Source organism: Magnolia sinica, chromosome 17 (assembly GCF_029962835.1).
Source record: "Magnolia sinica isolate HGM2019 chromosome 17, MsV1, whole genome shotgun sequence".
Lineage (NCBI taxonomy): Eukaryota > Viridiplantae > Streptophyta > Magnoliopsida > Magnoliales > Magnoliaceae > Magnolia > Magnolia sinica.
Genome location: NC_080589.1, coordinates 21,372,844 through 21,515,380, shown reverse-complemented (window position 1 = coordinate 21,515,380; position 142,537 = coordinate 21,372,844). Strand labels below are relative to the sequence as shown.

Here is a 142,537-nt window from a genome sequence, read left to right as displayed (position 1 = left end):
GAATAGTCAATTAAACTTTAAGTAACTGGAATGCATATACAATTGTAACGTCTATACTCCTAACAATTATAAATCATATTCGTTAACAATTATAAACTTTAGCATGTGTTCTTTTATTCATTTTTATATAAAGGAATGCAATACCACAACATCTAACATCTAACTTCGTGATAGGTGTTAAAATTTATTTCAATGCATGGTATTGTAGCCATCCGTATTGTAGTCTCTTGTGCAATGCCATGAAGCAAAATCCAAAATAGACTTCCCACTGATGAGATTCGATGTAATCCAAACTTATTCTCCCAGTCAACTGGTGTTACTGTACGTGAGCATAATACCTTGTTATCTTTACATGTCACCTATTTATGGATCCCTACTTATATTCACAATTTTCTTATATAATCAATTTCCTACTTTTTGTAAGGCCAAGTGCAGGTCCCAAACTTTCACAACACACAAAACCAACTCTCATTGTTTCCTTACTAATCAAACGATTATAAGATATAAATTTTGAGAGAAGATTTAGGTTGACTATATCGTGCTCTATAAGGTTTGAGATGAATGTTTCTAATCCTATTAAAGGTCAAACTATCATATGGATATTTGATTTTCTTTTTTTAAATGTCATAACATGTTCAACAAACCTTGTAAGTGATATTACCCATTTGTCCGGTCTAAAATTATTTGTGCATTACTTTTGAGGGGTTGAATATCTATTGATATCTTCTTACTTTTATTCTTGTTTTTATATTATCATCATTCACATCCACATTCTTAACGCTTTATTGGAGCATCGAGGCTTAAACTAACATTTAAATTTAAAACTGGAATATTTATTTTATTTTCAAAACAACATAACATAAAAAATAAATATTTTTAAAAGATTCGAATGTAAAATACTTTTCTATTTTAAAAAGAAAAATAAAATAAATTTTTAGTTTCGATCTTTCACTTTATAATCATCCATTTCAATATGTAGTGCTTCGCATCGTTGTGTCTCTGGCTCTTTAGAGCTCAGGATGTGAGTATTGACTCTTAATTGATCCATAACAAATACTAATGTGTATCACTTTAAACTTTAATTTCTATGAGACAAAAACTTTACTTTTAATTTCTCCTTATATTCATATTAATATTTTCTAAGAGACCTTTTCCATTGCAAAAGTATCAAGTTTGATCATTTTACCCTTTATCTTTTCGTATTTGAGCCATTGACAACTATGTTTTGTTTTCTTTTATTCCTACAATCTCTCTTGTTGTTCTTAAGATTAGTATTCCGAGAAGAGACCGCATTTTAAGTATTTTGGGGTCATTTTCATTCGTGAGTATGCTCTTAAGAACATACTTGAAAATTAAACCCAATGAGGACAGGAATGCAGTTTAATTGGAAAGTAATAGATCCAATATCCACAACTATGACAGAAAGGTGCATAAGCTCACATTAGAGAGAAGATTCCATCAAACCTAAGCATCAATGAAAAGACACTTCATTATGTTAAGCATTTATCTAATCAACAAGGTATTAGACCAGATTACATAGAATGATGAGCTAAATTGTCAAATCCTAGTATGCAACCTATTGCATCTTTGCGACTCATTCCTTTAGACCAAGATCGTAATATGCGAGCAGTTCTCACAACATGATGGTGTTTGAATGCCAGCAACATAGGCCCAAACAAACCAACACATTCGTAACAAGAAGGACTATCTAATCTCACATTGTTAACATCAACTGCCCCACTCCATTTGGCTCCCTAAAAGCGGCGAACTTCTTTTGAATTGAACTCCATCTATTTGAAGACAAATGCAATCTTATAGCTCATTTGATGCATGATGCATATGCCATGCCCATGAATCTAAGTATCAATGGTCATTCCCAATCACAATCACAACCACTTTGGTGGAACATGCAACCAAGGTTGTCCACTAATGCCTAGAAACTAGGTTCCTACCCAATCCATTGCCCTCAATGGATATTCTCAATACCCCTTGGACAAAGAGATGTGTAAACTGATATAGCTCAATATTCCATGGTCTGTCTAGATACTAATAATGCTTGAATTCTTAAAGACTGCATGGACATGATGTCTATAAATTTGTCCATTGCCCTTAGACTAATCTAGTTAAATTAGAATTAAGTGATTAATGGCTTATGAACTTGACCAGACTAAAGATTACTAATGTGTAAATTGTCACCTTAATTTGGTCTAGACAATGAGATTAAACATATTCTTTTACAGCTTACAAGAGTTTCAGTTGTATTATTTTATATTCCTTTCAAGGTTAACTAGTGATTTTAAAATAAGTCATGTATAATCCATGCCCCTCAACCAAATAACCTTGTTGCAATATAAAATTGCCTTACATAGTTTTCAGGAATCCTGATATGATTATAAAGCCCATATTAATCACCATTTTCTTACAAGCCTGTGAGAGAATGCTATTTTTTGATCGTGGACCTTTATATAACACAACGGTAACTAGGCTGGATTCTTGCAACTATCAGCCATAAGAAAGGTGAGGCCCACTATTCCTGATTTTTTTTTTTTTTTTTTTAAAAAGGAAAAATAAGAATTTCAATATTGAATAATTGCGTTGTGTTTTTATAAAAAATAACTATAAATTTATACAGGAGGAATTGTCTTTAAAAAGAATATTATAATGAAATCAAATCTAACCTAAATTAATTACAACCTAATCAAAACTTGGCAAAAGAGGAAAAAATAAAATGAATATTGTTATATGCAAATGGACCGACCAGTAAAAAGAGGTCAGGTCGGGACTTTACGCACTTACCCAAATCGGATAACGATAGTGACTGTAGATCCGACCTCCGACTCCGAACCGAGTAAGAAATGAGGTCGAGCTCGATGTCCCACCAATAGGTCGGAAGACCCACAGACCTCAACAAAAGGAGCCCAACCACTCGCCAAAGAAGACAAGTCGGCATATCCCAAGTTGGCGCATCCCAGGTCCGCATATCGCAGGTCGGCGAGACCCGCCTTCTACCGGATCCAACCTGATCTTAACTGCGTACGTCCAAGATCCTTGCCGAAGATTTAGGAAGCCTACTGCAATACGGATCCGCACGAGATCTCAACCGAGAATTAAGAGAGATCCTTATGACTTGTAGTAGGATCCAAATCCTATTACGAGATATCCCTGCTAAATAAGAAGACCCCTCCTACGCCACCACCTCTCCTTACTATAAATAGGACTATTTTTAATGGTGAAATGTATGCACAATCTCTACCCTAAAACCCATTACTCGACTAGACCTAGATTCCCTACCTCGCTTAGGCATCAGAGGGTCCCCTGTACTAGCCATGGTCTCCTTTGTCCGTCCCTTGTGCAGGTACATGAAGGTCTAGGGAAGGCTAACCAGATTTCTGCATCAACAAATATATTGAAATTATACCTTTCTTAATACTTCCCCTCAAGCTAGCGCGTGGGGATTCGTAATGCCTAACTTGCTAAGTAGAATATGAAATTTGTCGCAACCAAGAGCTTTGATGAAGATGTCTACAAGTTAGTGATTAATGGGCATGTAAGAAGTGCGGAGAACCTTGGAAGTGATTTTTTCATGGATAAGATGACAATAAATTTTGATGTGTTTGGTCTGTTCATGCAAAATGAAATTGGTGGCTATGTGAAGAGTAGCTTAATTGTCACAATGGAGGCGCATAGGTTGAAGATGTTTAGCATCTAGATCTTGGAGGAGTGTTTTGAGCTAAGTGAGTTCACAAGTAGTATTAGCCATGGCGTGGTACTCGGCTTCGGTAGATGACCTAGAGATAAGTGGTTTGTTATTTGGTTTTCCAAGATATAGGATTACTCCCAAGCATTGTAAAGTAACCTGTAGTATATTGACAGGTCTTGGGGCAATTGGGCCAATTAAAATCATAGTAAGCTGATAAAGCTAATAAAGAGCAAAAGGATGCTCTTGCCAGGAGAAGACTTGAGATATTGGAGCACTCGAATAGATGCATCATAATGAGGCTGGTGTGGAGTGTGCATGAATTGACTGAAAATGTTGACTACATAAATAATGTTGGGTCAAGTGATCGTCAGGTATATGAGGTGTCCAACAAGATGTCGATACATAGAGGGTTTTGGAAGAAAAGTGCCAAGTTCATTAGTCAAATGTAAATTCTGTTCCATAGGGAAAGTAGCAAACTGAGCTTCAAGATGTTCACTATCTTTGAGAATATCTAGAGTATCTTTGCATTGACTAAGAAAATTCATTTTTTAGGAATGAACCACTAAATTCTTAATGCTGGTTGGAACATTTTCTGTGAGGATAGTATCATCAACATAAACGATGACTATCGTGAAGAGAATGTCATTTGAATAAGTGAAAAGGGAGTGATCCACTAATGATTGATGATAGCCAGCTTCTTTAAGTGCAGATGAGAACTTTTTAAACCAATTTCGTAGTGTTTGACAAAGACCATAAATGGATTTGTTAAGGCGGTAAACATGTTGCTCCTCCTGTTTTGCAAAGTTGGGAAATCTTCATGTAGACTTCTTCATAAAGGTCTCCATGAAAGAAAGCATTGTTGACATTGAGTTGACGTAGTGGCCAATGACGAATAACAACTACAGCTAAGAGACAATGTATCATAACTACTTTGGCAAATGGTGTAAAAGTTTCATGAAAATTGAGACTCTTAATCTAATTGTATCCTTTTGCCACCAAACGTGCTTTGAAACATTCATTGATTCTTTCATCATGATATATGATTTTATACACCCATTTGCACCCAGTGTATGTTTTTCTTGGTGGGAGATGTTGTAAGGTCCATGTTTGATTTTACTTTAATGCCTTAATTTCTGGTGCCATTGCTTCACGCCAATGAAGAAATTTAATAACTTGAGAAAATGATGTTGGCTCATCATGAGAAGAAATAAAAGAAAAGAGATTAACATGATTATTAAAGAAACAACTATATAAAAAAAATTAGACAATGGATAAATAGTACCTGTAGAGGGTTGTGAAGGAGGTGACGTAAGAGAGGATGGAGGTGGAAGGGTGGGATATTCATAGTCGTGGAGGCGGGCGAGCTGTGTTATGGTATGGTGAGAGTGATGAGGGCCAGGTGGTGGTGCATTGATTAAAGGTTGAGGATCATGAGGCTCAAGAATGCTAACAGGAGTCATACTATCATCTGGACTTCGGTTAGTAATAGGCATAAAAATGATGAGAGATGATATATTAGGTGTAGTATTGGTATTTTGAAACGGAAATGTGGTTTCAACAAAAGTGAAATTTCGAGAAATTAAGATGCATTTGCATTCTTGGTCATAGACTTGATAGACACGTTGACTAAAGAGATAACTAACGAAAATGTATTTAGAGGCATGATTGGCAAATTTATGTCGATGACTGTGAATGGTATGAGTGTAGCATAAGAAGCAAAAAATGCATAGATGATCATAGGATGATGGATGTTTGAATGGTATTTCATATGGGGTTTTACCATTCGGAGTAGGTGTGGGTATCTGATTGATGAGATAAGTCACATTCCCCTCACAATGACAATGGTAAATTGGCTTGAAAGTGTATGGCGTGGGCAACCTCAAGGAGATGTTGATGTTTGCGCTCGATTACTCCATTTATTGTGGTGTCTCAATGCAAATGTGTTGATGAAAAATATCATGTTCACGAAGAAAAGCTTGCATGACGGTTGAAAGAAATTTCATCCCATTATTAGTGCGAATTTACTAAAATTGGCATTTAAATTGAGTTTGAACCATTGTACATAAGTTTTTGAACAAGGAATATGTTTCAGATTTAAAATGCATAAGACAAACCCAAGTGCAACATGAATAGTTATCGACAATAGTGAGAAAATAATGTGCACCAGTATGGGAGGGTATGGAATAGCCACCATAAATATTAGGTGAACTAAATCAAAAGGATTCATGCTTCGAGTGTAAGTTAAAAGAATGGACGACGAATTTGCTTAGCCCTTTGACAAACATCACAAGAAAATGAAGGACCCGTACTTAAAGTGGATGATATCTGAGATAGACGTGATGCGAACGGGTGACCAAGACACATATGGCAAAGGTTGGAGCTATTAAACTGAGCAACTGGCATGGTTGTTGGTTCGGGGAATGAGGATGGACGGTATTGGTTGAGTCCACCTCATACTTTACCCACTCCAAGTATTTTCCTTGAAGACGGATCTTTTAAAATATATAATGTAGAAAAAAATGATAACACAAATTTGAATTTTTTGTGAGCTAACTAACAAATAAAAGATCAAAATACAAATTTGGAACACGGAATATTATGTATAACCAAATCTGAAGATAATGAGACTGAGCCGACATGAGTGATAAATGTGACATGTCTAGTTGGTAATGTAACTAGTTTAGCATCAAAAGTTTGTGTGGGGTTGAAAAAAGGAATAAATTTGGTGTTATGTAAGCAAAAGCTCCACTATCTATAATCCAAGTGGTGGGAGGAGAAGAGAGTAAACTTGCAAATGAAAAAAGATAGTAAAGTCGACATGCTAAATAAATAAATAATGAAGTATAAAAGGAAAAACTTAAAAAATGCCTTGAGTGGATGCAAAGGGGTGAGAGCAGCAGATGAAGAATCGCGGACCAATTTCTTTTACTGAGAGAAAGTAGTCGCTAGGGTGACAAGATCAATATTCAATGGTCCAACACACTATATTAAACTTTCAATCAAATCTTGCTTAACAATGGATCTGCCTCAAAAAAATTGATAAAACAAACACTAAGCAGGTAACACATTCATTAGAATCCGTGTATTTAAATACTTGTCCAAGCAGTCAACATGTCTCCATGAATTTGGATCTATGGATGTTGATCAAGATGTCAATCACAGTCAGATCTGATGACATCTTAGAAGGCCAAGATGGTACGTGAGATGGACGATTGATAAAATATTAAAAGGCCAAGATGTATGTCAGCTGTGTATGCACAAAAGAGAGTCTAATGTGGATTGGGAGTAGGCACCACAAGTAGCTCATGGTAATGAAATGCTGTCGGTGCCGGAGTTGCAGAAAAGATGGGTGTAGAAATATCTTAAGGTGGGATTCGTGACATCAACAAGTGATGATTTGCAGGATAGTGGTAGGAGCTAAGTAGTGACAATTGGATAAACCGACACTTAAGATGGTGGCTGGCAGTGAGATCGTTGTCAAGAGTTTTGATAGGCAAGGGTTTATGGTGGGTTTTAGGATAATGGGTTTTAAGTGGCAAGCGACAGCTGGTGGAGGAAGATGATGGGTTGGGATGTGGAAGCGAGACATCGCTATTGTGGGGAGTTTGAGATTGGAGAAGATGATGTTGGCGACAGAGACATGTTCCGAATTGATGGGTGTTTCATGGCTTTGCAACAATGATGAATATGCTACAATGGCAGATCTGAGTTGAAGATGGGTGCAATGATGGTGGGTAGAAGTTTTAATGGTTAGATCAGAAATAATAGGTTTGAGATGATGTTTGGGCCAGAAACGAGAGGGGTGTGGTTGGGTTTGAATGGGATTTGATGCATCAACAATGGGTGTCAGGGTTGGATTTGGGCACTAGAAATAGGGAATGATGCTGGAAGATGGTTTTGAAGATGGCTGGGTTTGGGTGGGATCTGATGTAGCAATAATGGGTGTCGCATTGGATTTGTGGGGGGGGGGGGCGCACAACACATTGATTTTGGATAGATTTCGGGAAGAAAATAACAGGCAAATGAGTTTTGTTGTGGCATAAAAAAAGTCGATGTTGTGTCTGCGAAAGCAAAGACCGCGATCAAAGGTTTCACAGAAGATGAATAGCATGACCCAGATTAAAGTCGATGTTGTGTCGGCAAGACGTCATTATCGACGGTGGTGATAGATTAAAGCCCCAGATTAAAGCTCTAATACCATGATAAAATAAAAATAAGAATTTTAATATTGAATAATTATCTTTTGTTTTATTGAAAATAGTTATGAATTTATATGGTAAGAATGACCTAAAAAATATTACAATAAAATCAACTTTAAATTAATTACAACCTAATCAAATCTTAACATAAGAGAAAAAATGGTTATTTAGGGACGACCGCATATGTATGGTCGATATTCGGACTCACTTACTTTTAAATTATTTAAAATAATGCGCCTATCATTTGAAAAGACAGTGAGAAAACCTTTTAGTGGACTTTGACTAAGGAAGGTAAACAAAAAAACGTCATTAAGACTTGAAAATGAAAATTTTTCCCTTAAGGGCACTCAATTTCACAAATATAATTCCAGCGTTTGGGAAGGGCATGTGAAAGAGTATATGAGGCCCATTGTCACCTATACAGGTGATCGAAACCATCCATATATTTTGTACAATCATTTTAAGCCACGAGTTCAAATAATAGGGTAGATCTAAATCGCAGGTGGTATATAGTAAGGTATTAGCGGTGGTGTCAAAATCATCCAACTATTTTGTTTGCTTGGGTCCATATGTGGCTGTGATCTCCTTGTTATGTTGGGTAATGACCTAAAATGAGTTGATAATGTCGTTGGACCGGCTGGATGAAACACATGCATAATGGTGGGGTGCCATATTTACGGTGGCCATCAATTGCCATTGTTTTTTCTTTGTGGTCCACTTGGTAGTTGGATGTGACTCATTTTTTGTGGTGGGGCCTAAAAAGACCCGCCCAAATAGATGGACAAGGCAGATCAGGCACATCCATTATGATATTGCCCATTTTGAATTCAATGGTGGGGCACACCATTTATTGTTTGCTGCGATGTAATTTGGCATGAGTTTTGCTTCTTTAATTGGGACAGGGGAGTATAATGAGCTGATAGAACCAATGAACGAGGTAGATCACAGTCATGCATAATGATAGGGCCATTAAATCATATTGCTATGAAATAAGGAAAACAACTTCATTGATTACAAGAATACATACATCCTTAGTACACAAAATTATTAAAAAAAAAATTTACTTGGATTGCTTCTTATTACATTATATTAACAATCCAGAAGACAACAACTTCCCTCAGTTAAAAAAAAAAAAAAGAGTTTCAGCTCATATATCGACCTCTTTGATTTGCTTTGGCTTGTCATATAAATGAATACAAGAATTCAAAAAAGAACTTCCATCTATTTACAAAAAAAAAAAAAAAAAGGTTTAATTCGATATATCACATTCATTGATTTACTTTGGACTGTCATATAGATTAACACAAAAGTTTTATATTAGAGAGTAGAGATAGAAGTAATTGTAGTAGAATATGAATGTCATAGAAGATGAATGAAGATTCTACAAACCAAAGTAATAGTAAGTGTGAAAGCATTTCCAGAAACAAATAGTTATGGAGCTTACATAGAGTGAGAATGTCTAATTTTAATAAGATTAGCCATGGTTTGGAGCAATAATTTAAGGGATAAGCGCATACACATTCAATGAAATCTGATATATAATAGTTTCACCCATAATAAATATCAAAGAAATAGTGAAGCCTGCACATTGTGACCTTGTGAAAAGACTAGCTGAATTACAAGAATTAATGAACAAAACTTGTAAAGACTAAAACAAAAGATTTGAATGAATCCAAAATACTGACAAAATAAAAAGAGTTAATGGAAAAAATATTTTAAACCTGAAAATGTTACCTAAATGAGAAGATCCAATGAATTAGCAACTATTTATGCTAAAATAGCAATAGCTAAGACTGCACATAGTGAAAATGGTCAATATCAACAAGAGTAGATATGGTCTGGAGCAAAAAACTGATGGGGTTAGAGCCTACACATCCAATGAAGAGTACAAATCCAAGAAAATCTAAAACATAAAAGTTTTAGCAAGAATAAATAGGCAACACATATTAGAACCTGAATAGACAACCCAAATGAACAAAACTAATGTAACAATATCTGTAAAGGCTAAAATAGAAAATTTTAATGAATACAAAACACGAGAAAAAAGAATAGATCCAATCTAACAGTTTTTGCAACCTAAAAAAATTATATCAATGAACAAATTCAAGACACAAGTAAAATGAACAGATCCAATAAAACATTCTCTACAACTTAAAAATGTCACCTTAATGAAAGAATACATAACATAAGCAAAATGATCATATTTAATGAAACAATGCCTTTAACCTGAAAACGTTACCTAAATGACAAGATCCAAGAAATATAAACTATTTAGGTTAAAATAGAAATGGTTAAGCCTGCACAAATTGAAAATGATCTATATAAGCAAGAGTAGCTATGGTTTAGAGTAGAATGAAAAAATCAATTGAAATAGTAGCTGAATCATAAAAAGTAATACAATCATAAAAAAGAAGTCATGTTTTTCATCCGCTGAAATATGAAATCACTCAAAAGTTTTTATGAAATTCAGATTTCACTAAATTTACAAAACTTTATTACAAAAATGTCCCATGTAATTTACTCAACAAAAGAGTAGACTAAAGAAATAATAATGGATATTATGAAGAAAAAATCACAACTAATATTACACAACACCCACACGTGTCATACTATCATCCATTCCACATTATTAGATATTTTAAAGCAGGTGTCAATTGTTTGTACTTTATCCGCCGTTTGAATTGCAACATCCTGATATTACCTCCTTGAAAGTGCCCTAGACGTAGCATCGCTAGAAGTATATTACTGGAATGGGAAGAAAGGCTGTAAGTCTTCTCATCGTATAGGTGTTGTGTCAACCTATATAAAATCACTCATGTTTATGTCATTATGTTAAGTACATTAGAAGAAAAATTGACCAATACATCAAGTGATATTAGTTAAAAATGTGTTATACTCATCACCCCGTTTAGACATTTATAGAAGTATATTCCAAAGTTGTCATTCAGATAATTTCCATATATACGAACAATTCTCTATTGATTTCGTGCCATTAAGATGATCTGTAACATTCAATTAATAGAGAACCATATATCCAAATAATATTAGTGTAGTGTGCCCAATCTCAACATTATATGTAAATTGCGTAGAAGATAACCTACGTACATGATATGGTACTGAACTGTCCACACATTGGATATTTTAAAAATCTATACAAATCTGGCATCTCTCAATCCAATAAACACAATCAAATGTGCTTAAAACATATATTTAGCTTAAATACACACACACACACACACACACACACACACACACACATTTGTGTAACAAATTGGACTGTATATGCTTATTTGTATGATTTTTAAATGGGTAGATATATTTAATATGAATTTTTACCACTAAGTGGCCTATCAATCGCAACAAACTAACATGTACAAAATCTATTCTAAACAAGATTAGGAAAAAAAAATACACATTATATAATATAAACCAGCCATACAGTGTAAACAATATAAGACTACCTATGGTTGTATACTATGTAATAAGCATACCCATATCATATCGCATATCGAATGTAGCTACAAATATCATTTCATTGTTCATAATAAATCATATTACGTGTCAACAATACTACTCATGGCACATCGCATATCAAATATCCAGACAAATAGCATTACATATGATACATATCATCTCTACAATACTACCCATGTCATATCACATTTGAAATATCCACACAAATATCATTGCACAGTTCATGATACATCACATCTCAATAATCCAGATACATGCCCGGCCAAGGGTTCGAGTACCCATAAGTGGTGAAATTCCACTAGCGTGAGTGTGTGGGGTGTGTGTGCGTGTGTTAAAAAAAAAAAAATCCAGACACATGCCCAACTACAATACAAAGCATCAAATCATCCTACTATAAATGTTGTAAAGTAGTCATATTTTTGTATAAGAGAAGTCTTCCGATCATTTTAACTTAGTTTTCTATAATAGAAGTCTTCCAGTCATTTTGACATAGTTAGCTATAAGAGAAACTATCAAGGTATCGATCCATAGTTATTGGAAAGTAGTCACAGTTTGCTACAAGATAAACTATACATCCATTGTAACATAGTTTCATATAAGAGAAACCATCAAACCATTAAACTACAATTTCAACCACTGTAGTTATTGTTTATTACAAGAGAAACCATTGAAGTGTGTTGTCACACTCCAAACTCGGTGAACGGGCTCACATAATTTCCAAACCCTGAATCCGACGGTGACAGTCTCCGTAGTACACTGATTTCAGCTCCTACCTTGCATATGCCAAATTCCAAAAGTGGGATCCTACAAAGAGGATTTTTAATTAAAAAATATTTTGTAAAGGAGCATAACCACAAGTGTATCAAAACAAAAAATATCATCATATTACTACTATATAACTGATTTGTACAATATTGGAAAGCAAAATAAAAAGTATAACAAAAAACTCTAAAAAGGCCAAGCACGTGCTCCAACCTCAATGTTGCTGACATGTCTTAACATAATCTGCAATGTAAACAAACGCGGATAAGCTTCTGACGAAGCTTAACAGAGTGTGTGTGCATGTGCAATGCATTTGACAAGTATATATGTATAAGAGTAAACGGAAATGATGGAGGGATAACTATCAAGTCCATGAATGCTATCAATCATACAAAGGCTATGTAATGCAAGGAAAGGGTCTACAGGGCTGGGTGTCATATGCTATAGATGCAAAGCAAGCATGCCAATCCTCAACTAATCCATATATCATAACGATTTCCATACTAGAACATCACCGGGGTCTACTATACTCTGTCATTAGTTCGCCCATCGCTTGCATGACCAAGTGAGTGGAGGAGGCCTCACTATCCCCCTCATCAGTAGTATGCCAATACACATCTGGCTTGTCGATAACAGACCTATTTCACGAGTTGGTCAGACTCAACCTAGCATATAGCCCCCTTCACCCGGGTAGATAAGGTCACACTCTCTTCTAACCGGCCCCGACATTGTGGAAGACGTGGCCTATTAGTATTCGACACTTAGACACTCATGTTATCCATTCGGCCTATTAGTATTCGCCCCACAAGGGCTCATTACTATTTGCAATTGCCAAGGGGGGCCTCCACCTAGGGGTCTTTCCTACACAATAGGGGGGGTCCAAGGTGGGCCCACAATCCCAGAGAGGCCCAAAAGGATACATTCAAGGCCCAATAATGCTGCCCCTATTTAAACAGTTTTTGGGCCTGAGGCCAATTGGCCTTTCCAGTGGTCAAATCAATGGGCTCTCTTGGGCATAGTACGTGCACTAAGGTGGGACATTACAGTGAGCCCCTACGTGTCCAGATTGATTAGGAAACAATTGTTTTGGTGGCGGATCCTTACTCTTGCTCGGGTGGTAGACTCTCGGGAGTTTCAACACCTGGTTAAGGGTTTGAGTATCATAGGTGGTGAAATCCCACTACGGCCTGAATGTCTTTTTGGGGGCCCTACACCCTGTTAGGTGTCCATGAGTGGGTCCTACGTTAGTTGGCCCCCCTGACATGCTTGCAAAATAGATGGACAACATGAATAAAACACACACTATGTGTAAGACCTGTGTCCTAGTCCGTAACATTCCGTTAGCTTCCGCAGTCGTTCCAGTCGAATTCCAGTAACCTTCGTATCGTATTCGATGATTGCGCGCAATCCTAAACCGGGTCCCACATACCTAAGTTGGTTCGAACCAAAACTTGTATCATAGCGACCGCGCAGTCGCCGCGGTTCCAACGCCGTGACTTGCGCACCGAACTGATACCCAGGCCAGGAGATGTGGGCCGGCATTCATTTCGAAGAAACGCCGCGTGTTACGAATTTCAAGAGAATCTCTACGATGTCCCATCAATCAATGTCAAGTACAAGCCTTACCCAAAGTACAATAACCTATCCCTACTTTTTTCAAAAGTCTACTCTCTCTCCACCTCACCATTCCTCTTTTTCCAAATTTCAACCACAACCATACATCTTTTACAAAATTTTCAACCCAACCCATCACCCATCACACCTCACCCATCCATATCACTCCCATCATCTCACTCTCTCTCTCTCATTTCTCAAATCTCCCAAGCAACTCAAAGCTTCACACGTCCAAGCCTCTCCAACTCTTCCCAAAAGCCAAGTGTAGCCCACTTTCCCTACCCTCTCATCTCCCATCTCAACCATTCATCTTTCATCAACCTCCATTAAAAGTGAAGGCAAGGAGCATAGAAGGCTACGGGACCAAGAAAGAGGCTAGTAAGGTGGGTGATTTACTGTTATTTTCGATTTTAGGACCCACTTGTTGGTGGGACCCATTTTGATGTATGTGATTTAATCAAGAGGGGCCCATAGTGGTGGGGTCCCTCTATCTCACCGTATATTTCTCTCTCTCTCTCTCTCTCTCTCTCTCTCTCTCTCTTTCTTTGTGATGGTGTGGATCCCACCAATATGTGTTATATCTACCCCATCCATCTACATCAGACGGTGTGATCCACCTTATTGCAGGTGATGATCCACACCATCCACTGTTTGGATGGACCCAATACATCCTTCTTTCTATATGTTATATTTTATATAATATATAAAATATAATATGTATTGTATATATATAATATAAGATATATATTATATGTATATATGTTGGTGGGCCACGTCCACGTGGGACCTACCACAATGATGTGTTTACGTATGCCGTCCAGCGTCCCTGGACGCTGGACGTGCTATCGGCGAACAGTGAAGTGTAAACTGACATGGGAGTGTACTAACGAGCTAGCCAAAAGAGAAGGGAGTGGTGGGCCACTCATGCAGGCACGACCTTGATGTTTTTATATAATCCAAGCCGACCATCCTATTTCCCAAATCATTTTAGGCGTTGAGCCGAAAAATGATCTCAATCCGAATTTATGGTGGGCCTTAGCATAGCAAACAAGTTTCCTACCATTGAAATACACCCTGATGTTGCTGTACATTAAAAAACCATTCAATATTGGTCTCGATAGGTTTGTATCGAGCCACAGGGACCAATGGCTGGTGTTAATCTTGCTAATGCGGGCCCCGCCTGTGAAAAACCACAGGAAAATAAAATTTTCAAAAAAAATAAAAATTTTAAGCAGGCAGCGCTGACGCTGCTGCTACTACAGACGCAGGCAGTGCCTGCGCCTGACGGACGAGCGGCCTGGCAGGCCCTCACGGCCCCAGTTGTGGGCCCCACTGTGATGCGTTTCGAAAATCCACACCATGAATTTGATGGGTCCCCACAGACCAGGTGTCCACCCCAAAAATCAGCCTTATACAGAACTCAGGTGGGCCACACGATCTAAAATCATGTGAAGATATGCCTAAACATATGAAAACACTTGGTGGGGCCTACCTGAAATTTGGATGCGGCTGAAACTTGGTCTGAACCCTCAACTAAGTGGGATGCACCCAATGAGTGGGTTGGATTTGTGAACCACATGACGGTGGGCTCCCTGTCCACGTGATAAAGTAATAATAATAATAAATAAAATAAAATAAAAATAACACGGTGGGCTCCCTGACCTGACCATGTGACCCTGTCAACGGGTTGCATGGCAAATAAACGTTACGGTGGGCCCCAGTTTCCCTGGTCCACGTGAACTCATCAACAGTTTGGATGTCATATAAACACCACTGTGGGCCCCTGGTCAATTTGGATGTAAATAAATATTATGGTGGGCCCCTAGTCCACGTGACCCTTTAAACAGGTTGTGTGGCAAATAAACATTACTATGGGTCCAGGTCACGTGTGACCTTATCAAAGGGTTGGGTGGAAAATAAATATTAAAGTGGGACCAGGTTGTGTGGCAAATAAACATTACTGTGGGCCCCCGGTCTAAGTGGCCTTATCAATGGGTTGGATGGAAAATAAACATTATGGTAGGCCCCACATGGGATCCACTTATGTATGTATTGTAATCCACATTCTCCATTAGTGTGGGCTCCATCATGATGCTTGTGTTTCATCCAAACCATCCAACCATTTTGGAGATAATTTAAGGCCCATTGTTGAAGCCCATTTTGATGTATTAGTGGTCCTTGTGAGGCCCACCTTAAATTGTATAAGGCCCATATTATGAGGCCCATTATAATGTATGCAAGGCCCATGTGACTAAGCCCATCTTGATGCATTTGTGGCCCGTCGTTGAGGCCCACCTTGATATGTATATACGAGACCCATGTATGAGGCCCATTTGATGTACTAGAGGCCCATGGGTCAAGGCCCTATAGGACGTACATAAGGCCCATTGTAGTATGATTCCACCATGGTATGTGTGTTGATTTTATAGCGGGCTACACCTTGGGAGCAATGATGGTTTGATGTCCACATTGTAAGGATGATGTTAGTTAAATGTCCGCATTATCACTCTCTCCCTAGGGCCCATTAATAGGCCAATACCTGTAAGGTGTAGGCCGTCTAGGCACATATTCGTTTTAATTAGAACCCATCACCACATAACATGCTTAGTATAGATTCATGATTCATGATCATACGCATCATATATATGCCTGATGTGAGGATTGACTGATCACTGCACATGCCTTCGGGTAGATGGTTTATGGACTCCCTGATAGGCGGAGTTGCCCTACATGAGCGCGCGGTACGCGCAGGATTGTTGCATGTCTGATAGTATGATTCATGCACTTGCATTCGTGTGATTGTGCTCATTGTATGCCCTAGTGACATCAGGGCCATAGCCTCCACAGACACATCGTGGGTGGCTAGATTGGATACTGAAAATATTTAGTTCTAGCATACGGGGGTCATAGATGTCCCTGGGTGAAAATCTCTAAACCTGATGGTACCAGAGGATGACTCTAACGTTGAGACCGAGTGGATATATGAGCGCATGAGGGCCGAATACCAGGAAGCCGCATCTCCCACTGTGTCGTGGTCGATTGGAAAGAGGTGTGGCCTTACTCGCCTAAGGGTAGGGGGCAATACTAAGCTGAGTTTGACCAGCTCATGAATGGGTCCGCTATCGACATGCCGGATAGGTATTGGCAGACTATTGGCCAAGTGGATAGTGAGGTTTCTTATGCTCACTTGGATTGTGCGGCTTGGAGAGCGGCGGTGCCTCTTGGAGTGTACTAAATTTCGGTGATTATCCAGAATGAGAACTGTACTGATATATGATGAGGATTGGCATGCTTGAGTTGCATCTCGCATCGCATGACCATATTATGGCCGATAGCATTCATATCTTGCACTACATAGCCTTAGTACAGCTAATTGCATTCATGTACCCCTCACCATGATTCCACATTACTCTGACCTTGCATTCTGAGCACGCTTATATTGCGCACACACTTACACCACCCTCTAAGCTTTCTATAAGCTTATGCATGATTGATGTGTGCAGGTGACGCCAGGACGTAGTCGCAGTCATAGTCTCGCCGTAGTTGGAGCGTGCAGCCGAGCTTTTGGAGTTTTGTTACTTTTGTTACATTGTATTTTCCTTTCATACGCGCTGTATTTAAAAGTTTTTTATCATAGTGGATTTTGTGATGATGTTCTCGTGGTTATTGTTCGTGGGTAATGCTTATGGTTATGCTCATTACAATTAAACTGATGATTTGAAATCCTCCTTGTAGCATCCCAGGATCAGAACCTGGTGTATGGGTGCCGGGAGCCGAGAATGGGGTACTACGGAGGCTGTTGGCGCCAGATTCGGCGATTGAAAATTTTGTGAGCTCGGTTTCCGACTTTGGGGCATGACACTATGGGGGGCATCACCCCCAGGTGTTCTTGCTGGACCCTAGAGAGTGGCCCACCCAAATGGTCCTGCCATGTCGTCTGGACCCCCAGTGGGTCCCACTGACATGTGGATACCCTTGGGTGGGTCCCATGGTTTTTCCCATAACAATGAATTGAATGTACAATGCATGCATTAAGGTGGCACCCACACAGGTGTCCCAGGATGGACTTGACTATGGGCCTCTATTCATTGGTCCCATTCCGGTGGGCCCCAATGACACATGGTGACCCCTGGAAGCGTCCCACGCCAGTGGGCCCCACTGGGGTCCACCAAAATCTGATGGCAGTGTGGACAAGACCCACAACATAGTGGGCTACACGGCTTGAAAACAAGCTGGAATTTGTGTTTTCCTTTCATCCATGTATAGATGACCTTATCAACGGATTGTTGGGGTGGAGAGGTCATCAAGGTGGGCCACACACTGGACAGCGTGCCCTTACGTACATGTTGCTAACGACGTGTCCACTTTAAGGCCTGTAAATATGTAGATCAAGCTTGTCGGTCCTAACCGGCGGGTTACACGATTTTACGTAAGTCAGTGTATTTAAGTCTGATTTCGATTAGGGCTTGGCATGGACGAATGTTTTCTCTTACAGGGCAAATGGTTTTGTAGGGTGAGAGGGTTTTCTGCACTTGTAAGGGCTTGAGAAGGGTTTTTTTCCTCAAGGGCTAGTGTTTTTCTTAGGGTGTGCATTACAAGGGGAGATCAGGTTGCTTCTGTAATTAAAGAAGGTGAGTGTTATGACTCTAAAGTTTTGATTATAATGGAGATCACTTTTGCTTTGTGCTGTGATTTTTTCCTGCAAAGGTTTTTCCACGTTAAATTGTGTGCTTGTGGTTACTTGATTGGGTTTCTAGTTTTGATTGTTTTATCTTCGTTGAACGTACTTCCGTAAGCGCATAATTGACAGTAGTATTAGATCCAAATTTATTATTTCTAAGAGTGATCTAGGTTTGTTCTAAGCTCAAAATTACAATAAAATGGTATCAAAGCATCAGGTTAAGGATGTTCGGGAATTCAATAAAGATGTCAGGGTCGAAGTTTGACGAATAGAAATTCAACCGGAAGAACAATTTCAGTTTGTGGCTGCGAAATGTTAAGGATATTCTAGTATCACAAGGGTTGAGCAATGCGTTGTTGAAGACTAAACTAGAGAAGATGTCGAAAGATGATTAAAGCAAACTCAGGGAGAAGGCTATGAGTGTTATCCTTTTGTATCTATCAGATGGAGTCATGTACAATGCTCTTAGAGAGGAATCAACCCTAGATATGTGGAAGAAACTAGAAGATCTATACATGGTAAAGTCCCTCACTAATAAGTTTTTGTGAAGAAATAACTTTACAAGCTATGGATGAAGGAAGGATCCAATCTTTAAGAGCATATGAACTCATTTATGAAGATATATATCGAGTTGTTAAGGCTCAGAGAGACGATTAAGGATGTAGATAAAATGTTGCTACTTCTAGTATCGCTTCTCACATCATACGCCCATCTCGTTACCACTCTGCTATATGGGAAAAGTACTATGAAGATGGAGGAAGTCATCACGACTCTCATATCTAACGAGATGAGGAAGAAATCAAGCGACGAGGATTCTCAAGCAGAGGGGTTAGTTGTGAAAGGGGGTTAATGATGTGGGTGATCTGCAAAGTGATCTCAATTTGATAAAAAGAAGAAGTCTATATCAAAATTAAAGGCTAAGGACAGATGCTTCTATTGTAGAGTGAAGGGGCACTTTAAAAGAAATCGTAAAAAATGAAAGGATGATCTAAAAAGAAAGAATAAAAATAACACGAGTAAATTGGCTAGTGTAGCACAAGAGAGCTTAGAAGGAGACCTCCTCTCGGTCTCCTCAGGTACGAGTCATCTTACACATATGTAGATACTCGATTCGGGATGTTTGTATCATATGTGTCCAAATATGACTTGATTCGATACTTACAAGTCCAATGATAGTTGGAGTGTTTTGATGGGGAATGACATTACATGCATGGCCATCAGAATAAGCCAACGGTATAGAGTATAAAGAGGTGAAATTCATAGAATTCTGTAAAGAACAAGGCATCACAAGGCACTTCTCAACTTTAGAGACCCCACAACAGAATTGAGTGGCAAAGAGGATTAACAAAACTCTATTGGAGAGGACGAGAAGTATGTGGTTACATGCAGGGCTAGCTAAGAGCTTATGGATAGAAGCGGTTAACATGACATGCTTCATTATGAATCGATCACCGTCTACAACACTGGACTTTAAAGTTGCAGAGGAAGTTTGGATAGACAAGGACGTTGATTATTCAGGGTTGAGGATCTTCAGGTGTCCAGCATACGTCCATATGTAGAGTAGACAAATGATGAATTTTGATCCCAAATCTAAAAAGTGTATCTTTATCGGGTATGAGAAAGTTGTTAAGGATTACAAGCTCTATGATACAATTTCTCAAAAGGTGGCCATTAACAGAGATGTCATCTTCGATGAGGCATCTATGCTGAAGGCAAACAAAGATGTTGCTGATAAGTCGAAAACATATGGTGAGGTAGAGAGATTGTCGGTGTAGGTGGAGTCGGTTACTGAAGGTGAAATTAAGCAAGAGTAAGAAACTGATCAATACAATCAATATGATATTGAGGAGAATATAGCCAAGAACAGTGAGAGACAAACCATTAGAGTCTTGGTTTGATATGGGCTCGATGACATGGTTTTTTTCGCATTGTTCACAGGGAGTGGAGATCCCTCCACCTTTCAAGAGGCTAAGTTTAGAAATAATGACAACAAATGAATGTTGGCCATGGCGGATGAGATATAATCTCTATACATGAATTAAACATGAGAGCTGGTGGAACTTTCAAAAGGTCATAGGGCTATAGGGTGCAAGTGGGTGTTCAGAAAGAAGGAAGCGTTAAATAGAAAAATATGATGAAAAGTTCAAGACACGACTTATAGCGTAGATTATAATAAAGTTCTCTCCGGTCGTGAAACATACATCAATTAGGGTGCTACTGGCAATGGTAGCAAAATCCAATTTAGAATCAGAGTAGTTTGATGTGAAAACAATATTCCTTTATGAGAACTTGGAGGAGGTTATTTACATGAAGCAGCTAGAAAGATTTGAAGAGCTTTGTAAGGAAGATCATGTGTGTATACTAAAGAAGTCATTATATGGGTTGAAGCAGTCTCTAAGAAAATGGTACAAGCAGTTCGATTCTTATATGATGGAGATTGGCCATATCAGATGTGAGTACGATTGTTGAGTATATTATATAGTGCTTGAGGATGGGTCCATCATTCTATTAATGCTATATGTTGATTGCTATGAAGGACAAGAAGGAAATATTCTTGCTGAAGTCTCTGTTAAGCAATGAGTTTGATATGAAGGATCTAGGCACTGTAAAGAAAATCATAAGAATAGAGATTTACAGAGACAAAGAGTGTAGGAAGTTATAGTTGTCTCAGAGGGGATATGTGTAGGAGGTGGTAGAGATGTTCTACATGGAAGGTGCTAAGCCAGTTAGTATGCCTCTAGAGGATCAGTTTAAGTTATCAACGAAGTCATGTCCAAGCACAGAAGAGGATATTTTAGACATGTCACGAGTGTTGTATGCGAGTGCAGTAGGGAGTCTCATGTACGCGATGGTTTGCATGAAGCCGGATATCTCACAGGCAGTTAGTTTGGTGGTAAGACCTAAATATTATAGATTTATCCCCTATTTTATAGTCTTGTCCATGCAAATTCATGTTAATATGGTTTACTTAGATTTATGTTCCTCTTATAGGAAGATTTCGAAGTCTAAGTCAAATCTGTGTTTAAAACGATGATTTAAAGGCCAAAGAAATTGGAATTGAAGAATTGAATGTTAAAAGGAAGATTTTAAGCTCCAAAGATCTAAGAAAACCAAGTACCGAAATGAAGTGAAAGCAGGAGAACAAGTGTAAATGCATAATGAAGAAGGTGACAACTATTGAGCGATCGACCAGAGCCTTCGATCGATCGATCGACCTTCGAGCGGTATTGATTGATTGAGCATTGTAGCGAGAAAATTCAGAATTTCTGGCTAAAATTGCTGGACACTTTTTGCCACTTTTGATCGATCGAGAATGCAAGATTTGATTAATCGAGAATGCAATGGATTTTTGAATTTGTTTGCTGGACATTTTTATGCATGTTCGATTGATTGAGAATGGAAGTTCGATTGATCAAAGATACCTTTGAGCGATGTCAATCGATTGATGGTGGCAGTGACTACAAAAGTTCATGATTATCCAAAGTTGGTGATGAAATGCAGAACTCCTATCTATTTAAAGGGTTGTTTTAGACGTTCTTAAGCACACTTTGATTTGAAGAGAGAGAGAGAGAGAGAGAGAGAGAGAGAGAGACAGAGAGAGAGTAAATGCATAGCTTCTTCGACGTCGTCCTTCCTTCCTCAGCCTTCGGTTCTAGTAGTTTTTATATTTTTCTTTTGTTTTGAGATAGTTATGTCTAGTCAATCTCTTAGCTAAGTCTAATGGATGAAACTTCTAGTTAATTTCAATGTTCTAGTTTTTTTTTAATTCATATATTGGATTTCATGATGATTATTTAATTGAATTAGATTTGACTTCTATTTTAAAGCTTTTGAGTTGTTTATTTATGGATCCATTGTGAACTTCGGTACATCAAATTCTTTAAAAGTGCAATTGGTTGGCTTGATGAGAGAAGGAATCAATATGTAAAATTCCTTGATTTATTATAGACTCTGGACACAATATATTCTTTGAATTCCTTGCGATCAATGTCTGATTTCTTCATTAGATAATCATTCAATTAAATTCATATCTTGTTCGATGTTTGTGAATGGTTTAAAAAATTTATCTTCCGAATATAATGAATTAGAATTCGATTCTAGTTGAGTTATCGAAGTGAATCAATGAATTAGACATTCTGATTGCTAGAAGTGGATCCTTAATTGCTTTTATCTATTATTTTTATCCTTTAATCCACTGGAATCATAAATCTTAAGACTTAATTTTAGACTAGTTTTAGTTGTGTTCTCACATTCCTTGTGGATCGATCATGGTCTCACCAAGTTATTACTACATCGCAACCCTACACTTGCAATTGTCAATCACTTGGTCAGTAGATATATTGTGAATTCAGGAAAAAAGCATTGGAATGTAGTTAAGTGGATTCTTAGGTATCTCAGGGGCACAATCGACACATGGATCACATTTGGGGGACATAGACCTTTAGGTGGAGTTGTAAACTACGTGGATTCGGATAATGGAGGAGATTTGGATAATAAGAGGTCTACTATGGAATATGTTTTCACATTAGCAGGCGGACCGATATGTTGAAGATTTACGTTACAGGCTACGATAGTGTTGTTTATAATAGGGGCGGAATGTATGACTGCGACGACGTCGTCGAAGAAAGCATTATGGTTGAAGGGTCTAATCAGAGAACTTTGGTTGAAGCAGGAGTCATTTTGATTACATAGTGATAGGTAGAGCACTATCCATTTAGCATTGAATCAGGTATATCATGTGAGAACTAAACACATCGACGCAAGGTTTCACAAGATAAGGGAGCGCTCATTCCTTTGGGAGAGATTCAATTTCAGAAGATTTACGCGGACAAGAATGCCACAAACATGTTGACGAAGCTGGTGATCATAGACAAGTTCAAGCACTGCTTAGGCTTGATCAATCGCACTGGTCACTGATGACATTGGGCTCCCTTACACATAGATGCGGATGGAACTGCATTCAAGGTAGAGGATGCAAGGAGTGATCTACACTCAAGGTGAAGGCTGGCATAAGAAATTGTTAGGGTGACTTGGCATAATACAAGTCAAGGTGGAGATTGTTGTGCGGATACCTTGAATTTTACTCAGTTTGGGAGTTGAAGCAGTGTTGTGTCAGTCGGACCAAAATGGGGGTCAATCCAATCTATAGAATGTAGGATTTCTCAAGAGCAAAGCAAGACCCTATTAGTCCTAGTTGATCCGACTGACAAGTAAGTTTGGTTCGACCGACGAGTTATGCGATTTTATGTTAAGTTGGAGTATTTAAGTCCGGTTTCGGTTAGGGCTTAATGAGGACAAGTGTTTTCTCTCATAGGGCAATGACTTTACATGATGGGAAGGGTTTCTGCACTTGCAAGGGCTTGAGAAGGATTTTTTCCCAAGGGTTAGGGTTTTTCCTAGGGTGCACATTGCAAGGGGAGATCAAGTTGCTTCCGTAATCAAAGAAGGTAAGTGGTGTAATTCTAAAGATTCAATTATAGTGAAGGTCTGTGTCGCTTTTTGCCATGGGTTTTTCACGTAAGGGTTTTCCATGTCAAATTCTGTGTTTGTGATTGCTTGTTTCTAATTTTGATTGTTCTATCTTCATTAAGGGTGCTTCTATAAAGCGCATGATTGACAGTGGTATCAGATCCGAATTTCTAATATCTAGGGTTGATCCGGATTTGTTGTGAGCTCGGAATTACAACACACAGCGTGGCCCACTTGTGGGTCCCACTTTAATCATAATGAGCGGAAAGAAAGGAAAGGAAATCAAGTAAGAAAAATGACACTATGGGGCCCTCTATAACCATTAGTATACACATCGCGTTGGCCCATCCTTGTGGGCCCATTAAAACCAATGGAAATCAAGGAAATAGGGGGAGGGACTCCTCCCCTGCACTCATGCCAAGAGATGAATGGTTGGATTGACAATTGGACAGTTCCCAAGCCTCTAAACTCATATTTCTCTCTAATCAAAACTCTCTCTTTTCTCTCTTAATCTCTAATCTCTCTCTCACAAATCCTTAACTTTCTCTTTATACTTCTCTCTTGCTTCTCCCCCACTCCTTTTCTTTTCTTTTCTCAAATGGTGGCTAGCAATGGGGATTGTTCCACACGTATAAAGCCTTTTTGGTGGGATTTGTAGGGATATAGACGGGATAAGGGGAAGGGAGATGGGTAAGAAGGGAATGTGAAAAAGGAGAGATGGAGGGAGTGGAGGTCATGGCATGGGTGAGTGATTGGAGGCATAGGCTAGGCGCGGTCTTTGTTGACTTGTAAGGAGAGAGAGCAGTGTGTATGGGTATTCTTGGTAGTTTAGGGTGAGTAGGGGTTTTATAGCGGTAAACGAGTCTTTAGTCTAGAGGTAGTTGGAATAGGTATGGGGATGGGCTAGGGTTAGTTTAAGCATTTAGGAAAATTCACATTTATGCGATTCCTTGCTAGATTCCCTAGATAGGTCTGCCTCGATTTACCCCATTGATCACTACTCCTGAATCGGGTATTGCAACAGGATGTGCCGCATGGCATTGTAATCGCAGTGCCCATGCGGTCGTCAGGTTATAGGTCTCGGGTCATTGCGGCACTAAAACATGGTGATCGATCCATGCTCTCCAATTCAGTACGTCCTGCGTATATCGACACCGAAAACTAAAGCATATGGAAGGTGTTTCGAGGAACACGAGCCTTGCAATACACATGCCTAATTTCAAATGGGGATTAGCTAAAAGAATGCAAGTACTAAATTACACAACCAAATATTCTAAAGAGGAAATAAACATGTCCAATTTCAAACTAGGGTTTAATAATAATGCCCAAATTTGAATGGGGATTAGGTTAATTAAATACCCAACTTCTTATTGGATTTAGGTTATATAAATCCCCAAAATCTAATTAGGGTTTAATAGTGCCCAATTTCAATTAAGAATTAGGGTAATTAAATGCCCAAATTCTAATTGAATTCCTCTTATATAAATCTCCAAATTCAAATTAGAGTTGAGTAATGGCCAAATTCGATTGGAAATTAGGGTAATTAAATGCCCAAATGCTAATTAGATTTAACTTATATAAATCTCCAAAATTAAATTAGGGTTTAATAATGCCCAAATTTAATTGGGAACTAGGGTAAATAAATGCCCGAATTCTAATTAGGTTTTTCTTATATAAATTTCCAAATTCAATGGGGTGTTAGGGTAATAAAATTTCTCAAATTGGGATGCATGTGCAGGCCCCGGTTCACTTTGCCTCATCGTGTCCTGCATACTCTAGACAAAAGACGCTTTACCATTCATTTCTTGAGTCATCATGTCACATGGCCTGACACATTTACAATGTTTAAAAACGATAAATTCATATAAGGCCTTGCACGTATGGTAAAAAGTAATAAAAATTACGAAAATTAAAAGTGACAGATTTTGCCATTGCGCATGGGTCCTGCACTCATAGCAAGCCTCCATAAAAATGCACGAGAATAAATAAATGGAAAATGCCATTGCTTTTGGGGGTAGGATTTTTACTGTGGAGCTGAGGGCAAGAGATCGGGAGTGCAAGACCTGAGAAGATTGTTTGCTTTCATGGTTCGAATAGAGGAGAGGATTCCTAATCCTATGGAAAGCTGAGAAGAGCCGGTATCATTCAAGAAGTGGGGAAGAGGGTTTTGTAAGAACTCTATTTAGTGGGCCTCACTGATCAACGGTCTAGATTGTCATACAGTTGGACTGGATGATTGAGTAGACCAGTGGGCCCCACTTCGTGTGATGCGCTGCGCAGTCTATCTGCGCAGCTCTGCGTACTAGGGCTAGAATGCTATAGCTGTCATACGTAGATAGCAATTTGAGTTACGCTAGGATGCTATAATGTGGAGCGTGGGAGAGAGAGTTGTGATGGGTTTCAAACTCTCTCTCCACAGATTCTATAAAAGAGAGCTGTGTCCCCAATCCTACACCACAGCAGAAATTCGAGTCCCATCTACTGATTTGCAGAAAGGGTGTGAAGGAGAGGAAGATCCTAAGTTCTATAGGTATTCTGGTATTCTTATCCGGCTTCCATGGCAGCGTCTCAGCTAGGTAAGCTATCTGAACCCTTAATCGCCATGTCCCATGCACAGACAGATCCGTGGGCCTATTCCGCATATAGATTAAGACCTACAGTTGGTATCAGAGCCATCTGTGCATAGGTATGGATGATCGAATTCAGCTATTATAGATTCAATTCGATTATTAGGGTTTTCCAAATCGGAAGCCATATCAGCAATCAGCTGATTCGAAATTAGAATCCCATATCTGCTATTAGGGATTTTGATATTCGAATCCCACATCTAGAGATTGGGGATTTCGAACTCTTAATTAATTTTGGGAATTTCAAATCTAGAAACCCCAAATTCAGACCGTAATTAGGGTTTTCAAAATCTCAAATCTAATATTGGGGATTTTCAAATCCCTGAATTCAGAGACCATCAATTAGGGATTTCAAGTCCCAAATTTAGTATATGGGAATTCCAGAAATCCCAAATCCCTAATTAGGGATTTTCGAAATCAGATCCCCAAATATAAATTAATTAGGGATTTTGGAATCCAGATCCCCAAATATAGTTTGGGAAATTTCGGATCAAACGCACAAAATTCTTCTCGTTAGGGTTTTCCATACCCTCACCTGTGTCTTCAAAGGAGGCAGCCGTGGACACCCTATTCACCGCCGGAGTTATGCATCATCTTTGACTCCAGCAGATCCGAGGTTCCAACCTTCATTCATGGCCGACTGAATACTTGTATCCACCACATTCCATCCATGGCTGAGCGAGGGCAGATCTCTTTCAAACCCTCACGATGCTCCATTGTAACTGGATTCTACATCACCTGTGTTGAGCGACACCACCCTGGCCGCGGTGGCCATCATCGTGACTGGAGATTCTTCCCGTCGGTCTGGTGATGGATGTCGGTCGTCCGGTCCCTAAGATAGCTGGAGGCGACGACTGCTTCGAATAGCCATGCGGCAAGGGCGAGCAGCAGCAACTGTTTTTTCAAATAGCTATAAGAGGCAGGGAGCATATCTCGATTGATTTTATCGGGTTTTGTGGAGCCGAATGTTGATTAGTTGGGTCTACAATTCAGGACCCTATCCAGATTTCGATTGGTGTGCCCTGATATCTTTCTAGACCCATTGATCCAATAATCTGGTCCACGCCACGCGATCTCGTTCTATTTTATAATGTTGGTATGGACCATCTATGGATTCAATCATAAGAGTACAGTCCAACTCATTCAGATTAATATGGACCATATGATCTTGCCAGTCTATTAGCTTGATCATGTTTTTCATATGACATTAAGATTTTTCTTTTAATAATCCGTTCAAATTATGGACGGCCATACATGGTTCTGTCCGTCAAAATATTCAGTCCATATTATTTGTCTATCGTGTGAATGATGAAGACTGGACTGGTCCATGATACTCATTAATGAATCTAGATCACTCAGAGTCCTGATTCGGCCCTATAGTTGGCCCATCACCCATCTTTAAGTATTGATATGGACCGTTGGAATATAAGGTATGAAACCTATTTATATGTTTCACTTTAAGGATTTCCAAAAGGTCAAAATCAACTAACTTATGGACCGCATCGGACTGATTAAGATATAATCCATAGAGAGGCAGGATTATAATAGCAATCTTGCAGTCTATATTTGTAGTTTTGGATTCGGTTGTGTTAGCCACCATAGTGACCTCAATCGATGAATATTCTACAAGTACAAACTTGTAACATTGGGATAAGCAGATTGCATACAGTTGTGTTCATGTTTTCATGCGTACGGTAACGAAAATATAGATGATTATCGTATGGCAGTCAAGTGAACGGGTGGAGTAAATGGTGTAGGTAATGTAAAGCTAAAAGACTCATCTCACCCACAGGTGTTGAGTGTCTCAGATTTACATCACTGACATCACTTAGCTTCATATTTAGGAGGATTATTAACATGTTGTCATTACCACCCACAGGAGGAATGATGATGTAACAGATTCTCACTAGGATGAGATGGTTGGGCCCATCGTCATCCTGGATAATTCAGTTGATGCCTCCCTTAGCAACTGAATCAGTTATCTTTGCCTAATATTTTGTTTACTAAACTGTTTTGTGAAATAATGAACTAATGTGAGTATATGTGTATCTCTTATATTTCAGTCTCAATTCCAACTAATACGCATCAAGTCCCTGCCATAAATGGGTCTAATTATACTCAATGGAAGAACGCCATTGAAGTTGTACTGGGCTGTCTTCAATTAGATCTTGCCCTGATAACACCAGAACCGCCAAAGCCATTTGATAATGCCACTGAAGCTGAATATAATAGATGGGTTGCATGGTTTAGATCAAATGATACATGCCTGAAAGTCATTAAATATTCAATTTCTGAATCGATGAAGGGTGCCATGCCTGAAACAGATAAGGCCAAAGTTTTTCTGACTGAAATGGGAAAACGATTCAAGAAATCTGATAAATCTGAAGTAGCCATTCTTCTGAATAAATTAACTCGCTCGTCCTACGATGGAAAAGGCAACATCCGTGAATACATTGTAGAGCAGATCGAAGTTGTTTTTAAGATCCGTGCTCTAGGGCTTGTACTCACTGATGATCAACTGGTTCATTTGATCATGAACAACCTACCTCCCCAATTCGGCACGTTCCTGGTAAACTATAATACTCTGAAGGACATGTGGACATTGAATGAACTCATCACTCAGTGCGTCCAAGAAGAAGACAGGATCAGACAGATGATAAAAGTTCAAAATGTTAATATGGTGACTTCAGGACAAGGGCATGGGCAAGGGAATAAAGGTAGAAGGAAGAGGAAACAAGGTTCTAATAATGAATTCTCTGGTACTCCATCTGGAAACCATGAGAATCAATCTGGAAATGGATCTAAACGCAAACGGGTTAAAGGCAAACCGTGCTACTTTTGTAAAAAGACGGGTCATCTAAAGAAAGACTGCGAATGTTTTAAGGATTGGCTCATAAAGAAAGGTAATCATTCTGTTCTTGTCTGTTTTGAATCTAATCTGACCGATGTGTCAGTGGATTCCTGGTGGATAAATTCAGGAACTACTATTCACATATGCACTTCTATGCAGGAATTACTACAGGCCAGGCCACCAACTGATGCGGAGCGCTCAGTATACGTAGGCAATGGTGTCAAAGTTGACGTGGAGGCAATAGGAGTCTATAGGCTTAAGTTGAAGTCTGGTCATTTTTTGAATTTAGTTAATACATTTTGTGTGCCGTCTATAAGGCGCAATTTAGTTTCAATTTTCTGTTTGGATAAGTTGGGATATTCGTTCCACTTTGGAAATAAAAGTTTTAGTATTTACTTTAATTCGATTAAAGTTGGAACCGGCTTTTTAGTAAACAACTTATACCAGTTAAACTTGATTGCCTCTCACGTCTATAATATTAATATCTTGCATGGAAATGTAGTGGGATCCAAGCGAAGACTAGACTATGAGAATTCCTCCATGTTGTGGTACAGGCGGCTATGCCATATATCTCGTGAGAGATTAGACAGGCTTGTGCAAGAAGAAATTTTACATTCTCTAGACTTCTCTAACTATAAAGTATGCATTGATTGCATAAAAGGGAAACAGACTAGAACGAGAAAGAAAGGTGCAACCAGGAGTGTAGATCTATTAGAGGTTATACATACAGATATTTATGGACCATTCCCTACAGCCTCATGGAGTGGCCACAAATATTTCATTACCTTTATAGATGACTACTCTCGCTTTGGGTACCTATACCTTATCAGTGGGAAATCGGATGCCCTGGATGCTTTTAAAATCTATAAGGCCGAGGTTAAAAATCAACTCAATAAGAGAATTAAAGTTGTCAGATCTGACCGTGGTGGTGAATACTATGGCAGATATGACGAATCAGGACGCAATCCAGGGCCATTCGCTAAATACCTGCAGGATTGTGGCATTGTTGCTCAGTACACTATGCCTGGTACTCCAGAGCAGAATGGGTTGCTGAGAGACGTAATCGCACCCTTATGGATATGGTGCGAAGTATGGTCAGCAATTCAACATTGCCAGAATCTCTGTGGGGTGATGCGATCAAAACTGCAATTCATATATTGAACAGGGTTCCCAGCAAAACAGTAAGCAAAACTCCTTTTGAGTTGTGGAATGAGAGAAAGCCAAGTCTCCGATATCTACATATTTGGGGTTGTTCTGCTGAGGCCAAAATTTATAACCCGCATGAAAAGAAGCTTGATCCTAGAACCATAAGTTGTTTCTTCATTGGATACCTAGAAAGATCAAAAGGCTATCGATTCTACTGTCCTTCCCACTCTATCAGGATTGTTGAGACTGGGAATGCCAGATTCATTGAGGACACCGAAAACAGTGGGAGCACGAACATAGGAAATTTTGTATTTGAGGAACAAAGGACTGTGACTCCTGTCATAGTCAATTCAGATCACGTGGACATTAATGATGCAGTCGACTCTGCAGTCACTGCAAAGCACCACGTAGAACCTTATATACAAACCACTGATGAGAAAAATCAAGATCAAACCCAACAAGCTGAACCATTAAGAAGATCTGAAAGAGAGAGAAGGCTTGTAAATCGAGACGATTATATCATATACTTACAGGAACACGACTTTGACATAGGGGTGGAAAAGGATCCTGAATCCTTTACACAAGTCAAACAAAGTGCTGATCCTTCTCGTTGGTTTAATGCCATGAAAGATGAGTTGAAATCCATGCAGGACAATAAAGTATGGGATCTTGTAGAGTTACCCACTGGAATAAGGCCGATTGGTTGTAAATGGATATTTAAAACCAAACGAGACTCCAAAGGTAATGTCGAACGATATAAAGCCAGACTTGTTGCCAAGGGTTTTAACCAACGTGAGGGCATTGACTTTAAGGAGACTTTCTCACCAGTATCCAAGAAAGACTCATTCAGGATCATAATGGCTCTTGTAGCTCATATGGATTTAGAGTTACATCAAATGGATGTAAAGACTACATTTCTCAATGGGGATCTGAATGAGAATGTATACATGTTGCAGCCCGAAGGTTTTGTAGTTACTGGTTCAGAACATTTGGTTTGCAAACTTAAGAAGTCCATCTATGGGTTGAAACAGGCATCGCGACAGTGGTACCTTAAGTTTCATGAAGTAATTTCTTCATATGGCTTTGTAAAAAACACTGCAGATGAATGTATCTACATTAAAACCAGTGGGAGTAAGTTCATTATGATGATTTTGTATGTTAATGACATTCTGTTAGCTAGCAGTGATACCAGGATGTTGAGCGACACCAAGAAATTTTTATCTCAAAGGTTTGAAATGAAAGACCTTGGTGAAGCTTCTTACGTCATCGGCATTGAGATTCGCCGTGACAGAACACTTGGACTGCTCAGCTTGTCACAGAGGGCCTATATTACTAGGGTACTCGAAAGGTATGACATGCAAAATTGTGCTTCAGGAAAGTCGCCCATTGTGAAGGGCGACAAATTTGGTTTATTTCAGTGTCCAAAGAATGATTTAGAAAAGAATCGAATGAAAGAATTTCCGTACGCATCAGTAGTAGGGAGCATCATGTATGCTCAAGTCTGTACGCGACCGGACATTACCTTTGTCACTGGAATATTGGGAAGATATCTATCTAACCCAGGAATGCAACATTGGATAGCCGCAAAGAAAGTATTACGGTATTTTCAGAGAACGAAAGACTTCGAACTCACATACAGAAGATCTAATCAATTGGAGTTGATCGGATATTCAGACGCAGACTTCGCAGGCTGCGTTGACACTAAGAAGTCTACTTCAGGATACATCTTCATAATGGTGGGAGGAGCTGTGTCATAGAAAAGCGTGAAACAATCTACCACAGCCTCATCCACTATGGAAGCTAAATTTATTGCCTGTCATGAGACATCTAATCAGGCACTATGGTTGCAGAGTTTCTTCTCAGGTTTGCGGGTACTGGAGCATATCTCGAAACCATTGAAAATATTTTGCGATAATTCAGCTGCTATTTCCTTCTCTAGTAGCAACAAGCATTCGTCAAGGTCGAGGCATATCGACATCAAGTACCTTGTTGTAAAGGAAAGAGTTCAGAATCATCAAGTGTCCGTGGAATTCATCGGCACTAAGCAGATGATTGCAGATCCGCTCACTAAAGGCCTCCCTATCACGCCATTTCAGGAGCATGTAACATCCATGGGAGTCATTGATCCCACAGATGTTTTCAGTTAGTGGGAGCTGAGCGTACTTTGATTTTCACAGACACTTAGAGATCTCGTTTTATACAGTTTGTTTGGATGATTTTGATATAAAGATTTATTTCTACTTCTCTATATATATGCGCAAATTTTGAGTAAGTAGAACTACAGTCGTGTCTCGTTGGAGACATTAAAAGCTTCAGGACCTCTTAAGGATAGACACATATTGTCACACTAAAATGTGTAATCCTTATACCACATTTCCTAGTTCGTGATCTATGTCGTTAAGATTGAAAGTATTTGTGATCACGCTTAGACTCACTTCGTCTAAATTAAATGTTGTGATGACTACCGCGTTTCGATACCGACTGTCTTGATGGACCAGATTGAATAGTATTACTCATACTGTCCAATTGTTTTCATTGGTTAACCATTTGGATATTTTCTTAAAAGATCAAAACTTGTTTTTTCAAAACAATTCTATATGACTATTATTAACGTTGTTCAATGAAGCCCAAGTGGGAGAATGTAAGAACTCTATTTAGTGGGCCTCACTGATCAACAGTCTAGATTGTCATACAGTTGGACTGGATGATTGAGTAGACCAGTGGGCCCCACTTCGTGTGATGCGCTGCGCAGTCTATCTGCGCAGCTCTGTGTACTAGGGCTGCAATGCTATAGCTGTCATACGTAGACAGCAATTTGAGTTATACTAGGATGCTATAATGTGGAGCGTGGGAGAGAGAGTTGTGATGGGTTTCAAACTCTCTCTCCACATATTCTATAAAAGAGAGCTGGGTCCCCAACCCTACACCACAACAGAAATTCGAGTCCCATCTACTGATTTGCAGAAAGGGTGTGAAGGAGAGGAAGATCCTAAATTCTATAGGTATTCTGGTATTCTTATCCGGCTTCCATGGTGGCATCTCAGCTAGGTAAGCTATCTGAACCCTGATCGCCATGTCCCATACACAGACAGATCCGTGGGCCTATTCCGCATATAGATTAAGACCCACAGGTTTTCGATCGAATTGATACCCGTGGAAAGGGTCTTAGATCGATCAAGAGAAGAGAAGATGGCTTTCGGTCGATGGATGGATGGCTAAGATAAGAAAAGAGGATACCAATCGATCCATTTTGGATTTCTATGGAAGAGAGTTTTCAATTCAATTAAAAGAAATGTGATGAGATGAAAACTCTGTACGAGGTGAAACCGTGAAAGGAATTTTCCTTTTATCATCAGTTTTAATACCGATCACTTTTACCAGGGGCATTTCTTCCTCTCAGAAGTACGCTAACCTAACCGTGTGATTTCGTATAAAATTCAGTAGATGATGACCAGTGGTAAAATCAATAACAAAGCTAAAAGGTTAGTGGATTACTTTAAATGCAGTAAAATCAACAAGGGAGTAAAAAGATAGGCAAATTAGTTTAAATAACTTAACAGTAATTGGTTACACAATGTTCCAAAACATAAACAGGTTTTAGTAAATGACTAAAAATAATAATATATAGAATTATATCTTTCCTCATAATTCATTGACATACCAGTACACTGTTGCAATCAATGTGTCACAAATAACAGACTCTGACGCCACCATATTCTGTGGCCCACACCATGACGTATGTATTATATGTACGATGGTTTTGCAGTATCATTACAGGGCATGAGCTAAAAAAATGAGGCGGATCTGAACCTCTAGTGGAACATGCTGCAGGAAGCAGTGGGAATTGAACACGTACCCTCCAAAACTTCTTGGAGACCACAAAAGTTATGGATCAAGCTAATGTTTATGTTTTCCCTTTCATCTAGATCTGTGTGACCTCATAAATAAGTTGATGGAAAATAAACATCATGGTGGGCCCTGGAAAGGTTTCAACGGTGAGAGTCATTGTCTCCACTGCTTTCTATGTTGTGGTCCACTTAAGCATTGGATCTGCCTCACTTTTGGGTCCATGCCCTCAAATCATGTCACAAAATAGATTGGACGGTGTGGATATAACACATACATCATGGTGGGGCCCACAGAACTTGGTGACGTCAACACACACTGAGAGGTGGTGTGTGGCATACCACGCAATCCGCTCCTCCTTCCTTCTCCCCTGCCAAACCCTAAACCCTCTCGCTTTCCTGCCGTTGCTTTCTATCTTTCTCAGTATCTATCTCGATTCATTTGGACGAAAAAGGAGGAAGAGCAGAAGTAGGCGGTCGATCTCTCTCTCTCTCTCTCTCTCTCTCTCTCTCTCTCTCTCTCTCTCATTTGTAAATCTCTCTCACTTCGTTTTTCATTGCACTGCTTGTATTATTATTTTATAATTACAATGACCATGTAATTGCATTTCATTTTTTTTATTTTTTATTTTAGGGCTTTGATTATGTATTTATTTTGGGGCTTTTGATGGTTTGGGATTTTTTTCTTCTTTTTCATGGAAATTTTGGGATTCTGATTTGTAGAGCCCGTAATAGCGATCCAAATCCTTGATTGGTGGGGCCCGACCATGATTGTCATCCAGACCATTCATTAGGGTGGACGGAAGCGCTTGTTGGATTATCCATGGTTAAATTACAAAATGGACTGGTTGAATATTGTTTTGCTTCTTCTTCTTTTTTTTTTTCTTTTTTTTTTTGTTGTCAATGAATATGGACTGTTGATGATCCAAAAACCCCGAAGCATTTTATGTTTTTACTGCTTGAGCGGCTGATTTTTTGAAAATTTGAAGGATATTTTATCTAATTATTATCTATTTCATTTAATTATTTGTGAAAATTTCAGGTACCCTCTCTCATAAAAAGCATTGAAATTTGTGTTTTTTGTTTTGACGGTTGTACATTTTGATTGATATTTATTGAAATTTCAGCAACCCTTTTCTGCCAAATCTCTAATATTCATTATTATTATTATTATTGTTTGGACAGGTTTGGAATCTGAAAATTCTGAAGATTTTGGGTCTTCTGGTATGTGCTTTTGTCCCCATCTTTTTTTTTTTTCCCGCCATGTTCTTTGAATATATATATATGTGGGGAATTATCATCATGGATTACAAAAGGCCATCTTTCAGATACTCAGCTCCAATCCACTATTTTCATTTACTCTCCAAGGGTGATTTTACACCTTATTTGTGAACCTGTTTGGGCATGAAACAAGCCCTATAAAGCCATGGAGTTAGTATTTCATACCTTATAGGCTTTGACTTGTAGTACTTTATAGGCATTTTGTACCTTAGAGACTGTAAAACCGATCTTCAATTTCATTTGGTGTGAGTAATTAAACAGTAGAAATGTCAATCATCTGACCTTGTAACCCTTAGGTTGTCATACATGTATCATAGTGTACACAAATTTGGATGGAATTGAATGGCGTAATCGCATGCTATGTTCGTCATAGGTGAGTTGTAACAATCTAGCCAAGATCGATACAAGTGGCCTTACCCTCTTTTTGTTGGTATGCCATCCAGCCCATGCATTGAGCGGCACCGGCCATCATTATGAAATTCCACAAAAAAATCATATTTATTCAATCATCATGTGAGCCACACCATAGAAAACAATGGATGACCACCCAAAAACCTCCAAATCATATGTTGGCCCACGTTGTGGTTGGATTGGCCTGCTTTTTGGGGCTTCCGACTTTTATGTGTGGCAACCATATTGGATAGGTTGGATGCCGAACACACATGAATGGCAGGTAAGGCAACCCTAAGGGTGCAGCATGCAAGATGTAGCTGAATTAATTGGAATGATGGTTGAAGATCACAAGCATTTGCAACTGAATGTGAAGACATGCATAAACACATTCTCTCCTCTTATCAAATAGTCATTGGTAAGGTGTAAATTTACCTTCACTGTTGAGAACTCATCTACTTCATTAGCTTTGCTAGGCATCTCATGCTATGAAGCACATGTGAGCCACAACATAATTCTTGTGGGAGCCACAGCTTCATCCCAAAACCAAGTCAGAATGATAAAATCCTATTGATGTGTTCCTGAATACCACTTAGCGTGGGGCACGAAGAGATCAAAGGCCCATTGAAGACTCTGGTTAATCCACAATAGAGCGATCAGAAATTTTCCTGTTGGATAAAGTCTTAGAATCTGTAGAATCACATTAATTTAGTGACTTAAGCTTCAAACCTTATGCTTGTCATTTGTGACCTAAATCATAATAATCCTTCTTCTGAAGATATGAGAAACCTCTTACTTCTTTCTGTTTGGAGAAATGAAAGAGAAAGGAAAAAATAAATAAAGAGAAATAGGTTGGGCCAGAATTCTTGACCCATTAAGTACCCCTACCCGACTTGAAGCTGACCATATGTCACCCCTATGTGAGGGGGTGGACTACCTGTCAAAGGTCCACCAAGCATACAGAGCATATATCAATGAATGTTGATAGTGTGAGTATGAGTGTATATTATCGAGCATGTGTTCACCTATCTAATACTTCCTATCTTTGGATCTCATTCGGATGTTGGGCCAGAATTCTTGACCCGTTTAGTACCCCAACCTGACTTGAAGCTGACCATATGTCACTCCTATGTAAGGGGGTGGACTACCTGACAAAGGTCCACCAAGCATACAGAGCATATATCAATGAATGTTGATAGCGTGAGTATGAGTGTATATTATCGAGCATGCCTTCACCTATCCGATACTTCCTGTCTTTGGATCTCATTCAGATTGTCATGAATGTTGATGTGTAATATTCTATTTTGCTAAATTACTACTAATTGCCCATTCAAGGATTTGCATATGTGTATGTGTTTCGTGCCGTTCTGTTTGCATCTAAATGCTGAGATAAGATTCGATTGTATGATTCCAATGCCACTGCATGATAACATGTGCACATATCTAAATCCTTGAATTGTCCCTTTTGGACAGTTCAGGAACATATAGTTGCATAGCTTACATGTTACCATTTCAAATACCCTGGTAATTAGGTACCATTTAGTACTTTTTCTCTTCAAATATATGATTTTATGTTGTGTTTGGTTTTCTTTTTCTCCTCTTAGGGGAAAATGTAACACTAAAATCAACATATAATTCTTGAAGAGGTGTGGGGTGATGCTGCTGAAATTTACACTTGAGCATTTGGGATGCCAAAGTGTAACAATGCAACTTTATATTCTTGAATTTGGGATGCAAATGTGTAACAATGCAACTATATATTCTTGAATGGGCGATGACCATCACTTTCCATATAGCTTACGTTTTTTTTTAAAGATACCTCAGCATTGATTCTAAGTGTTAAATTATTAAGTATGAATTTAAGTCTTTATTGATGTTTACTTTTCCTTTGTTACAAGAGGGGGTGTTTGTTGTGCTTTAATTACCATGTGGATTGAGCTTGCCACCTGAAATAATCTTCTTCTTCTAGTTATAAATGCACGTGTAATTATGTGATACCCTGTTTCCCTATGCGCCATCTCATTTTAGTTGTCTACTACTAGATTCGCAATTTCCCTTTGATGGTAAACACTTTTTGCAAGGCTAGTTGACAGCAAAAATGTGAAATTGCCATATGAAGGGGAGAACATCTGATTGCCATTGATCCTGCTTTTGGGGCACACCGAGTTAAAAAAGTAGAAGATTGGGAAGAAATGATAGAAATTTGGGTTTTGGATACTTGTTTACAATAATAGTTGAATAATACTTTGGTTGGCAGGTTCCTATTAACATATATAGATTAGAGTAATTGGTGCGCTAGCCCAGTATAACTTCCACATACATGACGAATTTAACACGTAGCATTGAAGTTCCTCAATCAAAACCAAACCTGATCATGAACCACCGGAGATCTCTCCCTGAAAAAAAAAATCTTACAATTCAGATAATTTTGAAGATCTTAATCACATTTAGATTCCTTTGATTAACAATGCCCTGTTTGTATTATTTAAAATATTGGTGGATGGAATGAACTGTATTGAGTATGGCAATGGGTGTTTGTAAAATTCTGAAATTATTTATAGGCATGGAATGTATCATGTAGTCTAGCAATGGCTCCTAAATTTGTAGTATTTTAGAAAAAAATCGTGTAGGATTTTTAATCAATTTGCAGAAAAATGGGTGAGAAGTTAATAGCGGTTTGGTCTCCCTGATGAATGGACCAAACTCACACAGATTTGCAACTCCATCTGCTTTTTTTTCTTCTAATTAATTGAATGACTCCCTTTTTTCTTATAATAATAGCTTGGATTTCAGAATGAAAAGTACAGATTAGTACTTCGATCTACAAGATTTGCTAAAGGGTAGGGTCCACTTGTATAGCTATGGGTCCCCAATAAAAAAAATGTGGGATAGCCTCAACTGATTAGAGTCCGTTGAATAACGAACTTACTATTATACTATGTGGTCACTCTAGATCCATGGTCCCAATATTTGTACACATGCTACATGTGTTGGACATAGGCTAGTGGGGCCCATTGGTGGGCAATCACTAGTGGGTGGGTCCCATGAGTTTAGGCCTCTTCCGGCCTCTTCTGTTAGCAGATGAATTTCAAAATCAAGTTTGACTTTGGAATTAAAAAAAGGAGATAGGGATAAGGCCAGATAATTTCTGGTCTCATCTAAACTCCCTATCCTTTCCTATAAATAGGATAAGACTCTCACGTGAAAAGATATTAAGGAATAACGAGAGTAAAAAGAGGAATAGTGGTATATAGAAGTTTGTCCATTTAGCTTGTCTTTGGGACGATCTAAGTCATAGATCGTAATCCGGGGCCATCTATACTATAGAATCAGAGAGGTGATTAGACCCATTTGCTCCAGTAATGGTTAGGCGGAATGCTGGATCTGGACCGTTCATCTTCGGCTTTGTGAAGGTTCCATATCATGTAGACCGTCAGATCTTGAGGGCTCACACTTCCGCACTTCCTTTTAGTGGTATCAGAGCAACTCAACGGCGGATCTCCGATTTAATATTTTCATCACGAAAGGTAAGTGGCCCACTTATATTATGGATTTGCACATCTTAACACGAGTTGTTGGAAATGGGAAAATGCTCAGTTGCAGATTCCATGATTTGCCAGTAACCTTAAAGCTTGTGTATGCCATAAATATGGCAATCCACTCATCAGATGGGCTAAACTTTGACAAACAACCACTGGTCTATTATATCTGTGCACATTTTTTTGGCCACCTGATGAGTAGATCAGCCTGAATTTGGGACTAGGCACGTTCATGAAGAATGAGTCTGTCCTTTTCCCTAATCCAATCATGGTGTAGATCTTCAGTCAAAATGCAAGCTAGAGGTGTTCGTTAAGTGTGGACAGTTTGTTGTATATCTCAACCGTCCATTTTCTTGGGACATGAAGTAGTACTGGGTTGTGTTCTGAGGCATATTCATGCCCTTCTAATGAACGGCTTGGATCTTGCATGCACAGCATATGTGCATAATAACATCAGAATATCTCTAAAATCCCCATGGATTTGAGAAATCTTGTGTCCTTATCTAAAAGCCGTACACATGACATGTCTACAAGATCTATAGCGTTCATCAGATGGACCTCGCATGGACATATCAATGTCCCACGTCTTCATCAGGTAAGAACCCTTTGATCGAGCAAAGGTTTTATCTAATTGAGATTTGCTAATCAGATACGGTATATAAGACGTGACTTCGTTTTAGGACAATACCCCTGGCACGTGTGCAAGATCTAGACAGTCTATTAGATGGGCTTTAGATGTGCAATGGCCCACTTTCATCAAGACAGACTCACTCTATCATTATGACATTATGGCCACCTAATGGCCAGAACTTTGGGATGTCCATTCATCATGTTGGATCGAATGGTATACAAAAAAAAAAAATAATAATAATAATAAAATAAAATAAAATAAAAAATTGTTCCCCGTGGCAAGGCCCACTTTAATTTTTGATTGGCATGATTTTTGGGAACCAAGGAGAACCTGAGGGGATGCAGGTGTGTGAGGGACAGATGTGATCGCATGCCCACCACGTGGCGGTGGGCCCCACATATGGCAATGTAGTGGATCCAGCCTACGGGTGTGTTTGGATGCACCATGTAATTGAATTGCAACTCTTGCTTTATAAGTGATGTTTTGTGCATAATTAAAAATAAACTAATGGTGAGGCTCACCTGACTCCTGCTTGTCTATGAAAGGAAAGATTCAACATCATATATAAGGGGCTCTGGAAGTCCAAGGACTTTTGGGTGCCCATCTCATATGTACACCAAAGGTAAGGTGTATGATGATAGCAACTCGAGTGGACCCCACTTCTAGTAGGTGCCTGTCCCACACATCAATGGCTTGTATTTTTCATTTTTCACTCTATGTTGTAGTGACCCCATTTCAGGTGCTAATGACATATTTTAGGCCACAAATGCATGTTTTCATGGCAGAAAGAGGGCAGATTTTTTTGTACTTATACATGTAGCGACATACAAGTTCTATGCAGCTCCATCCATATGGTAAACGTGGAAAGCACGTTTTGTGATCTGGACTGCTGATCTGGTGGGCCACCATGTGGATTTCCATACTCTAGACGCTCATCTTTCTGATCTGTCCTTTAGATGGGCCCTCATATCACTGTGCGTCCCAGGAAGGTTTCAACAGTGAATGCCATTTTCCCACTATTTTCTGTTGTGTGGTCCCCTCAAGCTTTTGATATGCTTCATTCATGGGCTCATGTCTAAAATGAGCTAATAAATCGGATGGATGGTGTAGATAAAATCTGCTTTGAGAATTAGTGATTTAGAGATCATTAGTGATCAAAATGATCATCAACCATGAGGATCAATGTTGATGATAGGATCCATCATCAACAATGATCATTAACGGTAATGATCGGATCCATCGCTAATGGTCAAGATCATTGGTGATGAAAGTACCCTCTTTATGGCTAAGCACTTTATTTTTTATTTTTTGTAAAAATATGATGATAATGTTTATATGTGTGACATAATTAGGCTTGATGTGATTAGATCCATTCGGGTATGTGAACTTTCAGAAATTGTTAAGATTTGTTGATTACTTTTATACCTTAAAAATTTTAATAACACGTAAAAATGTTGATGATTAGTATCAATGCCTTAGATCATAGCTAAGTAGTGTTACTTGATGTAATGTAGAGATGGCCACCAAAGCATTAATCGCTGAACAGCTCAAAGGTCAACAATTCAACAGTAACAACTACAAAGACTAGTCCCGCGCGGTGCGAAGCCTTCTGGACGAGGACAACATATCACATACACTCGATGAGGTTCAAGAGGAACCTATATTGGCTAAAAATGGAAATTTAGGAGAATATAGGGCTGCAATGAACCGTTACAATAAGTGGCGTAAACAGAATCGTTCTACCGATAATGTCCTAATTAGCACTATGCACAAAGAAGTCATACCAACGTATGAAGTGCATGACACCGCTAAAGAAATATGAGAAGCATTGACAAATGTCTATGCGCAGAAGTCAGATGCAAAAGTTCGGGCAATGAAATTAGAATTCCAGGAGTATAGGATGTCAGTCGGCTGTCCCATCAAAGATCATATCCGAAAGATGGAGTAGATGATAGGTGCCCTTAGGAATGTTGGGTGCAAATTGACTGAAAATCAAAAGATAATAGCAATGCACCATTCCTTGCCTGAATCTTGGGCCCCAATCAAAAGAATTCTGAACCATACTAATTCTATCACTATGTTCAGAGGCTTTTGTGGCCATTTGGTACGAGAGGTTAAAATGAATGTAATTTAGCTAGGTTCGGCCAAGGCCTTTGCAGCAGAGACCAATAAGTGGAAAGCTAACAAGAAGCGGTTCAAAGCTCGCAAGAAGGCGAAAAAGAATGATCAAGAACAGAAGTCCACAACACCTCCTCTCAAATCTCAAGAAGAGGAATGGAAAGAAGAAGCAGAAAAAAAATAACATAATCTGCTTCGTCTGCGGAAATTCCGGCCATTATGCCTGGTAGTGTGCCCATAAAAAGACAGTAATTCCTAGGTCACTAGATACTTTGTATGTAGGCGTTTGTTTTTAAATCCTTTCCGTTGATACTATATCTAACGAGTGGATTTTGGATTCAGGCGTAACAAAGCATGTGACACGGAGTCGTCGAGGACTCGAGGAATTCCGACTTGTAGCCAAGGGAAGTTACAAGGTGTATATGGGAAATAATGTTGTCGAAGACGTACTAGGGATTAACGTTTACCATCTCCGTATGCGCATAGAGCGAACAATAATCCTCCGTGATACTCTTTATGCACCGAGCATGCGTCTTTAAGACTAAATAACGTCATCTTTGCATGGGGAAATTTAATTTTAGATTTATTTATTCTGGACATAAATAGTGATAATGCACATCTTGCTTTATCTGTTATATCGAATGAAACTGTATTATCTGAATCTCTAAAATGGCATGCGATGTTAGGTCACATCGGAAAGGATCGTCTGACAAGACTAGTACATTTTGGTCTGTTAGATTCCTTATCCAAAGTTGATTTGTCATTTTGTGAACATTGTGTGTTCGGAAAGACTTCGAATAAACCATTTCCTAAAGTGGCTAGGTCTAAGGGCTCGCTAATGATAATCTATTCAGATATCTGTGGACCCTTCAATGTACATGCTAGAAATGGATGTCAATACTTTGTCAATTTCATTAACGATTACTCGCGCTATGGATATGTGCATCTTATCTCACACAAATCTGAGGCTTTTGATTGTTTTATTAGATATAAAGTTGATGTGGAAAATCAGCTTGAGAAAAATATTAAAATCCTTCGATCTGATAGAGGTGGTGAGTATACATTTGAAATGTTCAAATCATATTGTGAAAACGTTGGCATTGTTCAGCAGTGCACAATGGCTTACACTCTATAACAAAATGATGTTGTAGAGAGAGAATATGACACTATTGGACATGGTTAGATTGATGATGACATAAGCCAATCTTTCTAACACATTCTAGGGTGACGCACTGCTAACAGCCATCTACGTCCTTAATAGAGTCTTATTCAAATCTATTTTTAAGACCCCATATGAGATGTGGTCTGGGAGGATTCCTTCTCTAGCCAACCTACGCCCTTGGGGATCTTTGGGATATGTTTTGCTGCCTACTCCGCATAGAGGTAAACTTAATAGTAATACCATTGAATGTGTGTTCGTAATGTACCCTATGCATTCAAAGGGATACGTTCTAGTTTATAAGGGCCATGGACGATGGATTGAGATAGAATCTCGGGACGTAACCTTCGTCGAAGATAAATACCCCAGCTGAATGTAGCAAAAGGTTCCAATAAAACTTTTTGAAATACCCGATGTATCTCAGGAGAGTGGGAGTTCTGCTTCTTAAAATGATGATGCTACTCCTATAGTTCATCAGAACAGTGGGAGAACATCGTAGCAGGCTTCCTGAGTTACGTCGAAGCGAAAGAGGATTGATTCTTCGAAGATACTTCGATATTGAGGGGCAAACATTTTCTTACGTTGTGGTTGATGATGATGCACCTGATTCATATCAGGATGCATTATTATCTTCTAACTCGGTCGATTGAGTGACTGCTATGGACGAAGAGATCGCTTCTATGGAGAAGAATAAAGTTTAGGAACTTGTTGATTTGCCTTCCAATCGCAAAGCGATAGGTAATAAGTGGGTATTAAAGATCAAAAGAAAGGCAGATGGTACGGTGGATAAGTACAAAGCACGATTACTTGCTAAAGGTTTCACACAGAAAGAAGGCATTGATTACGAGGAAACTTTTTCACCTGTTGCAAAGTTCTCCTCAATCTGCATGATCTTGTCCATTGTCGCAAATTTAAACTTAGAGTTATATCAGATAGATGTAAAAACTGCATTCTTAAATGGTGACTTGGATGAAGAGATATACATGCAACAACCCATGAGTTAATGTGAATCAAAAACATCCAAAGAAAGTCTGCAAGTTGTTGAAATCTATCTATGGGCTAAAGTAATCTTCAAGACAGTGGTACATGAGGTTCTAGTTAGCCATCACTACTTTTTGGATTCACAATGAGTGAAGAAGATCATTGTGTATACATGAAATAGTTTGGAAGATCTTTTCTGATACTATTTTTATATGTAGACGATATCCCGCTAGCTGGTAATGGCATGCAATTGTTGATATTGATTAAAGATTGACTATTCTCGAACTTTGAGATGAAAGATCTTGGTAAAGCCAACTTTATTCATGGGGTAAAAATCATCAAGGATCGCCCTAATAAATTTTTAGGCTTGTCTCAAGCCACCTATATACAAAAGATCTTAGAGCGGTTCAGGATAGAAAATTCAAAAGTTAAAACCCCTATGGATAAATCTACCGAAGTTAGAAAAAAAATCGTGTCCCTAGACTGAAGCCGAGAAATTGGCCATGTCCTTAGTACCTTATGCAAGCACAGTAGGGAGCTTAATGTATGTTATGCTTTACACTAGACCGGATATTAGCTATGCAGTTGGCATAGTCTGTCATTATTAGAGTAACCCGGGACAGTCTCATTGGCAAGCCGTCAAACGTATATTCCGCTATCTCAGAAGAGCAAAAGACCTAATTTGTGTTATGTAGGCACAAGCCTCGAGCTCGAAGGATATTTTGATGCTGCTTGAGGTAATAACATCAATGAGGGAAAGTCTACTTCAGGATATGTATTCTTACTCGGAGGAGGAGCTATCTCATGGTCGAGTAAGAAATAGACATCCACAACTCTTTCATCTATGAAGGTCGAGTACATTGCATGTTGTGCTGCAGTTCAGGAGTGTGTATGAGTTCGTAAATTTTTACTAGGTCTGGGTGTTGTACCGAGCGTTCGTCAGCCTATATCGCTGAAGATAGACAATACTTCTGCCATTGACTTGGCAAAGGACCCTAAACACCACTAGAAGTCCAAGCACATTGAGATCAAGTATCATTATGTCCGTGATCAAGTGAGAGATAAGAAGGTCGCCCTCAACTACATTTCTACTTAGGAGATGATGGCTGATCTCATGACGAAACCTATTGCGAGAGACCTATTTCAGGTTCATGTTAGGCAAATGTGATTGAGGAAAGCTTGAGTGATAAGCTTGTATCTAGTACCTTTGATCTTTCGTTAATGAATAATGCATTCCATTTATTCGGTATTGAGTACTTATATTAACTAGATAAGTAGATCATCAGCATTTACCATGAGATCATGTAGGATTTCTATTTTTTTGTCGGCAGGCCGGTCACCGACTCGCACGGGTTGACCAACCTTGAATGTACAAGAGAGGTACATTTAGAGCGATGTTCATACACTGAGGTATGCATTTCTCTTTATTGTGAATAATAAAAGATAAAGATATGAGTGAGTCGTCCGGCTACAATCTTAAATGATTGAAGATGAGACTGATCAAGTCGAATAACATAATCGCATCATTCTTTTTCATGCGATCAATGTTATGGCCTGAATTAATAGCCAGGTTGTGAGATTATGAGATGAGTCATACCTCATGTAGAATAACCTGCGGATTGTAGACCCGACATATATCTAGTATTGTTTACTTTACGACATGGATTGTAGCCACATGCTAGGACCTTTTACCTACAGATTGCTTCAATTCGATCTAATCATTGCAATGTGCAAGTAGTTAGTCTCTTTGTGACTCTGTGTCCTTAGCTACCCTCTTCTTGTGTATAGGAGGATGAGATTGAGTGTCGCTACTTTAGTGTACTATGACGAAAGGTCTTTGATTGGCCAGACTCAGTTACGCTAGGAAAGCAGTTTGATTGATTCCAAATTACACATCTGCGTGGGAAAGATCCCGTGATAGCTACACCAAATTTCTAGAACTATAAATACGCACTTGAAGACTTATCTGCCGGCAGTATCGAGTTGTTTTTATTAGACTTTTGCAAACAATATTCTTTCTTAAAAGTGTGTGTGTGTGTGTGTGTGTGTGTGTGTGTGTGTGTGTGTGTAAGTATTGCTTTAAATTGATTTTAGTCGAAGTTTGTGAAAAATCAATTTTCAGAATAACTCGATAAGTTGGATAAGTGTGTATGTTGGCCGAGTACTCCAGATCGAGAGTTAACTCCATCCGATGTGGTCATGCGGATTAGGACAGGCATTGCAAAGCTTGGGTTATTGAGTATTAGTTAGGTGATCACTTAGTACTTTAACACCTGTGAGAAGATTACGGTGATCCAGCTGGTCCCACACATCTGATTCTTTTGATCGCGATGTTTGGTTTTGATTATTATTAGGTGAGTTAGATGGACCAATTTTTGTGCCTATCCCACAATGTGATTGAGTGGGAGATGTTGGACATAGGCCAGTGAGGTCCACTGGTGGGCAATCACTAGTGGGTGGATCCCATGAGTTTAGGCCTCTTCCGGCTTCTTCCGTTAGCAGATGAATTTCAAATTCAGTTTGAATTTGGATTTAAAAAGAGGAGATAGTGATAAGACCAAATAATTTCTGGTCTCATCCAAACTCCCTATCATTTCCTATAAATAGGATAAGGCTCTCTCGTGAAAATATATTAAGGGATAACGAGAGTAAAAAGAGGAATAGTGGTATATAGAAATTTGTCCATTTAGCTTGTCCTTGGGACGATCTAAGCCATAGATCGTAATCCGGGGCCATCTATACCGTAGAATCAGAGGGGTGATTAGACCCATCTGCTCCAGTAGTGGTTAGGCGGACAGCTGGATTTGGGCCGTTCATCTTCGGCTTTGCGAAGGTTCCATATCGTGTAGACCGTCAGATCTTAAGGGCTCACACTTCCGCACTTCCTTTCAACATGTACGATCAAGACCATGCTTCGATGATGTAAACAAAACTAGTATTTCAACATTACTCTTGGCTGTTCTTTTTTTTTGTTTGTTTTTCCTCAGTTGTATATTTTCATTTTTATGGAATGCCTTCTATATTGGGCCTGTCAGATAAACTGTTCCAATATTTAAGATCATTATCGTATTACATTCCAACATTATAAATCAAACTAAGTGTGAAGAATGGTATCATGCTCTTCATTTTTGGAAGTAGAAACTTTGAACAATCATAAGCCTTTTTTGTTGGAAAAGAATTATCTTTGTACCCATATCTAGTTGCTAATTCTGTGAACATAGAACCTTGAAAAATGTTGCTCCATGAGAAGTGGGTTAGTGGCTATGACCATATTGGTGTCAAAAGAACAGTTCCATGAAACAAACAAGGGTTGCTAATATTTTCTTTTTTAGAAAAATTAGCATTCCCCTTTGATCATCAAAAACTAATATTTTCCTCAATCTGGTTAAGGGATTCACCAGTTGCTATGAATTTAATGCAACAGGACCCTCTCAACCATTCATATCGCAGAATGAAAACAACCTTCAACAAGAATGTTATACTCCACTAACGGAATATCGAAATGAGCCTAACCCAGGTAATTTTGGGACAGATGAGTTTGTTCCAGATGTACCAGAAGAATATAAGCCTTACATGGGAAAGGAATTCTGTAGCAAGGAGGTGATGATATTATACTAATATGCAAAAAGCCAGCTGGATTTTGTATCCATAAGAATCAGATAAGTACATTAGCTAGTAATGGAGAGACAGTCTGGCGAGTATTAGCTTGTTCAAAAGAAGGGAAGCAACGTACGAAACATTTGTTCCAATGGAGAATGGAGAATGGAGAATGTAAGCATGGAAAGAATAATGAACCATCAACGAGATTTGGATGTAAGGGTAAGATGCACTGATGCACATAACCCAAAGTGCCGTAAATAAATGCGATGTCATGAAAAAATTGTTGAGGTATATCGACCTAAAATGATGAGCCCAAATAAATGGACATTCTTAAGGTCACATGGTCAGCTTGTTGATGAAGGGTCACATAACTTTCTTGGTTACTAGAGATGTGGGTATTCAATTGTCATTTGCTCACACTTTGACTGTGAAAAGCAGCAGCGGGCATGGCAAGGTAGGTTTTGCGAGCATAGACATTAATAATGGATTTTGGATAGGCAGAAGGATTGCAGGTCAATGCCAAACTCGTGTCAGCACTCAAGCACTTGCAGGGATGGCAGAACCAACCTTTTTGTCATTCAATTCAAAAGAACAGCCAATCTCAGCTTGCATCAGTGTTTTGGGCACACCACTCTCCAGTGTAGCCTGCTTTGATATGACTTACAGAACTAACAGGTATATGATGCCATTCCATCCATTCATTGGGGTCGATCATCACAAGCAAAAGGTCTTATTTGGCTGTGAACTTTTGACAGACAAAACGAAAGAATCTTTCATATGCTTGTTTGAAAGATTCTTGGAAACAATTGGTGGTCAAGCTCCATTCACAATAATTACAGATCAAGACCTCATTATGCAGGCAGCAATTCCCTAACACTGTTGCCACATTATGCAAAAAGCACCTGAGAAGTTAGGCTATATGTTATGTACAAAGCATACACAAAGCATACGAGAATTTCCAAGCTGGTTTTCACAACTTTGTGTACAATAATGTGAGTATCCACTGCTTCAGAACCAAGAGGTCCCATTTCATCTAATCATATGAACTCAAGATCAGTGATTGGTTGAGACTGCTTTATGGAAGGTGTGGGAAGTGGATCCTGGTGTTTATGAGGGGCACGTTCTTCGCATCCATTAGTATGGATCAAAGAAGTGAGATCACCCACCAACAATATGAATGGATGTTGTTGGATGTAGAAGTGAATTGAATTGCAAACTTTGGGAACTTCATGATGTTTCCTAGCACATATTCATAACGAGGAAGAAGCCCTTAGATGGCAGTTGAATTCCTTTTTGGTTGAAAGTGATATAGTTGCAATTTGGAATACTCAATTTCAATGCCAGGGAAGGAAATGACAATTTGGTTATTTCCACTCTTTTAAGGCTAGTGATTTTGATTAAACTCAAAAGGTGCGTCCATATCCTAACACTCCCAATGCTAAAGAGAATCGCGAGTTGGTCCTTTATCAGAATAATGATTTCAATGCAAATGGATAGTGCACCCAAACACGATAGCAAGTTCTTTACAATTTGATTCTTGTTCAACCCTCCCACTAAATTGATGAAATTAGTATCACACAAATGAAATGCAGTTGTAATCTGATTGTGATATTTAAAAAAGATCTGATCGGTTCCTTTTTGCAGGATATTTTGTGAAAGGGGATGGGTAAGGCAAAGGGTGGTTCCATATTCATCAGGCTTGTTTCGGCTGCTGGTACTGGGTTCTTTTATGTTAAGAAGAAGAATCCTCGGAAGATGACGGAAAAGCTTGAGTTCCGGAAATACGACCCTCGGGTGAATCGCCATGTCCTGTTTACAGAGCAAAAGATGAAATGAAAGCTCCTTCATGAACTCCTTTTTCAATCTGCCTCCAAACAGACATGTCTTTCAGATGGTTCCATTTTATCACTGTTTTGAATTCCATCGGTTCGACCCTGTTTCGATTCATATTACAGTTTACATCAATGGTTATGATAAGCTCCTTTTTGTGATGTCTGGTTGCCTTTCTCCCAGTTACCAAGGCGGCATATGATTAATCAAAATGGATTCTGAACTATCTGAATTTGTAAATGAGTAAGTATTTCCATTTGTTGTTCTGGATTCAGACTGTCCATCTCTACATGGCTGTTGAAAGTTGCGATGAAAGACTGATTCTATCCCTGTGAATCAGTGACCTTGGAATAGACAGCCATGGTGAAAATGGATTCATAAGGACAGCCGATGGCTGACTGACAGTGCACATCTGCCCACCGGTTAGGTATTTTAACTTGGCTCGAAAAACTCGCTCGACTCGGCTTGGATTAACTCGGCTTGAATGGCTGATTCGGGCCAAGTTAAGCTAATTATTTGAAGCTCGAGTTGAGTTCGAGCCGAGTTCGACCAAGAGGCATTTCAACTTGACTCAAACTCGACTCGACTCGAAGCTCAAACTAGAGCTCAACTTGGCCCAATTAATAAATATATTAAAGTTGTGGGGAATGTGGAGAAAGTTGAAGTGGGATCTCTTTGCTTTCACCCCAACAGCGAAGAGTTTGATGTTAGTGTTGACAATCTCTTGAATCCAAAATGGTATATTGGATGGAGCACTCACATGAATAAACATATCAATCCTGAATATGTTGTGAGCTACAAGTCCTCAAATCATTTACAAGGTAACGGAAACTGCGCTTTTATCTGAGCAACAACAATACAAGTGGGTCCCACTTTTTTGTGGTCCTAGGTCTGTTCAAAATCCTATCCATTGGAAAGTATGGCCTTGATGAGATGGGTAATTCAGAACATACAATTGAGGATGCTTTTGGCCTATGGTTCTTCTATCATAGGGCCCACACAGATGGATTTTCTGAATTGCCGAAAGATGGATTACACCCTGTTACGGTTGCCGGGCCAAACCAAAAATGAATTTCGCTTGGAGTGTCATGTAAAATGCATCTTTAATTTTTTTTCTTTTTTATTTAGTTCTCTTCTAAATCAATGGAGGATCAAGAACAGAATCCATTACTCTCTCACCCAACAAGCTCGAGCTCGACTCGAACCACTAGCTCAACAGCTTTGGCAAACAAGCCAAGCTTCAATGTTGAACTCGAGGCCGAGCTCGAGCTCGAACTCGAGTACAGCATGGACAAGCTGAGCCGAGCTTGGCCCACCTCCACTCGACTCGGCTCGATGCCCACCCCTAATTTTGATCACTGAAAGGTGCTTTCTGATCTAACGGCAACTTTATAACCAGATGTTTTAGTCAAAAGGTGCATATGCAACTGTGCCCTGTGCATGCCAATGCAGCACCTGTTCATCAGCCAACCTTCATGCTGTCCTGCTGCAAACTGGTCCACGTACCAGGTGGGTCACACCTGTTTTAAAAAGGTCACTGAAAGGGCAACCTACAGGCAACTGCCATCACGCTTGCAACCATCTGATCTAGTGAGTGTATTGCATATTTCTGGGCTTGGGAACACTAAATGGTGGGGCCCACATGATGATGAATGGACCAATATTGCAACAACCAACATGGTTTTGAAACTAAAGATGAAAAGGCTGAGATCTTCACATCCCTATTCCAGCGATTGCTATTGCCCTGGTGGGGTCACTTTAGGGCTGTCGATGGGCTGCGACTGGGCCAAGCAAACATTGAAATTTTGATGATTATGGCTGCTCCGGCAGCCTGTTCTCCACTGGGGAAACTAATCCAGGCTGGCCTGACCTGACCTGACCTGACCTGACCTGACCGTTGGCAGCCCTTCCTATGCTACAGAGAACAGTAGGAGAATTGGAAATGCTTTAGGGGGCAACTGTAAACAACTGCCCTGTTTTACATGTGTTGCAGGTTCCCGGCACTGTTTATTAACACTTATCTTTGAGCAATCGACCATTTTACCCATCTCATAAACTAGTCGTGGTGCCTGTACATGATCCAACCTGTTCAGCGTGGTTGCTCCGTGAAAGTGGGGTACCTGAAAGATCAGGCAATTCAAGCATCAAGTAGCCCACATGAATTTGGAGGTTTGTGTAGTTTTCTATGGTTTGGCCCACATGATGATTGGATTGGCCTGATTTTTCCTGCGTCCAATATTAATGTTTATGTAGTGAGGCTGCTGGAGGCATTAGATACCATTTATATGCAACAATGGACCCCACAGCAAACCAAACTCAAGAAGGTATTGTTGTCAATTTGGTTTATCTCATCCGGTTATGGCTGTCAATGGGTGCTGCCCTGCCAGGTTTGGGCTAGAATACTAAACCCGAAGTTCAGCCCATTGGCCCAGCCTGGTCTGGCCCATTAGGATTTCATGGGTATTTTTATCATATATCATGCATTATGGGTCAAGCACAAAAGTGGTCAGATGGGCGCGGATCTGTTTGTTTTAGCCTGTCACAGGCCCAGCCCAGATTTAGGCCTAGGTATTACTTTGTGTGCCAGCAGTGAACAGACCTCACTCAGCCTGGCCAAACCCCAGCATGTAGACGGCCTCAGTTGCAGTAATCCAAAACTGAACAAGGGGGTGTATACAATTATCCGAATCTTTAAAGACTGGAAACTCTTGAGGGAGATTATCAAACATCCCTCTGGGATCCTTCCATGGGAGTATAAACCCAAAGAGTTATGGTCACACATGCAAACCTGGTAGGCCCCACCATGTAGATGACCCAGCCAGAAACTCAGCCGCTCCGGTCATCAGGCCAGCCACAAATTTCTGATTGAATGAAGATCATTGACATTTCATTGACATTTCTTTAAATACATAGCACACATGATGAATTGGACAGCTTGATTTTGGGCCATGCAATCTACATGATGTGGCCAACCTGAGTCACAGATTGCATATCCCACAAGTGCCAGGTTGGCACCTTACCTGGATGGCCACACAGAGACAATATGGATCTCAGCAAGCTTCGAAGAAGAAAAATAAGATCACATTGAAGATGTCCGAGCTCAGTGTGATTGCATATTCTGGGTGCGTGCTGCTTAGAATGCAATAAACGAATAAACAAGACAGGTGAACTGAACAAAGACAACGAAAAACATTAATTTTGCAAGGAAATGTGTGCCAGTAACATGGAACATGAGAGATTGTATTTAAATGCCTGAAGAATACAGAAACACTGGGAAACATAACTGACAGATAAGTGTACACACGGAGGACATAAAACTCCCCTTCCTAATAACATACACATGTCGCCGCCTAGAAGCTACACCGAACCGTACATTGTACCTGAACATGAATACAAACACATGCACCACGTGCATTCGTTGAGAAAAAAACAGTCCCAACTGCCTGCTTCTCCCTGTGCAATCAAACAACATCATGAATTAAATAGCGATGTAGCCTAAAAAGGATTTAAAGGATATCCCATCAATGCATGCACAGATTGCAGAAAGTAAATGGCAAATGGATTCACGAAGTGACTGCAATTTTTATATATCCTTACAAACAGTAGCCTTTCTGGAAACATATAGGTTGGAAGTGCAAATCTGGGAGTGGAAAAAAGGACCATATGCTATTTTTCTTCTACGAACTTATAACCTATGGGCACCAGCACCACAAGGTGTTCTTAGCCACAACATGCAAAATAATTATTATTCCTGGAACTTGTGGCTGAAACTGCCCTCTACATGTACCTACCTCTTTCTCATTATTTATTTATTTTGCATCTTGTGGCTGAAAATGCCATGTACCACAAATCGTGGTACAGGCACCTCCCTATCTTTCATCATCATCATCATCATCATTATTATTATTTAATCTTGTGGCTGAAAACACCCCGTACCACAAATGCTGGTATAGGGGCCTCCCTCCCTCTCTCATTATTTTTTTTTTCATCCTGTGGCTGAAACCACCTTGTTTGTGGTACAGGCACCTTTCTGCTAAAGAATGAGCCGTGCCTCCATTCTTCTAATCATGCAATTTAGAAAGGGGAATGATAGTTACACCCCAAATTTATGATGCCGACACCCTACACGTTTGTATTAAAGTAGCACACAAGTGTACTGCTCTAATAATACTGAAAAGTAAAATAGGGTGTATGGCTGTATGCATACAGGTAAGGGCACAAATAGTCTCCTTTTAGAAATTCAGCAATCCAAGTTCTAACCAAACCACTTGCTAAAACTACGACAAACAAGCCAGCTGAAACAGGATTCATTTGCCAGGGTCAGCCGAAAATCAGGAGGACTTTAGAAAGTCAGCAACCCGTGTGGCGGTTCTACGTCAAACTGTCAAGTTGGGCAAGTCCAGATGGCTCATTTACTAGGAAAGTTGGGTCCCACACGCATTTCTAAAACACACTTAAAACTATAATTTCAAACTCCAGCCAATTAAGTGTGAAGACATGCCTACACAATGACCATACCTGTTAATTAAGAAGCATTATTATCCCTATGAGGAGCTTGAACAGAATCCGCAGTCTCTGCTCGACCTCTGCTTTCTGACTGTGAAACTCTCATTGACCTCAACTTGGCAGATGATCTAAAGGAATGTATCAGAGGAAGCTCCTCTTCACCGTCTTCCATTTCTTCCTCTTCATCTTGTTCCTCCGGCTCTGACGCACTAATAAAATCTTCTTCTTCACTCGAACCTTCCTCATCAAAAAGCTTCCTTCCCCGCAAATTCCTCGCCTTTCGTGGACGACCTCGACGGCGGCGGCGTTTTGATGCATTTCCTTCCTTCTCATCTGCAGATAGACCACTATCATTTGCGCACCATCTTCCAATCATGATAACAAAATCAAGCAAAAGAAAGAGACCATGGGGAAGAACCCCGACGAAGAAACGCAAGTAAACAGCTTCAAAATTACCATTTCTAGTCGCTAATAATAGCAGAAACTTTTGCAAATGAAATGTTTTTCACATTAGTTCTCATTTCTCAATGCACATACATAATAAACAAGAATATAAAAAACAAATAAAACAAAAAACAAAAGTTTAACATGGGTGGTAACTGAAATAGCAATGCAAGTTCTTGATGCAGGACAATTAGTCACTTGCTCTAAAAGCTCGAACCGATAGAGCATGGTAAATTAATCCATTTATCTCATAGCCCAGGCCTTACATCGCATGGATTAGGACCTGGGCCGACCCCCTCGTGGGCCCCATATCACATGGGTACCGCCTCACAAGAGCCACCCACCTCGAGTGTAGCCCTGCATCCCACAGGCAACCCCACTCAAGCCCGATGTGAAAATGCCCCTGCATTAATCACCCCCGGTGAGGAGTCTCGAACACGAGACCTCCCGCTCTGATACCACTTTGATGCGGGACAATTAACCACTTGCTCTAAAAGTTCGAACTGATAGAGCATGGCGAATTAATTCTTTTAACCCATAGCTCAGGCTACACATCGCATGGGTTAGGACCTCGGACGAACCCTCCTCGTGGGCCCCATATCATATGGGTACCGCCTCACACGAGCCACCCGCCTCACATGAGCCGCCCAGCCCGAGTGTGCCACTGCATCCCACGGGCAACCCCACTTGAGCCCAGTGTGAAAATGCCCCTACATTAGTTTTCTAATAACAGCCTTGAATTGAAAGAGCATGCTATACAAGTACATGATCAAGTGGGGTTTTTTTAGACTTTCCATAAATAAGGAGTATAGAACCATAGAAATGCGAGAGGGATGGAAGGAAATGTAAATAGTGAAGTTATTTAAAAAGTTCATAAATATTAATGGAACTTTTTTTAAAATAATATTTAATGAAACTATAAATCATTTGAAAGTGGAAATGTAACCCGAGTGCAGCATAATAACTTATCAAGCACCCTGCACCCAAATTAGACACGTGTCAACTCTTCCGGATGCTTATTGTTCATCGGGTGCATCCCACCATGGAACGACCACTGCCTATGAATTACACAGATTGGATGATCCCACCATAGGATTTGAACATCCCCCCTTCCATAATGACCCACTATTCTTTTCAAATATTCATTTCTAGTCACCACTCGGATAGTTAGGATCATCCAATCAGGTAGATTCTCTGCTGTTGCTCATCCATGATGAGACACCCAATGACAGTCCAGCATGGCCTGTTGTGCTATGCATACAATTCATAAGAGCTCAAAATAAGGAGAACCGATGCACACTAAGGGTGGCCGCCCGGCCCAGCTTTGGTACAGGCGTGGACTCATTAATTTGGACTGTGGGCTGGGCTTGGGCCTAATTTGCATTGCCCAATCAATTTTCAGGCGAGACTTGGACTGAAGTCTATATGATGTTTTTTATTTTATTTTTTATATAGTCATTGGAGCTTGAACAGGAGTAGGCCTGTGCCCAACCAATTTTCTCCTGGGCTTGGGCTTGGACCAGCTACACTAGGCCCATGCTAGACTTGGGCCTTGATTTCATAGTGTCGGGCAGGGCCTTTGCATGGCCAGGCTCAAACCTGGTCCATTGCCACCCCCAGTGCACACTGCATCAAATAAAAAACCTCATTCAGAAAGTAGTTACATAAAGATTTGTGACCAAATCAACCATATATTCAAACCCTTGGTCCATGGTATTTCTACTGTGTTGGGCAGTAGACGAAAAAAAAAACCCTTGGTCCATGGTATTTCTACTGTAATGAACTAAATGCAGCATGCAAACCAATCAGAAATGGCAAAAGGTCCGTCTTTAGAATGTTACAAGCCATTCAACTTCGACTCCTTGCAATCCATATACCACAAGCCAAAATTAACTTTATGATGTGAAATGTCTGTATTACAGCACATGGAATCATGTGTTTTTTTTTTTCCTTCCTTTCCTTACTAGATAATCCCAAATCACTTTCTATTAATATCCAATAAAATAGTAGGATTTGAATAGTGAATTATAGGATTTTAACAACACTGGTTGTGCCTCACAAGTCGGTTCATTTCAAACATTCAAAACACGAACCAGAAGATCCTAAAAAGGACATGGGTATATCTATAAGCACCACAATGTGTTGTATGTTCATGAGCAATTTGAACCTACTTTTTCAAGGAACAGGTAAAAGGATGCTCATGGAAAAAAGGAACCAAAGGATATAGAAGAAAATATTCAGAAAAAAAAAAAAAAATCTTAAAACTTGGACTGGACCCCCATCCATTTTTTGCCTGCAAGGCTGCAACAGTGCTGTAAATAGTGAACACCGCGTAGCGTAACGTTCACCCCCCTAAAGCACGAGGCGTAAGCTACATCGTGTCGTGTAAGCTACACCCTACTTCTAGATTTATAATCAAGGTTGCGGTTGGTTGCACCAATTTCATGATATTTTCCACCCATGATATTTTCCACCAAATTAGACTGAGTAATAATGAAATTTCATGATATTTGGTGCAACCAAACGCAACCTAAAGAAATAGGTATGGGCAATGGTTAAATATAAAGGTAAAGAAAGAGCAACAAAACTGATTTAATACCATTACTTATATTATTTTACTAAAAGCATTGAAAAAATTAACAAATTTTTATTCAAAATAGAAAAATCTAACATATCATTGAAAACATTAATTGATTTTAATGTTGTAGTGAAGAATAACTTGTAATGTGAGCTACATAGCATGTAGCATATGCAAATTATCATGTAACATAATGCTACACATGACTTAAGCTATTTTCATGGGCTATGTAATGTTAAGGCTAAGCTACATTATGTAATGTAAGCTAGCGTAAACTATTTAAACACTGGTCAGCCTTAAGATCCAGACATAGCGTAAGCTATTTAAACACTAGTCAGCCTTAAGATCCAGACTGGTCCAACCACAGGGTCAAATGCAGTGATGTCTATATAAGGAATTATAATGGCAGACCATGGACCAAAATGCCTGAGGTAAAGTGGATAGGACACCTACCCTGTAAGGAAGATGTAATAGACTCGGGTGCTGCTGAATGCATTAAAATTGCTTATCCATTGAAAAGGGTTGCCAGTTCAACCATATGGTCCAACTGGATGAAAATGGTTGACCTGGACAGTTGGACCACTTGACCTGGACAGACCGAATTGTTCCTGGCCTAAAACAGGTTTCTAAGTGATCCGATTTGTTGTTCCGGTCAATTACAGTCCAAACTGGTCTGATTGTCTAGGCTGGTCCAGATTTTAAAACATTGGTAAAACCTGTGTGGATTCTGTGGAAGACTCGAAATGAGCCATTATAACCTAACTATAGCTCTATGTACTGATGCTTATATATTGAGACTGAGATATAAGATTCAAAATTTAATTCCAAAAACTGAACCAACAAAAGCAACATTTAAAAAAAAATAAAAAATAAAAAATAAAAATAAAAATAAAAACTGAACCAACAATATATAGGCATTTTATTTGAATGGTATGTATAGGCCATAAAAGATTTCGAGCTCATCATATCCGCTCATCAGTACCTTGCAAGCATAATTTCAAACAAATTGCAATTAAAAGAGAAGGACAAGGAATCGCAAGATTAAAGAAAGAGGAATAGCTACTACCGAAAACATCCAATTTAACAGAGAGGAGAGCACTGTTTCACAAATAAAGTGGTAGTCAACAGATGTACCTTGGAAACCCTCATTCTTTGCATACTTCTCACGCAAGTGCTCGACAAATGTGTAATAGGGGCGCCAGCCACTAGGATCTTCATCTGTGTTCACATTCTCCGATCTTTTCTGGACGTCTTTTAGACTGCATGCAAAGTAATTTAGGGATGAAAGCATGCACTCTAGAATAGAACTTAATAGAACAAAATGCTAGTTAAAAAATTGGTATCTTACATTTCTAGGACATCTGATGTGGGAAGTTTGGATACAAATTGAAGCACAGCTCCCTCTAGAAAAGCTAACTGCTTCGGAGCATCCACAAAGGCAAAAGAAATACCATCCTTGCAAATTTTTAAAATGTGTGATCTATGCTTGTTGCGAGCTGCACCGACAAATGTTCCAGAAAGCCGTGTAGCTAGATCCTTGAACTCTTGAAGGGACTTGCCAGACATTGATTCATCATCACTTTTGGAAAGTTCCACCACATGTCGCTGGTAGGCCTAATTCAAGTTAAAAAAAAAAAAAAAAAAAAAAAAAAAAAAATTGAATTGATGTTACCAGAAAGACATCATATGCCTTTCCTATCCAAATAAAAACCACTGAGAAATGCTAATTGATTTTTGTGGCAGCAGTAGATATAGATGATCATCCAAACTGTCATAAGAATGTTACTCCATACTTCCCAACCACATCTAAACTTGTCTGCCCAGCCCGACTGGCAAGGACTATAACTTGGATTCACTTGCCATGTTTAGCACTTGCTTTGCTCACATTATGTTATTTACTTTACATATTCAATTGAGAAAAAAGTTCCAATTGTAAAGACAATTAAAAGTTGGGAAGCTCTAATTAAGGAACTAACATTCTCAAACCAGGAAATAAGAAAGCACAAGTAATAGACAAACAAACAATCAAACTTCATATGAAGGTACCATTATTTGTTCAGTATGCATTTGGATGAATCTCAAAACTACATGTAATCTTATATCTATGATAAAGGGAATACCTTAGTTCATTACAGAAAATAAAGAATGGATGTTGAATAACCAATAACTCCAAGACTCCTAGGTACAAAGAGAAGGAAGATCAGACCCCATTTATTTGGCCACTTTTTGAGGCATCAATCATCTCATATTGGATGTTTTATGAAATAGTAGCAATATTTGTATTTTATTGTTGTAAATCAGACATGTATTTTATTACAAATTAAATTATGTTGTATGGCAGCATTGAACCTTGCCGTATGGAATCTATGTAAGTTGGACATTGACCAGTGTGCCGGTGACGGACAAGGAAAAAGGGGTGTCAGTGATTCAATTATCAAATCAATGAGATTTTGATACCTGAGTCGCAAGAATGGATGAAGAACATACCCACAAGAATGTTCGAGGGATGAACAACTTAATTGCAAATTGAAACTTCTTACAAATACATATGTAGAAACTCACGAACCTTAGAAAATTGAAATGCCTTACCTCCTAGACCATTTTCCTTTCTATAGACCCTAAAAGTCAATTCCCTACACAAACTATTAGACTGATTTCAAATCAATCTAATCTAAGATAGCAACAACTCACCTAGGAAAAAAGAAGAAGATTTGGTCTTAAAATTAGTAAAGGCAAATCTACTAAATAATCCCCAAAATCTTCAGAGAATCAATCAACCATATCTTCAAAATCAGCCCCCTACCTTCCAAAAATAGTAAATGCAGTCTATGGCATTTAGCACCCAAACAAGCAATGAACAGCCTAAATTTTAGCATATGCTAGGCCCTATGGCGGGCCTTGGGCTTGCATTATTTCCCATGGGTTAGAGAGAATTCCAACTCCAGTAAGTTAGACGCTTCATACAAGTAGTAGAGGTCCAGATATAATCTTTCAATTCGTTTATTATTATTATTATTATTATTATTTTAAAAAATATTTTATTTTATTCTCTTTCCTTCCTCCCAAAGGAGTGCAGATGTCCCTGTCTGTTTTATCATCACTTGCAATCTTTCAATTCATTACTTGTTCTTCCACTTTACCAAGTACCAAGGTTTTGAAGTATCGTCCAAAATCGATATCGCCCTTGCATTGAGCTGGTTTAGGCCAATACAACTGATGCACCGATTTAAAAACTTGCCAAGTGCTGCTTGTATTGGCCTTGTCGAGTCAAGTGTCAATGGTCCCCATGTAGAACAATTGTTCAACCTCTTCCTTCTTTTTCTTCCAAAGCTGTTCATCCACATCAACTATAACTTCATCTTGCATGCCATGCACCTCACCATGGTACTCAAATAAATTCACCACGCTGTAACTTGTCAAGAGTCATATGGCAACTGGATCCCATAGGTATATCACCCAACTTCATCTTCACTCGGCATGACCCAATCTTCTTAAACATGAAATCGTTATAAACTTCTCATTGGAAACCGTTCATTGTAGAGATAAACCATAACCAAGTCATCTTCTTTATATCCTCTCCTGATGATGTCCATTTGTAGCCTCATGGTATTTGGTTACTCACTTCAATCTACTTCATTTGAGCTTGCAAGTCTTAGTTGTGCTTGGCAAACGCATCATAATCTTTGCTCACTTGATCTTGTACCAGTAACAGTACAGAAGGTTAAAGTCTAAGAACACCCTGATCCATAGTTCAAGTGGTAGACTGAGTGAAAGATACCTCGTTTCAACACTGAGGTCTTGGTATCGATCCCTAGTGGGGGTGGCTAACAGAGAAGTGTGAACTGACAGTGTTGTGTACTAACAAGCTAACAAAAAAAAAAAAGAGGTTAAAGTCTAAGATGTGCTTGGCAAACTCAGGTTGGGATAACGCTAAATCCCACTGAGATACATTATCACCCATGATCCTCCTTCAAAGGTTACCAAGGCTCTTGTTGACTATCTCAGTTTGATTGTTTGTTTGAGGATGATACATACTAGATAATTGAAGTTTAGTTCCTAGACGCTTCCATAGAGTGCATCATAAGTGTCTTGCAAACACGCCCCACAGTCTTAAGTTATTGTTTTTGATACCTTGTGAAGTTGCAAAATTTCCGCAAAGCATATGTTGGTCTATCATCTGTTTGCATGAATAGGTAATTTTCGAGAAACCATCCACTACAACAACAACAGAATATGCTCCCATGTTAAGAAGATTCATAAGAACATGAAAATATCCACCCCATGGTGTGATTGGAAAATGCGTATAACGCTAATGTTCTGCACATGACCCTTGGAGACTTGACATATGTGCATCATGCTACAAACCATTCAACATCACGATGCAAACAAGGTCAGTAGTATTTTTCCTCCACCATAACCGTTGTCCTATCTCTTTTGAAATGTCCACCCAGACCTCCACCATGTTGCTTATGGTGCAGAAAAATGCTCACACGTGGTCAGTGTAGGCGAGGCCAAAACACAATAGAAAAGTGTCAAGCAAAATGCCATAAGGACCAAGCAAAAGCAAGAGACAAGAGGGATAAGAATTTACGTGGTTCGACAATATGCCTACTCCATGGGACAGCAACACGGGGGCTTTTTTCTTCACTAGAAACAAGAGAAACAAAAAATACAAGGCTCATCTCTCTCCCACTTGTACAAGAAATCCTACACCAAGGAATACTCCAGAAGATGAAATAATGGAACAAAATACATCTCTACATACGTTTCTATTATTTAGAAAACACAAGAGAAGAGAGAGCAGGTGGCAAAATCCTAAAGGAACTAGGATTTACCAACACAAAACGTAAGATGATAGAGAGAGACGGTTTCCTAGTAGGAGACGTCTCCACGTCTTCACTCTACCACCACAACATTCTTCCACTTGAAAACTAGTTTCTCTAATAGCACAAAAAAAAAACTCATAATATAGTAACGCAAACGTCACCAATCGCTAGCTAATAACAAGCTCAAGAGAAGTCTTGCACAAAACAAGCTTCTCCCTAGCAATAGACTTCATCAATGTGTCTGCTAAGTTGCCGTCAATGGGAATCTTCTGCAATGAGATCCGACCATCTTCCACTACATCACAAACAAAATAATATTGAACATAGATGTACTTGGTCTGAGCATGAAATACCGAATTCTTAGCCAAGTGTAACGCGCTCTAACTGTCACAATGAATCACCACCACTTTTTTCTTGAATTTTAACTTTCCTAGAAACCTCTTCAACCAAATAGCTTCCTTGCATGCTTGTATAGCTGACATGTACTTTGCCTGTAGTAGACAAGGCCACCAATGACTTCAATCTTGACATCCAACTAACCGCATTGCCTACCAAAGAAAAAATATAACTTGTGGTTGATCTTCTTTTATCACGATTTCCTAAATAATCTGCATCCACAAATCCAACCAACTCTAAATGTTGACCATTATAACAAATAGCCACCTCAGAAGTACTCTTCACGTAACGAAGGATCCACTTCACAACAATCCGATGATTTCTCCCCGAGTTCTCCATGTATTTATTGACTGCTCTCACTACTTGCGCAATGTCTAGTCTGGTGCTCACCATGACAAATATAAGACTCCCTACCACCGATGAATATAGTACTTGAGACATTTGCCTTATTCGCTTCTATGCTTTAACACTGATTTGAAGACAGCTTGCAACCAACAGGGAATGCTATACTGACTAGGTTAGAATTATGCATGTTGAATCAGCGCAAAACTCTTTCAACATAACCCATTTGGGTTACGCAAACTTTCTTGTTCTTCCTGTCTATAAGTACGACAAGGTGTACCAAATCGGTTATGTAACGGCTGATATGCAACAGTAATGGCCAAGCCTGTTACTTGATATGGGGGGACGAAATGGTGACCCCCAAATTTTTGGCTCGGATTGGCCATTATGGGAGCTGTACCGACTGTTACTGCCCCGTAACGGTCAGGGTGTAACGGTCATAAATGGCTTGTTTTTTTGTTGTCTTTTTAAGTTGTGATTTTCTCATGTTTTGGCACTTTTCTTTTTTCTTTCCTAAATTATTCTACTACAAATTCCAACCGCTTAGCTTAAATTTGAGGATCAAAACAAGTTATTTCAAGGATTTTTAAAAAAAAATATATGAAACACCTACACATGTGAGATATTTTGTTATTAAATTCATTTTAATATATTTATCATTGGTATTAGATAGTTATAAAATTAAATCTATGAGTTTTACAATCAATTTTAGGCTATCAGTTTCATAAATTCATCAAACCACCAATACAACTTTCTTACCAAAGAGTGGACCATTACACCACCATAAACACGTTCAAAATTATAAATGAATGCATATTTGGAATATTTAATTAAATTTTTTTTTTTATTCAATTGATAGTTTTTCAAACCTTTTTTAGAACCAAACAAATTTATTACCGTTACAGGGGGCATCGACCATTACGGGGCCGTAACGGCGGATACGGCTTGTAACCATATCAGTAACTGTGGGCACCATTATACACACCGTTACCACAATGGTACACCTTGAAGTATGATCATTCCAAGAATCTTATTAACGGTACCACAAATCCTTCATATCAAATTTCCTAGTCAAATAAGCTTTTAATGTTGTAATCGTATCTATATCAATACCTGCAATCAGCATGTCATCCACATACAACAACAAGATAATAAAACATCTATTACCAAAACTACGAACATAAGATCAATGGTCAGCCCCATATCTCTGAAATCCCAAGCTCACAGGAATCAAACCGCTTATATTAACACTTTGGTGCCTGCTTTAAATCGTAAAGTGACTTGTTCAGTCAACAAAAGATCATTCGTGTTTTCTTCAATAAAGCCTTCAAGTTGAGTCATATAAATTTCTTCATCAAGATTCTCATGTAGAAAAAGCAGTTTTTACATCCAACTGTTCTAACTCCAAGTCAAGCATCACTGCCATATTCAACACAATACGAAGAGTACTCAAACGGACAACTAGAGAAAATTTCATTAATTTGATTTTTGAGCATACCCTTTTACTATTAATTGGGCTTTGTGTCTTTCAACATTCCCGTTACTATCCTTTTTCAACTTGTAAACACATCTACAAATGGTGTTTTAAATAGCGCGTAGCATATTGCATAGCGTTTGAACCCCCATAGCGTGTAGCATAAGCTACATGATACTTATATTTTTTTAAAATTAAAAATAGATTTTTTTTTTTTTTAATAATTAGTAAGAATTAAAATTTAAAAAAAAAAAAAAAAAAAAAAAAGCAAAACTGAAAAATGAAAAATGCCTACAATCCTTCATTTTTCAAGTAAAAGCACGCCAATCCTCATATTTAAACCAAATCAAATCACTATCACATCAATAACATTATAAGCAAACTACTTTAATTAATGATGTCTAATTAAAACCACGAGTCACAACTCACAAGTGTAAACTACATTATAAAATCCCACACGGTAAACAACCAGTACAAACTACACTACACTACACTACACCATTGACAGTTGGACACTACACACAGTACACACTACACTACACAGTTGACAATACACGTTGTGGAGTGGTGGCCCACATGATGGACCAAACGGTTGGATTCCATGCAATACACACACCACAATGGACCCCACGCATGTGGGCCATGGCATAGAACACAATGTAAAACCAACTAAAGACAACATGGTAGCCCATGTAATGGTTGGATAGGTCGCACACATGCCATGCACACACCACAACAGGCCTCACAGATAACAATGTTGAAAAAAAATCAAATCTTCCACAGGAACTGACCTCTTAAAAGGAAAAAAGAAAAGAAAACTACAAATCTTCATTGGAATGAAAAAGAATTCGTTAAGAGAGATTAAGAGGCAAGAACATACCTTGATTAGAGAATCAATCAAACGAAAAACTGATTTTTTGAGCTTTGTATCCATATGTATGTGAAAACGGGGGAAACTTGATTTTTCCTTCGTTTGGGCTTTAATGCCATTGAAAATGCAACAGTTTGATATTCTTGTAGGTTCGATTCTGCAGCATAAATCTTGTCTTCAATAGCTCTTTGGATCAAGAGAGTCAACCTCTCTTTGGGGCCAAGACAGAAGTTGCGTTGACGACAGAAGACTTGGGGCTTTTGAAAGAAGCCCTCTTCGAAACCTTTTTTAAGTTGAGAGTCTTTTTTTTATTATTATTATTAATATGAGTTCTATACCATTTACTACATGAGATAAGCTCTCAATCATACATGTGGAGGCCCAATTCTAAATGGTTACGATTGTTTAAAATAATCATGTAAATATATATTAATCATTTATACATTGCCACGTGTGCGAAGGATGGTTTGGATAACTCTACAGATTACCACGTGTGAGAGGGATGGGGGTCACCACTGTTTAAAATAAATTGATTAAACTCACAACGAAACAAATTGTATTTAAAAAAAAAAAAAACTAGGATGTAGCGTACGCAACCTATAACGTACACTACAGGGGCAATACGCCATTTGCAAATGCTACGTAGTGTGCACTACACGATACGCTACAACGATATTCAAAACACTATTTACAACCAATAGCCTTCTGCCCTTTGGGTAATTTAGCCAATTCCCAAGTCTTGTTCTTATGTAGAGCTTCCATCTCCTCCTCCATGGACATTATCTATTAGTTGGCATCCACAAATTCACATGCCTCTCAGTATGAACAATGCCCGTGTTCTTCTGTCATGCAAGCATAAGTTGTAACATAATCCTTGAGCCAAACATAAGGATTTGTAGCTCTCTTTGGTCTACCTTGATCACTTTGAGTTTCAGCACCTGGTATCTCATCTGCATCCTCTTCATCAGCTTCATCTTTAACGATATTATCAACTTGCTGACCTTCTAAATCAACAGGTTGATTTTGAACATCGTTTAAAGATACCAATTCAATTATCTTTGTTACCACGAGCTCAGCAATTCTGTATTTTTGCAATGAAACTTCATTAAAAACATCTCGGCTAATCACTAACTTGTGGGCAGTAGGGTACAACAATCTATACCCATTTGTTCCACTGCATAGCCAAGAAAAATACACTTTATGTACCTCACATCCAGCTTAGTCATATGCTCTTTAGGAATCCACATATACGTGTCGCAATCAATAGAACGAAGAAACGAATAATTAATAGGCTTTTCAGACCATACCTCTTTAAGGATCTAACAATCTAGTGCAGTAGTATGAGAACAATTTACCAAGTAACAAGTCATATTTAAGGACTTTTGCCCAAAAACACTACTCGAGCATGGCCTAACTCAACATGCTCCTAAAACGATCCATAAGTGTACGATTCATCTATTCTGCAACTCTGTTCTGTTATGGAGTACCATGGACCGTGTAGTGCCTCTCAATGTCATGCTCACTGCAAAAATCCTTGAATTCTTTCAAAGTGTATTCTCTTTCGTTATCAGTTCTTAGACACTTAATTTTCTCTCTCTTCTAATTTTCAACTAATGCTTTAAACTTAATAAAACAAGTACAAACACCACTCTTTCGTTTCAACATGTAAACACACACCTTCCTAGAGAAATCGTTAATAAAGGAAACAAATTACTTCAAACCTCCCAAGGATTCGACTGGAGCCTCCTAAGTATTAGAAGAAATTAAATTTAAAACACCCTTACTTTTAGTAGTGGATGAGGGAAAACGAGCTTTATGGAGCTTTCTAAACAGGCAATCCTCACAAAAATCTAAATTAACAGACTTTAAACTATGAAGTAAATTTTGATCAAGTACTTTTAGTTCTTAATTGCTCATGTGGCCCAACTGCCTATGCCAAATAGCAGCAGAGTCTGTCACGGCATTGGCAACAATAGCATCGCCAACCACAGTATCTTCGATCAAATGATATAAACTGCATATTAATTCTCCTTTTACCACCACCATCACTTCTTTCACAATCGTTAATCGATTCTTTTCAACAAAAAATTTATAGCCATCTTCATCGAACTTTTCCAATGACAGAAGACTCTTCCGAAGGTTCAGTGCATGCCCTACACCAGAAAATGTACGAGTGATGCAATCAAACATATTAATTTTGACATCTCCAATCCCCATAATTTTACACGTGCTATCATCACCCATGTAAATTGTGTCACCATCACATGACGGATATGTGTAGAAACAATTTGTGTGGAGTCATGGAACAAAGCGCATGAATCAAAGATCCATTAATGGCTCGGATTCTCTTGTGGAATCACTACAGACAACACTTCCCCATCCTTAGACGAATTGTCTTTCTTAACTAGATTTCCTTGAGAACTCTTTAAATCTAATGATTGATCATGCAAATCAGATTAATAATTTTCCTAATTTGTTTTTTTGAGTCTAAAATTTTTACGCAGGTGACCATTCTTTCTGCAATTCCAACACTTGCATGTTTTGTGCGCTTTCAACTTGGATCTCATTTGATCTCTCCCACCAGTACCCTTCTCAGTAGATCTTCCTCTGACCATCATAGCATCACCAACAAATTCTCCATGTGTTCTTCTACGAGACTTCAACAAGCAATGTAGACACGGCTAACTCCATAGTGAGATCTGGACCGTTGCTGAGATTCAAAATCAAACCATCCCATGAATCTGGCATCGAATAGAGCATAAGTGTGACCTTTTCTTTATCGTTAATTTTCACATCGATTGCTGGCAATCTACTAATCAGGGTGTTAAACCCATTAAAGTGTTCTGGCAAAGAGGACCCTTCATCTTCAAGTAGTACAATTGTCGTCGAAGAATTATCTTGTTCGACATCGATTCCCTTCATATAGTTACTGTAATTTGTCCCACAACCCTTTTTGTAGCGGTTTAATCGGACACGTTGAACAAAACCGAAACATCCGGTGCAAGAAGGTCCACCATGGTAATTGATTCTCCTCAAATATCTCGTCTTTCATCTCTACAGGCTTCTTTTATTTTCCTTAAATCACAATTGCACATCCTTCCTTCACCAACGTCATGTTCATCTTGAGTTTCCACAACACCTAGTTGGATCCATTGAACTTCGGCACCTTGAATCTGGTAGAACTCGATCCAACCATTTGAAACACAATTGCCAAACAAACACTAACACCGATCTTGTGCTAAAAGGTTTCTCTACCTTTGGCTCTAATACCAATTGTTGCGGAAAAACACCCGCATGAGATCAGTGTAAGAGAGGCCAAAACACAAAAAAAAAAAGGGCTAAACAAAAACAAGTGACAAGAGGTACAAAGATTTACGTGGTTCGGCAATATACCTAATCCATAGAGCAGCAATATAGGACTTTCTACTTCACTAGCAACAAGAAACAAAAATACAAGGCTCATCTCTCTCCCACCCATACAAGGAATACCCTTGAAGATGAACTAATGGAATAGAATACCTCTTTATACACACGTTTCCCTTATTTAGAAAACACAAGAGGAGAGAGAGCAAGTGGCAAAATTCTAGAGGACTAGGATTCCCCAACACAAAACATAAGATGATAGAGACTAGAGAGAGATTATTTCCTAATAGGAGATGTCTCCACATCTCCACTCCACCACAACAACTTAGGGAGGATCTTTTCTCACTACGATCATTCGGAAATGTATAAGCATGAACCCTTGAACAAATATCCATCGCGTGAGATGAATTCATTTTTGGAATCTCGACCATTCACACAATAGTTGAGCACTTTGCTGGAGATGGGGTCCTCGTATTGCTCTTTTAATGCTTCGAATCCCATGACCCCCATGACAATGATTCCTAATAGCATCACCCTTCTAATTAGTTCAATTTTTTGGGACTTCCACATGCTAGCACACGCTGCTCAAAAGCATCCACCACCTTATTCTAACTTCCAACTTTGTGAAGCTAAAGACAAGTATATCATGTAGAAAAGCCGTCAACTTAGCACAACGAGCATTTCTGCAAGTTGAGATACCTTTAAGCTTCATGGTAAGTGTTGTAAACAGGTTGGATATTGCAATATTTTATTTGATATTTGACTTGGATACAAATATTTATATGTGACTCATATCTGACTTCTTTTAAAAGTATTCAAATCCGTATCTTGTCTAGTAATTGATTGGATATCCAACTGCAAGTCGAGTAATCAGATATCCAACTAATGCCTAATTAAAAAACTAAAATAAAAAAGCAAGTTAAATACCTTATAAAGTTGGAAAAGAAGAGAAAATTACTAAGTTTTGTAAGATAAATATGAAGAAAAAAAAAAACCTCGAATCTCTTTCTGTTCGTCCTCAAGCACGAGCTTGATCGACATTGGCAAATCCATGGTTGGTAGTGAGTAGAGAGGGAAAAGGAGGCAAAAGGAATTCAAATTGACTGTGGAGAGATGCAAACTATGGTTGTTGCTGATGCTTTTCTTTTTTATTTTTTTCTATTCACAGCAACTACAGGGGTTGACTATGGAGAGTAGAGAATGTTGGGTAGAATAGGAGAAAGGTAATTGTATGTGCAATGACCAAAATGGCCTACGCATATTTTCTAAAGTAGCAATGGAGGTCAATTTTTATCCTTTAAAAAAAAACAATGGAGGACAATTTTGGCATTTCAACGAGTTTTGGACTTTTTAGCTCATGAGTTGGACTCATGTGTGTAAGGTTTGATAATGCTACATATGTGTGGGGTACTTGTAAATGTGCAAGATCTTAATGGTCCCGCCAGGAAGTGTGAGTGGAACTAAACCGTCCAATAGATACGCCCCAACATTGGGAGGATAATGCCCACCATAGAAACTTCGAAATGGATAGTGGGTCACCATGTTGTTTATATTCCATCCCACCCATTCATCAGGTGAGCCCCACAAGGATGAAGAGACAAAACTCAAGTGGGCCAAGCCACTTGCATAATAGATTTTAGGCATGATTGTATATTGTTCCCTATGGTATCCCACAGGAGTTTGGACAGGTATGATTATTGATATGCATGGATCAAATGAGGAAGCTCAATAAAGTCAGGGTTTGGATTTTAGATACATATCACGAGTGTGCCCCACACAACTTGAATGTATCCAAATGCATAATCATTCTTGCCTTTGTACAGTGGGATACACACTACATTGCGAAATTCAAGCAGTTTCTAAAAGAAATACTTTGATACTCGGGAGGAGTGTCATGGATGATACACATGCATTAAAATATCCATAAGTTGCACACAGATTAAACCATCCAATTTTTCAATTCCAAGTTTCCAACTTGGCTGTATCATGAATAAAAAAAAAAACTAAGTTTATTTGATTATCTGACAATCAGATTGGTGGATGTTTAGTGGACAGTTCAAAATAAAAAGTATCATAGGGTCTTATTTTAACAAGTGTCCAGGAATTAGAGGTTAGGATCGTTCAACCAATCTGATTTTTGGAGGTAACTTAGCAACATTGGGTTCCATAATTTACTGGGTTTAGTTAGAGTGAATATAGCCCACATGTAACATTTCTATCAAGTGTTGCATGCAGCCGGAGTATCAAATACTCCCCCCAGTAAAAACTCTCGAGTCAGCTTGACACATCTCCTCTGTAACTGTACAGTAAGGAGTAGAGCATGTTATACCCATGCTGCATAAGCGATCTCATCTTCATAACATGCTCTACCTATTCATCAAAATAAACAACTAACTTCCTAATAAAGGGGTAGGGTACCTCTGCCATCAGCTTCCTAAAAGTACACAGTGCATTTGAAAACCTGAATGGCATGACAAGCTACTTGTATAATCATCTCAAGAGTTAAACAGGTATTCCACTCGTCCCTGAGCCAGATACGAATACGATGATATCCACCACTGAGGTAGATATTTGAAAAGGCCTTTGTTCCATGCATCATGTCCAGCATATTATCCAAGAATGGAATAGAAATTGGTACTTAATCGTAATTTGATTAATCGCCTAACTATCCACACCATGGAATCCAAAAATGGTTATGTACGGCTTCTACATAATGGTAACAGTGGGTGCCGTTACATGTTACAGGTCTATAATGGCTATTACATAAAAAAAAAAAAAAAAAAAAGGCCGGGGCCATTACATAAAAAACGGCCTCATAATAGCCTGCTAGTTTATTTATTTATTTATTGGAGTTTGGCTGTAAAGATAGTGGCTGTTACAACCACCATTACTGTTATTGAATACCTTGGACATCCTCCAAGATCCATATCACTTAGGAGTAAAAAATATAGGAACAACACATAGTGACATACTTTTCCATATCAAACCCTTTTGTAGCAACCCAGTAACCTGATGATGAAGCTCAACATATTCAGCTGGACTCATTTGGTAGTGCACAAGATTTGGTAAGCTCAAATCTAGCACCAAACCAATATGGTGTTGAATGAACCTCATAAGAGGAAGTTCAACTTAGAATTCTTCGAGCACAAAGTCTTCACATTCACGAGGAGTGTTTGTATAGGAGGTGGAACATCTAACTATTTTGTATCTTCTTTAGCAACTAAGACATAAATGATGCCGGTCCTCTTGCTTTCCTCTTCAAACTTTTCTACACAAACACTCTTACCCTCCTCTTTATAAATTTAGGCATTGGATGCTGTTTCATTGGCATGCAATGAATAATTTTAATACCATCCTTGACAAAAGAGTAATGTTAGGACGAGTCAAATGCACCATATTCAGTCCCACAACCATGATTTCCCCAACAAAATGTGGCATGCAACCTCAGCAACCACGTTACATACACACTTATGTATTTATAATTAATTCTAAAAGGGAAGGAAGCTAAACAATGAAGTTAACAGAGACTCCACTAGAGCTGTACACGAGTCGAGCCGAGCCGAGTATTGCCCAGCTCGTGCTCGGCTCGCACTACCCGAGTCCTAGCTCGTACTCGGCTCGGCTCGGGCTTCGAGCTCGAATGCCCAGCTCGTGCTCTGCTCGTCCGAGTTCGAGCAGATATCGAGTTGAGTTGAGTCTGAGTTTTCGAGCAAGGCAGGGACGAGCGGCAGGGACGAGCACCGGACAGGGGAGTGAGAGAGAGAGAGAGGGAAGAAGAGGGACGGGCCGGACGGGGGAAATAAGAGGGGAAAGGGGAAATGAGAGGGAAAATGAGAGGGGAAATGAGAGAGAGAGAGAGGAAGAAGAAGAGGGATGGGCCAATGGGTGAGAGCGTTGGTCCGCTGGACGCCGATGGGAGGGATGGGTTTTTTGGTTTTGAACGGGCGCTGGAAGGGGCGTAGGGTTTTTTTAAACGGGCTGGCTGAAAGCGACTGGGAGTTAGGGTATTTTTGTTTTGGGGTATACATATACCCCTGGTTGAGTACGAGTCGAGTACTGCCCAGCTTGTACTCTGCTCGAAATCTATTCGAGTACCAAAAATCAGCTTGTGCTCGGCTCAAACTCATTTCGAGCTGAGTCGAGTCAAGTAATTCCAAGTCGAGTCGAGCGAGTAACCGAGCTTACTCTACTCGTGTACAGCTCTAGACTCCACCCCCTTTCTTGAACCAACAAATTTGGGGTGGACGTGGATGCATATGTTCTTCAAGTTTTAATTTATCCACCATTTTTTATGAGACAATGTTCACGCCGCTTCCTCCATCTATTAGAATTGTGCATTTCTTCCCATCAGAAGGGCAAGGTGGTGCAGAAGATATTGTCTCACAACCATTGTCCCTTAAGAATCACCTAAGGTGCCGATAAAGTCGTCTGATGGATAACCAATGTCTTGTCCCTATCTCCAAATGTCTTTGCATCTTCCCCAACACTCACCCCATCATCATTTGCATCATTGCATGTTCGTTATACTACGCCATCCTCGACTTCCATTCACATATGGTCATGATTGTGTTCAACACATTCTCCTTCCTTACCCAAATTCACTTTAACAATTGATGATGACCATGCATATCTTTGTAAGGATGAGTGTAGGTGTTAAGGATAACGATGAAAAGTCAACAGAAGCTAGCGACAGATAATCAATACCAAGATTTGGGGAATGACTCGGGGATAAATCACGTAAATTGGTGGTAACATGGTCACCTTGTGAGTGACTTAGCAACGGGGGGGAAAAAAAACTGAAAAATCCAAGGGATATAAAGCCCACTCTCTCCTCCTTCACAAAGAGTAGGAAATTTTAAAAAAAAAAATTATAATGCAATGAGAGCATTTATAACAACTCCTAACCCTAATTAACTTAGACCATTTATTCCACTTCCTAACTTCTAATCCTAACAATTTATTTCAACAAAATATTGCATATGACAAAAGTACCCCTTAATCCGGCCAGAACGATACACGTCGTTGGAAAATATCCACCATAACTTACTTGAATGATGTAAAAATTGCATGATCTTAGGATTATCAGAAAACTAACTTAATAAGCTTTCAAACAGGGCTGGTTTCCCACTGTTTAAACATCATTTAGTACCCCAAAAGTGGGACACTAGAAAAGTGATAAATAAAAAAGTAATTAAAACTTTAACTCAATCTAAATAACTAAGTAGGAGAAAATCTTTCTAAAAAGAAGTTAGCATGAGTTGGGAGCCATTCAAGTAGAAAATTCTTCATTTGAGATCCACAATGGTGACTCACTCTTAACAGGATCATGGTCCTCCAGGCTCCAGGGTAAAAAATGACGATCCATACGTGATTCTTCAAAAATATGGGCCTTTGAACTGTTTGATCACATACTGTATGAAGATCAACAATAGAGATTAGTGTGGCCCAAATGCAACCTATATCACTAATGGCCCAATGTTCAAGACATTGTAAAGAACGATATTCCGACTGCTTACACTTAAATGTATGTGAAAGGTGAATTATTTTGTCCCATCTTGGCTACAGTGCTCCCTCGTCCACAAACCCCCTCCCCTCGGGTTGAGGTTTGGCTTGAACGTTGGATTTTAGCCTACCATCCCTTGACCTATGAGAGGTCTTGTGATTGCCTTATCTAGGAAGTTAGCTTAGTGCCCCATCATTGATGATAGTCCTTGTGGGGAACCAAATCATCTTTCAAGTCCCCAACTAATCATCGCATTGGCTTTTAACATAAGTGTGCATCCATCGAACATTTTAAATAAATCTTTGAAAACCAATTCATTCCTTGTATCTAGGTAAAGACTGTCAAGATATCTAAACATCTTTGGGTCTTCAATCATAGAACCTCGCCCATGATGTCAACGTATGGAATTCCTCAGTGTATTCATTCATCAATTTATTCCCTTGACATAGATTTTGATGTATTTGATAAAAGTCGCGGGGAACAAGCAAGGTATTTAATAATGGTACCGATGGCCATAATGGCCATTGTCATTACTGTTATGATATGAGCCGTAACAGTCGTTATGGTAATGATCCATTATGAGGCCATAGCAACCGTTACGACTCATTTTTTCCATAATGGTCGTTATGCCTTTGTAATGAATAATGGTACCTACACTTGTCGTTACGTAACGGCCATTACATAACTGTTTTTTGGATCCATGGCCACAATTCATATGTAGGAACTTCCTTATTAATTTCTTTTTTATCTTTTCCCATGAAGTTACTTTCTCTTCACCTTAACAAACCTGTGATCCAAAAACTTCATGGCATCCATTGTGACAAGCAGTGATAGTATACGTGTTAACAAGTTGAAGAAATTGATATAGTAGCATTTCTATACAAAGGATTTGTCGTCTTTGATATTTCTTAGGCATTGATGTGGCAAGGCCCAAGGTGGGAATCAACTTGTCACAACGAAAATATGTGATGAATTTACTAAGGATGAGACAGTCGTCTAAAAGCTAAGCCTACTGAAACTCCCACAGATACAAATTAGAAACTTAATGTGATCAAGATGAATTAATTGATGATCCAAAGAGATACTGTCGACTTTTGGGAAAATTAATAGATCTTATCCAACCTAATATTACACATCCTGTTACCGTAGTCACTTTATGCAGGCTTCCCGAGTTTCACATATGGAAGCCTTGCTTCAATCCTCAAGTATTTAAAGGGAGCTCCTAGTCATGATATCCTTTACAAGCAAAATTGTCATGTTCGAGTGAAAGGATATTCGAATGAAGATTAGGCCAGTTCTCAATTTGATGGGTGATCTACATTTGACTATTATACTTTTGCAGGTAGTAATCTTGTTACATGGAAGAGTAAGAAGCAAAGTGTTGTAGCCGGTTCAAGTGATGAGGTGAATTACAGAGCAATGGCCCATGCGACATGTGAGCTTATTTGGCTAAAAACTTAATGGATGAACTTTGGTTTATAATAAAGGTTCTGATGAAGTTGTACTATGATAATCAAGCAGCTTCTCATATTGCCAATAACCCTATCTATCATGAGAGGACCAAGCACATCGAAGTTGATTGCCACTTCATTAAGCTAAGGAAATTTGCATGTCGTTCGTCAAGTCTCAATATCAACTGACAGATATATTTAAGAAGGTTATGAATCGTACTCAACTGGATCGTCTCTTTATCAAGCTGCGCATTCATGGCGTGTGTGTGTGTGTGTTTTTAGGAGGGGGTTGGTCCAACTTGAGGGGGAGTATTATCGAATGTGAATGTGGGCTACATATGGCCCGTTCTTAGGCCCATTTAGATTTAGGACGTAATAGTTCTTTTACACAAACAGATACATGTATAGACGACACAATCTTAGAAAAGTGTAATGGCCTTTTAACATAGATACATTACAGTGGCATATAATTACATTTACAGTTTACAGAATGATTCTAATATGCATTCATTAAAATAAATATTTTTTAGGAATTTATTATGACAACGCAAATAATTCTTAATAATGATCATATATTGACTGAAGTTAAACAAAGATTTCGATTTTCAGTCCAATTTGTTGTTGGACATAAAGGTTAACCATTTACTCCAATTTCACTTTCGTATAAGATGAAGAAACAGCTTATGCATTAAGGTCCTACATACATGCTCAGAACATGTTGCTATGGGATGAAGTGCATATTCTGCCAGCAACTGTATGAACTTCTCAACACCAACAGACTTCATTATTTTGAACAATTTATAAGTTTCTATGATTAGCTGCAAGTGGGTGGAGGTAGTAAGAAAGGACTTGAGGACCCATGGCTTAGGTAAGGATATGGTCCATGCAGTGCTTGAGTTATCGGTAACTCTACAAGTTTCGCAGGTCAGATATACAAAAACAATATCGTTATTGCCGATAATCGGAAATGCAGGGAAACATGGGGAAAATAGTGGAATTTTTTAGTGAAACTTCAGGGGATGCTAAAATACATATATTTGTATATTTAAGAATTTTTTAAAAAAAAATGCAAAAAGAATGCATACATAATAAATTTCCATTTAACGGGGGTCTAAAAGCATATTTTGTTGTAAGAAATCAGTCCAATAGTAACCAAAATGAGTTTATATAATACAAATGCAGGTATCATACAATAACTACGACATGTAAAAGTAAATGAACTCAAACATGCATCCATCCATGATCTATATAATACAAATGCAGGTACCATACATCCATCCATGCTTACACACTCATACACGCATACAAACATGCATTTCATCATGCAACCATGCGCCTGTTTAAAAAAAAATAAATAAATAAATAAATTGAAATGGAATCATTTTTTAGTAAACGGATTTTTTGCAATATCGATATATTGGCGATATTACCTAAATATCACCGATACACTAGCAATACAAGCGACACTTGCAATTTACATAGTCTAAAATACTGGTGATACAAGTGGCACCTAGAATTTACACAACCATAAATATTGGCGATTCATTGGTGATATTTAACGTTATATCGCCGATACTTGGAATTTCTGATACTACTAGTATTATCAGTATCACTACCGGTGTTATTGGTATCAAAACGGACAATATCAGGGATATTATCGATAAATCGGGGATACTCCGAACAATGGATCCATGATAGAGTGGAATGGCAAAACAGTATGTGTCGCTGAGCCCAATTAATTGGGATAATGCTTAAAAGACGATGATGATTAAGCTTCTATAATTCATACAAGAGCAATAGCTCTTCTTGCAATTCAGAAATCTTGAAACTGCACATGATGACTCACAAACAGCTTGCAGGTGGAGATGTGGCTAGAAACGAATTAACCAGCCCTGAGTGGCTCAGGGGACTGCCCATACATGATGATTCATAAGCAACAACCTAGGGTGTGCAACTGTGGTCTCTCATCTCTGTAACTAAGGATGATGTCTTGAATAAGACGACACATCATTCTTAGCAACAAATCCTTGCAAATCATGTGAAAGTGTGCCGAAAATTTGAATCCATACCCTTTTCAATGCTTCCAGAAACATATCGGGGACATCATCATTTGCTGTTTTCTTCAAAGCTGAGATCAGATGCTTGACTATCTCTGCCACACTTGCTCCGTGCATTACAAAGTGAGAAATGATCTCTGGACCAAGATAGTCCTGCATGAATTGCAATTAAATAAGACTCATGGGTATGCATGGGGTTTAGCAGGATCAATGAAAACATCCATGTTGTTTCAACAAGATACTCTCCTACTTCAGCTGCAGGAATTGTAGATAGTGCCTGATACCAGAAACCTCAGATCTCAAAGAGAAGTAATATAGTCGTTGGAATTTTTAACTAGAAACAATGAGGAAGAGGTGACCTTTACTACTATCAAAGTCAAAATAAAATGCCATACCTCTAATTTTCAAAATCATGTATACTTTCTATACTTCACATGACGAAACTAGCCCTATTAATTCATACTTATTTAGTTTCTGCATACATGTGGCATGTCTGTATGGCTAGAATTATCCTCTATCCATAATATTCAAATGATGCACCACCAATAGTGGGCCCACCAAGGCATTCAATAACAGTAACAGTGGCTGCCATGGCCAGCCTTATGGCTGTTACGGCCCCCCAACGGTTGAAATTTTTGTAAAGGAAAAAATGAATCAGTTCCATATGGGCCTGTTACAGGCCCATACCAGTCCGTTACGGATCCGTAAAGGCTGTTATGGTTGTAAACTTCCTCATTTTTTAATACCACGGGGACCCAAAAATTGGACAGAGGCCCTAATAAATTCTATGGATCTTGGGCACATGCACCAAGATGGCATATGTGAAGTTCTTCCCTTTGGCTTTTAGAGGTGAAAATACAAATTGCATTAGTCATCTCATAGACCACTATTATAAATCCCACTCATAATTCAACATTGTAAAACTAAAAGCTCAGCTATAAGCAAAACTCCATAAATTTCCAAATGTGTAACCTTACTAAGATATTCTGTTCATGCTTACTTGGTACTGTTTTTGACAATGTCACCGTTTAGAGGGGGAAAAAACGATGCTATGATGAGTAATAAGCGTGCGAACAACAATCATACAAGGGCCATGCTTGCATTTCAAATTACTTGCTCAGATCCTGTGCCCACTATAGGTGGTCATAAGCCAAAATTATACTGAGAATATGACCCTAGCTGGCTGATTGATGGACATCTAAATGAAAACTAGTTAGTGTTCCGAATCAACAAACATCATGTTTTTTGAACTCTAACATAGTGTTACTTAATAATCTAAAGTTACAGATATACTAATTACATTTACCAACCTATCAAAATAATGTATCGCAAATCTAATGATTTCTGTTCTCCACATCCAAGTTTGCCAAATTTTGATCCGCATGCATTAATGAACGCCAATTCCATGCCTAGGCCAATTAAATTGGTACCCCATCTAAACATAAGCATATGTGCAAATGAATGCGGATTAAAGTGGCCAAATTAAGCCAATTCAATCAGGTGAACCACAATAGATGGCCCACTTAAATAGATGGCAAGAAAATTGTCTTATCTGCTCATTTTTTAGATACACTGGACCACTTGAGTGAAGTGATTTTTGGGCCAAAGATCTATGTAGTATTGGTCAACTGATGTAAATGCTTGGATCTTGTGCATGAGTGACAATTGGCATGTGTGCCAGTGTGTACATAGGCAGGGCTATACACATACTTGAGCTCTACAGATTTTTAATATCATAATGATGTAACCTATAAGGAGTGTTTTAAATAGCTTACGGTATGTAGTGGGAAGCCTATGCTACGTATCATTTCATTGCTTAGCCTTATGTTATGTAGCTCATGAAAATAGCGTAAGTCACATGTAGCCTACGCTACATATCATTTCATTGCTTAGCCTTACTGTAGCTCATGAAAATAGCGTAAGTCACATGTAGCCTACGTTACACACAACATAGCTCACATTACAATTTATTTTTCACTACAACATTAAGTTCAATTAGGGATTGTTTGGAACGTGGGATTAGGTGGTATTGCATTGCATTAGGTGGGATATTAAGTGCATTCAGCATTTGGAATCCCTGAGAAGGATTGGATTAATCCAAGGATTTGACCTTCCAGTCCCAGCAGAGATACAAAAAGATTTCTAATGGATTTTGAAATCCACTACATATGTGGGTCCCACATTGATGCATGTGTTTTAACTAGTGTTTTAAATAGCAAGTAGCATATAGCGTAGCATTTGACCCTCTATAGCGTGTAGCGTAAGCTACAGTGTATAGCATAAGCTATACCATACTTAATATTTTTTTAATTAAAATAATAGAAAATGTCATAAATTTTACATAATGCATAATTCCTATTATTTTTTTATTGCAAATTTGAATCATCAACCACATATTTTCATGCAAAATCTATCTCTTTGCCTTCAAACATCTCTAAGTGTGACCACTTTTTTTATTTATTGAAACATCACAAATTCACAATATGGACCACGATTTGGATAGTCTGGATTGATCCAAGTGCTCTATCCATGATATGGACCACAATTTATATGGTCCAGATTAATCTAATGTAGTGCCACGTGTGATGGGGATGAGTCACCACCAGTTTAAAATAAGTAGTGAACTAGCATAGAAGAAACACTTGAAAAAAAAAAAAAAAAAAAAGAGGAGATTTCAGGTAGCACATGCTACCTGCGCTATGCCACATGCTCCGTAGCTTTCGCTACCTGCATACACTATGTAGCATTTTAGCTACGCTACGAGCGCTACTGAAAACACCGGTTTTAACCACGTTGTCTATCCATATGTGCCTTTTACACGTGACACTTAAGTTACTTATGAATATAAGCGACCAGCATCAATTGTGAAATCTAGTCTATTGATTAGAATTCCAACATCCACCAAATATTGGTTTCACGCAATATAGTGTTTTTCCTGACGGAAGAATTTGATCCCAAACGTGGGATTGGATGGTCAAAATACCATGGTATTTCCAGACGTACATTCATTGAGTAATAATGGTGTTAATTCCATCTAATGCAATGCAATGCATCTTTCCAAACAAGTCGTTGATGTTTTAAATGATTTGTTACATTTTTTCTATTTTCAATAAAAATTAATTAATCTTTTTGATGCAGGACAATTAACCACTTTCTCTAAAAGCTCAAACAGATAGAGCATGACGAATTAATCATTTTATCTCATAGCCTAGGCCCCAAATCCATGGGTTCCGTGGGCCGCCCACCCCGAGTGTGCCTCTGCACCCCACAGGCCACCCCACTCAAGCCCAGTGTGAAAATGCACCCGCATTAATCACCCTCGGTGAGGAGTCTCGAACATGAGACCTCCCGCTCTGATACCAATTTGATGTAGGACAATTAGCCACTTGCTCTAAAAGCTCGAACTGATAGGGCATGACAAATAAATACCTTTATCTCATAGCTTAGACCCCAAATCCATGGGTTAGGTCTTTGGCCGAACCCTCCTCGTGGGGCCCAAATTCATGGGTTCTACCCCCTCGTGGGCCCCAAATCCATGAGTTCCGCCTCATAAGAGCCACCCACCTCACACAAGCCCCAAATCCATGGGTTCCGCGAGTCGTCAACGCCGAGTGTGCCCCTACATCCCACAAGCCACCCCACTCAAGCCCGATGTGAAAATGCTCCCGCATTACCTTTCGATGCTTTAAAATAATACAAGTAACAATATTAAATAAGTTTTGTTGCTCTTTCTTTACCTTTGTACTTAATCATTGTCGTTTCCCATTACTTCAGGTTGCCTTTGGTTGCGCCAAATATCATGTAATTTTATTAAATTTAATTGTTAATCAATCTAATTTGGTGCAAAATATGATGAAATGGATGCAACCAAGTGCAACCTTGATTAAAAATCTAGTAGGGTGTAGCTTATGTGATACACTGTAGATTATGCCTCGTGCTTCAGAGGGGTGAATGCTACACTACATGCTATTCGTTGTTTAAAACATTGCTTATAAGATATTCCAAAATGATAAACATTAAGTGTTTGTCATTTTCTTTCATTAAAGTTACTAACCACTCACTTCAATTCACATGCACGTGACAAGTGTGTACGATATCCAAGATGATATCAAGCAAGCCTCAACTTGGGAGGGATATAACTTAAGAAACACACTAATAAAACATTCCTAACTCAACTGGAATTTTTATTGAAAAAATGAAGTCCAAGGATTTAATTGTTGTTTCTGAGTGAGACTTGCCCGGGGACCAAAATCAGTAGATCTCGCCCTAACTTGTCCATTGTGGTTCCTGTATGGATTGAATAGCGGAACAAGATTCATGTGGCTGACCCCAATTAATTGGGATAAGGCTTAGACGATGATGACGATTGTTTTGGTGGTTCATCTTGTTTCGAACTGAAATTGATACTACTTGGATGATACTAAGTTTTATTCGACAATAATTAGAATCATGAAATTGATAGTCAACAGAAATTTAGGCTCTTTATGGAAACACCAATGTTCTTTTCATATGAGTTCTCAAATAGATTGGTTAGGATCAATGGGAATGATTTTTGGGATATGGTCCATCCAAGGTACGGTGTACCCAATGACCAACTAGGATCGTATGCATGTTTGCCATGCGTACAAGAATACGGTCATTGGTACTCGTAAATGTAGTGACAAAAGGCTTACCGAGCGTGGTAGATCCCATGGTGTCAATTTCGGAGTTGCCACCGGCCTTATCTTTGTATAACTCAACGACGGCTAGAATCCTTGTTTGTTGCCCGTAAATCGAATTGTAAGAAACCATTCAATTTCCAAGAAATAGACTCAACAAAGGTCTTCACACCAAAATCTTGGGTAAGGGCCACGTTATAGAGTAGGAAGGAGTTAGGCACCCTACTCTATCCGCAATATAGCAGTCTTTATCTAAGGAGAACAACATTCCAATGATTGGAATTTCAACAAACAGTTGACTTGCATCCCAAAGGTAAACGAAAAGATAAAAGGAAAGAAGAAAATGAGAATGTTGGAGGGTTAGAGAAAGAAGTTAGAGAGGTAGGGATTGGGGTGAAGTCTTCTAATGTCTTCTCTCGCGGTGCTCGCTAGCATGAACTTGGCAAGGATCAATCTGGAGGTTGCAACTCCTTAATAATGTAAATTTGGTTTGTGAAGGAGGATCTTGACTCGGAACTTCATCTTCAAAGGGAATTCAAAGAAGTAGAAGAGCAAGGGAATACTTCTCCTCAAGAGGTTACTAAACCACCACTCAACCACTCTTAAGAGTGGAGTTGTACTCAACCCTTAACGAGAAGAGCTTCCCAAGCTCTTAAACCACAGCTCATCTTCTCTTGCTCTCCCCGTAGTATCTTCTCTCCTGCAGAATTGGGTAAGTATGGCCAGAGGGAAGAGTAGGAACTCTTAGAGAGGCTTTAAGACTTGGGATTTTCAAGATGCAAGACCGCCCTCTTGTAGCAGGAGGCCTCTAAACAGAGGAAAGGGGTGGCAAGGTTGTAATTTGAGGAGGTTAGGGGTTTTCTAAAGGGTAGGAAGATTGGGGATGGTTGACAAGTGGCTTAATCCTGGATGTTAATTGGGTAGCTTGGGTGTAAATTGAGGGAATTCCAGTGGTTGTTAGGATATAGGGAAGCTTCTAGAAGACTTCTAGATGTTGGAAAATGAGTGGTGGGGATTAAAGCACTTGGGAGAATTTTGTGGCTTGAAGGAGGGGTAGTTTTGGGATTTCAATAAATAAGGAGTAATTTGGTAAAAAGATGATAGATTGGGGTGAAATTAAGGCTCCTAGTAGTATTTTGGTACAAAGTAGGTAAAAGGGTCAAAGGAAATGGAAATTGATTTCTGGATTTCCAGGTAAGGACAAGATGGTAATTTCATACATTGTTTTTTTTTTTTTTTGGGCACAGTCCAATACACACACCTCTTGGCTTTTCAGTCATAGTTTGGTGCTCAAGTGTTGGATTTAGGTAATCTATCACTTCACATATTGCAAAGGGGACTTGATGGGCTAACTAATACTTCTAGTTTAATGAAAAAATTTCCTAAGAGTAGGGAAGATGTGGGGTCCACAACTTAGGTCAAATTTTGGTTCTGTAACAGTCAACCCATCGCTATCCAATATTTTGATCACAACTTCATGCCCGCATATTGGATTGAGCTGAAACCAATCTCATAGGAAAGGTAACTTGATGGGCTACAAGATGGAGTAAGAAATTGGGGCCCGAAAATGGATAATCATTGAAATGAAGATAAACCTGAAAAGTTTAAAAGGTTTTTCTGTGTCCAAGAAAATCATACAAAAAATAGACAGGAGTGGGCCCTGAACCTAGTTTAGGCTGGGTCCCGCACCTCTTGAATCTTTTCAGGTCTTTTCGTTGAGTTTGAGAGGGTTTCAGTGAGGTTTTGGGTCGCATTAGGGCTTAGGTTTGGGGTTAAGCATAGTTTGGGCTTCCATAGTTGACGAAAATTCTGCAAGCCTCTCACCTTGATACAATGCAAGATTTTCCCTCCACGATGAATGGGTTAATTAGGCCAAGCAGTCTGTTGAGTGGGGTGTCTACAGTACCTTAAGCAAAAAACAAGTGGCAAACACTGTGGTGTAACCCTTCAAGCACCCATATTCTTCCTTGTGTCCTCATGTGTAATGCATGTGCAGTTTTAATACTTGGAAGGGAAAAAGAAAAAGTCCCTTCATTATTAATTTATTATGCAAGATCAAACAACGTAGGGCTCACAGGCTCCCACATCCCCATCTTTCCTTGTAGACTTTCCCAACTAGTTTCGATCACTCACAATGCCTCCAAAGATGAACTATCTTGACTTCAATTCTTTAAAAAAAAATTAAAAAATCCACCTGGTATCAAACTTGTCCAAGCCATCTTCAGAATTCCTGTTGTGAAACAGGATTAGTAAAGCCAGACCCAAATAGCTTTGGGCAAGTCTAAGATGATGATAATAAGTTCAGCTACAGTGAAGCATGAGCAGTAACCTTTTTTCTAGTCAGAAAAGTGTCCAGTTAAGATCTTTAACAAAGATTCGTTATTGCATTCAGGGGAATCCTCCCCCTCTTCTACAGGTGGGATTCACCATGACAAGTATTTAAGAAAAAGAATCAATCAGTCGACCATGGCATATGATTGTTTAACAAATTAATATACGACTTCCATTATCATCGTTGCCATGTGTAAAATTTACATATACACAAATAAGATTTCCATGACCATGACTGCTACACCGATAATAGAAACAGCAAACATTACAAGCAGGAAAGGGAGTGCGAGAGCACAGTCCCAACTGCTGCTGCTGAGAAAATCAAAACCACCAAATGGGAAGAGATGGAGATGCATTCTATATCACGGCTGTTCATCAATAAACATATAGTCAGTCTTTTAAATAGCTACGCTATATAGCATGTAGCTTACAATACAAAGCGTAGCTTAGCCCTAATGCTATATAGCTCATGAAAATAGTTTAAGTAGCAATTTAGCGCTTATGCTACATGATAATCTGAATAGGCTAAATGCTCCATAGACTACACTACACGCTACGTAGCTCACTTTACAAGCTATTTTTAACTACAACATTAAAAATCAATTAATGTTTGCAATGATTTGTTACATTTTTCTATTTTTAATAAAAATCCGTTGATTCATTGCTCTTTCTTTACCTTTACACTGTGCTCTTTCATTATTAATCAGTCTAATTTGGTTCATTATATCATGAAATTGGTGCAACCAAGTGCAACCTTGATTAAAAATATAGAAGTAGCATGTAGCTCACACTTATGCCTCACGCTTCAAAGGGTAAACGCTACGCTACACGCTATTTGCCATTTAAAACACTGCATATAGTATGCAACAATCAAACTATACCCTCAAGGGAATAGCAGCCCACATGCTAAAGCCAGCATGGAAACATGATAATTAACTATGTTAGCATAAAAATAGAGAATCGTGATAACCATCATCCAGATGATGACTATAACATGTGCTAGAACAAAGGAATTAATTTAGTGGAGACAATACTGCTGATGGAATGAGAAGAACCAAGTAGATAACGAGTAAGGACTTCTGGAAATATATATATATATATATATATAACCATCGAAAATAATGCTGGACATATATGCAATGCATTGGAATTGCCTGAGTACACGCAAACACAATGCATACAAGCCAAGCTAGTAACCATTTTATCGCTCTACAACGAAGCAGTCAGACCAATCTACAAGAAAATCTTAGTAATTAATACATTTAGTGTATCAGAAAACAAATTGTTCACCTTTGGAACTGTATCACTAGCCACTAATTTTGCTGCAGCAATCATGAAAATCTTAGTAATTAATACATTCAGTATATCAGAAAACAAGTTGTTCACCTTTGGAACTGTATCACTAGCCACTAATTTTGCTGCAGCAATCATGACTGTATCTGGATTTGTCTCTTCAATATATTCTTCATTCACATCTTCATCTTCTGTCTCATCTGTGATATTATTACAGGTTGAACAGTGAGTTAAGAATTCTTCTAAAGGAGACATGATCTGCTGCTGCTACATATGAGGCTACGCTGGAGCCCAAACATATAATATGATCATTTCTTTTTCCTTAACAATGGCGACAAAATTTATTAAGAAACAGGAGAGCAGAATAGAAAAGACAACACACAAGCGGCCAAAAGGAAACGAAGGGTGATAACAAGGAATCATCAGCCCTTACAAATCACTCATTGGAGCCCAACAACTCATTGATATCTATCAGATTACAACCGACCCAAACTGACACTCCTTTAGAGCAGGTTACCATGCATATAGGAGCATTACTGAACACTTTCTGCTTAGCAGTAATCACAATAACTGCATACTGTCAAACAACCATTTACTCCAAAAGCTTAAGCTGTCAGAGTGTGGTGTATCAATGTATATTGAGGGACTTTATCACTTCAACACCCCCCCGCACGTGCGAGGTGGGAACTCCGCACGAGAACATATTGACGAAGGTGGAGGGACACTCACACCATAAATAGGCCGGGCTTAATTTCCCGGTCCCTGGGCCGGACCTGATTTTCCTGACCCCTCGTGGGAGAATAATATATTAGCAAGGCATATTTGCTGCTCTCGAGATTCGAACATAGGACATTCCGCTCTGATACCATGTCAAACAACCATTTACTCCAAAAGCTTAAGCTGTCAGAGTGTGGTGTATCAATGCATATTGAGGGACTTTATCACTTCAACACGTACAATGGTCAATGGGTTTAAACTTACCTGAAATGTTGAGCCGTTGCTCACAAAGCTTCCAAAACTTTTGAATAATTGAATTGTCTGGACAAAATCCAACTCCTTCCAGCTTCGTTGAGGAAAACCTTGACTTTCTGAACAAGCACCACATTTCTGCAAGTATGATACAGACCTTGGGCACAACAGAGATTTTATAAGACCAATATTTAAGCATTTTGGGACAGCTAATGATAAGTTATTTCAATTGACTGTTTCATGGCTACACACGACGATTTAAGGAATTAAATATAAAACTAAGTTAAGGCTTACTCTTGAAGAAAGAAGACCTCCACTTTTTCTCTCCTCCCCAACTTCAAGAAGGGTGTGCAAAAAGTACTCTAGTTTCTCAAACAGGGTAGTGCGCTTGGACAAAAGAGAAGATACAGATGCTTCTGAAGGATTTTCACTGTCAACAGAATGGAGACTCCACGCTACATGCAAGTACATGTTCAGAAGCAGAAAACCAACAACCTGTAAGGGTGTTGACAGCATCAAGAGCAGATATTAGAAAGAAGAAAAGAATCCTACACTTCTTTTTTTCTGTTTTTTTCAATCATAGCAGGTAATAAATTGCATACCTCATCATCTGCATTTTTGAGATTCTGAAGGGTGCTAACCAGATCGTCATATACACTTTCATTTGGAACACATTTTTCCAATTGAAGCTCGTACAACCGTTTCAAATTCACTAGAAGGGAATATTCATCATCACCCACCTACAACCTAAACATGTTATATTTCTCTGATTGATAAATAATCAATACAAAGAAAGATGGGGCAAAGAGATTTACCACTGCATCTTTCATGGCAAACTTAAGCTTAACTATCAGCTCATTCTCAAGTTCCTTTAGTTTATTTTGAGCAAAATCTTGCAGTTCTGCTTTGCTTTCAGCAGAACAAAAGGTGATGGCCTTGACACAGGACCTCAAAGTGGTCTTCTCGCCATGCTTGAAAAATGCATCTTTTATTAGTTGAAGAACGGTTTTGAAATTCTGAAAGGCAAGCGAGTAGGTATGGCCAGTGTTAGGATATCAGAAAAGAATATTCTAGGGGGACATTCATGTGAAGAAATTTCCAGCACTCACCTGTTCCTGTCTCTTCAGTGAGTAAAGCTCAAGTTTCAGATACAAAATTATCTCAACCAGTGATGAAACCTTCGTTTTATCAGCCAAGAATTTGCGTAAAAGCTGCGGGTAGCTCTTCATCATGGCAACAGTTATTTCACGTCTGCTATTTTCCAGTGCTTCCTGACAATTGGCATAACAAACAACTTCATTAAAAAGTACAACATTATGAAAATGCATGCATCAGAGAATTTTTATAAAGTCAACCCCCCCCCCCCCCAAAAAAAAAAACAACACCAAAAATAAAAATAAAAAACCCATAAAGCATGTCCTTATGACCTGTTTGGATTCAAGGAGAGGAAAAGAAACTAGTGGAAAGGAAAATAAGTCTCCGCTGTTAGTTTCCAATAAAATTTTCCATTAAAGTTGCAAAATTGGGGCCCATTATCAAACTTGTTGTTTGGCAAAACAAATTTTTTTCATGGGAAATTTACTAGGTAATTGGTGACATGTGCCACATTGGCACATGTGGGATGCTTGAAGATGGACAGTGGAACATTGATGCATGGCACATGTGGTGCCTAAAGATGGAAGGCGGTGCATGCAGCACGCATGGGATCCTCGAAGAGGGATGGGCACTTGAGGCATGTGGGGTGCTTGAAGATGGACAGTGACACATGTAGCACTATGAGGCTCTTGAAAAAGGATGGTGGCAAATATGGAACATTGATGCATGGCATATGTGGGGTGCTTGAAGATGGACACTAGAACACATGGTGCAATGACGCATGTGCAAGTAAGCAAAGATGGGCATTGGTACATGTGGCATGTGGGGCTCTTGAAGATGGACAGTAGTACATCTACAAATTGGCACATGTAAGGCACTTCAAGATGAATGGTGTCAGATTGGTACATGTGGGACATATCAGACGTGGTATGTGGCCCATTGGTGCATGTGGGGCATTTGGCATTGCACGGGCCAAAAACTACCTTCCTTCAAACCAAACCTTGGCAGCCATTTACCGAGCAACGCAAGATTCATATGCTCTAGGTTTCTAACTCCCGTTCCCCCTTCCTTTTAAGGCTTGAAAACCTCATCCCACTTCAAGAGGTGGAATTTATGTTTCAGTTTGGCTCCTTGCCACAAGAAATTCCATCTTAAACATTTTGAGCAACATGTAGTAGACTGAGAGATTCAACATCGCTGCTTCGATTAGCGTTAACCTTCCGCCTAGCGAGAGATGCTTGTTGTTCTAGTTAGATAGCTTCCTTTCAACCATTTCAATGACTTTTATTCCACAAGTGTTTGGCAGGCTTGCCAATACACAAAGGGAGCCCAAGAAACGTCAATGGGAAAGAGCCGGCCTTACACCCAAAAACCTCAGCCACCTCGACACTTGTGGAGCACACCCAGATCAATTCACTCTTCAATACATCCAACTTTTAGCCTTAAAACCACCTCAAAGCATCTCATAAACGTTATTAAATTATCCACCATTCCAACTTTTGCATCACATAAAAGGATAGCCTTCTCTGCAAACCACAAGTGGAAGGTTGGAGCCAAACTAATCTTCTTCTTTTTTCTGAAGAATGAACTGAAATATATTAAAGAAGCAAGCTAAAAAAACAAGGGAAAAGAAGACAAAACAAAAGAAAAACAAAGAAAGCAAAACCTAACTATACAACTCGACACCAAAAAAAAAAAAACAGGAAGAAGCAAAAACCTAAACTATACCACACGAGAGGAATAGACCAACATTGGAGATGAAGCCGAAAGTAGACAGGTCAATCAGGAGTGAGGGAAATGGAAGATCTGTTTAAGAGATTTAGACTGATCGACCGGTCCTAAAGATTCCCGACAATGAGGGTGGCCACAGTTGAAGCAGAAGACATCCGAGCCAAATTAATCCCCACTTTAAAACCTCTAAACAGACAGACTGCCCGCCTTCCATCCAACATCCTGCTTAGAGCTTCAACCACTACCGTGAAAAGGAACGAAGAGAGCAGGTTCCCCTGTCCATGGCCTCTTAATGCTCAAAAAAGCCTTTTTGGCAAGCCATTTACAAGCATTGAAAGCCTAGCTGACTAGACTCACTCTTGCATCCACCTTCTCCACTTTTGCCCACAACCCAACCTAGCTAACATTTAGACAAGAAAGCCCCAATATACGTGATCGTAAACCTTTTTTTATGTCCAACTTGCAGATAATCCCTTTCTTCACTTCTCTATGCCTCAAATTCAAACATTCATGAGCTATGAGAGCATATCCAAAATTTGCCAACCTGCCACAAACACCCCTTAAGATTTTGAGATGACCTTAGCACAAAACCGAGTGGCAATATTTTTTTGCTAGAATTTAAAAGGCCCACAGATCAAGCGAATAGGCCAAGAATCTCGCATGCATTCTGTCCCTTCAATTGTCAGCATGATGCTATGGAAGAATGTCCCAATTTTGACAAAAGTCACTCCCTCTCCCAATATTTGGCTAGGAAATCGAGCAAATCCTCCTTCACAAAATCCCAAAAAGTTCAATAAAGGCTAAGGGAAAGTCATGCAGACCAGGGGCCTTATCCCCTCCTAATGAAACCACCTCCTTAACCTCCTCCTTAGAGAAAGGTTTCTCGAGACCATCCGCCTAAGCTGATGATAGTTTATTGAAAGGAAGGTTATCCAAACGGGGCCTCTCCCGGTCCTCACCAAATAACGGGTTCTCATAGTACTGCATAATGACATTGCATTCTTGAGATTTCTCCTCTACGCTCTCACCTTCACCATCAGACAACGCGAACCATTATTTCCAACACAGGCATTAGCAATGTTATGAAAGGATTCCGTGTTCTTATACCCTTCCTTCAACCATGTTGCATGAGACCATTGTTTCCTTTTAATCTCTTCTCCCAAACGATGACTCAAGTAGTCATGAGGAAATTTTACTCTCAAGGCTCTTTCTTCTATCGAAAGTTCACCTCCTTCTTCCTTTACATCAATGGCTTGGATTTCCCACAAAATATCATCAACCTCCGCTTCCCTCAACCCCAAAACATCACTTTTCCATTAAATAATCTTACCCTTGAGAAGCTTTAATTTCTTATGTAACTCGACCCCGCAAAGCCCTCAACTTGGAAGGAGGCCCACCATTCCTTCAACAAATTCAAAAATCCTTCAACTTTAAGCCAACATTAGCTCAAACCTAGAAGGCTTTGGACCTTAGTTCTCTTCAACCACATCCAAAACAATTGAATAATGATCAAAACCTGACTTCAGAAGACCTCTTTGCCGCACTAGATGGTGATCACTCACCCAATCCAAGGATACCAAAAACCTATCAAGTTTCGACATTATAGCCCTTTTGACATTGCCCATTAGAATGTCCACGAACTCATTCCTTTCCACAAAGTATGAGTATCCCAATTATTGCACGTGATACAGTTGCCACGTGACATTTCAAACGTGAATTTGACCACGATAAAGTACCCTTACCAAGCACCATGGGAACTACCATCTAACCCGAATCAAATCAAGCTCAACCCAAAAGGCCTCCCAAAGAGTTGATTGGTTCAACCCATACACATAGGTAAAAAAAAAAAACCCACCCGCATCCTGACATAGCCCCTTTCAATTGCATAGAAACAGAGAGATTTCTAGACCATGCATCCTCCTTTTTTCAAAATTTAGGGTCCTAGATAACCAAATCTAGGATAACCCCAATTGCTCCCACTGCATCAAGAGCCACCCAATCCTTCTCTTTTCCTTACCAAACAGATTCAACAATCTTCATGTCCACTGCTTGAAGCTTGGTTTCTGGCAACGCCATCAACTGAACTTTCGCCCGCCAACACAGGTCTCTAATTTGGATCCTCGGATCCTTACACCCAACCCTCTAACATTCCAATTGAGCAACTTCATCTAGACACTTATTGAAACCCCTTACCCTTCTTCCCACTCTTTATGAAGCACCATAGTCGAAATTGACTGACGACTCTAATCTCACAAGCTCCCTGCTGCCCTTGGGAGAATTACTAATTTTGCCTTCACCATCATTTCCGAGCAACCCTTTCCTCCACAAACTTGAATAAGGCCATGTCGTCTTCATCACAATCACCAAAAGACACATCGATACACCTGCTAACATCATTAATCGCCTTCTTGGTCCACCTCTTGCCTCTTAACTTTGAGACAAACTTCCCATTACCCTTTGTGATTAAGCCGATGACCCTTACTGACTAGTCCTAGTTGTAGCACAATACCGCGTCATCAACCCTTGGGGGATCTATAGAGGTTTTTTATTTTATAGAGAGTTTCTTTTTTAAGGAGTATTTTAGTCCTTTTACCTTTTGGTGGAATTATTGTGATTTATTCTAATTAATATAAATAGATCAATTATAGACTAATCAAACACTCTTCTCATTTTATGTTTCCTCTATTTCATTTTTCCCTTCTTAATCCTTCTTCTTTATTATCTCCCGTTTCTGGTTCATGAATCTCAATTTGATATTAGACTGTGGTTCTTCAGATTTCTTCATTGATCACTGCTACAAGGCCTCATCGACGATAGTAGCTATACGGTTGACATTAACAATTGTACTGTCAATACGAACAAAGTATGGTAAGAAGGGTATGATCTGATCAATCTTGATTTTAGATGAATTATGGTGATTTTTGTAGAATTTTTTGGGCTGATTTAAGTTAAGTTTTGTGCCAATCTTTGCATCCACGGAAAATGGCCCCAAATCATGATTTTTCGAGATTTCTCCTAAATCAATTGATAATTTGTAATAAATCCAACACGGTGGATCGATTTTTGTCCTAGATAGTTATCCATATCCTTTTGCTACTTCATTTTTGGGGATTTGAGCTTTTTCCTCTCTCGGTTGGAATTTGGTTGTTGTTTTTGCACTTTCAAAACCATGCCCTACAATCTTTTTTGGTGTCCAACTAATATTTGAGAATCCTTTCAGTATCTTTTCTAGTGATTTGAAGGAATATTATGGAGATTGATCCTAGTCTCTTCTCTAGTGATTTGAAGGAGTATTATGGAGATTGATCCTAGTCTGTGCTAGATTGATTCTCTTTGTGGTTTCCTTCTATTTTCGCAATTTACACCATGTTATATGTGTATATCTGTGTGTTTAGCAGTATTTGATCTCTTTTAGCCTTAATTGATGCACTACTGGTTGTAATTGCTTCCTTTTTTTGTCATATGGACTGGATGTTGAGTTAGTGTGCACATGTTTGTTGTTGAGGGGCTATTTTGAGGTGAATGGACATACACCCTATCCGTGGTATATGTGCAAATTTTGTGCAATCTGCTTTGGGGCTCCTATAGTTATCTTGTAGGCAAATTTTTATTCTAGCAAGGTGTTGTGCATGATTGGTCATGCATCTGGGTAATAATATGGAAGACATTCTCTACTATGGGGTCTTCTGATCATGGTGTGCTATAACGGTCATAAAAGCCATTATATAAAGGCAACGACAGCAACCGTTGCACGTTACAGGGTCGTAACAGCCGTAACAACCATTATGGAGAAAAATGGCGCCCATAATCACCGCAACGGCTTGTTATGCCCCCCGTAAAGGCCGAAACAACCTCATAACGGGACAGATATAGGGTTTTTAGATTTTTTTTTCAATTAAAAAAAAAAAAAAAAAAAACAGAGACCTTAACGACCGCTACATGGGTCATAACAGCCGTTATGGCCCGTATCATAAAGGTAACTGTTACAAAATACGTTGTTTCTGATTCACATACATTATTAATCATGACAATGAAATTGAATGACAACAATTACTTGCAATGGGCTCAATCAATCAAGTTGTTTGTGAGTGATAAAGAGGTTCACCTATATTTTGGATGAAGCTCCTAGCCCCGAAGATGAGCAAAATTTAAGACCTAGACTAAGGAGAATTATTAGGTAATGGCTTGGTTGCTCAACAATTTGGAGCCTTCTGTGAGCAACTCAGTTATGTTTCTAACGTCAACTAAGAAGATATGGGATACTATTCGTGACATGTATTCCAAGGCTCATAATATATCCCTAGTTTGCAAGTTGATTTTAGATATTTGTAGATTTCAATAGGATTCCAGAAAGCTGATAAAATATTCACTACACTATGAGGTATGTGGGATGAGTTAGACCTTTATCATACTTTTCAATCTCATTACTCTCATGATTATGATCTCATCTAGCAGCAACGAGAAGAAACTCAGACCATGCAATTTATTTCGGGTTCAATTATGAGTATCAAGGTGTTTGTGATCAAATTATTGTTATGGAGCCGTTCTCATCTCTTATTGTTGTCTATGCTCTTGTTCAACAGGTTGCTCCTTCATCATCTGCTTCTCCTATAACTTCAGATAGATTTGCTTACATGGTTGGGAGTCAATCTTCTTAAAGCTCTAGTACTTGAGCCCCAGGTTGAGTGTCTCATCGTAGTGGTGGTGGTTCTGGTCATGGTGGTTGTGAAGGGGGCCAAGATACCAATAGAGGTCGTGACGGTGGGGTCCATGGTGGTCATGGTCATGATAATTCTACTCATGTCTATACTCATTATGGTAGCATGAATCATACCATTGATCGATGTTAGGATATTATTGGTCGCCTTTCATGGGTACAAACCTATCAGACTAGTATTACTCCTAAGTCTAGGACTTCTCATCCTACTCAAGCCACGCCCGTAATGCCCAAGTAATACCTACCTTAGGTAATTTTGTTTTTATATCCCAAGATACATATGATGCCTTCATGCGCATTCATGTTCAAGATGCAACTTCTACTTTCAGAGCTTCTGTAGCCCAGCTAGGTACTGATCTTCATGTGTCCTCTTAGGTCATTGACTCTGGAGCCACTTCTCATATGACTAATAAGCCCCACCTTTTCAAATCTTATCAATCTTCGTGCCCTCAAAAAAATAATTTTAAAAAAAAAAACAATAATAATAAAAAATAATAATAATAATTGCTAGCTATCTAGTCACGTGTCTCTATCTATAACAACTCGATGCCCAACAACCATATCACTTCCACCTCTCCCTTTCCTGACAAGTGGCTATGTGTCAAGCCATGAGGCCCTACTATGCCACCAACCACATGAACGCCACTTGGTGGTTGTCATGAGTATCTTTCTAGGATTCAGTACTCCACCAGAGCAACCATCCGGTGCAACTTCATCCCTCTCAACAACAATTCCGCTTACATCCCTTCTTCTACTGGCGGAATCACAACGTTGGCCAACCACTAGCTGTAGATTAGCACCCCCTATCCCTTACTGCTCAGTCCTAACATAAAGTCTCTTCCCTACATCAAGCACCACTTTGTAAGGAATGAAAGGTTTATTCTTCTTCTTAACACAAATTCTCACCATCCGAAGCTTCGAAAAATCTTCCATCACCAAATCAATGGTCATTGTCTCCCCAAACCAAACACCAATTGCAACAAAAACTTCGAAGAACTAGAGTTCCAAGGGCAAATCCCATAACCTAAACTTAAACCTCTTCCAACCCAAACACTTACTTGTCAAACCTACTATTCAAGGCTTCCCTCGATCCCACTTGAAACAAATATCCGACAAGAATAACCTATCCAAATTCTTTGTTGTCCTTGAAGAGATCCCAATCTCTAGGTCATTAGGTGTTTAATAACAATCAGCCTTCTCCAAACCGCAACTTGCTGACAACAATTCCCCCCATCTCAACCATTGACGCCCTCTCCTTCAAAGTCGCAACCAGTGTTCGAAATATCGGTATCGTGTTATGTATCGCACCCTTGGGATACAGATACTTATCGATTATCGCATGGGATACATCGGTTGTATCGCTTAATGTATCGTTGTTGTTGGAAACATGGGAAACATTAGAAATTGGTCGAATTTTTCAATGAAATTTCAGTGATTGTTAAAAAAGACATCAATACAAGCAAATCAAAACATTACAAAAAAACAAGTACACATAATAGGTTTTCTTTGTATGGGGTCCTAATCTATGCGTTGTCTAACTGAATTGATGCAACTTTGCAAGTATATTCAAAGTCTGTTCATATAATTTGTAAATGTAAGAAGACATGTGGAAACATAAGCAATACATTCAAAAGAAAAATAAGAATCACTAGAGTAGGTTACATACATGTTTGATTTTGATTTTTTTTCAATTTTCCGTAACTCGGTCCTTCTCCAAATCTCAAAATCGAAGCTCTCAATCCATGATTTTTCATGCAAAACATGAAAAATCATGAATTTGTAACAATTTGACACTGACTTAACATGATTTACAGAACAAAGGAACGAACATGTGAGATATATCACACTACTTGTGCATTTCGTATCACAGAGGTGGGATACAAGACATATCGTGGGATATATCGGCTAATATCGTTGATATTTAAAACACTGGTCACAACGAGGTTCCATTGAAGAGCCCACCAAGAATTCTCCACAACCCTCGAATGAATATGGACCTTCATACCCTTTTCCATCTTCTCCACCCAAACCTACTTGCCTTCCTTCAACTGGGTCCTTTCACTAATAAACCCCTCGATTCCCCTAATCCCCCTCCCTCACCCCCCTTTGCCGTCCTCTACTCCCCCTCAATTCTCTGATCTCCTTTAACGAGGGCTAGGAATATCTCCTCTCGAGTCTCCCTTTGCCCGTAGAACAACTGACTTCTTGAGGATCTTCACAAGCTCCCTCTTGATCTTCCTCTGTTCCAGCCTCGCATCCTTGACCCCAAATGTTTTTTTTTTTTCACCAAATCTCAAATAAGCTATGGATTACATGCCAATACAGGAGACCTTGTTGGTTTGAAGAAGCCTTTGGGGTACTCATTTACCAAAATGGAGAATTTAGTTGATTGGATGCACTCCTAAATCCATCTTCTCCACTTTTACCCACAATCCAACCACACTAACATGTAATCAAGAAATTCCCAGTTGACATGATCAAAGGCCTTCTCACCCAACTTGAAAACTATGCCCTTTTTTGGTTTTCCTATGCCTAGAGTCAATGAACTCGTGAGTTATGAGCATGCAATCTAAGATATGTGATACGGGACAATTAACCACTTGCTCTAAAAGCTCAAACTTTTAGAGCATGGCGAATCAATCCCTTTATCTCATAGCCTAGGCCCCACATCTCATGGGTTAGGACCTCGGCCAGACCCTCCTCGTGGGCCCTAAATCACATGGGTACGGCCTCACACGAGCCACCCATCTCACACGGGTGGGGCCCCCCTCACACAGGCCGCCCACCCCAAGTGTGCCCCTGCATCCCACAGGCAACCCCACTAGAGCCCGGTGTGAAAATGCCCATGCATTAATCACCCCCGGTGAGGAGTCTCGAACACGAGACCTCCCGCTCTGATACCAATTTGATGCAGGACAATTAACCACTTACTCTAAAAGCTCAAACTGTTAGAGCATGGCGAATCAATCCCTTTATCTCAGAGCCCAAGCCCCACATCTCATGGGTTAGGACCTCGACCGAACCCCCCTCGTGGGCCCCAAATCACATGAGCATCGCCTCACACGAGCCACCCATCTCACACGGGTGGGGCCCACCTCACACAGGCTGCCCACCCCTAGTGTGCCCCTGCATCCCACAGGCAACCCCACTCGAACCCGGTGTGAAAGTGCCTCTGCATTAATATGTTTGTTTGTTACAAAAACACCTTGGGCTTTAGAGATAACATTCTCTAGGACCACTTGAAACCTGGAGGCCAAAAGTCTTTTAAGATCCTGCACCCTCAACTTTTGGAAGGATGGTGATTAAAAAAGCTCCCAACTCCAACGACAAGCGACCTCTTCAAAAAATTCATATAAAATTACCAAATCACCCTTCATTGTCCCAAAAAACCTGAGAGCCTGTTTGGTATTGAGTAATTCCTTGTAGTCAAAAGGAAATGAGTAGCTATTACAAATTATGTGTCTTCTTACATTAGCTGCATAGCCTGCATTTGATGGCAACGATGGTATTTTTCCATTGTTCGATTTATCCATAGGAAAATTGTAACAATGGCCTTCTTACATTACTTCAATGTCACATCATGTTCAAAATAAACCAATGTGTTGCTTGATTTGAGATTTTTACCGTAATTACATGAAAAAAGAGCAATGATTACAAATTACATTTTCTCTCTCCTTAATGCATCTACATTTGATTAGCCATTCCCGTGTTTGATTTAGATGTGGTGAAAACATAATGATGACAATTTCTTTTGACAACAAGGAATTACTCACCATCAAAAGGGTCCTAAAAGAAAGCCATAGGGAAGCAGTCTGGACCCAGAGCCGTATTCCTCTCCAATGAATCCAGTATAACTTTAATTTCCTCCTCAAAGATTTGCTTTTCAAGAGATTTTGCTTCCTCAATAGAGATTTGAGAAAAGGCCAAATTATCCATTTAGGGTCGAGACCACCCCTCGCCCAATAGAAAATTCTTGTAGAATTGAACGATCGAGTCACAAACTTGGGATTTGTCTTCAACCCTTTTGCCATCCACAATGACACCATTGATCATGTTATACTTTCCCGAGCACCAGCGATGTTGTGAAAGAAGTGTGTGTTCTTATCTCCTTCTTTAAGCCAAACAAACCTCAAACACTACCTCCATTTAATTTCCTCCTCAAGCCAATTCATGTATTCAAGAGTTTTAACCTCATAGTTTTTTCCTCCCCTAACAATACACCCCCTTCCTCAGCATCAAGAGTTTGGATATCCCTTAGAATGCATTCAACTTCAGACTCCTTGTTCTCAAGTACCATCTTCTTCCAAACATTCATCTTTCATTTTAGGAGTTAAAAGTTGTTTACCTAAAATAAACCCTGCATACTCTTCCACCTCAAAAGACTCCCACCAATCCTTTAACAGCTCGAAAAGCCTTACACCTCTAGCAACACGAGTTCAAATTTAAATAGTTTTGGGCCCCAATTCTCTTCGTCAACTTCTGCAAAGATCGAGCAATGGTCAACCACTGGCCACGAAGTCCCCTTTGCAGCGCAAGAGGATATTTCTCTACCAAATCGGAGGAGACCGAGAATATGTTAAGGTGAGACACGACAACCCTTTCCTGACCATTCATCCATGTGAATTTTACATTGTTAAGAGGCAAGTCCACTAGGTCATTCCTGACTACCCAATCTGAGAAGTCCTTCATCCTGCAAGTGATTTGCCCTCCATTTAATGTCTCACAGGTGAATCTGATGACGTTGAAGTCTCCTTCTAGGCACCACGGCATCATCCACGTATCCCTAATTGAGTTGAGCTTAAGCCACAAAAGGTGTCTTGGCATTGCCTGGTTTGGCTCGTAGATAGCTGTGAACAACCACTTAAAACTCAACACCACCTCCCTCAAGATGACGGAAATAGAGAACAAGCCGATCCACCACTCCTCCCTCACCAATATCCTTGTGTCCCAAGCCACTCAAATGCCTCCTGCATAACCAACAACATCAAGCACTACCCAGTCTTTGGTCATAACCCCCCAAATTGAAACCATCACCTTCTGATCAATAGACTGAAGTTAAGTTTCATGTGGTGAGATTAACTATCCCTAGGCTCTACAACATAGATCCTTTATCTAGATCCTTTTTTGCCCGCATGTCAAACCTCTAACATTCTAGCTAAGAAGCTTCATTGGGTAAACGCATTTGCCCCTCTTAACTTTGCACCCTTGGAGTTGGTTCCCCATCATAGTTGATGGACAACTTGAGACTAACTCTCTCCACCCCTTTGGAGACCTCTTGGAGTTGGTTACCCCATCGTAGTTGGTTCTGGGCCCCACGCTTCTTCACATATTGGAAAAGCACGATCTAGTCTTCCTTGTAGTTGCCGAAGGAGACTCCCGCCTTGCCCATGTGCTCAATTGCATTCTTGATCCATTGCATGCCCTTGACCATCGAAGTGAGCCCTCCTCCCTTCCAACCTAGAGGTCCATTGGTGCTCATCGAAGGGGCGAAGTTGTTGTTTGCCCTTTGTCACAACCTCAACAAAGTGTTCCATAACGGTAACGGTGGCCGTTACGGCCACCGTTACCATTATGATATGGGTCGTAACAGCCATTACGGTCCTTTTTTATTTTTTGAAAAAACTGTTACAGGACCATTACATGGTTTTGAAAAACTGTTACAGGACCATTACAGGGCCGTTACGGCCTGTTTTTTCTGTTACGGCCATTACGGCCATTTCGACCCCGTAATGCATAACAATTATGACTGTTATCGTTACATAACACCTGTTACGTAACCGATTTTGAATACCTTGAACCTCAATCACTGGCAATGAAGTAACATCCAGTACCTCTGGAAAAGTCTTGCCGCTTCACTAAATGCTCCCCAAATGCAAAGCCATGCATTCTTTCCCACTTCATTCTCCGAAGCTTGAACTTGAGCAGATCTTTAGTGTTGATACCCAATGAATCTCAAGCAAGAGCTTCAGCTTGCAGATTGCATGTCCTCTAAGATTGTAGGAAGAAGAGGCCTTCCAGTGCATGAGATATGAGAAGCCCAACCGAGATCCACCGAAAGAAGAAGATGGCCGCACCTTCTGGCACCTTCGCTTCTCCCACCCTCGATGCGAATAGAACAAAGTGGTTGAAATAGCCAACTTCATCAAATAAGATGGGGTACCTAATAAGACAAGGTCCTTGAAAGCCAACTTCATCGACAAGAAATAGTTCATTGTCAAATTGTGCCAATTGATTCATAATCACTTGGAGTTTGTAGGAAGTGTTACACATTTGGTTTGACAAGGAGTTCCACGGTATATTTGCATTACATGTGCTTAGAAGCTAGGATGAAGAGTCTTTAAGCTGAAAGCATGCTGCTAAATGAACAATTTAGGTCCATTGGAACTGCCCCCATTCCTGACGTGAAATATGGTTGCTCTATTAGAAACCCAAGCATTTGTGGTATGGGTGGTGTCCTTAAAGATGGGGTGACATCTATCTCCTTGGTCTAGGTAGGTGGGACCGTGGGAGACACTTTTTGAGACCAAAGTTAGATCTCTAAGGGAAGCTTTGAGAATCTTTTCAAAAAGATTCTCCAAGCCCATGATTGTTGGAGGAGATTCAATGAATATTGGGTCTCATGAGCAACTTTACCAAACTCCAAGCCTAGGAAGTTGAATAGTGAACTTTATGAAATTGGGACCTTGCTTCTAACCTGAACATTTTGTTTAGCAATGTTGGAAAAGAGGATAACAATCAAGGTATTCAATAAACGTAACAGTGGCCATAATGGCCAACCTTATGGCCATTAGGATACAGGCCGTAATGGCCATTACAGCCCTATAACAGTCAGATTTTTTTTAAGAAAGAAAATGTATTGGCCCCGTATTGGACCGTTACAGGCCTGAATCAGCCCATAACAGGACTTTTTATTCAGAATAGGTGTTACAACCCCGTATCGCGTAACGGCTCCCATCATTACCATTATGTAACAGTTGTTACTTTGTACCCGTTAGGCCTCTGAATCTTTGCTACAAAGGGTGCTAACCATAGGGTTCTTTGCGTCGGGACTCTGCCCTCTCTTTTATTTTATGTAGCAAAATTTTGCTATCGTAACACACACACATATATGCATGCACAGAACTTCTAGACCAACATGGATGGAAGCTAATAATTATTCATTTATGAATAGCCGTGCAGCCATGCCTAGAATAGTATTTCATAAAATTGGTGCAAGTAACAAGAAAAAATTATGCATGAATAGTAATCGAGTTTTAGATGGCAAATATATCTTAGCTAAGACGAAGCAAATAAACCCATCATTGCATACCTTTTGAGCTTTATTGTAATATTGTTTACGGTTATCTGTAGCAGGGACAATCTTTTCTCCAACAGCCTTCTTGGCAGATTGATAAAGCAATCGAACCAAGTTTGTTGCATCAACATCAGTAAGCTCAATCATTGGATTCTCATCCAGGAGCATAGAGATAATACACTTCCAATCCTGCAAGATAGATTGGACTCACTTTATATGGACCAACATTTATACTGAAGAAGAAGAAACAATTATAGTAGAATAAGATCTTTTAAAACAAATATAATATCCCACTGTTTTCAGATGTCTGAAAGCAAAATATATTAGGACAAATATCTATTCACTCACTTTCATGGCCTTCATGTCATCCCAAACATCATCAATAACATAGGCACTAAGAATTGGATCTGTTGAGAATTCTCTCAGTATTTGCAACATTCTTCCCAAATGAACCTCAGATGATCCAGTGTCTTCCCCTGGACATAATTTCAACTTGTCAACAAGCATCATGGATGGCTGGACACCTAGACAAGATCAAAAAGTCAAACACCATGGCCAAAATTCTGAAAAAGTATTACCTCTGGACCCTGATGAGGAGCTGCTAAACTTTTGAGCAATCAAATGATCATACACCAGTTCTCCTATAGCACGCCTGATCATCGGTGGTTCATCAATGAGCAAATCATACAAAGGGCCCAATTCATCATCCGCTAGCAGCTGATGTCTGCAAAAGCACGAGAACAGTGTATGTTGCACTCTACTATAAATGAACAGAAGAAAGGCTGAAAGCTAGACAAAGCACTTACCTTAGTAGTTGCTTAAGAAGTCCTATGGCAGATACAGCCACAGAAACGTCAATGTCATCTGCAAGATCAATCATTCGGTTGCAAAATCTTTCCGTGAAAAGACCAAGTGATGGCACATTATCATCCACTTCATAAAGATTTTGCAAGGCCAGGACAGAAGTTTTTCTGACAGCAGCACTCTTCAGATGTAATTACAAATTCATTAGATAAAATACAGGAGGTAATGAGCAAATATGTTCCAGAATTCACTTGGAAAAAAACAAACTTACTTTGTCATTTAGTGTCCAACCAAGGTATTTCAAGTACAAATCCTGCAAGAACAGCGCTGGATAGGATACAATCCAAATACCAAGAGATTTGATGCATGACATTCGGATGTCAGGGTCAATATCCCGATACCGATGCATAAACAACCTTCAAAAGCAGTGGATTTGAATCAGTTCAATAAGAAAACACTAAATTCCAATCAGGATCTGAGACTACACATGTAACCAAGCATAGATTTCTTGACACAGGTAGTCCTCACCCTGTAAATATTTTTCGCATCATCTCTTCTGTCACAGTTATCTTCTCGTGGGTTGTGGACAGCCTTCTATTTAATGACTCCACACGAGGACCATCATTGCGTTTCTTTTTTTCAGCATTCAATTGTCTCTGAGTAGTTTCACGCTGCCCACCAAGCATTTTTGCAACAGTTATAAAAGACGTCACAAGCTGGAGACCCACCAATGAAGCCACCTGACGATAAACTCTTGGAGGAGTGCTGAGTGTGTGAAACAGGAGAATACAAATGGAGCAATGTTACACATACTGAACTCTCTTCAATTAATCACAAAGTGACAAGTAGTAATAGCTTACCATGACAGGGCAATCACATAATCCATGCATTTCTCGAACAAAACCTGATCAAACAATGGCCCATTTTGACATTCAATGACCAAATTGTCCCAGAATGAAGCCAGGTTTTCCTTGAAATTTTTAAGTTCCTTGCGTTTGGAACTGTAATAATCTTCAACATCCCCCTAAGGATCCGAAAGGAGTTAAGCATAGATCAATATATACAAGGAAGTACACTAAAATGACAATTTTTGATATCTTGGATAGATAATGCATGAGAACAGAGATGGCAAAGGATGCCGCACATAGAATTAGAGCTGGATGGATGAATTGGAGTGTGCCTCTAAAGTTTTTGTGATCATTGCATATCAATCAAACTAAAAGAGAGATTTTATAGGTTAGCCATAAGACCAGCCATGCTTTATGGGACATAACAACATGTTCATAGAATGAGTATATTTGAAATGAGGACTTTGAGATGGATGATTAGCAAGGCAAGGAAGGATATAACTAGAAATGAATGTATTCAAGGGAACGAAGGATATAACTAGAAATGAATGTATTCAGGGGAACTTAAGAGTAGGACTATTAGGGCCTGTTTGGGAGCGTAGATTTGGAACCCCCTGGATTTGAAATCCTCCCATTGTGTTTGGCACCCTAGATTGGGAATCAACTTTAATCCAAAAGTAGCTATGTATGGTATATTTACAAGGGTGTGAATTTAATTACTAAATCAACTTTAATATCTCTAATTAGTGACGTATGTAATGTTTGACACAATGGTTGTAATAAGCCCGCTGAAATATATGCTTTGCCCAAAAATGATGAAATTCCAAGTCTCAGATGGACCACAAGTACAAGACCATGTCCAAGTGACTAACCAACGATTTTTAGCCGTTGATTTACATGGACAATGTTTGGACAGTGTTGATCATTATATTAAACTAATTATAGTGATGCAATTGATAATCTAATTGTTTTTTGATATCATTAGTGTTACACATGCAACTATTGAAAGGATTTTAGGTGTAATCCAAACTCTTACCATGGATTTCAAACCCAACCCCTTAGTCCAACAACCACTTGCTCTAAAAGCTCGAGCTATTAGAGGATGGTGTATAAATGTATATCAAGGGACTTTAACAATCCCCCGCACGTGTGGGGTGGAACTTTGCACGGGAACATACTAGGCAAGCGTGGAGGGACGCTCACACCATAAATAGGCCGAGTTTGATTTTCCCAGTCGGCGGGCTGGACTTCATTTTCCAAAGGCATATTTGCTGCTCTCGGGATTCAAACACTTGACCTTCCTCTCTGATACCATGTCCAGTAACCACTTGCTCTAAAAGCTCAAGCTGTTAGAAGATGGTGTATCAATGTATATCAAGGGACTTTAACAGGTAATAAATGGGGGAAAGTAGACTTAGATGGTTGGTCATGTGCAACGAAGAACAAGAACCACACCAATTAGGAGCGAGTTGGTTCAAGTTGAAGGTTCTGAAAGGGCATGGAAGACCCAAAAGGATGTGAGTGGAGATGGAAAATATTTGGTGACCTATTTAACAGAGGATATGGTCCTTAATAGAGTGGAACGGAGGAAAAGGATTTGTGTAGCCAACCCCAATTAGTGGGGATGAGGCTTAGATGATGATAATAAGTATGTGTTTTAGATGAAGCAAGAATAAGCAGCAACATAAAACCTTTTTATGCAATGACCTTAATAAATAATTTCAGGAGGATACATTCCTAGCATGATTCACCAGAGAGACAACCACATCATCCACATCAGTCTCGTCCAGGGAACCTTCATCAAGATGATATTTAGCTCCACATGCCTGTGTAAGTATCGTCATTTTCATCAATCCCAATAGGTTAAGTAACAGTGATGGCGATGTTAGCAAGTAGATGCAGCCAATTACCTCAAATAGCATCATCAGGAGTTCAACAATTGCGGATTTCGGATTGTTCTCATATCGCTCAACCCAGTTTTTGACAGCATGTGGAATGAGCTTCCCATTACTTTTGATTACATCTGTGGGAGGATGTGCAAAACACCATTGTCAACAAGCACAACCTCGAAGATGGGTATTCAACAAAGAATATCACATACATTGGGTATAAATGAGCACAATAAACAGCAAGTTCAGTTCAAAACAGTTGGATTCAGAAGGTCACAGACAAACAGAAAGGCTTTGCAAGCACAAAGGTGAAATATACTGAAAGGGTTCAAAAACTTAACAGCTACCATAAATGAGCATATAAAACAAAAGAAATCTGATAGGCAGCATCTTCTACATCCAATATGATGGAAGATGAGATCCAAAAACAAACAATTGTCTTTGCCTTGAATATGAAAACAGTTACGCACAGACCACATAGTAACCATATGAAATTTGTTTTCAGGTGATTAAAAGGGTGCATATTGAAGGTTCTGATCACCTGTACTCTATCCGTTCATAGATGCAGCAGAGATTGTGTTGAGATATGTGTATAGAAGGGCTTTTATGTAATATGGGTTCTTATAAGGGTTTATTTGCATTTTTTCTAAAATATCTTTTATACAAGTAAAAGGAGGCAGAAACACACCCAAGTTTTTCTCCTCCAACCCTCTCTTTTTTCTTCTTTTCCTTACTCCCTACTTCTTTCGTTCATCTATTTTCCTAGTTTATTATCCTTTTCTATTTGGCATCAAAGCACACGTTCCTAAGTTGATTGGTGGTTTCTTGGGTGGAACCACTTGCGGGTGATGTTAGCAGTGTGCTATCAGATGGTCCCATGAAGAACAAGAACAAAGTATGAAATTTAGAAGAGAATTATTTTATAAGAACTATGGTGACTTTTGCATGATTTTTCGGTGAGTATTTGGTGGTGAAGCCTCAGAAAATGGGACTGATTCAGTTGCTTGTGCGTGCCTTTTTCTTGAGGGTTTTTTGTTGAAAATTTCCACATTGATTTCGTACGGCTGACCAATTGCCACCTCTAGAAACAAAAATCATCTTGCTCCAAAATCTATGAAGGAATGGTGCCAACGTGCTGTACGACCAGTTTGGTCATATTTTTTATCTGATTTTGTTGAGCCCCCTTGAGAGTCTAGGTAGTACTTTTGCTATACTTTGGAGAGTATTAAGAGCTGTTTTCTTTGGGAAAATGTCAACTACCAGTGGTTCAAAGGATACTTCTAATGTTTCCAGATCTGCAAGTTCCATATCACCCATAGGTGTTTATGGTGACAATCCTCGTATGCAGATCACAACTGTGAAGTTGGATGGCACTAATTTCCTTGACTAGTCTCAATCTGCCAAGATGTATATTCGCAGACGAGGAAAACTAGGGTATGTGAATGGTCGGGTGAAAGAACCAACTACAGATGATTCTTCGTATGATAAGTGGGAGCAAGAGAACTTGATGCCGATGTCTCGGCTACTTAACTCTATGCAGCCTCATATTTGTAGAGGATTCTTGTTCCGGCAGCCAACCAAAGAAATCTGGGATAAAGTTTCCAAAACTTGTTCCCAGCAGCATAGTAGTATTGTTCAGGCCTATTAGCTACACCAGGAGATCACTACTATTTTCAAGGAGAGAAGAGTTTGGCTACTTATCATTCCAATCTTCAGGGTCCATGGGAAGAGTTTGATCATTATGAGTTATTATAATGGGATACTAATGCTGATAGGGAGAGATCAAAAATACATTGAACATAATAGACTATTCGATCTCTTAGGATGTTAGAACTCTGAGTATGAGTTGACCCGTGTGCAGATTTTGAGCAAAGATGAGCTTCCTTCATTAGACCAAATGCATTCCCTAGTTTAAAGTGAGGAAAAACAGAAGAAAGCCATGTAGCCAATTTCTTCCAACAACTCTCATTCAGCTCTTGCAATATCTTCCGATCCCTCTAAGGGTGAAAAGGAAGTTATCGAAAGAATAAAGTGTCTGATGAAAATGATAAGTTGAGATATGATCATTGTAGGAAAATCCACCATACAAGGGAGACTTATTGGGATCTCCATGATAGACCAGCGAAATTAAACTGCTCTGGACAGCTTCCTTCCTCCAATGGCCTGGTCGCTGCCTCTGTTTCTCCTTCCTCGGGTACTTTTGCCACACCTGCCCCTACCTCTAGGCAGTCTTCATTGGCCTTGGACAGTTTATCCATCATGGATTTGGAACCCCTTGCCGTCTACTTTCCTAACTAGAAGGTCCATCTGCTTTTCTCTCTGTGCTTTGCAAGTTCCTCATCTGCTTTTACTTCATTTATACAGTAGGTTACATGCATCTGCTAACCTTGCATGTCATTCCTCATCTAGCCCAGCCTGGATCATTGATTCAGGTGCATCTGATCACATAACAAGCTTGTCATCCATTTCTTTCCTCACATAGTCTATCGTTTGAAAGAGATGAAGTGAGAATTGCTGATGGATCCCTATCTTCTGTTTTAAGGAAGGTTGATATTAATTGTAATGATCACTTGTCTCTGTCCTCTATTCTTCATGTTCCAAATTTGTTCACAAATTTATTTTCTCTTGCTAGTCCCACAAAAAATTTGAATTGTTGTGTAACTTTCCATTGTGGTTTCTAAGACTTGGTGACAAGGAAAATTATAGGGAGTGGTCATGAAGCAGATGGTCTCTACCTCTGGATAATGTCGATTTTCCTTCAGCCTTACAATCAAGTAGTAGTCTTAGTAGCAAATTATTCAAAATCAGATACGTAACGGTAATAGTCATAACCGTTATGCATTACGGGGTCAAAACGGCCGTAACGGCCGTTACAGAAAAACGCGCCATAACAGCCTCGTAACGGTCCCGTAACGGTCCAATAACAACATTTTTCAAAAAATAAAAAATGGCCATAACAGCCGATCCAGGGGGCTATAACGGCCGTTACGACCCGTATCATAACGGTAACGGTGGTGGCCGTTACAACCACCGTTACTGTTTTGGAACACCTTGCTTAGTTGAGATAATAATGCTGCCTAGGTTAAACTATGGCACGGTCATTCACAGCTTGTTTGTTTGGACGATATCCTCAGTAATGTAAAGGAAATGTGTCGTCATTAAGATTTTGTCATTGCCAAATAAAACACGAGAATGGTCGGGGAAATGTAGATGTATTTAGGAGAAGTAATTTGTTATCATTGCACTTTTCATGTAATTGCCGTGAAAATTTTAAATCTTAAAAAAAAAAAAAAAAAAAAAAAAAAAATCTAAACAATTACATCAATGTATTCTTGGTGATGATTTGACATTAATGTAAAAATGTTATCATTACAATTTTACTACTGATAAACCAAACACGAAAATCAATGATCAAATACAAATGTTGTTGTCAGGAGATAGGTAAAGTAATTTGTAATCATTGTCAATTTTCTTTACATTAACGTGGTAATTGGTGAAACAAATAGGCCCTTAGGACATTTGCCTTTTCAGTCATTGAAGTTATTTCCAAACTTATTTAAGGCATATATAAGTCATAATCTATAATGTGAAGTTTGTGAGTTGTCCAAACATTGTAGATCAACTATCTCCCCAAGTTTAAATAAAAGTTTGTTCCCATTCACATTGTCCATTCTAATGTGGGGGACCTACTCCCATTATATCCATAGATGGCTACCGATATTTCATTTCTCTTGTAGATGATTTCTCTCACTATACCTAGTTATATCAAGACTCGTGAAGAAGTACCACATTATTAAAAATGATATTCACCCAGTGTGATAAGAACATAAAAATATTTTTGTCAGACAATGTCCGAGAATACTTTGAAGGTCAATTGCAGGAATAATTAAAAGAGTATGGGATGATAAATTAAAGCTCTTATTGGTACACTCAGTAGAATTGAGTGACAGAATAGAAGAATTGTCATATACTTTAAGTTACTGAAAGTCTTTCGACAGGGATGCACATTTTAAAGTGTTTTTAGATTGATGAAATGCTTGCAACCACCTATCTTATTAATAGTATGCCATCCATGGAATTGAAGTTCAAGTCCCCACATTAGGTCATTTGTCCATATAAACCTTCTTCCATTGTTCCACCTCGTGACTTTGGGTGTGTGTGTTTTATTCATGTCTTGAGTCCAAATCGGACCAATTTATATTCAAAAGCCATTCGAAGCGTATCCACATAAAGGGTAAACAAGTGTTCTAATCCTGTGTCTAGGAAATATTTTGTTACTATGGATGTCACCTTTTTGAGTTCACTCCTTTCTTTTTCTATAATCCTACTTCTCTTCATAGGAAGCTTAGTGAGTAGGAAGAAAGGCATCCTTCTCTAGTTTATCCCCTTCTTGTTCATATTCTTTGTGGTCCATCGACTATTGTTCTTGGATCCTACTAATACTAATACTGATGCAGCCCAACGCTTATGAGCGAATTAACTAATAGTATAGACATTACACCAGAAACGGTGATGCTGAGACGTGCCTAGCCAATAGTTATGATTCCTTGGAACCCGGTAATTCCTCTTCTTTGTCTATTCCTCTTCCTATAAGGGTAGTGCTCCCATTGTCTTACACAAAAGGAACGTCAGTGTACTTTGCATCCTATAACAAAGTTTATTTCATATGCAGCCTTGTCACCTTATTATTCTTTCATATTTTTTATTTCTTCTATTTCTTTGCCTTCCAAATTCCAAGAGGTGGTCTACAATTCAAAGTGGCATGAGGGTCTGATGGAAGCATTAATAAGGAATGGCATATGGGAACTGGTAGATTTACCCAAAGTAAAGGAGTCAATGGGTTGCAAATGGGGACGCAGATTGCGTACTACCCCTGCCCGTCCCTAGCTCTGAACGGGCAGTTCTGTGGGCGGGCCCACCGTGATTTATCTGTACATCCAAACCGTCTATCCCTTTTCTCAGATTATTTTAAGGCATCAAAATAAAAATGAGGCAGATCCAATGCTCAAGTGGACCACACCACAGATGACTCTTGCATTTAATGCAACTGACATTTCATGCTTTGTGCATTTTAATGCAACCAAGCTTATTATTTGGTGTGGTCCACTTGAGCGTTGGATATGCCTCATTTTTGTGTTCATGCCTTCAAATAATTTGAGAAAAGGGATTGACGGTTTGGATGTACAGATAAATCACGGTGGGCCCGCCCACAAAACTGCCCGTTCGGAACTAGGGACGGGCGGGGGTAGTATGCAATCCGCGTCCTGCAAATGGATCTTCCTAGTAAAACATAAGTTAGATGGGTCTCTTAAAAGGTATAAAGCTAGACTTGTCGCTAAGTGGTACACTCAAACATATGGGATTGACTACAAAAAAAAAAAAAAAAAAAACGTTTGAACTTGCAACTAAGATGAAATGCATACAGGTTCTATTATCACTTCAAACTACAACCATTTTTTCTTTACCACTATATCAGCTAGATGTGGAGAATGTGTTTCTCCATGGAGACTTGGTAGAAGTATATATGACTCCACCTAGTTTTAGGTTCCCTAATGATGAAGGAAAGGTTTGTAGATTGAAGAAGTCTATTTATGGACTCCAGCAATCTCCTTGGCTTGGTTCGAGAGGTTCAATCAGGCAGTGAAGATGTTGGCTATTCTAGAGTATAGTGAATATACTCTCTTTTTTAGGCGATGGGGATAGTTGACTACAGTTTCAATTGTTTTTGTGGATGATATTGTGGTGACAAAAAATGATTCCCAGGTGATTAAAAATTTGAAGGATTTTTTATAAAGGAACTAAGATTAAGGATCTATGAAATTTGAAATATTTTGTGGTTGTAGAGGTTGCTTGATTAAAGAAATGTTATGTATCTTTATTTCTCAAAGAAAATACACCTTAGACTTACTAAACCAGACTAGTAAGCTCGATTCTTGACAAGCAGACACTCGTATTTATCCTAATCATAACTGAGCCGAGGTGAGAGGGAGTTGTTATCAAATAAAGATATGTATCAAATGTTGATTGGCCGACTACTCTTTCTCTAACCTAACCTGACAAAGCATATGTGGCAAGTGTGGTGAGTCATTTTATGCAAAGGCTCCACGAGTTCCTCACTTGAAGGCGGTTAAAAAAATCTTGGGATACTTGAAGGTATCTCCTAGGAAAAGCATTTTATTTGCGGATCATGGTCATCTACAAATAGAGGCCTACATATATGCAAATTGGGTTGATGGTGTAAATGACAGAAAGTCGAATACATGGTATTGTAATTTTGTAATGAGGAAATTTGATCACTTGGAGAAGCAAAAAAACAAACTGTGGTGGCTAAGTCTAGCACTAAAATAGAGTACAGGGCTATGCCACACAATGTAGCAAAGTTATTGTGGTTGAAAATTCTGTTACATGATTTGGAAATCAAGGTGAATGTGCCTGTGAAGTAACTATGCGATAACAAGGCAGCCATTAGCATTGCACAAATTTCAGTTTAGCACGACCGTGCCAAGCACAATGAAGTTGACAAACACTTTATTCATGAGCAATTTATCTCTAACGATCTTTCCTTACCATTTATAACAACTAAGAATCAACTAGCTGACATTGTCGCTAAAGGAGTAATTAAGACAAAGTTAGAATATGTTCTTAGCAAGCTGGGCATGATAGATATTTATGCGTAGCTTGAGAGGGAGTGTTGAGATATGTGGTTCAAAGAGATTTATGTTACATGGGTTCTTGGAAGGGCTTATTTGTATTTATTAAGTTCTTGTATATAAGTAAAAAGGGGGAGTCTTACTCCTCCAACTTCCTCTCTTTTTCTTCTTTTCCTGACACTCTACTTCTTCTTTCTATCTCTCTTCCTTGGGCTTATTCTCCTTTTCTACTAATTGCAATTTTCAGGGCTGCATTTTTTGACATGGATGGAAAATTTTATATGGGAAGCCAAATCTTAAACAGACTATAAAACAACACATCATTGGAGCAACAATGCAAAACTTGGAATAATGATGCATCATTCACTCCTGCGAAGATTGTTGGGTATCTAATATGATGCCTCTTTACACAATAGTAATACAAGTACTCCCACTTACATGAAAATTATACACTCTCAGCAGATTCCGTTTTCTCCCTTGTTTCTTTTTGATCTTTAATACAAGTTATCTTTCAAAAAAAAAAATTTATACACTCTCAACTTGTTCTTTGATCCCCAATTTTAATATTAAAAAAAATTGGCTTCAGCTTTTTTTGGATGTCAATTGATTTTGATTGCCATAATTCCGTTGCAACAAACGTAAATGTCTCGTTGGAATTGTCCCACCTTACTTAAAGTGAATAATAAACCCCAAACTGTGATTGGTTTCATTTTAAGCTAGACTTGAAACAAAACGATTGCAAATCATAATATTATCAAAGAAGCTAACTTCTATAAATGGAAAGACAATGTGATGGTCCACTTACACTTTGTTGCATCCTAATCATTGCAAATTAAATTCCCCTTACATCCAAATGCTATTACATTTCTGAGTTAATTACCAATTTCCTTTGCCAACCAAGTACATAATTCCAGTTTTGATTTCAGATCTCCAAACAATAAGGATGCATTCAGATGTCCTTGTGTTTTACAATGGAACAAATGTTTTTTTTCTGCCCAAGTTGCAAGTTAGATGGAATAGCATTGATCCTGCACCACTTCCTCCCCAAATCATTTTTTTAGGAGGCTACCCAAACGCCTCAATTTTAGGAACTACACACGGATCCCTATTTCCTCCAAAACCGCATTTCATGGGGGCATCCAAATGCAGCCTAAAACAAAGACAAATCTAAAAGCTTTACAATGACAAACGTGGTGACATCACAATTAACCCCCACTATCATCTTAATTTACAACAGAACCACATAAAAAACAACAATATCCGATTTCCTATAGCAGCATTGTTCTTTTCTTCAGATGAAATCTTAAATACATACTTAGTCAGGAGAGAAAATGTAAAGCATTAGTATTATTTTTTTCAGATGAATTCTTGCATATATACTTCCACAGTCAGGAAAGGAAATGTGAACTTACCAATCAAGCTCTGGTCAATCTCTTTATGTACCACAATCGCATCCGTAGTCCGTTTCTTCTTTGTTCTCGGCTCCAACTCATCGAGATCATCAAACAATCCATCGCCTGATCCTTGATCCAGCTCGTCTGGGACCTGATCACTGCCATTGATAACCTGGTCAGGCTTTTCTCCGATCAAATGGGTAGATGTGCTAGGACCGCCATCGGAAGGATCCAAATCCCTACCCCTCTTCTGTAAACGTCAGTTTTACAGAGAAATCAAGTAAGAAAATTAACAGACTACCAAAATAATCAAAGCAAGAGAAAATGAGACATTTTAGGTCAATTGTAGCAGACCGGAGGGCGGATCGACGTCTCTGAAGCTGCAGCTGCATCTTCCATACCTGAAATTTCATAAAATGAGGGAATTTTCGTTTTTCCTTTTTCGATTTTCTGAAAATAAAGTAACCCTAGATGTTCTAGAGAGAGAGTAGAGATGAGGAGATGGGAGAGTGCGTACGATAAGGGGGAGAAATGCGGGAAGGGTGCGTAGGATAAGGAAATGGAGGGAGTATCGTACCTGCTTTCGGATTTGCAAGAGCGCCGAATTATTATTACGAATGAAACTGAAAAATACGAGGAATTTCCCCGCCAATGAATTTTTATAGCTGGAGATTGAAGAATTGTGTTGCGAGTCGAATCGGCGTTGTTTTAAAGGCTCGGTTGGGTTTTTATTCTCAAGGCAACGGCTGGGATGTGGTCGTTTTCACGATGGAGCGAGTCAGATTGACGGTCTGGATACGGGAGACATGGGCCCCACATGTATCAACTCGTCAACGGATGAGAACTTCCTACAACGGCGCGACCAAAAACTCTGAGGCGTGTGTGCGACATCCGCTCCGTCCATCATTTGCGCTGGATTATGATAGAATATGAATCCGAAAATCAGGCCAATTGAAAACTCGGGTGGGCCACACCAAAGGGAAGATGGGACACCCGCCATTGGACCTTCCTGAGGCCTACTTAGATGTTTGCATGACATCCAATCCGTTCATGAGGTGATCTCCTGCAGGATGAAGATTTTGATGGACTAAACATGGTTTCAGTGGGAGGAATCCCCATCCCTTCTTTTCCTAGCAGTGCGGCCTATTTAATCCTATACGAGCTCGCGTAGATGATGAACGGATTGGATTTTGCGCACACATCAAGGTGGTCCCCGCAGAGCTTTTTGTCGAACGGACTCCCTCCAAACAGTTTTAGGAAAATCGCTTCCCTCGTTCGGTCCCTTCGGGTGGCCCATATGCGGCTGGATGACTGCATCCCTCCCCCTGCATGCAATCGGAAAGTAGCTAAAATGGGACGGCCAGGATCTTCTGGTTTGAGAGATTTTCAAGGGGCATAGTTCTTACATAGTGGAGCCCATCAGATCAAGCGAACTGTGGACCCCACTTCGTAAACTGGGGCCTCCAAGAAAATACTATGCCTATGGAGTGTCAGTGGCGGGGACTCGCCTGTTGGGCCTTGGGTTTGGTCGTTCGATCTGGGCTTGGGCTGAAATACTCCGCCCAAAGACCATGGTCCAGCTCAAATTTAAGAGCCCGCTTATTTATCAGGTAGGACTCCGACTGCTTATGAGACCCATTAACCTGGCATTTTTGTTAATATCATGCATGATTGGCACACTTAAGAGGTATTTAGATGGTAAGCTACGTTAAATATAAGTAGCTTATATTGATTCCTAACCGGTTGATGTTGACTATTCATTTATGTGGGACCCACCTTTGATGTGGGTCATCCATCATATAGGGCCCACCTTGGATGTGAGCCTTTCATTACCATGGATCGACCTTTAATGTGCACTATTCATAATGTAGGGCCACCTTTGATGCTGGTCATCCATCAAGTGGAGCCACCGTCAATGTTATTGTCCATCATGTGGGGCCCATCTTTAATATCCATCGCCCATCATTTAGAGCCCACCTTTGATGATTACCGTCCATCATGTGGGCCCCACCTTTAATGTGGTTCGTCCATCATGTAGGACCCGCCTTGGATATGGACCACACATCATTAGGGTTGACCTTACCCACTTTGGATATGGGGCACACATCATTAGGGCTGGCCTTTGATGTGGATCATCTATCATGTGAGGCTCACCTTGATGTAGATCATCCATCATGTGAGGCTCACCATTTTTAATTGCCCATCATGTGAAGCCGACCTTTGATGTGGACCATTCATCATATGGGCCACATTGCCCATCAAGTTGGGCCCACCCTTGATGTGGACTATCCATCACATAGGCCCCCACAGTCAATGTAGGTTCTATTATGTAAGGCCCACCTTAAATGTGAGTCATTAATCATTAAGAGCCGACCTTTGATGTGGACTGTCCATCATGTCAGACCACCTCAATATGGGCCATCCATCATGTGGGGGCTAGCTTCAATGTCCATTGTCCATCATATGGAGCCTACATTTAATGTGGACCGTTCATCATGTAGGCTCCACCTTTGAAGTGGGTTGTCGATCAAACAGGCCAGCTCTGAATGTCGGTTTTTTATCATTTTAGGTTGACCTTTGATGTGGATCATCCATATGTGGGCCCACATTATATGGGGTCTCTATCAGTGGAGCCCACCTTTTATGTGGACCGTTTACCATGTGAGCCCCACTTTCAATGTGAACGGTCCACGATGGCCTCTTTTGATTTGGACCATGAGAGAAAGTAGTTGAAAGGTTATAAGTTAAAAAGTTTTTTTAAAAAATTGCCATGTAAGTTACTTTTATAACAATACTTTCAAAACTAACTTAAGTGAAAAAAAAAAAAGTAAATTACTTAACATATATTAAAAAGTAGTATCCAAACTTGCTCTTAGTGCATGATGCATATCTAACACAAAAGGTAGTTATTGGGCTCGAGCTCGGGCCATCATGGGTGGGACTCAGGCCATTTTGTTTTGCCACATCACAGGACCAAGGCAGGCTTGGGCCTAGATTCAACTTTCCTGGTTGGGCCTGGACACACCTCTACCCACCCGTTAACAGCCCTAATGCATATCCACATATCAAAGATCATGTAACGACTCATGCTACGGTTGTCAATGGCCCAGTCCTAGTTTGTGTTCAGGCTGAAGTGGAACTAGTTGAGCTGGATTGTTGGGCCAGTCCTCGAAGTTTTGATTCAGCTGAGCCCAGTCATTTACAGCCCTCTCCTGTGCAAATTAGGGTTGTTAATAAGTCAGGTTGGGTGTTGTCTATGTGGCTCAAATTTAGAACTGGTGAGGCCAAACCTATTCAAGTGGACCATATTCAAGATTTTGTTTTGACTAATCCACTTCAAAGAGATTTCACGGTAACATTTTCCAATAGTCAATTTAGATGTATGTGTGAAAAGCATAGCAAAGGAAAGCACTTCTTATGAGACTTTATTTTCCAGAAATTGTGGAAAAATAAACATTATTTTCCTTATTTGTTTGACAACATTTTACTCGACTTTTGGAACTAAATTATAAATTTATTATTTAGAAAGGAAAAAAAAAAAGTTCCTAATAGTTATTGAAATGTGTCCAACTAGCATACATGGCATGTGTGGCATGCTTGAAAATCTATAATAATATATTTGGCAAGACGACATATAAGGGTTGAATTGTGGCATGCATGGCACATGTGAGGTCTTTGAAGTTGCATGGCAGCACAATGGCATGAAAGATATATTGACACATTTGGCATATTCGAGAACTTAAAGTTAGAAGAACATGCACACATTTTCGAAGTTGTATGGCAGCACAATGACATGAGAGAGATATTGACACATTCGACATATATGAGCACTTAAAGTTACAACTTGTACACATTATCATATTGGCACATGTAACGTATATGGAGTTACATGCACAGAGAGAAAGCTTTGCGGGCTCATTATGACATTTGTGTATTATCCACTCCATCCATTAGCCAGGCCATGTCATTTTAGGAAGTGAGTAAAAACACTAGGTTGATCCAAAACTCAAGTGAGCCATACCATTAGAAATTACGGTGATGGGATGCTTACCAGTGAAACCTTATTATGGGAGCACCATAATGTTGGATTAGGTTGATATGTCTATTTACCCTTCATTCGGTTGGGACTCACATTATGAATGGGTTGGATGTCAAATGAACATCAGAGTGGGCCTGAAGGTTATAATGGTTAGTGTCTCCATCCTCACTATTTCCTATGACATAATCTACTTAGAGTTTTGATCTTTATCCTTCTTTTAGACCACGTCCTAACATGAGCTGGCGTACTTGATAAACATGGTGGATGCCACGCATATATGATAGGCCTCATAGAGCTTGTAATTGTTGTTGGATGTCTTAAATCAATTCAACAACAGGATCTGTCGATGTCATCGAACAGCTATTCGATCCCACCGAAGAAATTCATAATTTCTCCAGTTGGTTATTGGACTATTTAGATATTTGTTCGATGCCATCGAAAATTGGTTCAATGCCATCGAAACTCATCGAAGTACAATCAAGAAAATCTGAATTTCCATGTTTTGTCTCTAGACTGTTCTAGTACTTGTTCGATGCTATCAAAGTGGGGTTCGATACCATTGAGACCCATTGAATGTATCACGCAAATTTTACGCAGATCTGCATGTCTGTGGGATTTGTTTCCGATTTCGATTGTGATTCTTCCTAAGGCTATATATATGGGTGTAATTGGGATTGGGTTACATCTTATAACTTTTTTAATTCATTCATAGGGTTTCAAGGGTGTAGCTTGGGGTGATTCAAGGTTTGTTTAAATTGGGTATTATCTAAACTCTTGTAATTTCTGCTTTCATAGTGATTATATATCCCTTTATGCCATGGTTTTTTTTCCGAAAGGGTTTTTCTACATTAAAATCAGTGTGTTTTCATTATGTTTGATTGGTGTGATTGGATTACTTCACTTGATTCATCTCTATGTGCTTCAGCGGTCCCCCATCAAGTGGTATCAGAGTGGGACATTGGGGCGCAAGCTTGAATCCGAAAGTGAGTATCAATGGCTATCAATCTTAAGTATGATGTTGAGAGGTATTCCGGGAAAAATAATTTTGAATTATGAAATGCCAAGATGATTGGCATATTAGTTCAGCAAAGATTAGACGAGATCCTTAAGAAGAGACCGGAGTCTATGAATAATGATGAATGAAACAAACTAGATAAGAAAGCAAGAACCTTCATTCAATTGTGCCTAACTGGTGAGGTTCTCTACAATATCATGAGAGAGAAAACTGTAGCGAGTCTATGGGCGAAGTTAGAGGATATCTATGTAAAAAAATCCCTTAAAAATCACCTATACTTGAAATTGCAGTTATTTAATCTTATGATAACAGGGGAGGAGATGCCAAAGCTCACAGTAACAACTTTAATAAGATGATTTGCAAATTAATGGATGTGGAGGAAATGGTAAAGGATGAAGATCAAACATGTATTTTGTTGAATTCTCTCTTAATTTTGTATGAGTCTTGTATGCCCATAAAACACCTCTTAGTGTTGATACCATTATCTCAGTCCTTCAAGGAAAGGCGATGAGAATGAAAAACGGTAACATGAGGGCCTATACTGATGCATTATTTACAATGGGGTGGAATTCTAAGGGAGACGCGGGATCTTCTCGATCGAGATCCAAATCCAAAGGTAAGGACAAAGGTAAATTGAAGTGATGGAACTGTGAAATGATTGGGGCACATGAAGAAAGATTACACAAATCCTAAAACAAAAAATGAGAGCTCGAAGGCTTCTTTCAAGGAGGCCAACACTGCCACATCTGATAAAGGTACAAGCGGATGTGATCTACGTCAATGTTCATGATCGGATACTTATACGATGATTATAGGGACGAGTGGATTTTGGACAATGGGGTTTTATATCACATGACTCATCATCAGAGTTGGTTCATCAGTTACAGAGAGTGCGATGGTGGCCATGTATTTATGGGCAATGATAATGCTTGTAATGTTGTCGGTATTAGTACAGTGTGCATCAGGATGTTTGATGGGATGAGGCGTATTTTAACTGAGGTGAGGCACGTTCCTGATATGAAGAAGAGCTTGATATCTCTTGGTGCACTAGAGGTGATTAGGTGTAGATTCACCAGTTTTAATGGTATTAAGGTTTCAAAATGTACATTCATAGTTATAAAAGCACAGAAGCACGAAAATATTGATAGGTTGATCAAGAGTACTTCAACAGGTGGAGCTACAATAGTTATAGCGGATTTCACGTCTGCACGTATGTGACATGCACGTTTAAGCCACACAAGCAAGTGAAGCATGAAGGTACTTTTTTATCGTTGTTTAATTTCAAGTTTTTAAAGTTTTTATTTAAATATATGCGAGCATTGTATATATGGTAAACAATTTAGGTTATCTTTTAAATTTGAAAAACATGTATGTAAGGGTATGCTTGATTATTTGCATTCTGATGTATGGAGTCGTCGCCCGTGATTTTTGTGGAGGGTCGCCATGGTTTGTCACATTCATTGACGACTACTCCAGGAAAATATGGATATATTTCATGAAAAATAAATCCGATGTTTTCACAAACTTCAAGCAATAGAAAGTAATAGTGAAAAAACAGTCAAGACAAAAGGTAGAAGTTATAAGGATAAATAATAACGGTGAATTTACTTCAGTTGAATTTAATCAATTATGCAAGGATGAATGGATCATAAGGCACAATGCAGTGTGCTACACGCTCGAGCAACACAGTGTGGTTGAATGGATGAATCAGACTCTCTTAGAGAGGGCCTGATGCATGATTAATAATGCTGGGTTGGGTAATGACCTATGGACTGAGGCCATGAACATGGTCTGCTATTTGGTGAATCAATCACATTCTACGGTGATTGATTCTAAGATTCTAAAAGAAGTATGAAGTGGTCAAAAAATAGACTACTCAGACTTGCATGTGTTTGGTTGTGAAGCTTACTCTCATGTACCATTAGTTAAGAAAGATAAGCTAGACCAAAAAGTCAAAAAGTACATCTTTTTTTACTATGATGGTAGTCTGAAAGGCTAAAGGCTGTATAACCGGGTCACACAGAAAATCATCTTTAGCTGTGACGTCAAATTCGACGAAAGATCTTTATTCCACAAGAATGAGGAGGAATAGCAAGAGGAACCGAAAATGTTGATTATATACGATCAGGTTCACGCAAGTGATATTTAAGATGAGACAAATACACAAACAGAGATACATGAGCAGGTGGAGCAGCCACTTGTGAGAAGGAATTCGTCAAGGGATCGTAGATTACCGACGAGATACAAGAATGACTCAAATATCGCATATGTCATCATTACAAATGAGGGGGACCCATCTACTCTTTAAGAGTTTCTTGAAGAGCCTGATGCAAAAAAGTGAAAAGCAACGATAGATGATGAGATAAGCTCCTACGAGAATGAGACATGAGAGGGTTGAGCTTTTCATCAGTCGCAAAGCGATCGAGTGGAAGTGAATTTTTAAGAAGAAACAAAATAGGTATAAGGCAGGGTTGGTAGTGAAGAGTTATGCTCAGAGGGAAGGTGTCGACTTCACTGAGATATTCATCGATTGTTAAGCAAGCATCTATCAAATTTGTGTTGGCGTTGCTTGCCCAATACGATCTTGAACTGGAACAAATAGTTATGAAGAATGCATCCTACATGGGGAATGAGAAGAGCAGATCTACATGAAGCTACCAGAAGGCTTCGAAGTAAAAGAGGCAGAGAACAATGTTTATAGGTTTAAAAGGTCGTTGTATGGCTTGAAACAGTTGCCTAGGCAGTGGTACAAAAGATTTGATTATTTCATGTTGAGTCAGAAGTTTATTAGGAGTGAGTATGATCGTTGGTATATATTTTAAGATATTGAGTTATAACCAATTCATCATCCTAGTATTATATGTTGATGACATATTGATCGCCAATCATAACATGTCTAAAATCAATGTATTGAAGACTCAGTTACCAGGGACATTCGATAAAAATATATGGGGGCTGCAAAAAAGGTTCTCGACATTGATATACACAGAGACAAAAAAAAGAGCAGACTTTGGTTATCTCAAAAGGATTACCTTGAGAAGGTATTAATTAAGTATGAGATGGACAAGGCAAAGCCAGTTAGGCTTCCCCACGTGGCTCACTTCAGGCTATCTTCAGAATAGTATCCTAAAACTAATGAAGAAAAGCAGAAGATGTCTTGTGTGCCTTATTCGAATGCAATTGACAGTTTGATGTATGTTATGGTCTATACTAGACCGGATATTTCACATGCGGTTGGTGTTATTAGCAAGTACATGTCTAACCCTAAAAAGTAACACTTGAAAACTACAAAATGACTACTTCAATACATTCAAGGCATGCAGGACTATATTTTATCTTTTGATAAATCAAGGGCCAACTTAGTTGGGTATGTGGATTCAGATTACATAGGCAATATGGATTATAGAAAATCGACTTCAGGTTACACATTTGTGTTAGCGGGTAGAGCAATCAATTAAATATTGAAACTTCAGTTTGCGGTGGCTCTTCCACAACTGAAACTGAGTATATGGCAGTAACAGAGGCATTCAATGAAGGTGTTTAGTTGAGAGTGATGATAAATCAGTTGAGACTTAGCAGGAGCACGTGCCAGTTAATTATTGCAGTGAGAGCACAATCAATTTGGCTAAAAACCTTGTTTATCACTCATGTACTAAACATATTAATGTTCGTCACCATTTTATCCGATAGGTGCTTGAGGAAGGAGGCGTAACGCGAGAAAAGATTCACATAAACAAGAATCTGAAAAAAATGCTCACTAAAGTGGTTTCCTTATAGAAGTTCAAGTTTTATGCAACTTCTCTATGCTCATCGAATGCATAAAAAAAATATAGAGTGTACAAAAGAAGCAATGAAGGAGCTAGGATACAAGGCAAAGATAAGAGAAAATGACAAGAAGCTATATGATTGAAGATTGAAGAAATATGGAGATTGTTGTTGGATATCTTAAATCAATTCAACAACAAGGTTTGTTGATACAATCGACAGACTAATTAATGCCATTAAGCATTGTTTGATGCCATCAAATAGTTGCTTGATCCCATTGAAGAAATTCAAAATTTCTACAGTTAGTTGCTGGACTATTTGGGTACTTGTTCGATGCCATAAAAACTTAAGTTCGATGTCATCGAGACCCATTAAAGTGCAATCGAAAAAATTTGAATTTTCATGTTTTGTCTCTAGACTGTTTTGGTGCTTGTTTAATGCCATCAAAGTGACGTTTGATGCCATCGATGGTTTGTCGATGCCATCAAGACCCATTGAAGGTCCCATCAAATATATTGCATAGATTTTATGCAGATCTACATATCTGCAGGATTAGTTTCTAATTTCGATTGTGATTATTCCTAAAGTTTTATATATATATATATATATATATATACATATATGGGTGTAATCGGGATTGTGATGCATTTCAGAGCTTTTTCAATTCATTCCTAGGGTTTTAAGAGGGTAACTTAGAGTGATTCGAGGCATGTTCGAATTAAGTATTCTTTAAACTCTTGTAATTTCTGCTTTCACATTGATTATTTGTTGCTTTGTGCTATGATTTTTTCTCAAAAGAGTTTTTCCACGTTAAAATCGGTGTGTTTACATTGTGCTTGATTGGTGCGATTGGATTACTTCACTTGATTCATCTATGTCTGCTTCCACGGTCCCCCAACGGTGATTACACACAAAAGAGGCCGTAGGCTACTCCTATAAAAATAAAATGACAAAAATACTCTTGGTTAGACGCAAGTACATTGAATTCTCCTTTAAAATTTGAAGCTTTTAACTATTTATATGAATAATTGTGTGGGTCTAAGTTATCCAAAGCTACTCCCATTGTATATAGTAGAGATTAAGAAAACATATTTGTTGAAAAAACTAAAAGACTTGCCATATTCAAATGCAATAAGAAATAGGGTTTCCTAAAACACACATATGTCCATTTACTTGCTCCATCTATATCTTAAAGTGGCATATGTATGTGCAATCTAATACATCCATTCACATGCTCATTTATCCTTAAACCAGCTTGAAACCTAGATATAAAGACCCGATGGGTATCCAAACCCAAACATATCCGGGTCCGGGTTTTTAAGAACTAGACCCGGATGCGGCAGGATCTGAACCTGGTTAGCCTAGGTATGAGTATTGTAATACACCAATCAGAACCCAATCAACTGACAACCCTACATAGATTTGTTAACCCCCCACACGCTGACCTCGATATTCACCTTTACACGTAAAACGTGCAAACCGTGCAAGAGGGTAAAGGGTTTAAGCCAATCGACCCGACATTGGGTTGGGCTTGGGCGAGATGTATCAGGTTTGGCCTTGAGCTTGGGCTATACAAAAACCAACCTGATAAAACTTGGGTTAGGCTTGGGTTGAGGTCTGGGTTGCCTGACCAAACCCAAACCCAATTGATATGTAATTAAGTGTGGATCGTCTGTATTGAAGGCACAAGAAATTCCAGTGCCGATGGGTCTCCTTAGTCCATGTTATTTTTTTTTGACTTGAGCTAACAAGATATGCAAGATCTCTCCCAAATAAATTGTGTGCTACTCGACATGACTTTTAAAGGAGTGGTTGTCTTATATTTTAGCTTGTTATTTAGAAAAAAAAGAAATTTTTTATGATAAATAATTACATATATAATTAATAAAATTATAGGTACAAAAATTCCAACATGTATTAAAATATAATAAACTAATTTAATAATGAAAAATTATCATGTATCCACCCGACCGAGCCCGCTTGGGTTGGACTTGGGTTGAGAATTCCCAACCCGAGGTTGGGTTGAGTTGGGTTAGGATTGAGGTATAGGAACCTTGGGTTGGGCTAGGGTTGAGCACCAACCAACCCAACCTGCCCGACTTTCAGCCCTACATAGGAATGGTCCACTTGATGAGTGGCCCCACCTGATGAGTGGTCCCACCTGATGTTTCCATGTGGTCATCTTCACGGCAGGGTCCATCTTGTGCACAGCTAAGATGTCTTGGGAATGTGCAGGTAGCCCGTGGATTGCATGTAAAGAGGGTGCAAACAGGAGTTGGAAATGGGTTGGGTTTGGCCGGGCCAAACTAGGCCTTAGCCCTGCATGGGCCTAGTACGGTAACCCAAGTAGAGTAAAAAAAAATCCAGTGGGCCAACCCGACAATTGATAAAATCCTTGTTTCCCATTTGAAATATTCCTATTTTATCCATTGATCAAGTGGGACACACATGTACAAACAAACAGACACTTAAGAGAAAGAAATCAACGGTCTACATTCAACATGCAATAGTTCACGAGGTTCACGAAATGGTTCGATATAACAACTATACAATTCGATTCACCTGAAATCATTCAGCCAATTTCGATATTGATATTCAATCTCATTCCCAAATTGATACGTCTGGATTTGATGATGGCGAAAACCAACGTGATAGAAGCATCAATTATCAACGGCTGTGATGGTTTATACACTGTCAGCTTTGATTAAGAGGAATTTGCTTGTTGAATTTGGATAGTTGAATGATTTTCATTTCAGCCGTCCATTAAATGCCTACCAACTATCTAGTATGAAAATATAATAAGTATTTCGACGGCAACATCTATCTAAGTTCAACCCCAAGATTCGGATAGCTTAATAATTTATCTATACGTCACACGTGCAATTTCTCATAACCAATATCATCCATCCCAATCTTAGAGTATCAAAGCTTTTTGTGTGACAATGAACTTTACCGAAAGTGAGGCATTTGATACTCTGGCAATTTATGATGATTTATACGCAGGCACTAAATAATTATGCACATTCTAGGCTTTAACTCAAATGAACCTGACTAGATTGAGAAAGTTGCAGGTGAATCGTGATCCAAAAATCAAATTATTAAAACAATCCTAACGTCTAATTCATGGGATCTTATTTATTGAAATTGGACCATTAAATATTTTTCATTTTTGACTGTCCAATATATATCAATGATGTAATAATAAGATAATCAAATAACGATTATTTTCTATACATGACACATCCAAGCCGCGATCCATGATCCATGTGCCGGCTTTCTAATTACATATGCTCTTACGAATGGGTTAATGTTTTAAAAATGTACGTATCTTACGGATGACAGTCACTTAAAGTAAATTAGAGATTGTGGGTTCGATTCTCAACAAGACCGCCTCATTTATTTTATTCTATCTATGCAATTTCTCAGTAATTTTCAAGTGCTTGCGGAACATCTGGTACACTAAACCGTATTATTGAAGTTTTTCTCTACACAGAACGGAAGATTACGGGAGATATTTGGCCGTTGTGTTTTGTGAGGGGATGACCATCTGCACTCACGTGTACAACCAGGGTCCATTGGCACATGTGCATTCTAATCCTAACCATTCAAATCATCATGTCCATCCCGAATGAGCCATAACTCAAAACTCATGTTGAAATGTTAGCCTTAAATATTTTTAAAATATCAAGTTGGAACTCTACCATTCTCAAGCATACCACGCTCTTTGAATAAGAGCATGATCTGTCCTCTTTAAACTTAGGGGTCATTTGGGAGCTTGCATTTGGATTACATGGGAATTTAAATAATAAATCAAGAAGATTCTGAATACTCAGTTATGTTTGGCAACTTGTATTGGGAATATATTGGAATTCAAAAATAAAAATACATTAATAATATATTTAAAGGAATTTGAATTTGATGACTAAATTAACTTTAATATTCCAAATTATTGTACATTTGTAATCTTTGATAGAATATTATAATAAGCCTATTGAAATATATAATTTGAAAAAAACTAAAAAATAAAAAAGACAAAATTCGAAACCCTAGGTAGTCAACAAGCATAGAATTAGAAACAAGTGACTTAACCAATGTTTTTAGCTGTGGATTTGCATAGCCAATGTTTGAACTCTTCTTTGGGTCCGAGTGCTTACCTCATTGGTAGACTCTGCGGCTAGTTGTTAGACAGTACTCTAATAATATTTTTGTTACACATGTGATTCTCTTAATTTTATAAATGACTAAAAAAGGAATTAATCTTAAAATTTGAGTGAGCTTTCAAAACAGAATAAAAACATGTATTTTAAATGCTATAAATATTTTCATATCCATGTTATCAAATGGCTTTTAGATTTCCAATATACCATACTGATCCATCAAAGAACTACGAATTGAAACTCAAAGTGTTTGAGTTGCCATTGGGAAAATAATCATTTGGGTCACTGAATAGGACCTCGATCCAACGGCTGCCTATTAATTTCGTGGTCACATCCGGCTTTGTAATTGGATCAGCTTTATTTTTGTATTACCAGATTATCTTCGTGTGTCCATTTGTTGCATAGATTAGGTATTCGGCACATGCGACCTGCTGGGAAGAAAGAAATGACGTGAAGTGCCTTCAAGATGCATCTTGAAAGACCTTTTCAACCGTGGAGTTCTGAGGTTTATTAGAGCAATCGGGCCCCATGTGGGTCCCACTGTCCAGATTCCATATCTCAAAATAAAGCTGATATGATCATTAGATGGGCCACACGTGTAAAATGAATCTAGACCATTGATCGATTTTTCTCTTTAACATCCGTTCCTCCCTTTGTTGTTCAGTTGATAGTAAAGTCAATTTGAGTTTTTAGAAGGCACCCATGTGGGGGGATGCACTTGGTTAGAAGCTTGGATAAGCTTGGATCTGTAGGTGGGCCACACCAGGCAATTGAAAGCTTACGCATACAGCAAGATCGTGCACGGTTCAATATCTTATTTAATGCTGGACGCGTGTTAGTCACCATTGTTAGTTCTGCACCATTTAGTAGGATTGTCTGATCAGTGTGATTTAGATATATTCGATGGACGGCGTGACCGACATGTTGGATGACTGGGAGCTGATTAGGTGCGGCGCCGGCCTCACCCCACGTAGTATGGCGGGCCCACCTTGATGTATTCGTTGTATGTCTTAAAAATGAAGTGACGCTGGGATGAACGTGATAAGGTTAATCATTGCCTTTCTTCAGGGTAATTATTTTAAATCTATGAAGCTTTTCTAGACTTTTCACGGAGATTTATCAAATTCAAAAATAGAAAATAAATTTTATAAAATTCATAATTTAATTAATGAATGAATAAATGAATTTACACTCAAATAAGGATACTAAACCATGGAAGAAATTTCGAAATTAAACTACAACTAAAACTCTTAGAATTAATGACTTACTATAAATAGTAAACTTACTATTTCTAAACGATCATGATTCCTACCATTACGCATGGTTTGCAGTCAAAATTAGTAAGTGTCCTATTTGGGCTCACCATGTTGTTCTCTTAATTACTCTAAGCACTTTTCATGTTGAATGTAACTTCTAAAGCCCAACGGATGAAGATTTATACTCATACTAAAACTTACTATAAACTATAAAATCAAAATTAAAATAAGATTTTGACACCGATGCATTTCGCAAATTCGACGTGGATAACTCAGTGTAGTAGGGTTGGGTGGCTAAACTACCTCATCTTATCCCAAAATCATATATAGTACGTTAGATAACTCATTCTGGTTCGCAAGATATATCCATTTTAAATTCTAATGGTCCGGATCATTTCCGTTTTCAATCAGGCCTTTTTTTTATCCATCTTGGCCATAAAATTGTCTATAACCCGCTCTACATCATGAAGCATATCCAAATCTCAAGGAATCACACCACAAGAAGACTAACTATTAAAATTTTTTGATGGCCATAAGTTTTTTAGATCAAGCTAATATATATATTTTTTTTCTTCATTCATGTCTTTGTGATCTTATCAATATGGTAGATGGTACAATGGACCTTTCAAAGTTTTTAATGGTGGGCATTTAATTACCACTGTTTCCTACAATATGGTTCACTTGAGATCTTGTTCTACGATCATTTTGTGCTTATGCCTTAAAATGATTTCGAAAAAATATATAGAGAATGTAGATATACAATACTTGCATCCAGGTGAGCCCTACGGTCGAGGTGTTGGGTGGCCGCATCTAAATCCTTTCACCACCATTTTTTAAACGGTGGTAAACAAACTGAGGAGCTTCCCCTTAGTGACATCTTACCGAACGTTAGCCCGTAAGAACTCAGGCGTGGAGAAAGCAAACAGAGGACTAGAGGAGTGATTGGCGGGAGGTCCACCGAACGAGTGGACAGAATATTTCTTCCATTTTAGTGGACGCCGTTCGTGTGGTAAGTAACTCGCCACGCTAGCGTGGTGTGGATTTCCTGTGGAGCCGACTGTGATGGGCTTGTGTTTTATCCACTCCGTCCATCAATTTTGTCAACTCATACTACTGCAGTAGACCAAAACTGAAGCATATCCAAAGCTAAAAGTCACACCATCGCATCAAACGGTGGGGATGATGACGTCCACCGTTAAAACCTTTCTATGGCCCACAGTTACGATTATGTATCATCTAAACTGTTCATAAGGTCACACAGGCCTGGATGATGGGAAAACGCAAATATCAGCTTGATCCAAAACTTCCGTGCCTTCCAAGAAGTTTTCAACGGTAGTCATTTAATTTCCAGTGTTTCCTGTAGTGTGGTGCACTTGATCTTCCAATATGTTTCAATTTTTGAATCCTCCTCCAGAATGTGCTGGACAAATAGATGAACGGTGTGGATAAAACAGAGACATCACGGTGAGCCCCATGGAGGATCCACACCTTGCCATGAGCTCCTCTCCGCACAATCCGCGTCCCATTCTAGTGGAGTCACGTCACGATGGTGGAAGAGGTCAATGAAAGCGGTGGGCCCCACCTAAGGAGGAAAGTGCAATGTGGTGGCAGCAGCAGCAAGAGATTGGGTGATCTGACCGGGCTCTGATCTCCCGCCAAGTGTCCTGCACCCATCCCTCTTTTGTCAGCTCATTCTGGAACGCCAGTTGCGTGTAACACCTGTCACACGCAGCCCTTTAACCCAAAGTTCTGTGGGTCCCACCGGGATGTCCGTCTGACATCCACTCCATCCATTAGATTTATTGGACCAGTTTAGGACATGAGCCCAAAAATGAGGTAGATGCAATACTCAAGTGAGCCACACACCTAAGGACATTAAGGATTGAATGCATGCCATTGAAACCTTATTAGGGTTATAGAAGTTTTGAATCATAATGATATTTGTGTTTTCCTTGCATCGCAATGGGAGTTACCTTATCAACGGGCTGGATGGAATATAAAGATCAAAGGTGGCCCTAGGATAGTTTCAGTGGTCGAGGTTTCATCCCACCATTTTACACGGTGTGGTTCACTTGATTATTGGAACGGTCTCATTTTTCATATGAAGAAATAAATGGAGTGGATGCCACAAGGACACCACAATGGCTTTACTGAGCTTTGGTTTACCTGGGTTGGGCCCTCTATTCTTCGATATTAGTGGAAACCATGGGTCCATCATGCTGGTCGAATCAATAGGGTCCGTCCATCTATTTGTGTTAAAAATTAAATTAGACAATCCGATTCATCAATGTTTCCTTGACCATACACAATACAATTATTATTGTTTATCTTTGTTTTGGTGACCACTGATTAGTAAATATGAAGGGCGCCACCCCAAACTAGAGATGAGGGTGTGACCCTGAACATAGGGCCCACCTTGACATATGAATTGTATATCCATGCCGTCCATCTATTTTTCCACCTTATTTTAGAGCATTGTCCCGAAAACTAAAGTAGATACAATTTCAGGTGGACCACGTCATAGGAAATAATCATTATTGAATTTTAAAAATCCTGTGGGCCATAAAAGTTTTGATTCAACCTGATTTTTTCCCCTTTCATCCAAGTCTGTGACATTATGAACAGGTTGGATGGCCAATAAACATTACAGTGGACCTTAGAAAGTTTTTAGTAGGAGTTCAATGACCATTGATTCCTGTTGTGTGGTCCATCTGAAATTTATATTTGCTTTGATTTTTGAGATCATGCCCTAAAATAGTGTAAAAAAAACAAATGAATGATGCAAATCATACATTGAGGTGGGACCTACGGCCACGGTGGGACCCACATCACTAGCTCGAGTGTACTCGCGGCCAGGTTGCCCTTGAATATGCATAGTTAATCGGGATTAGGTGCGTGTGTATATATATAGATTGGTTCATGAACACACTGTATTCACCACTGAATAAATTTATATGCATTTTGCACTATATGTGAACTTTAGTCATTGAATCGGGTCCTTTTCAATGAACAAAATGGTTTGAATTATTGGCCTTCCGTGAATGAGAATTATTGAACTTGAGCCAAAAAAAAAAAAAGGAAGAATAAAATATATCAACCCTCTATGGAGTTGGACACAAACTGAGTTCGATCCTGGCTCGATTCGACTTGAAAGTTGGGGTCAAACCGAGAGCTATATTTTTTAAGCTTTAAAAAAATTCGAGCCAAGCTCAAATAGACTCAAAAGTGGCTTGAGGTCGATTCCGTTAAGCTTGGTTCCATTTATAATTTAATTATATATATAAAATTTAAAAAATGCCCGCCCAATACATTTACGAGATGATCCCAGCTGTTACAGTTCCCTGTGTCTAAATTTCCACATGCATATTAGGGCGTGTTTGGGCACTGGGATTAGAAGAGATTAGGTGGGATGGAATTGCATCCGGTCCCGTGCCAATTCCACTCCATGTTTGGGGAGGCTGGAAAAGCTGTCGATGGAATTGCATTGGGTCCCGTGCCAATTTCACTCCATGTTGGCAAGTTGTGTAGGTCCCACTATGATGTGTAGGTTAGATCCACACCGTCCACCCATTTTTTGAGATTATTTTAGAGCATGGGCCAAAAAATCAGATTAATCTAAAGCTCAAGTGGACCCCATCATAGAAAGCAATGGGGATTGAATACTTACCATTGAAAACTTCAATGGGGCTATATAAGTTTTGGATCTACCTCATTTTTAGGCCCATGCTATAAAATGAGGTCACAAAACAAATGAATGGTCTAGATATAACACATGTGTGTTATTCTCAATAACTTGGAATGATGGTTGGTATACCATTCAATGTACCACCGGATTACCAACAAAGCATGGAATTATTCTTATCCCATGGCAACAGGGTAATTATGCATTTTGAATCCCATCCCAACGAATCCCTTCCAATCCCAACGCCCAAACACGCCCTTAGTAAAGTGTGTCACACGAGTATGAGATGTGGACTACCAAGAAAATAACAACCACTCACAAGCTACACTCCGCTTGCATGTTTTCCTCACCGTTCTCTCCAGATGACATGACGGAGCGTCTTGGATTCAGTACATGTGCTACATGTCAACATGTGCAGTACGCCATGTTTGGTGCTTAAATAAAATTGCATTTGGAATTAATACTCTTCAATGGCACCGTTTCAAAAAGCTCCTCCTATTTTAAGAAAAATGGATGGATTGCTTCCGTCCATCTCTTAACTCACGTTTCCCAAAAAACTGACATCTCAGTCTAAAGTTTTGTTATTTTAGTATCTTCTCTTCCAAAATTCTTTTCACCTTTTGTGAGATTTTTTAGCTCCAAAGGATTCTCTGAGCTTTCATTCCATCTTTTTCAATAAAAACTATCTCCCCTTTAAATAGAAGAACTCTAAAAATGCTATTTTAGCCAAATTTAAAACAAATTTCTTAAAAACATTTATCTTTTTATAACTTGAGCATCCTTCCTAACTTCCATTTCAACTTGTTTAACTAAATAGCTCCAACCTCAAACTTGAATTCAACTCGAAAACTCGAACTTAAACTTGGCTTGAAAGCTTGAACTCAACTTGAGCTAGCCTAAGGCTGTGTTTGTTAACGCTGAATTTTTGTACTTAACACGGAATGGGGAAAATTTTCCGTGTTTAGTGGTATTTGTTAACGCATTATTAACGCGGAAGACAGAAAGCGCTAAGTGGTTTTTCACTGAATTCTTTCCGTGATAGGAGTCTAACTTAATGGTGAACGCGGAATACGCTCCGTGATTTTTCATTAAACAAAAATTTTTTGCTTCCAAAAGTACCCCAATTTACTATGGAAATTTTTTCTTTTAAATTGTTTGCACAATATAAAATCAACCTTTAACTTGTGAAACTTCTTTATGCCCCACCATGATTTATGTGTTTGATCCACACCGTCCATCAACTTTTTCAGATAATTTAAGGTGTGATCCAATAAAAGAAGCAGGTCCAATGATTAATTGGACCATAAGGTGGGGATTGAACGTCCACCATTAAAAACTTCTTGAGAGTTGGAGAAGTTTCAGATCAAGCCGATATTTGTGTTTTCACTTCATCCATGTATACATGACCTAATGAATAGGTTGGATGGTAAAAAAACATCTCAGTGGCCCTTAGAAAGGTTTCAACAATGGATGTATACAAGAATTTTTTAACGGTGAAAATCATTATCCCGCTGCTATTTTTGGTGTGGTCCACTTGAGCATTCGATCTGCATCATTTTTGTGTTCATGCTTTAAAATAATATGAGAAAATGGATTGATGGTTTGGATGTACAGATACATCACGGTGGGCCCATCCACAGAACTGCCCGTTCGGAGCTAGGGACGGGTGGGGGCAGTACGTAATCCACGTCCTGGACAGAAGACGGGAATAGATTGGTTACTCCCACTGCCACCGGCCAATGGCTACTGATCGGTGCTATGTGGGCCCTACCATGATGTATGTGTTTCATCCATGCCGTCCATCTATTTTTTTATATCATGTTATGGTATTAAAGAAAAAACGAACTATATATCAATCTCAGGTGGACCACATTAGTGTTGAATGAACATTGACCATTAAAAACGTTTTAGGGGCCATAAAAGTTTTGGATAAGATTGATATTTATTGTTTCCCTTCATCTGGGTCTCTATAAACTAATCAACAGATTGGATGTCAAATAAACAGTACAGTGGGCCTTAGAAGGATTTTAATGGTGGATATCCATTCTTTCTTTCTTTTTTTCCTGTGGTGTAGCCCACCTAAGATTTATATCCCTATCATTTTTTGTAACAAGCCCTAAAATTATCTGTAAAAATGGATGAGTGGAATGGATGAAACACGTATATCATAGTGGGGCCCACGGAGCACCACCCACCAACCTAGCCAATCCGTCTCCAAGTCAGGGACGGGATTGGATGGTGTATTGACGTCAGCAAGTTACATAGGTCGCATCATGATGTATTTGTTATATCCAAACCGTCCATTCATCTTGCGAGCTTGTCGTAAGACTTGAGCCAAAAAATAAAATAGATCTAAAGATAAATTGGACCACACTGCAAAAAGCAGTAGGGGATTGAACGTCTACCATTGAAACCCTTTTGGGGTCACAAAAGTTTCGGATCAATATAAAATTTGTTTTTCCTCTTTATTCAGATATTTTTAACCTTATGAATAGATTAGGTGCAACATAAACATTACAGTGAGCCTGCAAATTTTTTAACGGTGAAAATCATTACCCACTGCTATTTTTGGTGTGGCCCATTTGAGTTTTGGATATGATTCATTTTTTTGGAAAATGCTCTAAAATAATCTTGAAAAATTTATAAACGGTGTAGATATTATAAATACATTATTATGGGCCCATGTAACTTTGATCTCCTCTGATTCCTAAAACTGAGACCTCGAGGAGCGTCTTGCGCACGACACGTATCTACACCAGCGATATAGCTGGTGTGTGATACGGAAACGGATTGGCTACTCCCCAGCCTGGTGCGTGATGGTCAGTGCTATGTGGCCCCATGATGGATGTATTTCATCCATTTTTACATATCATTTTTTTTTCTCTATCCCAAAAATAAGATGTGTATAAATTAATCTCAGGTGGACCCCACCACAGGAAATTAATAGTGATTGGATATCCACCATTAAAATCCTCCTAGGGCCCACTGTACTGTTTATTTGACATCCAATATGTAGATTAGGTCATACATGTGCCCAGATGAAGTGAAAAAACAAAAATCAACTTCATTCAAAACTTTTATGGCCCCCAAAATGTTTTCAATGGACAAAGCTCATTCAACATTGTTTTCTGCATGTATCCCGACAGATAAATAAATACCTTATAGAGGAAGAGGAATGGGTGAATGTGCTCAGAATGTTATAGCTATATGTGACTTTAATATGATTTTTACATATGTCATAGCTGGATGGGAAGGGTTGACACATGATTCAAGGGTCCTTATGGATGCTGAGCTTGATCCAACAAAAAAATTTCTGTTGCCTCCTCCTAGTAATATATATATATATATATATATATATAGCTTGGTAAAATTATAACTTGAAATTTTGCTAAAATGTCATTTATTTTTTTGTAGATAAATATTATCTGGTTGATGCTACTTACACTCACATAAGAGGATTTATGACACCATACCGTCGTTTATTTGAATTAAATAGAATAATTTTATTTTCATTTAATAAAAAATAATTTTTTTATAATGTAAAATATTTCCAAACACGAAATAGGGCCAAATGTGTCAAATTAACATATTTCAGACATTTCAGATATTTGTTAACAAACGGATTATTTCAAATTCAGTACTTAATTTTCAGACTTCAGCCATAATTACCAAACAAGTTTTTTGACTTCAGATTTCCAATTCAAGTTTCAGATTTCAGATTCAACTTCAGATTTCAGATTCAGGCTTTAGACTTCAGATTTAACAAACGGGGCCTAAGTTGCTAACTGAACTGAGTTGAGATGGCCACTATGGCTTAAGCACCGATTCCAGCCGGACTCGAGTTGAAATAGGCTGCTAGCCGAACCGAGCCAAGTTGTGCCAAGCTCGACTTGGTGTCTAGCTCTAACCCTTTGCCTTAAATGATTAGATTTTATTTTATTTTTAAATACCATGAATAAAATATACTAACCCTTTGATCATTTAAAGGTTAAAACAAATCATATTCAAATAAAGAGAGTCAACTAATCAAATAGTAAGATAACTTTGGCAGTAAGAGTTTCTGTTTTTTTTTTTTTTTTTCTCTCCTTAATCCAAAGGCAGGCCCATGATATAAATGGTTTGGATAATGAAGATGACCCAAGCCAATTAACTGAAATCCAAATATATGGTGTACTGATACTTTGGTATGCATGCTTTAGCAGACTCTTCTAACTACCAAAATTGAAACATGAGAATATGGGAAAATTAGAAAGGCAAATATTGTATCAGCAGCATAGTCCGAAAACTGCCCTCTTTAGTACTGTATTGGATATTGTTGACATTCAATCAAACACGAAATCACATGTGTTAATGAATGGCTTGTGTTTAGTTAAACGTGTGTAATTAAGATAGTGTGAGCATGCTAGAGTTGTACTCAACTCGAGTTCGATTGAATGCTTGTGACATTAGGCGCTAAATCAGTTATAGGATCAAACTTATGAAGGTTGACTTGACTTGTCTGTATAGCCACCAATGTTGCAGCAATAAGATGATATAGAAGGGGAGGGTTAGTCTTTAATGGAAACTTTTTCCCTCAAATCAAAGACTTTTCTTTCAACGGTGATCGTAAGCTTTATGTTTCTTAATAATGCAATGATAGATGGAAAGAATTAAAAACTAAAGGTGGAATTGCCGATTTTATCGATTTGTAATTGGAACTCAGTATAATAAGAAAACGAAATAAGTAGAAAAATAAATATAAAATAAATAGCTGTGATCACCTGTGTGGACAAAAAAATTAAGTGGATGGTTAGTAGGATATAAATAGGGTGGGAAATTCCAAGTAAGGACTCGGATGATCGGGGATCCGAGTACAATAGGTCATGAATATTTATACTACTCTTAGGCATACCGCAATGATAGTGCTGGACAATAATGATCTAAGCTACCCTAAACTCTTGACGCTCTGTAATAGGGTTGAATAGAAGTGGAGAAACTAAAAATTAAAACTAAAATAAGCAATATTGCGCTGTATGCTGTATATAGAGATTGTGTTTGGCATGGGCCTCGAGCACTTCATCGTCGCGAGACAATGCGAGAGGTGCATAGTGTTAGAAAAGGCAAGCTTTTATAGATTTTTAGAAATGGTCTGATTGGTCAATCGGTAGTAGACATCCATTATAAAGAACGGCTGTAAACATATGCTGGTTAATGTCAATGGTCCAAAAATGGCTAATCTTTCAGTAGTGTGAATGGTAAAAAAAATGTCCAAAAACACTAGCCACTTAAGTGCAAAATGGTTATTAGGACCAACCCTACACCCTCTATATAAACCAGGGCTCTCCAAGTCCAGAGCATCTAGAATCCAATTGATCCAGTCTACAAAAAGAGTACTCTCCTTTTCTTTTTTACTAATTTAATTTTTTATAACACAGAGTTCTTAAAGTCACTGATTTTCTATGTTTGAATACTCATTAGCCTGTCAAGGAAAGTGATTGCTTTAGCATCCTGTTGTGATTTCTTCGTTATTACTGCACGTAGAACCACTAGGCTTGTCGTATCCTTGAAGTGATTCGCCAGTAGCCCGTTAGCTATCTCACTTCACAAAAGGAGGGGGCAAATAACGCTTAAGTAAAGCATATCTAATACATGCTTCAACCTTGTCAATTTGTATTTTTTTAACAAATTTCTTTTTTATTTTTGTAATTTTCAGTTTCTGTTTTCTATCAAGAAAATAAACTCCCAACAAACTACCAATCGAATATTGGTCCTTTTCAATGATCAAAATCATTTGGATTATGAGCCCTGTATGGATGGGAATTAAAAAAAATAAAAATAACAAAAATAAAATATATCAATCTGTTGATTATTTAAAGGTTAAAAAAAACATTCATATTTGATCAAATAGGTAAAATTATTTTAGTCTACGAGTTTCTGTTTTTCAGTTATCCTTCATTCAAGGTGAGACCTATGATATAAATGGTTTGGGATATTGAAGATGACTTGGACCCACTAATTAAAATCTAAATATATGATAATCCATTACTCTGGGATGTATGCTTTAGAAAACTCTTCTATTTATAAAAATTGGGAAAAAAAATGAGAAAAATAAATAAAAGGGAAAGGAGATTGCATCGACAACACAATCTGAAAATTGTCTTCATTTAGTGTATTACATATCTCTAATATTTTGAAAATATAATATGTTTTATTTATTTATCTCAATATTTAAAATTACTTGAGGGGAAAGCTACGTACATCCAAATTGTGTTATAATCAGCATAGTTTCTATGGTAGGGGGTTAGGTGAGACCACAGACTCACTCAACATGGTGCAGCCCACACTGTGGGGTCCACCTTGATGTATGTATTTTGTATCCACGCTATTCATCTTTTTTTTTTTTAAAAATTATTTTAGGGCATTATCCCAAAAATGAATTAGATCCAATTATTAAGTGGATCATACCATATGAAACAATGGTGATTGACCATTAATGGGCTGCAAAAGTTTTAGATGATCGTTGATATTTATTTTTTTCCATCATCCGGGCTTATGTGACCTAATCAGCAGATTGGATGGCAAATAAACACTAGTGCCCTAAGAAGTTTTTAATGACAGGGCATTCAATCACCATTGTTTCCTATGGTGTCGTCCACCTGATTATTCGATCTGCTTCATTTTTGGCATAATTCCCTCAAATGATCTGGAAAAATGGATGGACAACATCATGAACACAGGATACATGCATAAATGTGGGGCCCACGGTAAAGGCCGCACTGTCTTGGGTGAGGCCAGGGCCTCACCTAATCCACTCAAGTGTCCGTATGGCATCCAATCATTCGACCGGAATAGGGAATCTTCGGAGACTCATCTCAGCCACACCACGTGAATTTAAGGTTTTTGGGAATGATTTTGCACTTATTTCCTAAAGTGTGGCCTGCTTAAGTTTTGAATTGGCCTAAATTTTAGGACCATGATGCATGGAAAGTGTTGATGCATGTATTTGATTGGTTTACAGTAGAGCTGCAACTCTCATTTGGGTCAGCCCAGACCTGATTAACCTAACCTGGGTTTGCGACAGGTTGTCCAGTTTTAGTTGAGCAAATTCAGTCAGGTTAGCTTGGGTTTGAGTTGAGCAAATTTGGATAAGTTTTTCTAGTTCATTTTAGGGCATTAGACTAAAATTGAAGCAGGTAGAAGGCTTAAATAGACCACAACACATAAAACAATGGAGATAATATCTTCCACTGTTGAAACCTTCCTAAGGCCTACAGTGATGTTTCTCTGTCTATTTAACATGTTCATAACGTTTCACCAATATAAATAAAATAAAAATACAAATATCAGCTTGATCCAAAACTTTCATTGGCTTCTAAGAAGTTTTCAATAGAATGTGTTCAATTCCCACTGTTTCCTGTGTAGTAGTCCAATTGAGTTTTAGATATGCTTCAATTTTTGGCTCATACTTGACACGTTATAAGGTCAATTACTACCCTCTTCAGCGAATAACTACGAATCTATGAAGTTCTCTAGACTCCTCATAGAGATTTCCCAAATCCACTAGGGATAGAAAATAAAAATAATTTTTAATAAATTTAAAATAAATTATTTGATGATTTAAAAATGAAATTACAATCCTTTAAATAATAAGCTCTTAGGACTGAGTTCTAGACTCAAACTCCAACTCAAATACCCTGAAAGACAGGACTTTAGTTACTATTTATAAATGGTCTTCATTCCTGCTAGACTTTGTTGTTTTTCGCCGAAAATAGTAAGTGTCCAATTTTGCCTAATCATGCTGTTTTCCTAACTTTTCTAAGCTCCTCTCATGTTGGGCCGGACTCCTACAATTCAAAGTATCAAAAGTTATACTTTAACTGAAACTTACTATTTATAGTAAAAATGAAATTAAATAGCACTTTTTACCATTGGTTTAATGGAATTTTGAAATTTTGGTGTGGGCAACCTGGCATGACGGAGTTGGTTGGTTAAAGTAGCTTCTTCTGCCCAAAATCATATGGACCATTTTAAGGTTTACAGTCTAGATCATTTCTGCCTTTGCTCGGCCCTTCTTTGGTCCATCTTTACCATCAAACTGTCGGTGACCTGCTCTACATGAATACCTGAAAATGAGTTAAAAAAATCGGACAGACAGCATGAACAAAAGACATGCATCACGTACGGTGAGCCCCACGGAGAATCTGACCACCACGCCATGGGCTCCTCACCACGCAATCCACGTCCCATTTTAGTGGAGTCATGTCCGGACGGAGGAAGAGTTCAATGAGAGCAGTGGCCCCCACCTAAGGGAACATGCAATGGGCAGCAGGAGGTTGAGTGACCCGTAGCCGAGTCCTAGTCTCCTGCCAAGTGTCCTGCACTCATGCGGCCACGCCTTCTCTTTTCAGCTCATTTTCAGACGCCCAATTGCGTGCAACTCTTGTTACATGCAATCCGTGCAACCCAAAGCTCTTTGGGGCCCACTGGGACGTCCGCGTGACATCTACTCCGTTCATCATTTTTAGCAGACCATTTTCGTACGTGAGCCCAAAAATTTAGACATATCCATTACTCAAACAAGCCACTCTAGAGGAGACTGGGGATTGATCACATACCATTGAAACCTTATTGGGCCATAGCAGTTCTGAATCAGGAGTTACCTTGTCAATATGTTTCGATGGCATATGAAGATCAAAGGTGGGCCAAAGGAAAGTTTCAATGGCCGAGGTTCCTATCCTACCATTTTCCTTGGCGTGGCTTTATTTTTCCATCCCACATTTTTTATGTCGGAAAATAAACGGAAGGTTGGATGCCACATGGTTGCTGTGGCTTCATAGAGCTTTCGGTTACGGGGTCTCTGAAACGTGGCGTCCTACTCAGAGAATTACTGGAAACAATGGGTCCACCATGATGGTTCAATTAATAGGGTCTGTTCACTAGTTTGTTTTATTTCATATTTTGGACTGTAGTTTCACAGGACAATATGCTATTACTAATATAGAGAAAAATTGAAATCTTACATCAAAATACTATGCATAGATAATTAGAACTGCATAATTAAGAAATCTTGAATGATGAACAATTAAAATTAATTTTGCTGAGCAATTCTATTCATCCCATTTCTTTGACTATATATATATAGAGGCATGCTCACCTGGCCGTGCGCACCTTTGCACACATAGAGTGGGCATCTAATTTGAATGGTCCATATGTGATGCGGCATCCCGTGAAACCCCATGGGACCAACTTTCACCATGATCTAAAACTTTGGTGGGCCATAGCAAAGAGAGATGCAAATCAAGGAACAAAACTGTTATTTATTTATTTTTTATGGCCTACCAAAGTTTTGGATCAAAGTAAAAGTTAGGCTTAGGGTTTCATGGGGTGTTGCATCACGTGGACCATTCAAATTTTGGACTCACATGATGTATGATGAGTTCTGAAAAAGTTTGCACGAGTTTAGTATGAAATGGTGCGCAACTAGCGTTCCGCTATATGTGTGCACGCGCGCGCATGTGTGTGTGTATGAAATAGTTCTATGCAGTCGACTTCATGGGAACTTCCCATGAGGTTGAGCTGTCCACCTTGATGCGTGTTGAACATTAACACCAGTAGTCAGGTGCACCATTCCATGGTGGGCCTCGGGCTTAAAACTCAAGTCAAATCATGACTTGTGTGGGCCACACCATATACAAAAGTTGATAGGGGTTACCCTCCCATTAAAACATTCATAATCATTTTTTGGGCCCACCGAGATGTTGTTCACAAATCGAGCTTATCCATTATCTGTGTCCCCACTTGGATGAGGGGTCAAACCTAGTTTCAGATGCATCCAAGTTTCAAGTGGGCTTCACCAAGTGCTTTTATATGTTTTAGGCTTGTCTTTACATGATGTTAGATGATATGGACCACTTGAGTTTCGCATACGGCTGATTTTTGGGACATTTCATAATCTAAAGGGGACCCATCAAATGCATGGTGTTGATGTTAGACACACATCATGGTGGGGCCCACACAGCTCGACCTCATGGGAAGTTCCCATGGGGTGAAGTGCATAGAACCATTTTCCACACACACACACAGACACACATATATATGCCTTTGTTTTGGTGGCCTCTAATTAATGAATATAAATATCTAATAGTTGTAATATATATATATATATATATATATATATATATATATATATATATATATATATATATATATATATATGAATCTAAATTCTCTCCTTGTCACGACACCACTGAATAATTTCAAATGTATTTTTGTACTATATGTGGACTTTAGTCATTGAATCGTGGTCCTTTTCGATGATCAAAATCGTTTGAATTATTGGTCCCGTATGGATGGGAATAATGAAAAATTTGCCTAGAATAAAATATATCAAGCTTTTGATCATTTAAAGGTTAAAGAAAAAGATCCATCTAATCAAATAGTTAAAATATTTTAATCTATGTCTGTTTAGGACGTGGGATTAAGTGGCATGGAATTGCATTTAGTCCAATGTAAATTTCATCTTATGTTTGGAAACGATGAGAAGGATTTCTATTAATCTAAGTATCATATCATACAATCTCAACCTGAGATATGACGGAATTTCTGGTAAATTTCAAAATCAACACTGTCCATCCATATGCATCTTTTATAAGTGGCAATTGAGTTGCACATACATACATGTGACCAGCATTAGTAGTGATTCCTGGTCCATTGATTACAATTCCATGGTCCCCTAAATGCATGAAGGTTTCACTTAATACAATATTTTTTTAAAAAGGAGGAATTCAATCCCAAACATAAGATGGAATTGTCAAAATATCATGCATTTCCAAAAATATAATCATTGTGCAATAATAGTACTAATTTCACATGATGCAATTCCATTCTATTTAATCTTACTTTCCGAACTGAGTTTTAGCTCTCTTTTTTTCCTACTTTCATTGATCAAAATTGAGGTTCATAATATAAATGATTTAGAAATTAAAGATGACTCAAACCCATTAACTAAAATTCAAATATAGAGCATACCAATGCTTTGGGGTGTATGCTTTAGCAAACTCTTCTAACTATAAAAATTGAAAAAAGAAGAAGAGAAGATGGGAAAAAGAAAAAAGAAAAAGGAGATTGCATTGGCAGCACAATCCAATAATCACCTTCCTTTAGTGCATTAGATATCTCCAAATTTTGAAAATACAATATGCTTTTTTATTTTACGTAATGTTTAAAACTACCCAAGGGATAAGCTATAACGAAAGCGTGTCTA

At 38.9% G+C, this 142,537-nt stretch overlaps 2 protein-coding genes across 8 annotated transcripts; one reads left to right on the top strand and one right to left on the bottom strand.

The window, feature by feature from the left end:
• Positions 1–34,703: 34,703 nt before the first annotated feature.
• LOC131230789 (uncharacterized) lies at positions 34,704–50,123 on the top strand. Of its 6 annotated transcripts, none has more exons than XM_058226772.1 (4): positions 34,713–34,844; positions 35,554–35,592; positions 41,051–41,207; positions 49,712–50,123. In XM_058226772.1, exon 4 carries the CDS (start codon positions 49,730–49,732, stop codon positions 49,901–49,903), a length of 174 nt encoding a protein of 57 aa, XP_058082755.1. In that variant the 5' UTR covers positions 34,713–34,844; positions 35,554–35,592; positions 41,051–41,207; positions 49,712–49,729; the 3' UTR covers positions 49,904–50,123. The 6 variants fall into 6 exon arrangements, with proteins under 6 accessions (XP_058082753.1, XP_058082755.1, XP_058082756.1 ...); XM_058226773.1 differs by lacking the exon at positions 41,051–41,207 and adding an exon at positions 38,159–38,213; XM_058226768.1 differs by lacking the exon at positions 41,051–41,207 and having other exon boundaries at positions 34,716–34,844.
• Positions 50,124–53,081: 2,958 nt separating this feature from the next.
• Positions 53,082–114,104, bottom strand: LOC131231402 (sister-chromatid cohesion protein 3). 2 transcript variants are annotated; one of them, XM_058227569.1, is made up of 23 exons: positions 113,959–114,104; positions 113,736–113,782; positions 113,400–113,631; positions 105,359–105,471; positions 105,182–105,274; positions 103,461–103,624; positions 103,129–103,365; positions 102,872–103,016; positions 102,603–102,781; positions 102,375–102,520; positions 102,145–102,272; positions 101,812–101,985; positions 88,069–88,230; positions 87,775–87,975; positions 87,562–87,699; positions 87,254–87,454; positions 86,972–87,116; positions 86,084–86,190; positions 77,721–77,861; positions 58,774–59,039; positions 58,560–58,684; positions 54,416–54,736; positions 53,082–53,350 (listed from the first exon to the last, which is right to left on the bottom strand). In XM_058227569.1, exons 2-22 carry the CDS (start codon positions 113,778–113,780, stop codon positions 54,423–54,425), a joined length of 3,456 nt encoding a protein of 1,151 aa, XP_058083552.1. In that variant the 5' UTR covers positions 113,781–113,782; positions 113,959–114,104; the 3' UTR covers positions 53,082–53,350; positions 54,416–54,422. The 2 variants fall into 2 exon arrangements, with proteins under 2 accessions (XP_058083552.1, XP_058083553.1); XM_058227570.1 differs by lacking the exon at positions 113,959–114,104 and adding an exon at positions 113,899–113,921.
• Positions 114,105–142,537: the final 28,433 nt, after the last annotated feature.

What these genes read in the sequence shown, in the direction of transcription:
- LOC131230789 (XM_058226770.1), top strand. Translation starts at nt 49,730, where the DNA reads ATGGGTAAGGCAAAGGGTGGTTCCATATTCATCAGGCTTGTTTCGGCT.
- LOC131231402 (XM_058227569.1), bottom strand. Translation starts at nt 113,780, where the DNA reads ATGGAAGATGCAGCTGCAGCTTCAGAGACGTCGATCCGCCCTCCG. An exon ending in AGACGTCGATCCGCCCTCCG is followed by an intron (nt 113,632 to 113,735) that starts GTCTGCTACAAT and finishes TGACGTTTACAG; the next exon opens with AAGAGGGGTAGGGATTTGGA. An exon ending in GATTGACCAGAGCTTGATTG is followed by an intron (nt 105,472 to 113,399) that starts GTAAGTTCACAT and finishes ATCCTCCCACAG; the next exon opens with ATGTAATCAAAAGTAATGGG.